The sequence below is a fragment of the Mustelus asterias genome, chromosome 11, assembly GCF_964213995.1.
Source record: "Mustelus asterias chromosome 11, sMusAst1.hap1.1, whole genome shotgun sequence".
NCBI lineage: Eukaryota > Metazoa > Chordata > Chondrichthyes > Carcharhiniformes > Triakidae > Mustelus > Mustelus asterias.
In genome coordinates this window covers 48,779,349-48,923,527 of record NC_135811.1, presented here as the reverse complement: position 1 = coordinate 48,923,527, position 144,179 = coordinate 48,779,349, and the positions used below count along the sequence as shown (strand labels likewise).

At 44.1% G+C, this 144,179-nt stretch overlaps 2 protein-coding genes across 5 annotated transcripts in view; both read right to left on the bottom strand.

Annotated features, from left to right (window-relative positions):
- LOC144500519 (monocarboxylate transporter 12-like) overlaps positions 1–35,292 on the bottom strand; it is a 64,821-nt gene extending 29,529 nt beyond the window's left edge. The window contains exon 1 of one of the 2 annotated variants that reach the window (XM_078223563.1): positions 34,971–35,292. The gene's annotated coding sequence lies outside the window, so the exon portion shown is untranslated. Of the gene's footprint in view, positions 1–1,797; positions 1,812–34,970 lie in introns of those variants that run through there. The other variant, XM_078223564.1, reaches the window with a different exon arrangement.
- Positions 35,293–69,406: 34,114 nt separating this feature from the next.
- LOC144500515 (pantothenate kinase 1) lies at positions 69,407–142,445 on the bottom strand. 3 transcript variants are annotated; one of them, XM_078223559.1, is made up of 7 exons: positions 142,149–142,445; positions 102,196–102,548; positions 100,730–100,983; positions 93,330–93,506; positions 81,084–81,207; positions 76,130–76,255; positions 69,407–72,260 (listed from the first exon to the last, which is right to left on the bottom strand). In XM_078223559.1, exons 1-7 carry the CDS (start codon positions 142,324–142,326, stop codon positions 72,201–72,203), a joined length of 1,272 nt encoding a protein of 423 aa, XP_078079685.1. In that variant the 5' UTR covers positions 142,327–142,445; the 3' UTR covers positions 69,407–72,200. The 3 variants fall into 3 exon arrangements, with proteins under 3 accessions (XP_078079685.1, XP_078079686.1, XP_078079687.1); XM_078223560.1 differs by lacking the exon at positions 142,149–142,445 and adding an exon at positions 138,845–139,028; XM_078223561.1 differs by lacking the exon at positions 142,149–142,445 and adding an exon at positions 123,361–123,453.
- Positions 142,446–144,179: the final 1,734 nt, after the last annotated feature.

Below are 144,179 nucleotides of genomic sequence, written 5' to 3'. Positions count from 1 at the left end.
AGGATACTGAGATGTATATAGATTTATAAATAAACAAGAATGGCTTTTACAGATAACGATGATATCATCCTTAGCGAAACAGGCAAACAATAAAGAAATCACATCTCTTCCCGGAATTCAAGGTGAAGCAGGCAACATCTTAAATCAGCAGGGTCCACGTGGCGATAGAAGCTTTTTATGTATGTAGGTTCGGAAAGAACTCTGCGACCACAAGAATAAAATTCCAAATTTCTTGGACCTTTAAGGAATGCCAGGTCGGCTGGTCAAAAGCTGCTATAACTCGCCTGAACCTGCACAGCGAAGAACTCTACCCATTTGTACCAGCATTTTACCTTTCAAATCTCTCCAATTCCACCCATGTTGAATATTTGAGTAACCCAACACCTTTTTCAAGTGAAATAAGTGCATGACTGAAAGTTGCTGAACTTAATGTGATCTTCAAAATTCTTCCAACCCAGTTTGAATGCAGCAAACAACTGCGTGAAAGTGGGAGGTTAAGTATCACACTTTGTTTTCTGATCCTAGAATCCCTACAGTGCTGGAGGAGGCCATTCAGCCCCATCGAGCTTGCACCGACAACAAACCTACCCAGGACATAATCCCGTAACCCCATGTATTTACGTTGCTAATCCACCTGACTCTAAGGGGGCAATTTAGCACGGTCAATCAACCTAACCTACACATCTTTGGAGTGTGGGAGGAAAGCAGGGCACCCAGAGGAAACCCACGCAGACATGGGGAGAACTTACGAACTCCACACAGACACCCAAGGCTGGAATTGAACCCCAGTCCCTGGCGTTGTGAGGCAGCATTGCTAACCAATGTGCCATCGTGCAGCCCATTGATTTTACAGCTGCCAAACTTCTGGCCACAGTCTCAATTTCTTTCCTTTTATCTGTGTCGGGGGGGGGGGGGGGTGTTCCTTTAAAAAGGTGGCCAATTTCTAAAAACTTTGGGGTCATTCTCCCATTCCGCTGCACTAATTCTTTAGAATCCAATGGAAACCGGCGGGAACACCAGGTAAGTGATCTAAATCTATTTTTAATGTAATTTAAATCTGATTAGCGGGCCCGGGACTGAATTCTCCAGGCCTGCTAGCATCTCCCACCCCGACAGGAGTATTTCAGGAGTATTTGTGGTGGCATGGTGGTTAGCACTGCTGTCTCACAGTGCAAGGGACCCAGGTTCGATTCCCAGCTTGGGTCACTGTCTGTGCAGAGTCTGCACGTTCTCCCCTTGTCTGCGTGGGTTTCTTGCGGGTGCTCCAGTTTCCTCCCACAGTCCGAAAGACGTGCTGGTTAGGTGGATTGGCCAATGCTAAATTCTCCCTCAGCGTACCCAAACAGGCACCGGAGTGTGGCGACTGGGGGATTTTCACAGTAACTTCATTGCAGTGTTAATGTAAGCCTACTTGTGACACTAATAAATAAACTTTAACTTTTAACTTCCCTCAGAAAGGCGAGTGGTGGCCTTGCAGTGGGGACCATCTGAGCCACCCACAGTGGCTTTCAGAGGTGACACCACAGTTCAGAAAGTGACCTAGTTCCAACGGAAACAGCGGATTGGTAAGTGATAGCAATCACTGGATCAGCTACAGGAGGACTTCAATATTTTGGGGAATTTGGCAGATGAAGTTTAATCTGGAGGAACGGGGATAAACAATCCGGAAATGGACTACAACCTAATGGAAAGGAACGTGTCTGAAAACTGAAAGATATTGGAGCTGTCACAGCAATGCTCCGTGACAGCAGGTAAACCAAATCAGATGTTGGCATCTATTAAAAAGTCACTGCTTACAACTTACCTTGGCCTCCCCTGTCCAGCCAGCTCCTCCCACTATGGTTCCATTGTCAGATTGCAGTGAGTGCTGGACTCCCCTTGACGTTTATTCCAATTATGTCGCAGGGCCGATCAGGTCATCAAGCTACAACCTTTGCTGGTAAAGTCATCCCCATTCAATCTAACCACACCCATGCATCATTCTCATTCCTGCCACGCATTGGCAAATGACACCCATGCCTTGATAAATAGCTAACGGTAGACACTGCCCTATGGCATCCATAAAATGCAAATGTGGCATCTCTTTAAAGTTGCTTGACAAGTTTGGTAATTATTATTTTGGCCTGGGGGAGAGGGTGGGGTTCCTAACTGTTGAAACTATTTCAATGGCCTACAGGGAGCAATTCCAGTTCTGTCACCTGCGATTTTCCAATCAGTGTAGCTCGCTGACATTCTGCTTGGCATTTTGGAACGCAATTCCAGCATTTTCCAAAGACAAGTAGCAGCAGTCTTTTCATCGCAATCCTTAGCAACTCCAACCAATGACTCATCTGTGCACAGAACTCGAGCAAAGAACTGAACCTTCTTCGCAACACACGCCTAACCATTCTTGACTTGCACAGGCTGTGCCCCAACACCTGGCTACACAGACTGCTCCCAAAAGTTAAGTTTAACTATGTGTCGGAAGCCAGTTTGAGCTCTGGTGGTGATTTGATCTTAATTCCTGAATGCATCGCTTCATTTGACTTTTAATGAGAATTGAAGAGGGCTCGCTGCTGTCGGTAAAGTTTGCCTATTTGCCGATATAAATCACTATGGGCGGCATTTTACAGCCACGCTCACCCCGAAACCGGAAAATCCCACCCAAGGTCAACAGATCTTTCCATGGTCCGCCCCTCGCCCGCTCCGATTCCCGCGACGAGCGGGCTGGGAAAATTCACCCCATATCTCAAATTAATCTGCCGAACGTGATTCGGAACAACGAGGTTGCATTTATATAGCGCTTATCACAAATGCTGAAGTACTTCATGCTGAATGAATTGTTTTTAAATCCAGCGGTCAATTTGCACAGTGCAAGATCCCACTGCCATTTACACCTTCTGATCTCTTAATGTGCCACGATCTTCTTACCCTTCTTCGCCACGATCACCACCATTTACAGTCCCTTTGTCTTATTGCCCACGGCATCTTAGTCAATCTCTCCTTTGCCACCAACAATCACTGGTCTTCTATAGAGCCCCCATAGCTCCGCCAATAGCTTCCCATTCTTCCAGCACCTCCCCCCTCCTCCAGCACTTCCCTCCTCCAGCACCTCCCAGTCTCCACCAGCACCTCCATGCCTCCTCCAGCACCCCTCCACCATCGCATCCCCCCCTCCTCCAGCACCTTTCCCCCCTCCTCCAGCACCTCCCCTCCTCCAGCACCTCCCCCTCCTCCAGCACCTCCCCCTCCTCCAGCACTTCCCCCCTCCTCCAGCACCTCCCCCGCTCCTCCAGCACCTCCCCCCTCCTCCAGCACCTCCTCCATCACCTCCCCCCCTCCTCCATCACCTCCCCCCCTCCTCCAGCACCTCCCCTCCTCCAGCACCTCCCCCTCCTCCAGCACCTCCCCTCCTCCAGCACCTCCCCCTCCTCCAGCACCTCCCCCCCTCCTCCAGCACCTCCCCTCCTCCAGCACCTCCCCTCCTCCAGCACCTCCCCCCCTCCTCCAGCACCTCCCCTCCTCCAGCACCTCCCCCTCCTCCAGCACCTCCCCCCTCCTCCAGCACCTCCTCCATCACCTCCGCCTCCTCCAGCACCTCCCCCTCCTCCAGCACCGCCCCCCTCCTCCAGCACCTCCCCCAGCACCTCCCCATCCTCCAGCACCTCCCCATCCTCCAGCACCTCCCCATCCTCCAGCACCTCCCCATCCTCCAGCACCTCCCCATCCTCCAGCACCTTCCCCTCCTCCAGCACCTTCCCGCTCCTCCAGCACCACTCCCGGTCTCCAGCACCTCCCCCTTTTTCCAGCACCTCCACCCCTCCTCCAGCACCTCCGCCTCCTCCAGCACCTCCCACTCCTCCAGCACCTCCCCCTCCTCCAGCACCTCCCCCCCTCCTCCAGCACTTCCCCCTCCTCCAGCACCTCCCCCCCTCCTCCAGCACCTCCTCCATCACCTCCCCCCCTCCTCCAGCACCTCCCCTCCTCCAGCACCTCCCCCTCCTACAGCACCTCCCCCCCTCCTCCAGCACCCCCCTCCTCCAGCACCTCCCCCCTCCTCCAGCACCTGCCCCCTCCTCCAGCACCTCCCCCCTCCTCCAGCACCTCCTCCATCACCTCCGCCTCCTCCAGCACCTCCCCCTCCTCCAGCACCTCCCCCCTCCTCCAGCACCTCCCCCAGCACCTCCCCATCCTCCAGCACCTCCCCATCCTCCAGCACCTCCCCATCCTCCAGCACCTCCCCATCCTCCAGCACCTTCCCCTCCTCCAGCACCTTCCCGCTCCTCCAGCACCACTCCCCGTTTCCAGCACCTCCCCCTTTTTCCAGCACCTCCGCCCCTCCTCCAGCACCTCCGCCTCCTCCAGCACCTCCCACTCCTCCAGCACCTCCCCCTCCTCCAGCACCTCCCACTCCTCCAGCACCTCCCACTCCTCCAGCACCTCCCCCCTCCTCCAGCACCTCCCCCCTCCTCCAGCACCTCCCCCTCCTCCAGCACCTCCCCCCTCCTCCAGCACCTCCCCCCTCCTCCAGCACCTCCCACTCCTCCAGCACCTCCCCCCTCCTCCAGCACCTCCCACTCCTCCAGCACCTCCCACTCCTCCAGCACCTCCCCCTCCTCCAGTACCTCCCCCTCCTCCAGCACCTCCCCCTCCTCCAGCACCTCCCCCTCCTCCAGCACCTCCCACTGCTCCAGCACCTCCCCCTCCTCCAGATGCATGGAACTGCTACTCCTGAGGGACCGTGTAAGGGAGCTGGAGCTGCGGCTCGATGACCTCAGTTTAGTCAGGGAAAATGAGAAAATAATAGATAGAAGTTATAAGCAGGTAGTCACACCGGGGCCTCAGAAGGAAGACAAGTGGGTCACAGTTAGGAAGGGTAAAAGTCATAAGGGTAATGTACCAGAAAGTACCCCAGTGGCAGTCTCCCATAATAGTAAGGGCTGGGCAACAGATGGGAGAGGGGAAGGGAGTGAGCAGTCAGTGGAGGAATCCCCTGTGGTTGCCCTCCTAAATAGGTATATTGTTTTGGATTCTGTGGAGGGGGATGACCCTCCAGGGGTAAGCCACGAGGACCAGATCGCCTGCACAGAGACAGGCTCAGAGGCCCAGAAGGGGATTAGAAGAGAAATAGTGGTGGGGGATGCGATGGTTAGAGGCACGGACAGGCGGTTCTGCGGGCGCGACCGAGACTCCAGGATAGTAGTCTGCCTCCCTGGTGCCGGGGTACTGGATGTCTCCGAGAGGGTAGGAAGCATATTGAAAAGGGAAGGTAATCAAACAGATGTAATTGTACACATTGGTGAAAATGACGTAGGTAGAAAGAGCAGGGGGGTCATACGAGAGCAATTCAGGCAGTTGGGTGCTAGGCTAAAAAATAAGGCCTCGAGGGTCGCAATCTCTGGACTGCTCCCAGTGCCTCGTGCAAGTGAGGCTCGGAACAGGGAGATTCTACAATTGAACACATGGCTAAAGGACTGGTGCAAGAGGGAGGGTTTCCAATTCATAGATTATTGGGAAGTCTTCAAGAGAGGATGGCACCTGTACGGAAAGGATGGGTTACACCTTAACTGGAAGGGCGCAAATATCCTGGCTGGGAGTTTTGCTAGAGTGTTTCGGCAGGATTTAAACTAGTGCGGCAGGGGGATGGGGATCAAAACAGTAGGTCAGTAAGTACTGAGGCTGGGGTTGAGCTGGGGGCCAGGGCAAGGCTAGATAAGAAGAGGAGCACTCTGGAGCAGGATGACCTGAGTGGGCCTGGAGGTCTGGAGTGCATCTGCTTCAATGCGAGGAGCGTAACGGGTAAAACAGACGAACTTAGGGCCTTAATGCTTACGCGGAATTTGGATGTGGTTGCGGTGACGGAAACTTGGTTAAAAGAAGGACAGGACTGGCAGCTGAATATTCTGGGGTATAAGTGTTTTAGGCGAGACAGAGGAGGGGCTAAAAAAGGTGGGGGAGTAACGGTATTAATTAGAGAGCATATTACAGCAGTGCAGAGAATGGACAACTTAGAGGGGTCATGTAATGAGTCGCAGAAACAGGAAAGGTGCAATCACTATGCTGGGGGTATACTACAGGCCACCCAACAGCCCACGGGAAGTGGAGGAACGGATATGTCAGGAGATTCTGGATATGTGCAGAAAAAATAGGGTTGTTGTAGTGGGAGACTTCAATTTCCCTGGTATAGACTGGAAAGTGCTTAGGGCTGGGGGTATGGATGGGGAGGAATTTGTAAAATGCATACTGGAAGGTTCTTTGGAACAGTATGTAGATAGCCCAATTAAAGAGGGGGCTATACTGGATCTAGTTCTGGGAAATGAGCCCGGTCAGGTCGTCAAAGTTTCGGTAGGGGAACATGTGGCAAATAGTGACCACAACTCTGTTAACTTTAGGATAGTAATGGACAAGGACGAGTGTTGTCCTAAGGGTAGGGTGCTAAATTGGGGGAAGGCTAACTATAGCCGGATTAGGCAGGAATTGGTGGCCGTTGATTGGGAGAGGCTATTCGGGGGTAAGTCCACGTCTGGCATGTGGGAGTCTTTTAAGGTACAGTTGATAAGGCTGCAGGACAGGCATGTGCCTGTAAAAAGAAAGGATAGGAAAGGTAGGATTCAAGAGCCGTGGATAACCAGGGAAATTGAGGATCTGATCAAAAAGAAAAGAGAGGCGTACGTTAGGTCCAGGCAACTGAAAACAGATGGGGCACTGGAGGAATACAGAGAGAGTAGGAAAGAACTCAAACGGGGAGTTAGAAGGGCAAAAAGAGGTCACGAAATGTTCTTGGCAGATAGGATTAAAGAGAATCCTAAGGCATTTTATTCATATGTTAGGAACAAAAGAGTTGTCAGGGAAAAAGTCGGACCTCTCAGGGACAAAGGAGGGGAATTATGCTTAGAACCCAAGGGAATAGGGGAGATCCTAAATGAATACTTTGCATCAGTATTCACAAAGGAGAGGGACTTGTTGACTGGGAGTATTTCAGAGGGAGGTGTTGACCCGTTAGAGAGAATCTCCATTACAAGGGAGGAAGTGTTAGGTTTTTTAGATAACATTAAAACTGACAAATCCGCAGGGCCTGATGGCATCTATCCTCGACTGCTCAGGAAGACAAGAGATGTAATTGCTGGGCCTCTGATGGAAATCTTTGTCTCTTCATTGGACACAGGTGAGGTCCCTGAGGATTGGAGGATAGCGAATGTGGTACCGTTATTTAAGAAGGGTAGCAGGGATAACCCGGGTAATTATAGGCCAGTGAGCTTGACATCCGTGGTAGGGAAGTTGTTGGAGAGGATTCTTAGAGACAGGATGTATGTGCATTTAGAACGGAACAATCTCATTAGTGACAGACAGCATGGTTTTGTAAGAGGGAAGTCGTGCCTTACAAATTTGGTGGAGTGTTTTGAGGAAGTTACAAAAACGGTTGACGAAGGAAGGGCCGTGGATGTCGTCTATATGGATTTCAGTAAGGCATTTGACAAAGTCCCTCATGGCAGGTTGGTTAAGAAGGTTAAGGCTCATGGGATACAAGGAGAAGTGGCTAGATGGGTAGAAAACTGGCTTGGCCACAGGAGACAGAGGGTAGCAGTCGAAGGGTCTTTTTCCGGCTGGAGGTCTGTGACCAGTGGTGTTCCGCAGGACTCTGTACTGGGACCTCTGCTATTTGTGGTATATATAAATGATTTGGAAGAAGGTGTAACTGGTGTTATCAGCAAGTTTGCGGATGACACGAAAATTTCTGGACTTGCGGATAGCGATGAACGTTGTCGGACAATACAGCAGGATATAGATAGGCTGGAAAATTGGGCGGAGAAATGGCAGATGGAATTTAATCCGGATAAATGCGAAGTGATGCAGTCCAAAGATGTGCGGGTTAGGTTGATTGGCCAGGTTAAAAATTGCCCCTTAGGGTTCTGAGATGCGTAGGTTAGCGGGATTAGCGGGTAAATATGCGGGGTAGGGCCTGGGTGGGATTGTGGTCGGTGCAGACACGATGGGCCGAATGGCCTCCTTCTGCACTGTAGGGTTTCTATGATTTCTATGATTTCTATGATTTTGGAAGAACTAATGTAGGGGGGAGTTATGCAATAAATGGCAGAGCCATCAAGAGTATAGAAACACAGAGGGACCTAGGTGTGCAAGTCCACAAATCCGTGAAGGTGGCAGCACAGGTGGAGAAGGTGGTGAAGAAGGCATATGGTATGCTTGCCTTTATAGGACGGGGCACAGAGTATAAAAGCTGGAGTCTGATGTTGCAGCTGTATAGAACGCTGGTTAAGCCACATTTGGAATACTGCGTACAGTTCTGGTCGCCGCACTACCAGAAGGACGTGGAGGCTTTGGAGAGAGTGCAGAGAAGGTTTACCAGGATGTTGCCTGCTATGGAGGGTCTTATCTATGAGGAGAGATTGGGTAAACTGGGCTTGTTCTCCCTGGAAAGACGGAGAATGAGGGGAGACCTAATAGAGGTGTACAAGATTAAGAAGGGTATGGATAGGGTGAACAGTGGGAAGCTTTTTCCCAGGTCAGAGGTGACGATCACGAGGGGCCACGGGCTCAAGGTGAGAGGGGCGAGGTATAACTCAGATATCAGAGGGACGTTTTTTACACAGAGAGTGGTGGGGGCCTGGAATGCGCTGCCAAGTAGGGTGGTGGAGGCAAACATGCTGGCATCGTTTAAGACTTACCTGGATGGTCACATGGGCAGTCTGGGAATGGAGGGATACAAACGAATGGTCTAGTTGGACCAAGGAGCGGCACAGGCTTGGAAGGCCGAAGGGCCTGTTTCCTGTGCTGTTCTTTGTTCTTTGTCCAGCACTTCCCCATCCTCCAGCACCTCCCCCCTCCTCCATCACCTCCCCATCCTCCATCACCTCCCCCCCCTCCAGCACCTCCCCTCTCCTGCAGTATCCCACCCCTCCTCCAGCACCTCCCCATCCTCCAGCACCTCCCCCTCCTCCAGCACCTCCCCATCCTCCATCACCTCCCCCTCCTCCAGCACCTCCCCTCTCCTGCAGTATCCCCCCCCTCCTCCAGCATCTCCCCATCTTCCAGCACCTCCCCCTCCTCCAGCACCTCCCCCCTCCTCCAGCACCTCCCCCCTCTCCTCCAGCACCACCTCACACCTCCAACACTCCAACAGTATGAATCTCATCCTACATTCAATTATCTTCAGCTCTTCCAGACTCAAAATGTTGGCTCTATTGTCTCTCCATAGGTGTTTCCAGACCTGCTGTGATTTTCCAGCATTTTCTGTTTTGGTTTCAGTTTCTGGCGTTATTTATTTTAGATTAATATCGATATTGCAGAATGGGTTTGGCTGTTTTCCATACATTTAAATGGTGGGCATGTTGGTAAGTGGAAGCCAGTGCAGTCTGCTGGGAATACATCTTGGAAAACAGACTGTACACTCTATGCATGATTTCCAAACGTTAACAGTAAGAAAATCACATACAGCTGGTGAATACATAGAATTTAGAATACATAGAATCCCTACAGTGCAGAAGGAGGCCATTCAGCCCATCGAACCTGCAGCAACAACAACCCCACACAGGCTCTATTCCTGTAACCCCACATATTAACCCTGCTAGTCCCCCTGACACTAAGGAGCAATTTAGCACGGCCAATCAACCTAACCCACACATTTTTAGACTGTGGGAGGAAACCGGAGCACCCGGAGGAAACCCAGGCAGACGCGGGGAGAATGTACAAACTCCACACAGACAGTCACCCAAATCGGGAATTGAACCCGAGTTCCTGGCGCTGTGAGGCAGCAGTGCTAACCACCGTGCCATCGTGCCGCCAACCCAGACGTGCTGGTTAGGTGGATTGGCCATGCTAAATTGCGCTTTAGTGTCCCAAGATTAAGTGGATTAGCCACGGTAAATGTGTGGGGTTATCGGGATAGGGCAGAGGAAAGGGCCTGGGTGGGATGCTCTTTTGGGGAGTTGGTGAGGACGCGATGGGCCGGATGGCCTCTTTCTGCACCGTATGGATTCAGCGTTAGTGAATTGACGGTCTGATAAGGAGATGACTATTTTTGACATTTAGCAAGATGTAATGAAACAGGAGGTAAGAAGGACACGGGCCACTCTTGCTATGAAGCTGCCACGTGCCCTGCTTGTTAATATTTGAAATTACAATGGGGAGCCATCCTCTTCAAAATGCTACTTAGCCTCCCTCAGCCTGTGTGCCGTGGAATAAAATATTTCTCAAGCTACTGCAGAGTCTCTAGCCAACAGCTCATTAGCACAGTATGTTAAGGCCATGGTCAGATTTTTGACCAGGGCCATTTGAAAGCCAGGTGAACAATGCCCTCCTTGTTACCACTGCAGTGAATTTGGCCCAGCTCAATAATAAGTAACGCACTGCAGTCATTCTGAATGACAGAAAAACAGGAAGCCATCCAGACAGAGTAAATGGGACCTTAAAGAGACTATAAATTGGCTAAAGACCAGCTCATTAACAAGCTACTGTTTTTCAATCTGTGCTACCAAGCTTGACAAACCAGTAAAGCAGAACGAACTTGCATTTTAGAGCACATTTGCAATGTTGCAAAGTGCTTTCCTGAAACAATTGTATAGCCAGTGTTGTAATGCAGCTAATTTTCAGGCAGCAAGATCTCACAAACCGCAGTGAGTTAAATGTCCAGGTAACTGAGGTTGACTGAGGGATAACTTTCAGCCAGGATGCCAGGAGAACTCCCATGCGTTTCCTCAAAATAGTGCCGTGGGATCCTTTACATCCGCTGGAGAACAGGGCCCCCAGTTAGCGTCACTTCCGTCAAACAGCACCTCTGACAGTGCAACACTCCAGCAGCACTGCACTGAAGTGTCAATCAGGATTATGGACTAATGTCTCTGGAGTGGAACTTGAATCTATGACCTCTGACTCTGATGAACTGCGTCACAGTTTATAGTACATCAAATAGGGGAGGTGATGGCCTATTGGTATTATCACTAGTCTATTAATCCAGAAATTTAGCGAATGTTCTGGGGACCCAGGTTCGAATCCTGCCACGGCAGATGGTGGAATTTGAATTCAATAAAAAAAAATCTGGAATTAAGAATCTACTGATGACCATGAAACCATTGTCAATTGTCAATCTGGTTCACTAATGTCCCTTAGGGAAGGAAACCTGCTGTCCTTAACTGGTCTGGCCTACATGGGACTCTAGAGCCACAGCAATGTGGTTGACTCTCAACTGCCCTTGGGCAACTAGGGATGGGCAATAAATGTTGGCCAGCCAGTGACACCCATGCCCCACGAATGAATAAAAAAAACACTGTGTGGACAAAATAAGGTGTGCGGGATGAATGAAGGGACTCGCAATGGCACTGTGGTACAGGGAGCTGTTCAAGTGAGGAGAGCACAAAGGAATGTAGTGGGAATAGGGGACAGTATAGTGAGGGGGACTGACACTGTTCTCTGCAGTAAAGAGCGGGAGTCCAGACAGCTATGTTGCCTGCCCAGTGCCGGGGTATGTGATAGCAGCTCAAGGGTTGAGAGGAACTTTGTGAAGATCCAGTAGTTGTAGGATCTGTCAAGGTACGAACGACATAGGCAGGACAAGAAACATTCTGCATGGTCAGTATGAGGAACTAGGCAACAAATTAAGAAGCAGAACCTCAGAGAAAAATCTTTGGATTATTACCTGAGCCACATGTAAATTGTCTCAGGGTAAATAAGATTGGAGAGATGAATGCCTGGCTCAAAGGCAGCAGAACTGGGGGAAGTGGAGGTTGTACCATTGGGATGGTCTACACATGCTGGGATTAGGGTACCAGCGAGCTGTGTAACTAGGGAGGTAGAGAGAGCTTTAAAATGAATAGTGGGGACAAGAGATAAATGTGGGAAGATGTGGTATATCAGAAAGTAGAAACAAAGCAAGATAGAAAGGAACTAATATGGAAAATGATAGACTGTGACAGGAAAGGACAGAGAGCACAAATCTAAGAGTAAACTAACAGATAACGCTAGAGATTATAAAAATAATGGGAGGACAAAACTTAAGACTCTGTGTCTAAAAGTACGTAGATTTCAAAACAAACAGATGAATTGATAGTACAAGTAGGAATAAATAAATATGATCTGACAGCCATTGCAGAGATATGGTGGGGGGGGGGGGGGGGATTCTCCCAAAACAATTCAAAGTGTCGAATTAACGTAAAAACTGGAGTAAATCACGCTTTTTTCAGTGGGAGTTTCAAAATGAATCTCCCACACTCTGTGCCTGCAGAGAGCACCAGCGTGAATTAGTCCAAAAATCAGTGGGTGGGGTCTATTCCCACTGGAGAGGCCAGCAGCATAGCGCTGAACGGGCCACTGTGTGTGCGCCGATCTGTCAACGCCGAGATCAGTGCATGCACAGTAGCCCCGCACTGCCGACCTCCCGTTCGCTGGCCTGCCCCGCAATCACACACTGCTGCCCCACCAATCCCACCACAGCCCGATCGCTGGCCCCCCAAACATGTCCGGGCCAGCCTCGACCTCCCCCCCCTCCCCACCCCCTCCCAGCCACCGGACAGCCTCAATCTTCCCCCCGGCCCCCCCCCCCCATCCCCCCCAGCCGCAGTGCCGACACCCACCCTGCAGCCCCAACTCTTCCCCCCCACCCCCAATGGCCAGTCCCGATCGCTGGCCTCCTTCCCTCTGTAAAAGTGGCAATGCCCAGGGGGCACCCGCCCCAGACCCTCGGGGGGCCTCAACAGCCTCCCCTTCACTCCAGTGGGGTCGGGCCACCAGCTCCCTGCAGTGGGGAGCTATACTAAACCCCGCTGGAGGGAAGTAATCCTGGCAGGGAGGGGGGAGAGGCTAGCAAACCCGGAGGTTTTAGTTCTGGGCCCGCTAATGGGGTTTAAATCATATTCAAATATTGATTTAAATAAATTATGCATCTCCGCACCGATTTCAAACGGAGCTGACGGCGCTGGAAATCCGGCTGCTGGAGACACGCGGAGATCACGGCGCCCAGTGGGGAGTCCGTGAAATGGCCTCCGCTTGAGTCTCCTGCACTACAAAAGCTGCAGTGGGATGGGAGAATCGCCCCATGCTTAGAGGATGACATAGATTGGGACATGAATATTGAAGGGTTAGTGACATTTAGGAAGCCGAGAAAAGGTGGAGGGGTGGCTCTGTTAATTAATGATGGTGTTGGCACAATAGAGAGGGATGACCCAAGTTCAGGAAACCAGGATGTCGAAGCAGTTGTGTGGAGATGGAGAATGAGAAGGGCAATAAGTCATACATGCAAGTGGTGTACAGGCCCCTAACAGTAATCACATGGTAGGGTGGGTACCAAAGAAGAAATAATGGAAGCTTATCAGAATGGTACAGTGTTTATCAGGGGGAATTTAATCTGCACGAAGATTGGAAAAATTAGATGGGTAAAGCAGCGAAGATGAGGGGCGGGGTTGCAGGTCGAGTCCAGTGCACAGTGAACAGGTGGAGGAGTGGACAACCTGCTCACACTGAGCAAATTTGAGATGAGAGGGTTAGAGTGCAAGCATAGAGCAAGGTCCTCAGGCCATGGAGAGAAAGGGGTCTCGGAGGAAGGTAAGAGTCCAGTCGACTCAGATATGAGACAGGTGGAGAGTGCAAACTATGTGATGTTGTCTCAACTAAAATGTGAAATTCTAAACAAGAGTCCCAGTGATCCTCCAAGCATGATGCAGTTGTCCATAGTCTCACCAGTCCGTCTAGTCTATACACTGCCGGTGATAACTGATATCGCTGACATATTATCTTCCCCCCTCAGAGACGCCATCCTCCAGAGGCCGTCATGACCACATGGACCCTCCCTTGACACCTGAGGAGGAGCCACAGATAGATCCACCCGCATCTCATTCTCTCTCGCTAACAGGCACCAGCACAGATACAAGCACATCGGTGGATATTAGTTTGCCACCTCAGATGGTAGTGCACTGTGGGAAGGGTACACACTGGCAATGAGGTCACTGCCAGTGTGTGAGGTGGATGAAGCTTTGAGTCTCTGTGATAGGGGCCTGTCCATCGATGGTGAGCAGTGACGTCCAAACTTACCTCACGCTGGCGGGCAAGCTGCCTGCCATCTCTGTGTGCCCCTCTCACGGTGCCCTGGACAAGGGTGGAAGCTCCTCTGCTCCTCTGCCAGTGAGCGTGGCATCTGACAACCCTAGAATGAATGAGGAGTGCCCAGCCATCTTACTGGAAGCATCCTCCCAGATGGAGCCTGCTCAGGCACTGCCACCCAGAGGACAAGCGCCAAGGTCATCAGGGCCAACATGACAGCAGTGCCAGCAATCTGCTTCCAATGCTGCTGCCAGTGAGCCTGGGGGGGTTGGGGGGCGGGGGGGGGGGGGGGGGGGTGGGGGGGGGCGGCGGTTGGTTGGGGGGGGGGCGCGGTTGGTGGGGGGGCGGGGGGGCGGTGATGGTTGGGGGGGGGGTGGTGCTGTGCCAAGACACAGCACTCGCAAGTTGAGTGCACTGTAAGCAAGGATGTAGTTTTCACAAGTACATTCACCCATTTCGTCAATGGAATGTATTATTTTTGAGTAACTGTCACACCCATTCCTTGCTCTGTTCCTTGCTTACATCTCTGGTAAAAATATAAATCAAGATTTTGTTTTGATGACCAGAGTGTTTTGCATGTTTTCCAAAGATGCAGGCCTCATCAGTGCCTCATGATAGACGGCAGGGCGGCTAACATCTTCACAGAGGTGAAGATGCGGGTCATGGCATCATATTCTCAGGAATGTGAGAGAAGCAATGCCCTCGTAACGAGATGGAAGGTGAGCCTTAGCAACCTAGCCGAAGGAGCATTGAATCAAGGCATCCCTGGTGTCTGTGACTCCCTGAAGGTTCACCACATCTGCCTCCTCGTCCTCACCCTGTGTCTATCTGGGTTCCACATCAGATCCATTTGTACAGTCTTCCTCTGAGGCATGTGGAGCTGCCTCGATATTCTCATCCTCAAGTGCGTCCCCCTCACCAGTGCCAAGTTATCCAGAGCACAGCAGTCCACAGCAATAAGTGACACCCGCTCTGGAAGTATTGCAGGGCACCCCAGAATAGTCGCGGCAGTGAACAGCTGATCTTCAGTCATCTTATTTTCCTCTCAACCACTGCCCTTGTGGAGGCAATACTCTGATTGTACAACTCTCTCCTGCCTCTGTCCTTGCGTGCCAGATTGGCGTCACCAGCAACTTTTCAACAGTTACCCTTTGTCACCCAACAACCAACCATCCAACCAAGCTAGATCCATAGACAGCTTTGGCAGCTGGAAGTGTGGCCGAATGTATGCATCATGGAGGCTGCATGGGTGCCTTGCACAGACTTGAAGAATCCCACTTCTGTGGTCACATATTCATGTTCATGAGGTGGTTCACAAAGGCACACAGCTGACCCACTGGAGCCTTGATAGCCACATTAGCACAGTCAATGGCACCCTGGATGTGGGGGAACCCTCCAATAGCTGCGCAGCCTCTAGCTCGCTTGTGCTGGCTGGTCTGGTCCCTCCAGTAATGGATGATAGTCAAACCCCCCTGAACAGAGCATCAGTTACGAGCTTGAATCAACCATGGACGGCTGATTGGGAAACTCCACACAGATCCCCCACAGATGGTGGAATGATACAAGTGCATAAAAATGGAGAGCTATTTTGTCCTTCCGAGCCACTGGCATTGGGTAAATACCCACATAGCTGGAGGTGATCTCTGGACTAATTATGAGGCATGATGATGTCATGGTGCCCCTAGAGAGGTGGAGCCTCCTAAGGCACTGGACCTTGGAAATATAGAGGTGGCTGGATTACTGCCTGTACAGGCAGCAAGATAGTGGTGTCACCTGTGATGCCGTCTACCTTGCTCTTCGTGCTGGCCCTGTAACCCCCCTGTACCCGCGCTGTTCCTCTTACAGGTCTCCTCCTGCGACGCTGCCTGCTCTCCACTACCTATGGCCCCTCATCGGCCGAAATGCAAATGGCACTGCCCTGTGCCCTGAAAGCTGCAATGGGCAGAAATGCTCCAACAGAATTGACAAAACGAAAAGAGTCCTCAGATCAAGAATAACAAAGCAAATACTTCAGAAGAGGACTGAAGAAAAGGTCTGAAATCTCAAGACTAAAGCACCTGGAAACTCTTACCATTCACAAAGCCAATGCTCCAGCCCCCTTTTCTCACATCCTTGGGTGAGAAATGTAAAAAAAATGAGGTGGCCACTTGTCCTTGTTGGCCAAGATTGGACAGAAAATAAAAACAGCAACGATTAACAAGGAGGGAAAATTAAAGTACAAGAGAAGGGCGGCACGGTAGCACAGTGGTTAGCACTGCTGCTTCACAGCTCCAGGGACCTGGGTTCGATTCCCGGCTTGGGTCACTGTCTGTGTGGAGTTTGCACACTCTCCTCGTGTCTGCGTGAGTTTCCTCCCACAGTCCAAAGATATGCGGGTTAGGTTGATTGGCCATGCTAAAAATTGCCCTTAGTGTCCTGAGATATGTCGGTTAGAGGGATTAGTGGGTAAATATGTAGGGATATGGGGGTAGGGCCTGGGTGGGATTGTTGTCGGTACAGACTTGATGGGCCGAATGGCCTCTTTCTGTACTGTAGGGTTTCTATGATTCTATGAGAAGGCTACCTAGAAACATAAAGAGAGATAGTAAGAGTTTCTATAGATATTTAAGAAAGAAAAGAAATAACAAAGTCAGTGTTAGCCCTGTGAGTCTGGGGAAACAATAATGGAAAATAAGGGGATGGTAGATGAATTGAATGGACCTCAATAAACTTACAAAATTCTAACAGGATTAGACAGGGTAGATTCAGAAAGAATGTTCCCAATGATGGGGGAGTCCAGAACTAGGGGTCATAGGTTTGAGGATAAGGAGTAAACCTTTTAGAACTGAGTTGAGGAGAAATGTCTTCACCCAGAGGGTGGTGAATGTGAGAAATTCACTCCCACAGAAAGTAGCCAAGGCCAAAATATTGTGTGATTTCAAGAAGAAATTAGATATAACTCTTGGGGCTAAAGGAATCAAAGGATATTGGGGGGAAGAAGGGATCAGGATATTGAATTTGATGATCAGCCATGATCAAAATGAATGATGGAGCAGGCTCGAAGGGCTGAATGACCCACTGCTGCTTCTAGTTTCTATATTTTGCATTGGTTTTCACTATACAGGATACAAGTAACACCCCAGAAATAGCTGTAAATCAGGATGTGGTAAGGGAGGGAGGAACTCAATAAACACACAACGGCCTGTGCTCTCTGGCAGCAGGACAGTGGGGCCATCTGTGATGCTGTCCATCTCGCTCTTCCTGCTGGCCCTCCACCCCGCGCGTCTCCTCACACACATCTCTCCCTGCGATGCTATCTGTGGACACCTGACCGCCTCTGTCTTTGGCCCCTCATCTGCTGAAATACGGATGGCACTGCCCTGCGTGCTGAAGGCTGCAATGGGCAGAAATGCTCAAAGAGAACTGACAAAACAGAAAGAGCCCTCAGAATTGTTGGAGCTGTGGTTTGACAAGTCCCTGCTCAACTTCCTGCGAGAGTCTTAAAAGAAATAGCTAGCAAGATAGTTGATTCATTAGTTTTAATTCTCCAAAATTCACAAGATCCAGGGAAGGTTCCATCACATTAGCGAGGTAACTTCAGACCAGATGTGTTGTGTAAAAGAAAGATCTTTTTGCATAATAACAAAGTTTGACAATGACAGTAACAGAACAGTAATAACAATGAAAACAGGTCTTGCCTGCAGAAGGTTATTTTTAGTTTAGTTAGGGCACCATGGGCAGCACAGGCTCTCTCACAGACTGAAAACCCCTCCAAAACCTGCACATGCTCAGAACCCTCAACAGATGCCAGTAAAACACTTAGACGGGAGAACGGTTTATCATACTCTGTACTCAAAATGACACTCTGTAACAATTGGAAAATAGTTAATATAACTCCTTTATTCAAAAAGGGAGAGAGACAGAAAGCAGGAAACTGCAGGCCAGTGAGTTTAACATCAGTCATCGGGAAAATGTTGGAAGCTCTTATTAAAGATGCAATAGCAGGGCATTTGAAAAATTCCAGGCAATCAGGCAGAGTCAACGTGGTTTTATGAAAGGGAAACCATGCTTAACCAATTTATTGGAGTTTTTTGAAAAAGCAACATGTGCTGTGGATAAGGGGGATCTTGGATTTCAAGAACACGTTTGATAAAGGTGCCTCATGAAAAGTTATTGCAATAAATAGAATTTCATGGTACGAGGGTAACATATCGGCATGAATAGAAGATTGGCTGGCGATCAGGAAACAGGGAATAGGCATAAATGGATAATCTTCTTGTTGAAGTTTAAAGTTTATTTATTAGTGTCACAAGTAGGCTTACATTAACGTGGCAATGAAGTTACTGTGAAAATCCCCTAGTTGCCACACTCCGGTGCCTGTTCAGGTACACTGAGGGAGAATTTAGCATGGCCAATGCACCTAACCAGCACGTCTTTCGGACTGTGGGAGGAAACCGGAGCACCCGGAGGAAACCCACGCAGGCACGGGGAGGATGTGCAGACTCCGCACAGACAGTGACCCAAGTCAGGAATCGAACCCTGATTCCTGTGCCACCATGTCGCCCTATGACAGAATATAATGAGTAATGTCACAGGGATCAGTGTTGGGGCCTCAACATTTTACAATTTATATAAATGATGTGGATGAAGGGCTGAAGGTATGGTGGATAAATCTGCTGATGATGATTCAGATCGATAGGAAAGGAAATTGTGAAAAGGGCTTTTGGAGGCTACAAAAGAGTAGGTTAGGTGAGTGAGCAAAGACCTGGCAAATGGAGTATTAAGTGGGAAAATGTGAAATTGTCCATGTTGGTAGGAAGAATAAAAAGTGTACTATCTAAATGGAAGTGATTGCAGAGTATTGAGAGACAGAAGGATCTGGCTGTCCTGGTGCATAAATCTCAAAAGATCAGTATACATAGCACGTTAGTAGTACAGCAAATAATTAGGAAAGTTAATAGAATGTTATTGTTTATGGAGAGGGAATTAAACACAAAAATATAGAGGTTATGTTTTGGTAACATTGGGCAATGGTAAGGTCACATGTAGATTACCTTGTACAGTATAGATCTCCTATTTTAAGGAAGGATTTAAATGAATTGGAAGCAGTTCAAAGAAGGTTTACTAGATTGCTAACTGGATGGGCAGTTGTCATATGAGGAAAGGTTGTGAGGCTAGGCTTGTATCCGCTGGAGTTTAGAAGGGTAAGAGATGACTTGATTGAAACGTAAGTTTATAAGCTCATAAGATATTGGAGCAGAATTAGGCCGTTCAGCCCATCGAGTTCACTCCGCCATTCGATCATGGCTGATATGCTCCTCATCCCCATTTTCCTGCCTTCTCCCCATAACCCTTCAACCCATTACCAATTAAAAATCTGTCTAACTCCTCCTTAAATTTACTCACTGTCCCAGCATCCACCGCACTTTGGGGTAGCGAATTCCACAGATTCCATAACCCTTTGAGAGAAGTAGTTTCTCCTCAACTCTGTTTTAAATTTGCTACCCCTCATCCTATAAACCTATAACATATAAAACCCTGAGGGGTCTTGACAGGGTGGATGTGGAGAGGGTGGTTCTCCTTACAGGAAAATCTAGTACTAGGGGCGTTGTTTAAAAATAAGGGGTCACCCATTTTGGACAGAAATGAGGAGATTCTGAGGGTGGTCAGTCTTTGAAACCATTTTCCTCAAGAGACTGTGCCCACACTATCTCTTCTTTCAAGGTAGCACGTTGTTCACTTACTGTTTTCCCCGTCAACCTTTAACTCAAATGTATTTAGCCCACATCCGTTCTTACCCATTGATTTACTCCAGTTATTATTCTTACTCTGGATTCTTTTTGGTCCTTTTCCATGGCCAACTTAAACCTAAAATGATCACTGTCCCCCTAAGTGTTCTCTGACTGACACTTGGGCCAGAATTTTACCATCCCACCCGCCACAGGAATCGGAACGGGCGAGGGGCGGACCATCCATGATTTTAAAAAGCCATAATTATAAATATAAGTCCCGATCCATTTTTCCTATACTGGGCTAAATGCAGGGTAAAGCTTTCTGCTCTTTCCCAGCAATCTATTGCAACTACAACCATCACAGGACTTCCTGTGATACTTCCACCTCCCCACTGATGTCCCATCTGCTCATCCCATGATGATTTGGGGCAGGCAGGAGGCATTAAAAACTCTTCGAATGTTCTGGTCAACATTCCATCATCTGTTCCCCTATGCCAAGTAAAAATAGACAGATCAAACATTTCTTTCATGGTTTTCCTCAAGGCTTAAAATGTAACAAACTTTACAATTTCCTCCACCAAACCTCTTCCCTGCTGCGTTGCATCCCACCACGATTTGCTCCCCTGCCTCCGTGTGATTTGCAGCATACATTTACCTGGTAGAATAGCCAACGTAAGCTTTTAAAATATAATGTATCTAGGGAGAAATGCAAATTGGAATCATCGAATCATAGAATCTGACAGTGCAGAAGGAGGCCATTAGAAAGAGGCCATTCAGCCCATCGAGTCTGCACCGACCACAATCCCACCCAGGCCCTATACCCTTTACCCCATGCATTTACAGTAGATAATCCCTCTGACACTAAGAGGCAATTTCGCATGGCCAATCCACCCAACCCGCATATCTTTGGACTATTGGAGGAAACCGGAGCACCCAGAGGAAACCCATGCAGATACGGGGAGAATGTGCAAACTCCACACAGCCAGTGACCCAAGCCAGGAATCAAACCAGGGTCCCTAGTGCTGGGTGGCAGCAGTGCTAACCTCTGTGCCATCATACCGCCCTTAAATTAGTTATCATTGATCCCAACTTTCTTTCATCTTAGAAGTAAATGGATAGTTTACAGCACGACTTTTCAATACCCAATACCAACGACACCAAGGCTGTAATGGTATGCTTAGGCACTGCTGCCATTGGCTGCCTCAGCATCTTCTCCAGCATCAAAACACTTCACACCTACACTTGTGTTGGCCTGGCTAACATTATTGTCCTTTAGCAATGTAAGTTTAAGTTTATTTATTAGTGACACATGTAGGTTTACATTACCACTGCAATGAAATTACTGTGAAAATCCCCTAGTCACAACACTCCTGTGCGACACTCGACACACACACACCACCGCTCCCCCCCCCCCACCCTCCCCCCCCCCAAACCCCCACGCCAGCGCAGTGGAAGGATTCTTGTTTAACCTGTTTGTCATAGCCCATTCCAAGTAGTATAGAATCCCCACAGTGCAGAAGGAAGCCATTTGGCCCATCCAGCCTGCACCAACAACTATCCCACCCAGACTCTATCCCCGTAACCCCACACATTCATTTGAGCATATCAGCAGACAATGCAGAGCCACATCAGACTCTGATTGGTCGAGTGCCCTTAGAGTGGGGAAACACTGATCTGAAGTCGTTGAGGTGATGAGGAGGTAAAGAGGCGGCAGCCAAGGTGAAGGTCTCCTCATGTGTTTTTGGGTGAAAAGGAGCTGGTTTCTCGATCTTGATGTGGAGATGCCGGCGTTGGACTGGGGTAAGCACAGTAAGAAGTCTCACAACACCAGGTTAAAGTCCAACAGGTTTACTCAAACCTGTTGGACTTTAACCTGGTGTTGTGAGACTTCTTACTGTTCTCGATCTTGATCCAGGGTCGATGAGGCCGGGCCACAGCCAAGCAACCTAAGCCAGCAACGAGGTGAGCCACTCATCATCAAGGTGCAGTGTGAGCCACCGGTCGTCGAGGGGATTAGCGGGGTGACTTGACTCCCAGGCCAGGGCTGAGGAGGACTGGGCAGTTGAGGCCATAGCCAGGCAGCCTGAGCCAGCAGTGAAGCGAGGCCGTCAAGTGGGGAAAGGTACCCGTTGTCGAAGGGAGCAGCAGGGCAACTCGACCCCAAGACTAGGGCTGAGGGAGGCTGGGCAGGCCATAGCCAAGCAGCCTGAGCCTGCAGTGAAGCCTAGTCATCAAGGTGAGATGCAAGCACCAGTTATTGAGGGGGACACCAGACCTGTCAAACCCTTCTGAGGCCTAAAAATGCCTCTTGAATCCAATTACATGATCTACTTCCACAGCTTCCCATGGTAATTTATTCCACATCAATAATATCCTTTGAGTAAACAATTTAGCAATCCCACAAAGCTGGTGTCTCCACCCAGTTCAATACATTGTATTATGAATTGTAAAGCATCAGCCTGAATGATTTCCAGCTCATTCTGATTAGGTTTTTTCAGCTGTACAAGGGTACGCTGCACAATTAAGAAATGAATTCCAAAATATCCAGCTCACTAGTGGCATTGTTGTGTGTTGCAGCAGTATTGCTGGTCTGAGGTTGAACAGAGTCCAGGATCTCTGTACTGGTTGTTGGGGGAGGGCTGCAACATCATTGGGAGGGGAGCTCAGTAATGAAAGTGAGCATGGGGCCCCGCAAAGTGTAAGTCCGTCTACCCGCCCGTTGGCTGTGGGGCATGCTGGTCCACAGGAATGTCTTGTCTGAATCGGGCTTCACACCATCAGCTGTGAGTAAATGACCACGTAAGGATAAAAGCAAAATACTGTGGATGCAGGAATCTGAAACAAAAACAGAAAATGCTGGAAAATCTCAGCAGGTCTGACAGCATCTGTGGAGAGAGAATAGAGCCAATGTTTCGAGTCTGGATGACCCTTCGTCACGTAAGGAACCTGGTTGACTCTGAATCTGCATTTCTCAGGGTTAAGCTACAATTGTACGGTCCTGATTCTGTCACGCAGTGGATGAAATCGTGCATTATGGTGGTACAGTGGTTAGCACTGCTGCCTCACAGCGCCAGGGACCTGGGTTCAATTCCGGCCTCGGGTCACTGTCTGTGTGGAGTTTGCACATTCTCCCCGTGTCTGCGTGGGTTTCCTCCGGATGCTCCGGTTTCCTCCCACAGTCCAAATATGTGCAAGTCAGGTTGATTGGCCATGCTAAATTGATCCTGGTATCAGTGGGATTAGGAGGGTAAATATATGGGGTTATGGGAATAGGGCATGGGTGGGATGATGGACAGTGCAAAGTCGATGGGCTGAATGGCCTCCTTCTGCACTGTAGGGATTCTATGATCATGTTCTTGCCCAGTACAACTCCAAACAAGGATGCCATCAACAAAGATTTCGCAACCTGCAGAGAGTTGCTCCATGCGCCACTGGATGATCTCGCTGCCCCTGGAGATTCCACAAGGCAAAGAAATCATGAATGTGGTTAGTTTTGAGGATTCTTCATCTAACAAGATCTGCCAAAACCGGCATTTTGCATCAAGAATACTGAACACCTTGGCATTCAGCATGTCTGCTACCACCTATTCCACTGCCTTCACAGAGTGAGGAGGTCTGAGTAGCGCTTTGTTCAAATGCACTAGGTCTACACATATCCTGGCGTGTCATCTTTCTTTATTGCAGCCACCATTGTCGAAACCCACTCTGTGTCCTCATCGATAGGAGATATAACACCCAGTGTCATCATCCGATGCAGCTCATTGGCTATTCTCTGCTTCATGGTGACTGATATTCTTCTCTGAACACAGACTGTCGGTGGTAGCCAATCATCCCGTCTCACTGCCCAGCAGTGAAATAGAGTGATAGAGGTTTAAAGCATGGAAACAGGCCCTTCAGCCCAACTTGTCCATGCCACCCAGTTTTTACCACTAAGCTAGTCCCAATTGCCTGCGTTTGGCCCATATCTTCTATACCCATCTTACCCATGTAATTGTCTAAACTCTTTTTAAAAGACAAAATTGTACCCATCTCTGGCAGCTCGTTCCAGACACTCACCACCCTCTTAGTGAAAAAATTGCCCCTGTGGACCCTTTTGTATCTCTCCCCTCTCACCTTAAACCCATGCCCTCTAGTTTTAGACTCCCCTACCTTCGATAAAATCTGTTGACTATCTACCTTATTTATTCCCCTCATTATTTTATAGAACTCTATAAAATCACCCCTAAGCCTCCTACGCTCCAGGGATAAAAGTCCCAGTCTATCCAGCCTTTCCTTGTAACTCAAATCATCAAGTCCCAGTTTGTATCCTGGTAAATGTGTTATAGAAATGGAAGCCTCTTCCTTCGCTTATATTAAACTCGCCATTTACTCAGCTTGCCTTTCATACGCTGTCTTCCAATCCACATATTGGAAATACAAGATGATGTATCATTATTTTTCATTATAAATGAGACGAGGGAAGTCAAGGACAGCATAAAAGCAAAAGAAAAAGCATACAAAGTGGCGAGGATTAGTGGGAAGCCAGAGGATTGGGAAACCTTTAAAAGCGAGCAGAGGACAACTAAAAAAGCAATAAGGGGGGAGAAGATGAAATATGAGTGTAAGCCAGCTAGTAATATAGAAGAAGTTAGGAAGAGCTTTTGTCAATATATAAAAGGTAAGAGAGAGGCAAAAATAGCCATTGGACCACTGGAAAAAGAGGCTGGAGAAGTAATAATAGGAAACAAAGCAATGGCAGAGGAACAGAATAGTTACTTTGCATCAGTCTCCACGGTGGAAGACACCAGTGGGATGCCAGAGCTCCAGGGGAATCAGGGGGCACAGGTGAGTGTAGTGGCCATCATTAAGGAGAAGGTTCTGAGGAAACTGAAAGTTTTGAAGATGGATAAAGCACCCGGACCAGATGGACTGCACCCCAGGGTTCTAAAAGAGATAGCTGAGGAAATTGTAGAGGCATTGGTGGTGATCTTTCAGGAATCACTGGAGGCAGGGAGGGTATCAGAGGGCTGGAAAGTAGCTAATGTAACACCTCTGTTTAAGAAGGGAGGGAGGCAGCAGACGGGAAATTATAGGCCGGTTCGCTTGACTTCGGTCATTGGCAAGATTGTAGAGTCCATTATTAAAGATGAGATCACAGAGTACTTGGAAGTGCATGATAAAATAGGACTGAGTCAGCACGGCTTTGTCAAGAGGAGGTCATGTCTGACAAATCTGTTAGAGTTCTTTGAGGAGGTAACAAGGAAGTTAAATAAAGGAGAACCAGTGGATGTGATTTATTTAGATTTCCAGAAGGTCTTTGACAAGGTGCCACATAGGAGACTGTTAAATAAGTTAAGTGCCCATGGTGTTAAGGGTAAGATCCTGGCATGGATAGAGGATTGACTGACTGGCAGAAGGCAGAGAGTGGGGATAAAGAGGTCTTTTTCAGGATGGCAGCTGGTGACTAGTGGTGTGCCTCAGGGGTCAGTGCTGGGACCACAACTTTTCATAATATACATTAACGATTTGGAGGAAGGAACTGAAGGCACTATTGCTAAGTTTGCAGATGATACAAAGATATGTAGAGGGACAGGTAGTATTGAGGAAGCAGGGGGACTGCAGAAGGATTTGGGCAGGTTAGGAGAGTGGGCAAAGAAGTGGCAGATGGAATACAATGTGGAAAAGTGTGAGGTTATGCACTTTGGAAGGAGAAATGGAGGCATAGACTATTTTCTAAATGGGAAAATGTTTAGGAAATCAGAAACACAAAGGGACTTGGGAGTCATTGTTGAAGATTCTCTTAAGGTTAACGTGCAGGTTCACTTGGCAGTTAGGAAGGCAAATGCAATGTTAGCATTCATGTTGAGAGGGCTAGAATACAAGAACAGGGATGTACTTCTGAGACTGTATAAGGCTCTGGTCAGGCCCCATTTGGAGTATTGTGAGCAGTTTTGGGCCCCGTATTTAAAGAAGGATGTGCTGGCATTGGAAAGGGTCCTGAGGAGGAATTTCTTCAGCCGGAGAGTTGTGAATCTGTGGAACTCTTTGCCGCAGAAGGCTGTGGAGGCCAGGTCATTGAGTGTCTTTAAGACAGAGATAGATAGGTTCTTGATTAATAAGGGGATCAGGGGTTATGGGGAAAAGGCAGGAGAATGGGGATGAGAAAAATATCAGCCCTGATTGAATGACGGAGCAGACTCGATGGGCCGAGTGGCCTAATTCTGCTCCTATATCTTATGGTCTTATGGAGACCAGATCAATGTCTTTGACAGATACTACATTAATGTTACGAGCATGGAACAATTAGCTTTCAAAGGTATTTGGGTTATCTTAACTCCAATAACATGCTTACACAGCATTGATTAGGGTTTAGTTTATTACAATGTACCAGAGATCAAAAATAACTGCTTCGAGCCTGCAAAAAGCACACACAATCAGCTTTGCACCATTCGCAGATCATTGCACAAATAAGCTGGAACATTTTTTCTGCTATTTACTGTTTTCTTAAAGCACTAGTTAGCCAGGCAATCAATCGACCTATTATGAAATGTTCCTGTGTGCCTCTGGATCGAACGTCATTCAATATTGTATCTTGAACAACTGCAGTTTAGCTGGACAATTGATGCACCACCAACAAGTGGACTTTGTTCATTTGATCTCTTGATGCAGTAATATTAACTAAATATTGCAAACATTTCATCAGCTATATTCCAAAGAATACGGTTTTATTGTAAGGATAAACACATGTGAAATATGACAGATTTGCACATAAATCTATTTTATTCAGAGGAGTTCAATTCAAGGGCAAATGATTCATATTAGCAAGCTTGATTCTGACAATAGGGCCAATTAAGCATGGCCAATCCACCTTACCCGTACCTAACCTAATCTTTGGACTGTGAGAAGAAACTGGAGCACCCGGAGGAAACCCACGCAGACACGGGAAAATGTGCAAATTCCACACAGACAGTGACCTGAGGCCGGAATTGAACTTTTGTCCCTGGTGTTGTGAGGCAGCAGTGCAAACCATTGTGCCATGATGTCGCCCCGAAACAAGGGAAGACGGAGCAAACGCACCACCGACAAGGATGGGATGGGCTTGGCAAAACCAATTCTTAAACCTCCTGTGTGTATATTCCAAGACAGAATTTGATTAATGTGTCTTACAGTTATTATTGCAGAACAAGTAATCGCATTTTTAATCTTTCATCTCGGAAACTTTTGACACTTTGAAGAAAGTAGAAACCAACAGGAGATAAGGGTATTTCTTCCTCCACAAAGGGTGTTGAACATTTATTGAGTATCTTGGCTAGTTAGCAGTTCCCATCGTCTTGGCAGGATTACAATTGATTGAAGAGATTATGCTGAACATTTCGAAGATTCTAGTTAGGCCTCAGCTGGAGTATTGGGAACCACACTATAGAAAGGATGTGAATGTGTTGGAGAGAGTACTGAAGAGGTTTACAAGAATGGTTCCAGGGATCAGAAACTTCAGTTCTGAAGTTAGATTGGAGATGTCATGATTGTTCTCCTTGAAGAGAAGAAAGCCAAGAAGAGATTTGATAGAGATGTTCAAAATCATGAGTTGATAGGGGAAACTGTTCCCAGTCAAAAATCAAGGATCAAGAATGAGAGGGCACAGATTTAAAGTGATTTGCAAAATAAACAAATGTGATGTGAGGAAAAAGATTTTCATAAAATGAGTGGTTTGGAACTGGGAGGCACTGCCTGGAAGTGTGGTGAAGGCAGGTTCAATCAAGGCATTCAAGTGGGCATTAGATTTACTTGAATAGAAACAATGAGCAGGGATACGGGGAAAAGACGGGGATATATCCTAGGATTCTTTGGGAGGCAAGGGATGAGATTGCAGAGCCTTTGGCTTTGATCTTTGGGTCCTCACTGTCCACGGGGATAGTGCCAGAGGACTGGAGAGTGGCGAATGTTGTTCCTCTGTTCAAGAAAGAAAATAGGAATGACCCTGGTAATTATAGGCCGGTTAGTCTTACTTCGGTGGTCGGTAACTTAATGGAAAAGGTCCTGAGGGATAGGATTTATGACCATTTGGAAAGATGCAGCTTAATCCAGAATAGTCAACACGGATTCGTGAAGGGTAAGTCTTGCCTCACAAATTTGATTGAATTCTTTGAGGAGGTAACTAAGTGATGAGTTAACTAAGGTAACTAAGAGGTAACTAAGTAAGCAGTTGATGTCGTATACATGGATTTTAGTAAGGCGTTTGATAAGGTTCCCCATGGTCTGCTCATGAAGAAAGTAAGGAGGTGTGGGATAGAGGGAAATTTGGCCGATTGGATAAGTAACTGGCTATCTCATAGAATGTGGAGATGCCGGCGTTGGACTGGGGTAAACACGGTAAGAAGTTTAACAACACCAGGTTAAAGTCCAACAGGTTTATTTGGTAGCAAAAGCCACACAAGCTTTCGGAGCTCTAAGCCCCTTCTTCAGGTGAGTGGGAATTCTGTTCACAAACAGAGCTTATAAAGACACAGACTCAATTTACATGAATAATGGTTGGAATGCGAATACTTACAACTAATCAAGTCTTTAAGAAACGAAACAATGTGAGTGGAGAGAGCATCAAGACAGGCTAAAAAGATGTGTATTGTCTCCAGACAAGACAGCCAGTGAAACTCTGCAGGTCCACGCAACTGTGGGAGTTACAAATAGTGTGACATGAACCCAATATCCCGGTTGAGGCCGTCCTCGTGTGTGCGGAACTTGGCTATCAGTTTCTGCTCAGCGGCCAAGGCGGCCTTCGCAACACACGACGGCGCAGAGTCGCTGAGCAGAAACTGATAGCCAAGTTCCGCACACACGAGGACGGCCTCAACCGGGATATTGGGTTCATGTCACACTATTTGTAACTCCCACAGTTGCGTGGACCTGCAGAGTTTCACTGGCTGTCTTGTCTGGAGACAATACACATCTTTTTAGCCTGTCTTGATGTTCTCTCCACTCACATTGTTTCGTTTCTTAAAGACTTGATTAGTTGTAAGTATTCGCATTCCAACCATTATTCATGTAAATTGAGTCTGTGTCTTTATAAGCTCTGTTTGTGAACAGAATTCCCACTCACCTGAAGAAGGGGCTTAGAGCTCCGAAAGCTTGTGTGGCTTTTGCTACCAAATAAACCTGTTGGACTTTAACCTGGTGTTGTTAAACTTCTTACTATCTCATAGAAGACAGAGGGTGGTGGTGGATGGAAAATTTTCAGACTGGAGACCAGTTACCAGCGGTGTAACACAGGGATCAGTGCTGGGTCCTCTGCTATTTGTGATTTTTATCAATGACTTAGAGGAGGGGGCTGAAGGGTGGGTCAGTAAATTTGCTGATGATACCAAAATTGGTGGAGTAGTGGATGAGGTGGAGGGCTGTTGTAAGCTGCAAAGAGACATAGATAGGATGCAGAGCTGGGCCTAAAAATGGCAGATGGAGTTTAACATGGATAAGTGCGAGGTGATTCATTTTGGTAGGACAAATTTGAATGCGGATTACAGGGTCAATAGCAGGGTTCTGAGGAATGTGGAGGAACAGAGAGATCTTGGGGTTCATATCCACAGATCTCTGAAGGTTGCCACTCAAGTGGATAGAGCCGTGAAGAAGGCCTATAGTGTGTTACCTTTTATTAACAGGGTGTTTGAGTTTAAGAGCCGTGGGGTTATGCTGCAACTGTACAGGACCTTGGTGAGACCACATTTGGAATATTGTGTGCAGTTCTGGTCGCCTCACTATAAGAAGGATATGGAAGCATTGGAGAGAGTGCAGAGGAGATATACCAGGATGCTGCCTGGTTTGGAGGGTAGATCTTATGAGGAAAGCTTGAGGGAGCTAGGGCTCTTTAGAGCGGAGGAGGATGAGAGGCAACTTAATAGAGGTTTATAAAATGATGAGGGGGATAGATAGAGTGGACGTTCAGAGACTATTTCCTCGGGTGAATGTAGCTGTTACTGGGGGGCATAACTATAAGATTCATGGTGGGAGATATAGGAGGGATGTCCGAGGTAGGTTCTTTACTCAGAGAATGGTTGGGGTGTGGAATGGACTGCCTGCTGCGATAGTGGAGTCGGACACTTTAGGAACTTTCAAGCGGTTATTGGATAGGCACATGGAGCACACCAGAATGATAGGGAGTGGGATAGCTTGATCTTGGTTTCGGACAAAGCTGGGCACAACATCGAGGGCCGAAGGGCCTGTACTGTGCTGTACTGTTCTATGTTCTAATATCACTAAATCATAATGCTAATTTGGAGAGCCAGTGCAGTCACAATGGACTGAATGGCCTCCAATGTGCCATAACAATTCTGTGAAGTCTGTTTGTATTTTTAATGCCTTACTTTCAAGAGTGCCTTTTTGAAGTCTATCTTGGTAATCACAGGTGTGAAATTCTATGCAACAAGTCAGGGCAAGTCTCCAGTGTAATATACATAGGAACCTTCCAGGAAAGTGGTTAGCTTACAACTTCAGGCATCAGGTAACCTGTGGCAGCCATTTTTGGTCAGTATCTTTTCTTGTACTTTTAAAAACATGTCCTCTTTTAACAGTTCAATGCTTTAGGTTATCTGGTGAAATTATAGGTCGGTGGTTCTCAGTCACAATTTCCTATTCTTGTGGCAATATATATGCACAAACATGGGCTTAGAAACACTGGGCTTAGAAACAAGTTGTGGTAGCAGTGTGATTGATGTTCAGAAAAAGAGATTCTAACAGTGACTACACTGTTCAAATGTTCCAGAAACAGTACTGCTGAAAGGACTTGATTTGTGTTCTTGTACCTTATTTTAAATCAAAGTTCAAGTTCTCAACTGCAATGGCCGTCTTACAAAGATTTCACCCTCAGCGCATTCTCCACCCCCTCAACAACTAAAAATCACTTCCTGTGAAGCAGTTGGAGGGCACTTCAGTATTTCTATTCGTAATGTTTTGACAGTTCCAAAACGGCACCAGTTTAACTTTGAATCTTCCGGCTACCCTTTCCTGAATGGTGTCAGATTGCACAATGGAAGGAACTGAATTTTTTCAGTGATCCAGGCAGGTTGGAGAAAAAAACATCTATTGCAGAATGAAGGGTTGCATTAATCTATTCACTCAGACAAATGGCAGCAATTGCATAGATTGACGCAGAGAAACTTGCATACATGTAGCACCTTCTGTGACCGTACAATGTCCAAATGTGCTTTACAGCCAATGAAATACTTCTGAAGTGTATTCACTGTTACAATGTAGGGAACACAGCAGCCAATTTACACACAGCAAACTCCCACGGCTAGCAATACAATAAAGACTATGTTGTTTGTTGTGATTGAGGAATAAATATTGGTCAGGATAACTCACCCGGATTAATACTTTAGGTACTTCATTCTTTCTGTTCAAGTGGAACCATTCATAAATGCTTATTCTTACAGTTCCCAAACTCCCTGTCGAGATAACACAAGTACTTCTAAAAATGTTGGGTAAAGTTGCTGGTGGCTGTACCAGTGAATTAGCCCACAGGGCTGCCAAGACTTGTTTCATTGCCATGGTCAATTAACCCATCTTGGATAACACTGGGGCAAGAGAAGTAAAGAAGAGTTGGTCATGCATGCAAAGTGGTTAATCACTTAATATGATTAAAAAGGGAATGGAGGAAAGATAGCCCTCAGACTGTAGATGGCATGAGTTGAAGCAAGGCAGGAAGGAAACCACAATGTATTCAAAGTCTTTATAAAGCATTCAATCCCTTATGCAGTACATCTCATACAGAGCATATTGAGGAAAAATCACTCTGAATGTTCCTAGGAGGGCCCTGAGCAATAACATAAACAGTGATACTCCCTGATGTCAAAGGTTATGAGGAGAGTGGAGCTGAGAATACGATCAGACCGGTCATGACCTTGTTGGATGGTGGAGCAGGCTTGAAGGCCTACCCCTGCTCCTAAGTTCCCATGTACGACATAACAAAGTTTTCACTTTGTTTTTCTGTGCTCGAGCCAATTGCATTGTTTAAATAATTACAATGTACCACTGAGCCCACCTTCATTCATTCATCCAGTGATCCCAATGTCCCCCAATGCTTCTGGTTCATGAACGACTTACGTTTATGTAGTAGCTTTCACAATCTCACGGCATCCCAAAATGTTTAACCACCAGCACAGTGAAGTGGAATTACTGTTCCAATGTAGGAAACACAGCAGTCAATTTGTACACAGCAACTTCCACAAACAGCAATTGGCCGAGAGATAAATACATGCCCCCATTTTCTTAGAAATCTTAGAAACCCTACAGCACAGAAAAAGGCCATTCGGCCCATCGAGTCCGCACCAACCACAATCCAGGCCCTATCCCTATATCCCTACATATTTACCAACTAATCCCTCTAACGTACGCATCCCAGGACACTAAGGGCAATTTTAGCATAGCCAATCAACCTAACCCGCACACCTTTGGTCTGTGGGAGGAAACCGGAGCACCCGGAGGAAACCCACGCAGACACGGGGAGAATGTGCAAACTCCACACAGACAGTGACCCAAGCCGGGAATTGAACCCAGGTCCCTGGAGCTGTGAAGCAGCAGTGCTAACCACTGTGCTACCGTGCCGCCCATTCTTCAAAGTAGATATAATATAATATAGATATAATATAATATAATGTAGATATATTAATATATATAATAATTTAATAATATTTAATACTTCAACAGATATTACGCATCCACCCGGGAGAATGGGCAGGGTCTCGGTTTAATGTCTTGTCTGAAAGACAGCAGATCTCAGAGTGCAGCATTCCCTCTTGGAATGTCAGCCCAGATTGTAACCCAATTCTCTGGAGTGGAGACTAGAATCCACACCATTCAAAGGTGAAAGTGCTCCCAATGGACCATGACTGATTGCAGGAATTCAGCCCATTGTTGCTCTTTCTCAAAGACTATTCCACATAGTGCTTACTCAGTGAGTGAAAACACATCCCCTGATATCACTGCTAGTCTGTTTATGGACTAGTATCCCCTAAAGAGCCGCACGGTGACACAATGGTTAGCACTGCTGCCTCACAGTGCCAGGGACCCGGGTTCAATTCTGGCCTCGGGTCACTGTCTGTGTGGAGTTTGCACATTCTCCCCGTGTCTGTGTGGGTTTCCTCCGGGTGCTCCGGTTTCCTCCCACGGTCCAAAGATGTGCGGGTTAGGTTGATTGGCCATGCTAAATTGACCCTAGTGTCAGGGGGATTAGCAGGATAAATATGTGGGTTTATGGGAATAGGGCCCAGGTGGGATTGTGGTTGGTGCAGACTTGAACGGCTGAATGGCCACCTTCTACACTGTAGGGATTCTATGATTCTATGAATTGTACCCCTGCTGTTTAATATTGGATTGCACCAGGTTTAGCTCTGTTGCCTGGAAAGCTGATTAGTGATGTCAATGGCGTGGGATCAATGCCCGTACCAGCTGAGGTTATTCATGAAGGTTCTGCCTTCTCAACCTTACCCCTCGCTTGAGGTGTGGTGATCCTCAGGTTAAATCACCACCAGTCAGCTTTCCCCCACAAACAGAAGAGCACTTATAGCCATTTGGGACTATGGCGACTTTACCTTGACATCGGGTCTGGAATTAGAACCATAGAACATTGCAGCACAGAAACAGGCCTTTTGGCCCTTCTTCACCACTTCATCTGGCAGCTCATTCCACACTCCCACCACTCTCTGTGTGAAGAAGACCCCCTAATATTCCCTTTAAACTTTTCCCCCTTCACCCTTAACCCATGTCCTCTAGTTTTTTTCTCCCCTAGCCTCAGTGGAAAAAGCCTGCTTGCATTCATTCTATCTATACCCATCATAATTTTATACACCTCTATCAAATCTCCCCTCATTCTTCTACGCTCCAGGGAATAAAGTCCTAACCTATTTAACCTTTCTCTGTAACTCAGTTTCTCAAGTCCCGGCAACATCCTTGTAAACCTTCTCTGCACTCTTTCAACCTTATTTACATCCTTCCTGTAACTAGGTGACCAAAACTGTACACAATACTCTAAATTTGGCCTCACCAATGTCTTATACAACCTCACCATAACATTCCAACTCTTGTACTCAATACTTTGATTTATAAAGGCCAATGTACCAAAAGCACTCTTTACGACTCTATCTACCTGTGACGCCACTTTTAGGGAATTATGTATCTGTATTCCCAGATCCCTCTGTTCTACTGCACTCTTCAGTGTCTTACCATTTACCTTGTATGTTCTACCTTGGTTTGTCCTTCCAAAGTGCAATACCTCACACTTGTCTGCATTAAACTCCATCTGCCATTTTTCAGCCCATTTGTCTAGCTGGTCCAAATCCCTCTGCAAGCTTTGAAAACCTTCCTCACTGTCCACTACACCTCCAATCTTTGTATCATCAGCAAATTTGCTGATCCAATTTACCACATTATCATCCAGATCATTGATATAGATGACAAACAACAATGGACCCAGCACTGATCCCTGTAGCACACCACTAATCACAGGCCTCCACTCAGAGAAGCAATCTGGCTTCTTCCATTGAGCCAATGTCTATTTCAATTTACTACCTCTCCATGTATACCTAGCGACTGAACCTTCCTAACTAACCTCCCATGCGGGACCTTGTCAAAGGCCTTACTGAAGTCCATGTAGACAACATCCACTGCCTTCCCTTCATCCACTTTCCTGGTAACCTCCTCGAAAAATTCTCCAGCCGTTCATGTCCGTGGGGTTCTCCAGTCCCGCCGGCAGTGCACCCACGCGGGTTTCCCACCGGCATGGGGTGACATCAACGGGAATTCTAATTGACAGCAGCGGGACCGGAGAATCCCACCACTAGCAAACAATGCGCCATCTCCCACTGACGGGAAACTCACGGCTGGGAAGCTGGAGAATCTCCCCTCCAGATATGTGGCCATTTGGCCCAACAGCCCATGCCGGTTTTATGTCCCACTTGAGCCTCCTTTCATCCTTCCTCGTCTAAATCTGCCATCTACTTACTCCCTCCTCCCTCGGAGACTTGTCCAGTTTTCCCTTAAAGGAATCTTGACTATTCGCTTTGGCCATTGCCTGTGCCAGCCACTTCCACATTCTTACCATTCCGAGGGTGCAGAAGTTTCTTCCCAACTCCCCGAGTGGCTTTCTCGGTGACTAACATGCTCACGTTTTATCTAAACCCCTCGACAATCTGCTCTGAGTTTATTAAAGTCAATCTGCCGTGCGATTGAAGCCAGTGCAATATCCAATACTCACTCACAAAGCGAACTCACATTGCTGCGCTTTATCCAGACCATCTCAAACTGCAGAAGTAACACACGGATCCGCTCAAACCGTTTGCACAGATTCCCGTGTTTAAAAAAAGCTCTCCTCCACTCCCACTCCTCTCAAGCTCCAGTGCTGTTCGTCAGCATTTCCAGGCAGAGCTATTTCCATCTCAAGACACAATCTGATCTGAAGGCGCTAACAGCCCCGCGGGTTCGATTCCAGCTCATGCCTGCGAATGGGATCGCTGCAACTTGCCTTGCACACAAACTTGACCGGGAAAACAGGAAGGCAACGCCGGGAATGAGAAGTTTGAAAGCACCCTCGCCTGAGAAAAGTCATTGCAGCGCCCAGCAGTTCAAATAGTGCAGGAGAGAGAGCCCACACAATTATCAGATTAGTTACTCCCAGACCTCCGGCAGTGCTGCTGGAGAGGAGACTATCCTTTCATTTCCTCCAAGGATCCCTGCAGCCACACGCTCACTCCTTGTACCGAGCAGCGGAACACTGCCTTTGAATTTTACCAACAAAAACTTCCCATTCACTGCGATCCACAGCACGCATTCTGTCTGCACTTATAGCTTTAAGGTGAGAGGGGAGAGTTACAAAAGTGTCGAGAGGGACAATTTTTTCACTCAGAGGGTGGTGAGTGTCTGGAATGAGCTGCCAAAGGTAGTAGTAGAGGCGGATACAATTTTGTCTTTTCCAAAGCATTTAGACAGTTACATGGGTCCAGAGATGTGCTGGTTAGGTTGATTGGCCATGCTAAATTGATCCGAGTGTCAGGGGGATTAGCAGGGCAACTATGTAGGGTTATGGGAATAGGGCTTGAGTGGGATTGTGGTTGGTACAGCCTCGATGGGCCGAATGGCCTTTTTCTGCACTGGAGGGATTCTATGATTCTATGGGTAAAATGGGTATAGAGGGATTTGGGCCAAATGCAGGCAATTGGGACTAGCTTAATGTTAAAAACTGGACGGTGCGGACAAGTTGGGCTCGAAGGGCCTGTTTCCATGCTGTAAACCTCTATGACTCTATGCACAAATCCACTTTCCCAGGGGAGAGGGGCTGCAAACTAACTGCCCCCCCCCCTCCCCCACTGCCTGTAGCCAAACACACCCCAACTCCCTGCTTATATCAGATATACAGGCTCGACTGGAAAACATGAACTGTCTTGCTCCCACTGCTCACATGCTGCTGAGTAAGTTTTTCCTGTACCTTCTGTTTTGTTTTATCATTTCGGAACGCCCAGTTTCAGATATCTCGGATATTCACTCCTACGCATTCAGCAACAAAGCTCTTCCACCCCAACGCCACACTGACCAAATCACTCCTTCAAAAAGCTCCCAATAAATAATTAATCGTTTAATAGTAGCTGGCTGGGTTGCAGGAGTCTTTATTTTATATCTGATAGCCCTCCCCAGTTCATCTCCCCTGCGAATATTTCCAGCAGACTCTGGAAAATAATGATTCTGATAAACACCAAACTCTGTTATCACTGGATAACCCTTTCCCAAAAGAGCGAAACTGCTGGTCTGCTGCTGACTTGTGCTCTGAGCCTCTGTCACCAACCCACGCAGAAAGAAATAACTTTGTTTAATATGAACCGTCCATGTTCTCGGGACGTCGTTAAGTGGGATCATTGTTGCAGTGTTAGGAAACAGCTACCGATTTGACTTCAGACATAGAATCACTACCATGCAGAAGGAAGTCATTCGGCCCATCGAGACTGCACTGACAGCAATCCCATCCAGGCCCCATTCCCACATATTTTTAGCTTGCTGGTCCCTTGGCCAATCCACCTAACCCGCACATTTTTGGTCTGTGGGAGGAAACCTGAGCACCCGGAGGAAACCCACACAGACACGGGAAGAACGTGCAGACTCCGCACAGACAGTGACCCAAGCCAGGAATCGAACCCGGGTCCCTGGTGCTGTGAGGCAGCAATGCTAACCACTGTGCCACCATGCCACCCAAATGTTAGTTCCCACAAACAGCAATTCATGACCAGATAACTTGCTGATAAGTGATGTTGGTTATTATTGGTCAGGAGAACAGGAGAGAATTCTCTTCAAAATAGTACCAAGGGTTCCTTTACCCTGAACACAGTCAGGGCCTTGGGGATGGGGTGAAGTGTGTGTGTGGGGGGGTGTGGGGGGGTGTGGGGGGGAGTGTGTGTGGGGGGGGGGCGGGGGGGGAAGTGGGGGTGAGAAATGGAGGGGTGGGGGTGAGGTTTTACCCCAAAGATGCACTGGGCAGTTCCCAGGTAAGGGGTTTGCACAATAATTGCCCAGAAAGGTCAAACTTCCTCTGGGCAATTGCCCAGCACTGGGAACAATTTGAAGATGCAAAATCAAAACACTGGATGGTTCTAACACGGTTACATCAATGGTTACCAGAAAAAACATTAGGAGAATTAACATCACTGCTAACTTCTGGATAGCAACTGAACAAAAACCCAATCCAACCTCTGCACAACTAGTGTGAAATTCATTTTGCATTGGGAGAGGAAAAGCAGGCAGGGTGTATAACACGAGGATGATCCATAATAATCCACTATGATTCTCACCAACTTTTACAGGTGCATCATAGAAAGCATTCTTTCTGGTTGTATCACAGCTTGGTATGGCTCCTGCTCTGCCCAAGACTGCAAGGAACTACAAAGGGTTGTGAACAAAGCCCAGTCCACCATGCAAACGAGCCTCACATCCATTGACTCTGTCTACACTTTACACTGCCTCAGAAAAGCATCAGGCATAATCAAGGACCCTACACACCCTGGACATACTCTCTTCCACCTGAAAAGATATATCATGTACCAACCGACTTAAGGACACCTTCTTCCCTGCTGCCATCAGACTTTTGAACGGTCCTATCACATATTAAGCTGATCTTTCTCTTCACCCTACCTGTAACTGCAACACTATTCTGCCCCTATCCTTTCCTTCTCCCCTATGTACTCTATGAACGGTATGTTTTGTCTGTACAGCATGAAGGAAATAATACTTTTCACTGTATCCCAATACCTGTGACAATAATAAATCAAAACAAATCAACTAATAACCGTCTATTTTCAACGCTGTGAAGATAAATTAATCACCGACGTGACTCAGTTTAAAAGTGGCTGCAATTCCTTGCCTATCCCATCGTAAAATAGCAGACAGAAGATGGACTATCTATACTGTTACCAATAGGAATTGTGTGATTGCTTCCAGTCCCTAGGTGTAACAGTGGGAAAGGACAATAGCCCATTGATGAAGAATTATATAAGACAAGACTTTTCTTTGTTGCAGTTTAACGGTGTGTCCTAAACATTAATGTGTAGCATCATGATATATAATGGAATCCAGCACCAGCAGCAATTTCCAGGCTGGAATGTTTCAAACTGGCGACTGTAGCTTCCCAAAATTTGAGGGTAGAAATTTGTCTGCACCACTCAGGTACCAGTGACATCCCCTCTGCCTGATCAGGTAGGCCCAAAGCCTTTTGGAAATTGGGCATTGGACCTCATCTGAAAAATTAGGGTGAGCGGTAAGGTGATCAGAGTTGGTAAGTAAGGGTCAATTGTCACGGAAATTGCTTTTACACCAAAGAATTGAAACACACAAATCTTTCAGTATTCAGATATATAAAATGGTGCAAGTGTGCTCTCTCATTCATACTATCACTGGCTGAAGGATCCACATTAGATTACATTGTCTTACAGTCCTAGACAAACACAACTGCTTTGACCTGAGTGATTGAACACTGACTCATTGCTCAGGTACCACATGTACATTGGCCAAATATCCAAGCTTGAGCTTTGATTGTGAGCTGTTCACCTACAGCAAGCCCATAACAGACCCTGATCTAAACCCCACCAAAAATGCACAAATAAATTGCCAGCAGTTTAAGATTGACTGACAGGATAGTGGTCAGGTTTCCATTCTTTACAGACGCCAATAGCATTTAAAAATGTATTCATTCACAGTACGTGAGCATTACTGGTTAGGCCAACCAGTTCATTAGATAAATTGGCTTCAGAAACTAGATCCAGACAGTGTAAAATCAGAGCATCTTACAGTGCCGACTTGGTTTGCGATGGAGTGCTATGTTGGGCTGCAAAAGAGTGCTGAAGTTGGAGTTTGGTGACTGAGGGAATTCGGTGAGGAGGGAGTGAGTTGCTCCTTTCCTTCTCCACCGGGGCGGCACGGTGGCACAGTGGTTAGCACCGCTGCCTCACAGCGCCTGAGACCCGGGTTTGATTCCTGGCTTGAGTCACTGTCTGTGTGGAGTCTGCATGTTCTCCCCGTGGCTGCGTGGGTTTCTTGCGGGTGCTCCGGTTTCCTCCCACACGCCAAATACATGCTGGTTCGGTGCAGTGGCCATGCTAAATTCTCCCGGAGTGTACCCGAACAGGCATCGGAGTGCGGCGACTAGGGGATTTTCACAGTAACTTCATTGCAGTGTTAATGTAAGCCTACTTGTGACGCTAATAAATAAACTTTAACTTTTAACTTTCCTCAGAAAGGCGAGTGGTGGCCTTGCAGTGGGGACCATCTGAGCCACCCACAGTGGCTTTCAGAGGTGACACCACAGTTCAGAAAGTGACCTAGTCCCAACGGAAACAGCGGATTGGTAAATGATAGCAATCACTGGATCAGCTACAGGAGGACTTCAATATTTTGGGGAATTTGGCCGATGAAGTTTAATCTGGAGGAACGGGGATAAATAATCCGGAAATGGACTATAACCTAATGGAAAGGAACGTGTCTGAAAACTGAAAGATATTGGAGCTGTCACAGCAATGCTCCGTGACAGCAGGTAAACCAAATCAGATGTTGGCATCTATTAAAAAGTCAATGTTGTGGTGACATGGTAATCCTCCCACTTTGTAAAGCGGATTATTAGATAAATTGGCTTCAGAAACTAGATCCAGACAGTGTAAAATCAGAGCATTTTACAGTGCCGACTTGGTTTGCGATGGAGTGCTATGTTGGGCTGCAAAAGAGTGCTGAAGTTGGAGTTTGGTGTCTGAGGGAATTCGGTGAGGAGGGAGTGAGTTGCTCCTTTCCTTCTCCACCGGGGCGGCACGGTGGCACAGTGGTTAGCACCGCTGCCTCACAGTACCCGAGACCCGGGTTTGATTCCTGGCTTGAATCACTGTCTGTGTGGAGTCTGCATGTTCTCCCCGTGTCTGCGTGGGTTTCTTGCGGGTGCTCCGATTTCCTCCCACACTTACTTATGTATGACTGCACTTAGAATGCTGCATACAGATCTGGTCACCGTATTTTGAAAAGGATATTGCAGCTATTGAGGGGATACAGAAGAGAATAACCGGAATAGCTGAGCCAATAAAGGGAAGCAATTATGTAAACTGGGTATGTTCTCACTGGAAAAGAAGAATAGGATTAATGGAAATTCTAAAGGGACGACATAAAAGTACACCATGACTGACTTCACCTTGCTCAGCACAATAGATGGTAGCCATGATGTAGAGATGCCGGCATTGGACTGGGGTGGGCACAGTAAGAAGTCTTACAACACCAGATGAAAGTCCAACAGGTTTATTTGGAATCACGAGCTTTCGGAGCGCTGCTCCTTCGCTCACCTGATGAAGGAGCAGCGCTCCGAAAGCTCATGATTCCAAATAAACCTGTTGGACTTTAACCTGGTGTTGTGAGACTTCTTACAGAACAATAGAAGCAGAGGACACCGTCTGTGCTTGAAGAGGGGCAAAGCAAACCCATGAAAATATAATTGAGCAATTAGTAAACCCATGGAAAAGGCTTCCTATGGAGATTCTGGAATTAGATAGTGTGGATTCATTTAAATAGGAATGAGCGCGATATCATTTTGAAAGTACTATTTCGGGACATCAATAATTTGAGACATGACGTGATAAGTGTATCGTGTTTGAGAGGAACAGGTGACATATGAATTAGGAGCAGGAGTAGGCCATTCAGCCCCATGAGCCTGCTGTACCATTCAATAAGCTGATGGCTGATCTCGTTGCAACCTCAACTCTACATTCCCATTCACCCCTGATACCTTTCACTCCCTTGCTTATCAAGATATAAGACGTTGAACATAAGGGTTCCCAAAATACTCCACATTGCATTTTATAGAATCCCTACAGTACAGAAGGAGGCCATTCAACCCATTGAGCCTGCACCGTCCCTCCCAGGCTCTATCCCTGTAACCTCACGTGTTTACCCTACTAAACCCCTGGTGAGGAGCAATTTAGCAAAGCCAATCAACCTAACCTGTACATCTTTGGACTGTGGGAGGAACCCGAAGCACGCGGAGGAAACCCACGCAAACACAGGGTCACATAGACAGTGACCCAATGCTGGAATTGAACCCGGGTCTTTGACGCTGTGAGGCAGCAGTGCTACCCACTGTGCCACCCCTTACCTTATGTGTAGATCTGTTGTTGGATGATAGAGATTGAGTTCCATGATAGTTAACAATTCTGTTGTTGTATCATATGACTACCAGAATGGTAAAAGATGAACTAGATGGGTATTTGTCTTTTAAAACCTAACAATTCCTATCTTCCTATTGCTTCATCTTCTCTCTTGTTCTTTTTAGCCTCGGTGGCTTCCTACAATATTGGCCATGAGTCCTCACCTAGATTTCTGAATTGTAGGAATGTTAGGAGTTCCTACCATTGGTGATTTAATCCTCATGTTAGTAATTTCTTCCAGACTCTCAACCCTGCAAATGATCTGTGCTCCTCTAAATTTGGTCTCTTGAGGATCTCCTATTACAGTCACTGCACAATTGGTGACTATATGCTTTTGACTGCTCAGACTTTAATCTCTGGAACTCCTTCCCGATATTTCTCCACTTCCCTACCTCACTTTCCTCCTTTAAAACAATCCTTAAAATCTACCTTTTTGACCAAGCTTTTGGTCATCTACTCTAATGTCTCCTTTAGTAGCTCGGTGTTGTATTTTGCTTTCCTGTAGAGCACCTTTCAATGTTATCTTACATCAAAGGCACCATATAAATACAAGTTGTTGTTGTTTGGAAGCTTCACATTGGACCTTGGGATAGCAACTCCAATAAGAGAACTGTGTATACTTTTCTTTTGAAAAATATGCACATACTTTATGATGATTTTTAAAAAAAGTTTATTTATTAGTCACAAGTAGGCTTACATTAACACTGCAATGAAGTTATCCCCTAGTTGCCACACTCCAGCGCATGTTCAGGTACACTGAGGGAGAATTTAGCATAGCCAATGCACCTAACCAGCACGTCCTTCGGACTGTGGGAGGAAACCGGAGCACTCGGAGGAAACCCACGCAGACACGGGGAGAACGTGCAGACTCCGCACAGTCACCCAATCCGGGAACCGAACCTGGGTCCCTGGCACTGTGAGGCTGCAGTGCTAACCACTGTGCCACCGTGTCGCCCTTGCCATGTGTGCCGCCCATAGTTGTGTGTTACATGGTGTGTTTCTGAGCCAAATCCCAGGTAGATCCAGGTTCACTGTGTGGATTGCAGTGAGAAGAGGAAGATTGATAGAACAGGTAAAGAATCAGCCAGGATTCTGCTCAGGTTTATCCAGAGATCGGCCGAACTTCGATCACACCCCCTCAGATCTCCTTCTCATGCACTGCTAATAGGTCACTATTTCTGACATTAGTGCTGTCCTTTAACGTGAAAACAATTAAAGCTTTTAAACTTTAATTTTAAGGTTTTAAAAGTTGGCTTGATACTAGTTATGGTTGGGTTGTTTAATGCAGCTGTGATGAGCCAAGGTGAAATGTGGACAGAGCAGGTAAATGACTGTATTCATAGCATCACAGGTAAGTCACTTCAAAGACGGAAGTGGAAACGTTTGAGTTGGAGGAGCGAAAGCTAGATGTGGCTGTAAGTTAAATACATGAATGATACATGGTGAGCCAGAAAAGACCAGGTTTCAAACAGATTCATGAGGCCTGGAGCTTGCATACTTTCCTACTAGATTCCTACCCTCAACAGCGTGCGGTCCATCTCCCGTGCCAAGACCCTCACCCCCCCCTCCCTTCTGTTCTTGTCGTGCCCTTAGATTCCTACCCCATCTTCCTTCTGCCCCATCCAGATGCCAACAACCAAATCATCTCTTCAGAGAGGGGGACAAAAACACAGGGCATTCAAGGGAAATGGAAATATTTGGAAAATTCCTCTATGCGCTTTATAGTCATCAACACCAATTCAGGAGATTTACACTGGCAATAATTTGTAGTCTCAAAAGATGGTGGTTTGCCCCTTGGTGGTCAGCTCTGTGGTAAGCATTGTCTGGTGTGGATCAGGAACCTGACTTTAGCACGGTGGTCTCTGCCCTTTTCACCTCAGAGGCTGAGAAGGTGCGCGATTCACTGGCCTCCATTTCCTCTGGGCCCTCTCGGACCAGCTGGGCATTCCGCTTTTGACATTAATCATTAAACCACTTCCCATCTGGCTATGAGCTTCTCCCCAGCTAAGAAGCAGTTTTTGAATGAAACAATCACCTCAGATTAGGTAAGAGGGCTTCACGACCAAGCATACTCTCTCAAACAGTCCTTCAAATCGGGGTGCTTGCCATGGAGCCCATGGCAAGAGCTTGCACATGGAGCCCTGAAACATGGTGAGGCTGTCACATTGGTACCACCACGTGGCATTGGAGGCAGTCCAGAGTTTGTTAAATTGGAGTTTAAGTTGAAGTTGTCAAAGTTTGTTAAATTGATCCCAGGAATGGAGGGATTTTCTTACGAGGGGATGTTAGTAGGTTGGGACTGTACTCATTGGAGTTTAGAAGAATGAGAGGTGACCTTATTGAGACATATAGGATTAGGGGCTTAAAAGAGTAGATGCTGAGAGGTTGTTTCTTCTTATGGGAGAATCTAGGGGCAGAGAGCATAATCTCAGAATAAAGGATTACCCATTTGAGACAGAGATGAGGAGAAATGTATTCTCTCGGAGGGTAGTGAATCTGTGGAATCCTTCACTGCAGAGGGCTATAGAGGCTTGGTCATTAAGTATGTTCAAAGTAAAGTTTATTTATTGATTTATTAATCAGAAGTAGGCTTACATTAACATTGCAATGAAGTTACTGTGAAAATCCCCTGGTCGGCGCCTGTTCAGATACACTGAGGGGGAATTTAGCACGGCCAATGCACCTGACCAGCACGTCTTTCAGAGGAAATTCGGAGGAAACCTACGCAGACACAGGGAGAACGTGCAGACTCTGCACAGACAGTGAGTGATCCAAGCCAGGAATCAAACCCGGGTACCTGGAGCTGTGAGGCAGCAGTGCTAACCATTGTGCCATCCTGGCATAAGGCTGAGACAGGCAGATTTTTAATCAGTAAGGGAGTCAAGGATGTGGGGATAAGACGGGAAAGTGGAACTGAGGATTATTGTGTCAGATCAGTCATATCTTATTGAATAGCAGAGCAGACTTGATGGGCTGAATGGCCTCATTCTGCTCCTAAATCTTATGGTCACACGGTTGTGGCCAAATAGGAAACTCTCCTGCCGCACATTGGTGTATTGGAAGGATTTTTAAATAATAATTTTCAACCTGTTTAGCCATGATTATGAATGCACCTTCCTTGGCCATCAAGTCCTGTGGTGGGACTCAAACCCAGCCCTTCTGGTGCTGAGGTAGGGGCACTACCCACTGCGTCACAAGATCCCCCACTAACCTGATGGCCTGCTAAAGCTTAAGGCTGGTCTGTTCGCTTGCAATCAAACAATCAACTAATTTCACATGGTCAACACATTCAGAATGGATTAGGTACAAGATGCTTGGGTGCTTTGACTGCAGATATACCGCACATGTTACCTCCAAAAAGTCAGAAAGCACATCATAAAAAACTACAGTATTAATAAAGAGGAAAATCAGAATAGGATGTATACGTGACTAGAGACAAGAAATGTTAGGGCTGGACAGGAGCAATCAGAAATAGAGGGAGACCTTTAATTGTACCTGACATTAATGTTAAATAGTAGTTTAAGCTCTTGTAGACCTTTAGATCGCTTTGTTGCTTCAATTAATTTGCCATTGAGGGTTTAAAGCAAAATTAAATGAGTTCCAAGGTTCACTGTCTTTCTCATCACTGATGATATATTATTGCCCTCTGAACAAGGGCGGCTAGAAATGGATAATAAATGCTGGCCAGCCAGCGACGCCAATGTCCTGGGAATGAATTTTAAAAATTACAGGAGCAGGAAATCTTAAACTTGAAAACAGCTAAACAACAGCTTGATTTATCTGGTCCATTGAAATTATCTCTTTGCAACAAACATGGGGAGGTATGAAACCTAACTTGTCTATCCTGTCCGCTAATTGGGGAGTCAGTGAGGAGTCATGTTTCCAGCATGAATACTAATGCATAAATACAAGTGAAGGCACTGTAGGCCAAATGTTTCTGTGCTGTGAAGCATTATGTCATCCGAGAATTGATTTGATTTATTGTTGTCATATGTATTAGTATACAGTGAAAAGTATTGTTCTTGCGCTATATAGACAAAGCATACCATTCATAGAGAAGAGAAGGAGAGGGTCAGAATGTTATAGTTATAGCTAGGGTGTAGAGAAAGGTCAATGCACTCTAAGGTAGGTCCATTCAGAAGTCTGATGGCAGCAGGGAAGAAGCTGTTCTTGACTCGGTTGGTACGTGACCTCAGACTTTTGTATCTTTTTCCCGAGGGAAGAAGGTGGAAGAGAGAATGCCCAGGGTGCATGGGGTCCTTGATTATGCTGGCTGCTTTTCCGAGACAGCGGGAAGTGTAGGCGGAATCAATGGATGGGAGGCTGGTTTGTGTGATGGACTGGGCTATGTTCACAACCCTTTGCAGTTTATTGCGGTCTTGGTCAGAGCAGGAGCCATACCAAGCTGCGTACAACCAGAAAGGATGCTTTCTATGGTGCATCTGTAAAAGTTGGTGACAGTTGTAGTGAATTTCCTTAGCCTCCTGAGAAAGTAGAGGCATTGATGGGCTTTCTTAACTATAGCATCAGCATGGAGAGTGAGGGTCTCCAAGATCAAATGCCAAGTATTGAGATTTGTCATGACCATGTAAAAGGCATTTCCTTAAAGCAACCTCTGAGCTAAGAATCTGTATATATAGCGGTAGCTCAACATGGCAAGGAACAAAGTAAAAGGTTACTTGGTACGAGTGCACTTCTTGACCTTTTGACTAAGTCAACATCAGATCAAACCCAAGATCAGCTTGGATCTTGTATGTCCCTCTTGGGGGAAATATGAATTGGGTTCAATTTGAATTGGTTTTTGGAGCAAGTAAGGAGATGGATTAAGGGTTCGTCTGGTCTGTGAACTGGCTTTGTAACTTTAAAAATGGAGTAAAACTTTTTTAAAAACTATAAGATTTACTGGCTGAGAAGAACTATATACAGCAAAGGGTTTAACAGCACAACTATACAGGTCTACTCCCAACTCCAACTGAAGCATTCCAGCCCTGGGCATGCATGCCCTCACTCCCGATTGGACCAGGATTGAATGCTCACACTCCATTGAGTCTAGCCCAGTCAGGTGGCCCATGAGGTGTCACCCGTTAAAGGGGCCACACTACCACAGTAGCCTCCCCCCCCCGCCCCCTTTGAATTTGTGAGTGGTTCAATTTAAAAACAACCCAGTCGACAGGCTTTAGTCTTAAACAAGATCTGATCACCTCATTACAGGAGGGATATGGAAATTATTGAAAGGGTGCAGAGAAGATTTACAAGGATGTTGCCTGGATTGGTTGGCATGCCTTATGAGGATAGGCTGAGGGAGCTCGGTCTTTTCTCCTTGGAGAGACGAAGGATGAGAGGTGACCTGATAGAGGTGTACAAGATGTTGAGAGGTATAGATCGGGTGGATTCTCGGTGGCTTTTTCCCAGGGCTGAAATGGCTGCTACGAGAGGACACAGGTTTGAGGTGCTGGGGAGTAGGTACAGGGGAAATGTCAGGGGTAAGTTTTTCACTCAGAGGGTGGTGGGTGAGTGGAATCGGCTGCCGTCAGTGGTGGTGGAGGCAAACTCGATAGGGCCTTTTAAGAGACTTCTGGATGAGTACATGGGACTTAATAGGATTGAGGGTTATAGGTAAGCCTATATATAAGCCTAGGTAGGGAGGGACACGACCGGCACAACTTGTGGGCTGAAGGGCCTGTTTGTGCTGTATTTTTTCTATGTTCTATGTTCTAAGATGAGTTTTAACGTTTATTTATTAGTCACAAGTGGGCTTACATTAACACTGCAATGAAGTTACTGTGAAAATCCACTAGTTGCCACACTCCAACACCTGTTCGGGTACACAGAGGGAGAATTTAGCACGGCCAATGCACCGAACCAGCACATCTTTCAGGATGTGGGAGGAAACTGGAGCACCTGGAGGAAAGCCACGCAGACACGGGGAGAATGTGCAGACTCCGCACAGACAGTGACCCAAGCCAGAAATTGAACCCGGGTCCCTGACGCTATGAGGCAGCAGTGCTAACCACTGTGCCACCGTGCCGCCCGAGGTTAATTTATTATAAAATCTGCTGCTGAAAGTTACTCATGTAAACATGATAAAGTTATTAATTAAAATACAAAGATTAAAAGCAAATATATGTTACAAAAAGATGAAAGGTGAGATTTGAAATCAGTCTGTGTGAGAAATAGGCCAGAATGTTATTGCCCCACCCGCCATGGCAGTTGGAGCGGGCGAGGGGCGGACCATGGAAAAGTCCACTGACCTCGGGCAGGATTTTACTGTTTTGGGACGAGCGAGGCCAGCAAATCCCACCCATTGTTACGGGCCTGTTGCTTGAGTTCCTTTTCCCCAAAGTGAAAGGGTTGAAACCTGAGGTTCAGTTCAGCAGCTGTGATGGCTTCTGTAGTTGATGAGTTGGTGTTTGCCATTGCAGGTGGACTCCACAAGCAGAGCAGGTCGTGAGAGTGGGAACTTTAACGGTACTGCAGCTGGTGGCCCTTGCTAGCCTGATTTAGTACAACAGCCTATGGCTGCTTCTGGAAACCTTCCTCTGTCTCTCCTTGTTGAGAAACAGTTTCGATCTTTCAGCCATAGCCTGAGGAGCTGGAAAATCTGTAAGCCTGACAAGGAATGTATATTGTGAACATCAAGAGTATTGAAATTTCATTGAGGCATCTCAGAGAGGAGAAAAGTTGAATTTTATTGCATTTCGTATAGTTTTTCAATTTGACATGTTTTTCCTGCAGGCAGTTTGCCTGCCATTGAATATATATTCTCAATGTGATGATGGCCACGGATGATCATCAATAGATTCCTGGTGAGCTTTATGGAGTGTGAGCTGCCTTATTGATTGAGCGGAGGCTCATCCTATGGGAAGGAGGTCAGCGGGGGTTTTAAACGTCTACCCAGCCTGGTCTTGTAGGTCCCGAGGTGAATAGTGTCTGACTGTAAGCTGCAGGCCCAGGCCATTTCCTTGGGTGCACAATAAATAATTGATAGTATCCATGGAGACCAACTGGCACGATTTTTATTTGATTATAGGACCACGCCACACACACCGGATGGTGCTTCAGCAGAGCTGTTAATGGGACAATGGCTTTGTACCAGATTAAGCCTGCAATTCCCAAACTTGGCGAGGAAGGTGGAGTCTCAACCAGAAAACATAAAACAGAAATTACCATTCTGTGAGGACAGAAATATTCTTTGCAACGGGCATTCTGGTTCACGTGAGAAACTCCTGGGATGGTCCCAGGTGGCTCCCTAGGATTGTTATGGAGAAAACGAAACCAATATCTTACAAGGTTAAAGTCCAGAATAAAACCCTAAAGAAACTCTTTGACTATCTCAGAGCCAGGGAGTGCCTGCCCAAACAGGCCTCATTAGCGACCATGAAGATGTCCGCTGCCAGGGTCAGCCCTCAGCTCAAAGCTGACTCCATGTTAGCTCCTCTGGATAGTGTGTGTTTAGACTCGGAGATGGAGGCGGAAGAAGTGGGCCCTCCAGATTGAAGTGGAACCTGAGGAAGAACCCACATTGGTAAACCCGTGACAATTCCTCCGGAAATGAAGGTCACTTCTTCAGTTTATGCTGCCTGACCCAGCCCCCGCCTCCGACAGACCTCCAACCGATCGCCGAGCGACAGAAAGGACCTCCTCACATTTGGGAGAGATTGGTGCACTGCTGGGAGAGACGCGAACCTAAGGAGGAGATTTGTTATGATGGCCATGAAGGCTACGGGGGACGTCACTCGATCTTTGTAGAGCACGAGCTTCCTTAGTGAGCGAGTGAAGGCTCACCCAATGGGAAGGGGGTCATAGGGGGCTTTAAACCTGTTACTCTACCTGGACCGTTGTTGTAGGTCCCGAGATGAAGACTGCCTGACTGTAAGCTGCAGGCACGGCCCTTTCCTCTGGTTCACAATAAAGTGTGTTAGTGGCGGGAAACTGAATTTTACTACTCTCAATATTGAGGGTACTGTAATTGCATAGTGGCACCTAAGAGTGGAACATACCGCATGGAGCCAAGTCAAATTTCATTGCACTTCCTGTAATTTTCAAGTTGAAATGTTTTGTAGTGCTCTTTTACAAATTTTATGATGTATATTTTTGGGGGAGAAAAGTGTTTCTGTTTCAAGATATCACTCTCATGATGTCCAAAATGGTCCTCTCTTTAGGCAGTTTCCAGCCTTTTCTTATGGGATGAAAACCAAAGATGGCTGCTCCAAAACATATGAATCATACTTCCAGGTTAAGTATTGGCCATTCTAAAAACCCAATTCTCCCACCTACTGCCCTTTTGTTAGCTTTTCATTAAGGTCCTTATCAATTAGTTATCTTTGTTCAGCAAATGGAAGGATCTCATTTACAGTAGTGGAATAGTGATTGAATAATGTCCTTTGTGATCCTTATTGTGGTAAGATTTTGGAACCAATACAGACAGAGCCATGTCATCTGTCCATGCATCCCTTTTCTGAACAAAGGTTTTAAGAACTTTTTTTAAGCAAACATGTACTTCTCAAACAGTTGTTCTTAAAAATCTATAACACAACGACACATATACAAAAAGTGGCCATCACTTGGGTTAAGGCCTAGAGGATTAGACATCCCGAGGAAACATTCCTGCGTGCCTTCAGACAAATCCTTCGCATTTCCCAACTCAGCATGGTAACAGCATGGGGCCAATGTGCCACTCAGTGTAAAGCCACAGTGATGAAAATAGCCACGTCAGCAACTGTTCCCAGCTGCAACAGAAGCAGTGAAAAAAATTCCAGAGTGTTCAATGGCTCAGGAACTAAAGTCTGAAACTCATTAAAGTTAGAGAACAGTAAAAATATGTTAACACATTTTGTGAGAACAGGCACAATTATTCATCCTTTTTGAGATCTATTAACTTGGTTTAACTAGGAGGTGCCACTTGTGAGGTGACACTTAACAGTCCGTTAGTGCCCGTTCAAAGGTCATAGTCCAGAAGGAGATGTGAAAATGCTAATGATCAGCAAGGTTGCTGATTCTGGATTACAAATATCAGCTTTAAATACAGCAAATAAGGGTGGCATGGTGGCACAGTGGTTAGCACTGCTGCCTCGCAGTGCCAGGGACCCGGATTCAATTCCGACCTCGGGTGACTGTGTGGAGTTTGCACATTCTCTCCGTTTCTGCGTGGGTTTCCTCCGGGTGCTCCGGTTTCCTCCCACAGTCCAAAGATATGTGGGTTAGGTTGATTGGCCATGCTAAATTGCCCATTAGTGTCAGGGGGGCTAGCAGGGTAGATATGCGGGGTTACAGGGGAGGGAGGGGGAAAGGGTCTGGATGGGATTGTGGTCAGTGCAGGCTCAATGGGCCAAATGGCCTCCTTCTGCACTGTAGGGATTCTAAATATCCTTCAGTCAATATTAACCATTTCAGTAATGCAACTTTTAACTAAAGACAAACAGGCATTTGACTAAAAGGTAAGCTGGAACAATTATAATGCCACAACTGGAGAACTGAAACTCTACTTTAATGAGTGTCACTATCGCATCTGATTCCTGAAACATGAGAGCAGGCAGATAGGAAGATCAGTGCTCTGGCCCGACAGTGAGGAACCCATGGAAAATCCTCAGGCTGCAGACACCAGAATGTTTGACATGAAATACATTTCCTACACACAAACCTGTCAATTGTTCAGCGCAATGAGGTGAGGCACCTGAATGCCATGTGTTGTATCTTTTTAAAAAAACTGAACTATCTGCACTTTATCTATTGTCAAATTTGAACTGTTTTGAGAAAAAAAAGGCTGGCTGAAGGATGGCAAGCCCCAGCAGGCAGCCAGAGTGGTCCTTGTCTTTTCATTAACTGCAGTCGTGCAGAACTTGAGTGTAGCCACAATAAGAGACAAGTCTTATTTACGTATCTTTATTTATTTTCCGTTTGTTTGACAGATTGATAGCCAAATAATCATAAGTAGTTCAATGATTCATGTCAAAATAACGTTTTAAACCTGAATCAGATCAATGATTGAAAGGGTGGCACAGTGGTTAGCACTGCTGCCTCACAGTGCCCGGGACCCGGGTTCAATTCCGGCCTCGGGTCACTGTCTGTGCGGAGTCTGCATGTTCTCCCCGTATCTGCTTGGGCTTCCTCCAGGAGGTGCTCCGGTTTCATCCCACAGTCTGAAAGAGGTGCTGGTTAGGTGCATTGGCCATGCTGAATTCTCCCTCAGTGTACCCGAACAGGTGCCAGAGCGTGGCGACTAGGGGATTTTCACAGTAACTTCATTGCAATGTTAATGTAAGCCTACTTGTGACACTAATAAGTAAACTTTAAACCGTGTTAAAATAAATCTCTTAGTTACAAAGACGCATGACACTCATTTGAACAACTGACCTCGCTGTAGTAATCAAACAAAATTGGCAATCTATATGGTATAAGGACACATAAATGTTTAGTGTCTCCCTATCCTTTGCAGTTAGGTATAATTTCTATTCCACTGTAAAAAGTTGGCTAATAAGCAATGCAAAATTGCAGAGTGCGTTGATGCTAAATGTGGCAATCCAGGTTACAGCATCAAGAAATATCTGGCTGATATGTAAGGAGCCAGTACTTGACATGTACTAAGTGACTCCTCCGTTTTCATTGCCAGTTGTTCTAATTTAAACTGCACATTACTAGAAGGCTGTAACCACGGGAAGCTGTGAGGAGCACAGCTGCAGCGCACGAATAATCATGCTCACCAACTTTAATGTTAAAGAGATTAGTGTACTGGTTCTTTCTGAGTAATATTAGAGATTAGCTGTGCGGAGGCTTGCTGAGATCAGAAAATAAGTGAAATACCTCAGAGGTTAAACATTAAAGACCAAATTAGTGGGTTTCTGGATGACATCTTCAGCAATCTCCAGCTTCAGTAATCATTCAAGTTGATAGGTTTTTACACGTTTTAGCATTCAAGGTTTTTAGGTTCAAGTTTTTGGGTGTCCAGATCACCAACAACCTGCCCTGGTCCCCTCAAGCGGACACTATAGTTAAGAAAGCCCACCAATGCTTCGACTTTCTCAGAAGACTAAGGAAATTTGGCATGCCAAATGCATCATAGAAAGCATTCTTTCTGGTTGTATCACAGCTTGGTATGGCTTCCACTCTGCCCAAGACCGTAAGAAACTACAAGTGGTTGTGGATAAAGCCTAGTCCATCACTCAAACCAGCCTCCCATCCATTGACTCCATCTACACTTCCCGCTGCCTCGGAAAAGCAGCCAGCATAATTAAGGACCCCACGCACACCGGACATTCTCTCTTCCGCTTTCTTCCGTGGGGAAAAAGATACAAAGGTCTGAGATTATGTACCAACAAACTCAAAAACAGTTTCTTCCCTGCCGCTGTCAGACTTTTGAATGGACCTACCTCGCATTAAGTTGATCTTTCTCTACACCCTGGCTATGACAGCAACATTACATTCTGCACTCCTTTCCTTCTCTATGAACGGTATGCTTTGTCTGAACAGTGCGCAAGAAACAATACTTTTCACTGTACATGTGACAATAATAAATCAAAACAAATCAAAAATGAAATGGGGATGTCTATCCAAAAAAGCCAGTCACCGGAAAAGACCATTTCAGTTGAACCAGAATTCAAATCCAAAACACACCGAATGCTGCCCAGCATCCCTCAGTTGATCTAATTCACTAAATGGTGGCATAGTGGCACAGTGGTTAGCACTGATGTCTCACAGTGCCAGGGACCTGGGTTCGATTCCCAGTTTGGGTCACTGTCTGTGTGGAGTTTGCACATTCTCCCCGTGTCTGCGTGGGTTTCCTCCGTGTGCTCCAGTTTCCTCCCACAGTCCGAAAGACATGCTGGTTAGGATGTGCTGTAAACAAATGTCTCCCGTAAACAAACCTCTGCAGTTATGCACAGATTAGCAGAGTTAAAGTTACTAAAACCACGAATATCTGAATCAGATTTCACCTCTGTCTTCTCTTTTTATTCTTTCCTGAGATGCGGGTATCGCTGGTCATTGTCCATCCCTAATAGGCCTTGCGAAGTGGTGGTGAGCCACCTTCTTGAACCCCCGCTGTCCATGTGGAGTGGGTATGGCCACAGTGTTGTTAGGGAGGGAGTTCGAGGATTTTGACCCAGCGACAGTGAAGGAACGGAGATATATTTCCAAGTCAGGATGCTGAGTGACTTGGTGGGAAATTTGCAGGTGGCAGTGTTCCCATGTGACTGCTGCCCTTGTCCTTCTAGTTGGTGAGGATTGTGGGTTTGAAAGGTGCTGTCAGAGGCACCTTGGTGAGTTGCTGCCGTGTGTCTTATAGGTGGTACACACCGCTGCCACAGTGCATCAATGGTGATGGATGGATTGCCAATCAGGCAGCTGCTTTGTTTTGGATGGTGTTGAACTTTTTGAGTGTTGTTAGGGCAGCACTCATCCAGGAAAGTGGAAAGTATTCCATTATCTTCCTGATTTGTACCTTGTAAATGGAGGAGATGCTTTGGGGAGTCAGGAGGTGAGCTACTTAATGCAGAATTTGCAGTGTCTGTTGTAGCTACAGTATTTAGATGGCTGATCCAGTTCAGTTTCTAGTTGGGATGTTGGTATTGGAGGATTCAGTCATGGTAATGCCATTGAATATCAAGGATAATGGTGAGATATTATTTCTTGTATTAAAGGATCATTGCTTGGCATTATGTGGGTCGTGTATTCAATTGATCAGTGCTTGATGATGCGTATTTGTTGACTCTGTTCTGTCAGTAAACCTGGATGTGGTTACAGAAAGAAGTTTAAAGTTTATTTATTAGTGTCACAAGTAGGCTTACATTAACGCTGCAATGAAGTTACTGTGAAAATCCCCCAGTCGCCACACTCCAGCGACTGTTCAGGTACACTGAGGGAAAATTTAGCATGGCCAATGCACCAAACCAGCATGTCTTTTGGACTGAGGGAGAAAACCGGAGCACCCGGAGGAAACCCACGCAGACACAGGGAGAACGTGCAGACTCTGCACAGACAATGACCCAAGCCAGGATTTGAACCAGGGTCCCTGGCGCTGTGAGGCAGTAGTGCTGACCACTGCAAAAGAGACACTAAACTGAAACAAGAAGCTGTGAGCCTGCTGGGTGCAGCCATTTTGAAAAGCATTGTGAATAAAACTTCTGTTCAGACCTAGAAACTAATGTGCCATCTCTGCATATCTCCGAGACAGAAAGCACAATAGGTTGTTTTTGCTGCATCATCTGGAATGTCACACGTAGCCTGGCGATCTGAACTGCATACAGTTCTCTAGGTGGGGTAGGCTTCACACCGCAGTTCTGATTCTTACACCATGTTAACATCAAGATGGACTTGATGTTATCAGCGTGCGGTTAACATTTTCCTCATCTAATCGAACTTAATTCCAAAGTCATATTCAGCTACATTAGTTAACCCAGGAAAACAGTTTGACTTCAGCGCAACGACAAAGACCTTGCCTGAAACTTCATTGCAAATCATTTTCACTCTGGAAAACATATCTTTGCACAACTCCCTTTCAAGTTTTGACAGGAGGAGGGCTCTAATTATTGATAATGTCTCCAAGTTGCTATGGTGAAGAGACCCTTCTAAAATACAAATAATGGAAGTATTATGAAATGAAGCTGAGAGATATCAGAGCCTGCAACAAGCTCTTTAGTGTCGCTGCCACCTTGAAAAAGTTGAAGTAAAGTTAATTTATGAGTCACAAGTAAGGCTTACATTAACACTGCAATGAAGTTACTGTGAAATTCCTCTAGTCGCCACACTCTGGTGCCTGTTTGGGTCAATGCACCTAAGCAGCACAACTTTCAGAATATAGGAAGAAACCGGAGCACCCGGAGGAAACCCACGCAACATGGGGAGAATAGAAACATAGAAACATAGAAAAACTACAGCACAAAACAGGCCCTTCGGCCCCACAAGTTGTGCCGAACATGTCCCTACCTTTTAGGCCTACCTATAACCCTCCATCCTATTAAGTCCCATGTACTCATCCAGGAGTCTCTTAAAAGACCCGATTGAGTTTGCCTCCACCACCACTGACGGCAGCCGATTCCACTCGCCCACCACCCTCTGTGTGAAAAACTTCCCCCTAACATTTCCCCTGTACCTACCCCCCAGCACCTTAAACCTGTGTCCTCTCGTAGCAGCCATTTCCACCCTGGGAAAAAGCCTCTGAGAGTCCACCCGATCTATGCCTCTCAACATCTTATATACCTCTATTAGGTCTCCTCTCATCCTACGTCTCTCCAAGGAGAAAAGACCGAGCTCCCTCAGCCTATCCTCATAAGACATGCCACACAATCCAGGCAACATCCTTGTAAATCTCCTCTGCACCCTTCCAATCTTTTCCACATCCTTCCTGTAATGAGGCGACCAGAACTGAGCACAGTACTCCAAGTGGGGTCTGACGAGGGTCTTATATAGCTGCATCATTATCCCCGGACTCCTAAACTCAATCCCTCGATTGATAAAGGCCAGCACACCATATGCCTTCTTAACCACCTCCTCCACCTGCGGGGCCGATTTTAGAGTCCTATGGACCCGGACCCCAAGGTCCTTCTAATCCTCTACAGTACTAAGAGTCTTTCCCTTTATATTGTACTCCTTCATCCCATTTGACCTGCCAAAATGGACCACGACGCATTTATCTGGGTTGAAGTCCATCTGCCACTTCTCCGCCCAGTCTTGCATCCTATCTATGTCCCTCTGTAACTTCTGACATCCCTCTAGACTATCCACAACCCCACCAACCTTCATGTCGCGGCAAACTTACCAACCCCATCCCTCCACTTCCTCATCCAGGTTATTTATGAAAATGACAAACAGCAAGGGTCCCAGAACAGATCCCTGGGGCACACACTGGTGACCGACCTCCATTTAGAAAAAGACCCATCTATACACACTCTCTGCCTCCTTTGGGCAAGCCAGTTCTGGATCCACAGGGCAGCAGCCCCTTGGATCCCATGCCCTCTCACTTTTTCTAGAAGCCTTGCATGGGGGACCTTATCGAACGCCTTGCTAAAATCCATATAAACCACATCTACCGCTTTCCCTTCGTCAATGTGTTTAGTCACATTTTCGAAGAACTCCACCAGGCTCGTAAAGCATGATCTGCCTTTGACAAAACCATGCTGAGTATTCTTGAGCATACTAAACCTCTCTAAATGCTCATAAATCTTGTCCCTCAGGATCTTCTCCATCAACTTACCAACCACTGAGGTTAGACTCACCAGTCGGTAATTTCCTGGGCTATCCCTATTCCCCTTCTTGAAAATAGGAACCACATCCGCAATCCTCCAATCCTCCGGCACCTCTCCCGTATCCATCGACGACGCAAAGATCATCGCCAGAGGCTCTGCAATCTCTTCCCTCGCCTCCCACAGTAACCTGGGGTACATCCCATCTGGACCCAGCGACTTATCTATCTTGATGCCATTCAAAGATTCCAGCACAACCTCTTTGTTAAAGTCCACATACACAATCTTTTCAGTCCACCGCAAGCCCGCAGTACATCCACCCAGGTCCTTCTCCTCTGTGAAAACCGAGGCAAAATACTCATTAAGCACCTCTGCCATTTCTACTGTGACAGTGACCCAAGCCGGGAATTGAACCCGTGTCCTTGGTGCTGTGAAGCAGTGGTGCTAACCACTGTGCTACTGTGCCGCCCCTCCGCTAACAATTCTCTGGGCTAGGAAATGTTTGCTAAAGCTGGAAGCCAAATTGCTGAAGATGTTATTCGGGGACCCTTAATCCTTTTAACTTCAAACTTGAGTGGTATTCCATTTATTTTCTGATCTCAGCAAGCGCTGCTAATCTGTGATATTGCTTTGAAAGAATCAATGCGCTAAGCTGCTAAATGTGTACAAAGCTCAGACAGCATGAATAATCAGTTGTGTTTCTCAGAGACCCCATTGTGGCAGTATAAACCAGGGTGAATTAGCACTCAGCTTGTGGCAATTAATAGGTTAAAACAAATGAATGGATGGAACATCTTAACTGGCTGCATTGAATAATCCAACTCCCACTGAGGCAGAAAATATGAGCTATTTCCACATCTACAAGTTTCATCTGGTTCATCAAAAGCTGCTCCACAGATGGTCGAGAACATTGTTGCATAACTAAGGAGGCACTAACATGCACACAGATTTCTAATTCATGAGACGGCCAATTAAACTCTATTGCCTGAAAATGTAATCTGTGCCTTGGATCTCATTACATGTGAAATTATGCCAGACAATGATTGCACTTTTAATTAACCATTTGCAATATTTTAAGAACAATTAGGCATTTATGAATATTTAATTAATTATTGAATCGTGTCACTGAATATTCAGATATGAAAATAAGCTTGAAGTTTGAACATTGATCAGGGAACAAAGAGAAGTCTGCCCACCAAACTGAAAGGCTATAGAGCAGCGAGAGGCTCATGAGTGGGCATCAGTTGCCCTCCTACATCTCAGTGGGCCACAAGATTGAAATTGGACTTGTTCACTAACTGTGGCTCTTGAATAAGATTAAACAGATTTAATACATGCCGAATATTTCGTAACAAGTTCTAGAAAATGCTTAATCATTCATATATTAATAAAACTGTCATCAACTTCAAATGGTAGAAACAAAATAAATATTTACACTTCTCACAGTCAATGTTGCGAGCAATCAGTATGCACCTCGCTTCATGTGCCCTTACTGTCTGTGCGTATCACTTCAGTTATACCGGTAGGAAAAACACTAAGGGGGGCACTGGTCAGCACTGCTGCCTCACAGCGCCAGGAACCCAGGTTCGATCCCAGCTTTGAATGACTGTCTGTGTGGAGTTTGCACATTCTCCTTGTGTCTGCATGGGTTTCCTCCGGGTGCTCCAGTTTCCTCCCACAGTCCAAAGTTGTGCAGGTTAGCTGGAATGACCATGGTAAATGCATAGGGTTATGGGGATAGGGTGGGGAGAGGTGTGGGTGGGCCTGAATGAGATGCTTTCTCGGAGAGTCGGTGCAGACTCAATAGGCTGAATGGCCTCCTTCTAAGTATTCTACAGCTCTATGAATGTAAACCAGTGAAATGTGTCAACTCTCCATGTGGGCAACAGTCAGCAAAACGTCTCATAGGCCGCACCCAGAACCCTGATGGGCCACATGTGGCCCCTGGGTCCAGCACTGTATGGAGCAATAGCCCTGCCCATTCTACTCTAAACATGTGACACTTGAACTGTGTATCGGAATCATGCCAAGAAGCTCACTTTCACTTGAGCTGCCTTCAGAAGCTTCAGAAGATCAAATGGCAGGAAAAAAATATAAGACACTGAGGTGTTCACCTGAGCTGGTAATGCCAAACATTGACACTATACTGTGGGAGGAGATGATGTAGTGGTAATATCCCTCTGTTAGTAATCCAAGGTCCAGGTTATAACTCTGGGGATGTGGATTCAAATCCTACCATGGCAGCTGGTGGAATTTACACTCAATTAGTAAATCTGGAATATAAAGCCACTTGGTAACCAAGAAACTATCAATTGTTGTAAAGACCCACCCATCTGCTTCACTAATGTCCCTTTAGGGAAGGAAATCTGCCAGGTCGCGCCTACATGTGACTCTAGGTCCATAGCAATGTGGTTGACTCTAACTCTGGACTTGCGGATAGCGAAGAGCATTGTCGGGCAATACAGCAGGATATAGATAGGCTGGAAAATTGGGCGGAGAGGTGGCAGATGGAGTTTAATCTGGATAAATGCGAAGTGATGCATTTTGGAAGAAATAATGTAGGGAGGAGTTATACAATAAATGGCAGAGTCATCAGGAGTATAGAAACACAGAGGGACCTAGGTGTGCAAGTCCACAAATCCTTGAAGGTGGCAACACAGGTGGAGAAGGTGGTGAAGAAGGCATATGGTATGCTTGCCTTTATAGGACGGGGTATAGAGTATAAAAGCTGGAGTCTGATGATGCAGCTGTATAGAACGCTGGTTAGACCACATTTGGAGTACTGCATCCAGTTCTGGTCGCCGCACTACCAGAAGGACGTGGAGGCGTGAGAGAGAGTGCAGAGAAGGTTTACCAGGATGTTGCCTGGCATGGAGGGTCTTAGCTATGAGGAGAGATTGGGTAAACTGGGGTTGTTCTCCCTGGAAAGACGGAGAATGAGGGGAGATCTAATAGAGGTGTACAAGATTATGAAGGGGATAGATAGGGTGAACGGTGAGAAGCTTTTTCCCAGATCAGAAGTGACGTTCACGAGGGGTCACGGGCTCAAGGTGAGAGGGGCGAAGTATAACTCAGATATTAGAGGGATGTTTTTTACATAGAGGGTGGTGGGGGCCTGGAATGCGCTGCCAAGTAGGGTGGCGGAGGCAGGCACGCTGACATCGTTTAAGACTTACCTGGATAGTCACATGAGCAGCCTGGGAATGGAGGGATACAAACGATTGGTCTAGTTGGACCAAGGAACGGCACAGGCTTGGAGGGCCGAAGGGCCTGTTTCCTGTGCTGTACTGTTCTTTGTTCTTTGTTCTTTGAAAGGCCTAGCAAACCACTCAACTCAAGGACAAATTGGGATGGGCAACAAATGCTGGCCATGGCAGTGATGCCCACATCCCAAGAATGAATAAAGAAAAATAAATTGAGATAGTCACAACATACCAGCTAGAATCCTATCGAATAGCCCAAATTATAAGCATGTAGGGCGGGATTTTACAGTCTTGCTCATTCCAAAACCATAAAATCCTGCCCAAAGTCAATGCACCTTTCCATGGTTTGCTCCCTGCCTGATGCGATTCCTGTGGCAGGCGGCATGGTAAAATTCCAGCCCTAATCTTTACCTCAAAGGACTTGGGAAAGAAGAGGTGAAAAATAAAGATGTTGGGCGTGATTTTCTCCCAAATCGGCCAAGGTCGTGCCGGGTGGGAAAAACAGCATTGAGGCTGCCGATGGAAATAGTGTCTTTTTCTGTCATATGATCCGGGACTTCGAAAAAAAATTGCAGTCGCAAGTTCCACGATGTATTACTGGCACGCAGCCCATGTCCCACAAATGAATAAAAGAAACCTTGATGAGTTGGAGGAGAGGTAGGCATTTTTAAAGGTCACCCCAGTGCACAGCTAGCAAACCAGGAAGCAATCTTCACCCAGCTTCAGGCTGCCACCTCGGCCCCTTAGCAACGAGCTGACATTATCCTGGTACCCTCAGGCTCTACCCACTCCCACAAGCGCTGCACCCACCTCCAAACTCCCCTTGGAATTCATCAGTTGCATGCCCCTCTGAGATCAGTCATGCTTCATAATGTTCTGACAGCACGCCACTGTGGATGGATTTTTTGACATATTTTGATGCACTCCAGCATATGGGCCTAATTTATTACAATGAGGTTCCTGACATTGAAAGTCACTGATAGGTGGATGGGACAATTGCTTCCTCCTTTTACATCATCATGAAAAGCGACTTGGACCTTCTTGTGTTAAATTTTTACTCCCATTGCCGAACCCTCCTGACATGAACAGGGCAGAAAATCCTGGCGCATTGATTTGATTTGATGTATTATTGTCACATGTATCGGTATGCAGTGAAAAGTATTGTTTCTTGTGCGCTATACAGACAAAGCATACCATTCAAAGAGTACATGGGGAGAAGGAAAGGGGAGGGTGCAGAATATAATGTTTCTTTACAGATAGGGTGAAGAGAAAAATTGACTTAATATATGATAGGATCATTCAAAAGTCAGCAGGGAAGAAGTTGTTCTTGAGTCGGTTGGTACATGACCTCAGACTTTTGTATCTTTTTCCCGATGGAAGAAGGTGGAAAAACAGTAAGTCCGGGGTGCATGGAGTCCTTGATTATGCTGGCTGCTTTTCCAAGGCAGCGGGAAGTATAGACAGAGTCAATGGATGGGAGGCTGGTTTGCGTGATGGACTGGCATTGTATATAACCCTTACTCAGACATTAATAATCAGCAAGTTATAGGTTTGCCTCCCCACTGAAGTTGTATGGTTATTCCATTAATTAATGATAGCAAGTAATCAAGCAATTCAGTACGGGCTGTGTCTTTCACTGGTGATTGAGACGGCCCCTCTTGTTGCTACTGACACTGACAAACAGGCAGACTGTTTGACGCCTGTTTGGTGACTGAGTGCTGAAGGTGGAGGACGGAGGTAGATGTGACTGTACTGAAGGAAAACGTAATCAGAAAGTGCACCTTTTGACTGTGACATGGGCAACAAAGGTGAGCGAGCAACCTTCTTCTCAGTTGCCTCACAACCACTGAGACTCTCTGACTCCGTCTCCGACAGGAGGTGACCCAATGAGTTATTGTGGTGCTTCTGCTAAAATTAGTGAAAGAAATCCAGATTAATTTCAGTGCTGCTGAGAATGTCAGCAAACTGCATGAATGAATGAATGAAACGTACTTAAAAATAGAGAGCGACTATCTTTAGTCACTCCATAGAATCAGAAGTGGTCTGTTGCCATGACCAGGGCTATCAAATATAACTTAAAAGTGGGGGGGGATCATGAAAGCAGAACTGTCATTTCAAAAGCATCCTTGATCAAGAGAAGGGCTATTCAGTCGTGAATGAACAAAAGCAAAACCTGTGAACCTTTGCTGGAGGAAGGAGTTGAAAACAATTTGCACCTATGATATGGGAGCAGATAATAACGTGAAGATATGGGAATAAAATTTATTGTTTATGCTGAGGAACGAGAACTATATAAACGATAAAAGACTTGCATTTAGATAACATCTTATGCATCGTCAGGGTGTCCCAAAAATATTCTACAGCCAGTTAAGTCTCTTTGAAGTATAGTCACTGTCATAACATCATAAATGTGATAGCTGATTTGCACACACAGCATAGTCCAAAAAAATAGCAATGTGATCATAACCTAATAAACCTCACTGTGATGTTAGAATCACAGAATCCCTACAGTGAAAAACGAGGCCATTCAGCCCATCGAGTCTGCACTGATCACAATCCCACCCAGGCCCTATTCCTGTAACCCCGCACATTTACCCTGTTAATCCCCTGATACTAGATTCAATTTTAGCATGGCCAATCAACCTAACCCACACATCTTTGGAACGTGGGAGGAAACTGGAGCACTTGGAGGAAACCCATACAGACACGGGGGGAACATGCAAACTCCACACCTGAGGCCGGAATTGAACCCGGATCCCTGGCGCTGTGAGGCAGCAGTGCTAACCACTGTGCCGCCCCTGTTGATTGAGGGATAGATTAAAATCAGCCAGAACATTGAGAATAAGCCCTACCTGAAGGATCTTTTACATCAATCTGAGAAAGCAAATCAAGCCTCAGTTTAATGCTTTAATTGGGAAGATAGCACCTCTGGCAGTGCAGCACTTTCTCTGTGTGGCATTGGAGTGTCAGCCTTGATTTCTGCCTCTGGGGTGAATGCTACCCAATGAACTGTACCTGACCCAAGTAAAACTTCACTCTGAGAACTTGAATCTTATGAATGCATTGTTAGCGTAGGCTCGATGGGCCGAATGGCCTCCTTATGTGCTGTAGGGATTCTGTGATATTGCTAAATACATGCAAAGTGTGATGGGTGCCAATAGCATGTTTTATTCTGTTCTTCATCATGCACTTGGGATGACATAATATGAAGCCCCCAGGATGGGAGTAAGTGGTGGTTCTTTAACACCAGAAAGTCACCTCCCGTTGGGAAAAATGGATTGGCAAATACAGTTATTAGTTTTGGCCCCTTAAAAGTAATGACAGGGTGAGCAACAATGTGCAAGCACGTGTTACAGTAGCACCTGAAAAATGTTAGCCTTCATCTGTACACACTCTTCCCCTCAACATCACTTAAATGTCTTCCATTTATGGGTGGCACAGTGGCACAGCGGTTAGCACTGCTGCCTCACCAGGGACCCAGGTTTGCTTCTGGCCTCGGGCCACTGTCTGCGTGGAGTTTGCATGTTCTCCCCGTGCCTGCGCGAGTTTCCTCCGGGTGCGTCCCACAGTCCAAGGATGTGCGGGTCAGGTTGATTGGCTATGCTAAATTGCCCCTTAGTCCTCAGGGGGACTGGGAGGGTAAATATGTGGGGTTACGGGGATAGGACCTGGGTGGGATTGTTGTAGGTGCAGGCACGATGGGCCAAATGGTCTCATTCTGCACTGTAGGGATTCTATGATTTAAGTGATTCCCATTTGAAGATGAGAGTTGCACAGGAAGGCAGAAGGCAACCTCACAGTGAGCACTCCCATGGTCAGTTACACTGAGCATAGTCCACAATCTTAGAAGCACAAGAAACCAGCTAATGAACAAGGTTGAAGTTGCATCCCGTCTCTTACAGTAGTCCATGCTATTTGCTGCTGATCCTGTTCTGTTGCATAGCAATATGTCTATGTAGATCCTTGTAATGGAGCGTACTTGAATAAATTGGAGATACCAAAAGGTCACCAGACTCCATGATGTACAGTTTGAGTGCGTTTAAAGTTTATTAGTGTCACAAGGAGGTTTACATTGTCACTGCAACGAAGTTACTGTGAAAATCCACTGGTCGCCACACTCCGGCACCTGTTCGGGTACACCGAGGGAGAATTTAGCATGGCCAATGCACCTATCCAGCACGTCTTTTGGACTGTGTGAGAAAACCAGAGCACCCGGAGGAAACCCACTAGGGGATATTCAGGAATGCCTGACCCAGGGACCAAACAGGGCCACAGTGGTTAGCACTGCAGCCTCACAGCGACAGGGATCCGGGTTCGATTCCTGGCTTGGGTGACTGTGTGGAGTTTGCACATTTTCCCAGTGTCTGTGTGGGTTTCCTCCGGGTGCTCTGGTTACCTTCCACAGTCCAAGAATGTGCGGATTAGGTTGATTGGCTATGCTAAATTGCTCTTTAGTGTTAGGGGGATGTCAGGGGGATTAAGAGTGTGACTATGTGGGGTTACAGGGACAGGGCCAGGGTGGGACTGTTGTCGGTGCAGGCTTGATGGGCTGAATGGCCTCCTTCTGCACTGTAGAGGTTCTATGATTCTATAATGGAAACCAGGGAGCGAGCAGTCTCCAAAATACGTGTTAGCATGGTGCAAATTGCATTTCAATCTCCGAAGCCCCAACTCTGGCATCTGCCTGCATAGCACCTGACAGTGTGTGTAGGATGTAGAAAGTAGTCCAGGGCAGCTTTAACAGTATAGGAAAGGAGTGAAGTGTTTCATGCAGGAAATACGAGTTCCTCTAGCTGTGCAAGTCCAGAATTGGCTGGATTTGGAGCTACTTGTTCAGCTGATGTTATTTCTACAATTACATCCACCAAGTACTCATGCAAATACACACACCATAAAACAGCAGCAAGGATGGTTAGCTTCACTGGGTTACACTCCCAGTCAGTAATGTTTGTCATAATTAACACCAGGTGCAAAAGGGACCCATTGAATCACAAAACACAGCAGCAAACAGAAATCACCACAACAACTGAGTTGTCTAACAGAGATGCAAGATTTGCATACTGTTACTGCAGGAATTTGAAGAAAAGTGGTACAGGTTTACATCGTAATCTGGGTACGCAGGCTTTCCCCAGTGGTCAACTCCTGAGACCGCAATACGATTCGGATCCACCCAAAAAATATTCAATTCGACAGATGGACGGACAATTAATCACGGTCAGCATTGGATCACTCAAGCACACACATCAAAGGGGAAAGAAATTGGCCAGAGATATTGGGAGAACTGTCCGGTAAACAGTGAAAAGGAAGAGGGAAGCTTATGTAGGGATGAGGAAACAAGGTTCAGATGGCTCGATTGAGGGTTACAAGTTAGCAAGGAATGAGCTGAAAAAGGGGCTGAGGAGAGCTAGGAGGGGACATGAGAAGTCCTTGGCGGGTCGGATCAAGGAAAACCCCAAGGCTTTTTACTCTTATGTGAGGAATAAAAGAATGACCAGGGTGAGGTTAGGGCCGGTCAAGGACAGTGGTGGGAACTTGTGTATGGAATCAGTAGAGATAGGCGAGGTGATGAATGAATATTTTTCTTCAGTGTTCACCAAGGAGAGGGGCCATGTTTTTCAGGAAGAGAAGGTGTTACAGGCTAATAGGCTGGAGGAAATAGATGTTCGGAGGGAGGATGTATTGGCAGTTTTGAATAAACTGAAGGTCGATAAGTCCCCTGGGCCTGATGAAATGTATCCTAGGATTCTTTGGGAGGCGAGGGATGAGATTGCAGAGCCTTTGGCTTTGATCTTTGGGTCCTCACTGTCCACGGGGATGGTGCCGGAGGACTGGAGAGTGGCAAATGTTGTTCCTCTGTTTAAGAAAGGGAATAGAAATGACCCTGGTAATTATAGACCGGTTAGTCTTACTTCGGTGGTTGGTAAATTGATGGAAAAGGTCCTTAGGGATGGGATTTACGACCATTTAGAAAGATGCGGATTAATCCGGGATAGTCAGCACGGATTTGTGAAGGGCAAATCGTGCCTCACAAATTTGATAGAATTTTTTGAGGAGGTAACTAGGTGTGTTGATGAAGGTAGGGCGGTTGATGTCATATACATGGATTTTAGTAAGGCGTTTGATAAGGTCCCCCATGGTCGGCTTATGATGAAAGTAAGGAGGTGTGGGATAGAGGGAAAGTTGGCCGATTGGATAGGTAACTGGCTATCTGATCGAAGACAGAGGGTGGTGGTGGATGGAAAATTTTCAGACTGGAGGCAGGTTGCTAGCGGAGTGCCGCAGGGATCGGTGCTTGGTCCTCTGCTCTTTGTGATTTTTATTAATGACTTAGAGGAGGGTGCTGAAGGGTGGATCAGTAAATTTGCTGATGACACCAAGATTGGTGGAGTAGTGGATGAGGTGGAGGGCTGTTGTAGGCTGCAAAGAGACATAGATAGGATGCAAAGCTGGGCTGAAAAATGGCAAATGGAGTTTAACCCTGATAAATGTGAGGTGATTCATTTTGGTCGGACAAATTTAAATGTGGATTACAGGGTCAAAGGTAGGGTTCTGAAGACTGTGGAGGAACAGAGAGATCTTGGGGTCCATATCCACAGATCTCTAAAGGTTGCCACTCAAGTGGATAGAGCTGTGAAGAAGGCATATAGTGTGTTAGCTTTTATTAACAGGGGGTTGGAGTTTAAGAGCCGTGGGGTTATGCTGCAACTGTACAGGACCTTGGTGAGACCGCATTTGGAATATTGCGTGCAGTTCTGGTCACCTCACTATAAGAAGGATGTGGAAGCGCTGGAGAGAGTGCAGAGGAGATTTACCAGGATGCTGCCTGGTTTGGAGTGTCGGTCTTATGAGGAAAGGTTGAGGGAGCTGGGGCTGTTCTCTCTGGAGCGGAGGAGATTGAGGGGAGACTTAATAGAGGTTTATAAAATGATGAAGGGGATAGATCGAGTGAACGTTCAAAGACTATTTCCTCGGGTGGATGGAGCTATTACAAGGGGGCATAACTATAGGGTTCATGGTGGGAGATATAGGAAGGATATCAGAGGTAGGTTCTTCACGCAGAGAGTGGTTGGGGTGTGGAATGGACTGCCTGCAGTGATAGTGGAGTCAGACACTTTAGGAACATTTAAGCGGTTATTGGATAGGCACATGGAGCACACCAGGATGGTAGGGAGTGAGATAGCTTGATCTTGGTTTCAGATGAAGGTCGGCACAACATCGTGGGCCGAAGGGCCTGTTCTGTGCTGCACTGTTCTATGTTCTATGTTCTAAACACGCAGTTGTTTTGTGTGTGTAATTAGAGTTGTAAATAATGTCAATGTTTAATTATCTGTAACAATATTTGCTGTAATTAGTACAATAGCAAACCTGCATTATACCAGTTACGTGCTGCTGTTTACTCTGGCATCATTGGTCCCTGAATTTCCCATTATCTACATTGCATTGCCTCCTGAGCGATCAATGTTAAATTAATGTCAAGGTAGTAATTTCATCTGAGGAGCATGTTAATGTCTAGGAACTTGGCAAATGTTGCTACTGTAGCTCATGATGTTACCAATATTCAATGCCACTCAACAGTTGCTGAAACACTCATCCTCTATAACATCGAGATTTGATCATTCCAACACATCCCTGGGAGCTTCGCATGCTCTGCTTTGCAAACTTGAAGTCATCCAAAACACTGCTGCCCATATCCTAACATCATTTCCTGTAACAGCCCCAGATTGAGCAGTGGTACACTTCAAATTTAAAATTCCTCCATATGGCCTCACCCCTCCCCATTTCGGAATCTCCTCCAACCTTCCAAACCGTCTGCATTCCTCTAATTCTGGCCATTTGCTTCTCGGCCTTTGAGCCAAGATCAAGCCTAAGATGGGGTGCAATGCCTCATCTTGTCAGCTTGGATCTTGTTTGTCCCCCTTGTGGGGATCTTTTAATTGGATTCAATTGAATGGTGAATTTGATTTTTGGAGCAAGGAATGGATTTGGGTTTGCCCGGTCCATCTGAGCATTGGCTTTGTAACTTTAAGAATGGAAATTTTTTTTAAAATTAATTGTTCCACCACTGGTGGCCACTCTCCTAGCTGCCCAGGTCCTAAGCTCTGGAACTCACTTCTCAAACCTCACCATCTCTCTTTCTTCTTGTAAAACACTCTTTAAAAGCTCTTTGATTAGGTTTTGGGCATCTGCCATATCTCTATGTGCTTGTGTTAAATTTTATGATGCGCCTGTGAAGAACTTTTATAAGTTTTATTACACTGAAGGCACTATCTGAATAGAAGTTGTTATAGTTATATGAGCTTTCTTATCCACAAACCTTAGTTGTCTAATCTACTGGAAATATCACAATGTTGGATTACTGTAATAATGTGATTTCACAATGAGCATTTTTGTAATAATAAAAACAGAAAATGCTGGATAAGCTCAGCAGGTCTGGCAGCATCTGAGGAGAAACACAATTAACGTCGAGTCGATTTGCAGAACAGTTCTCCAAAGTACCCTGATGCATTCAAATTTAAAATCCCCATTTTCACATCCACAGTTTACTTTCCAAGCCCTGTAATTGCACAACCTACAGTTACATTAACCATGAATTTTCATATAAATGATGGATCGAAGTACTTTCTAAATGGTGAAAAGCTAGAAGCAGTGGAGGTCCAAAGAGACTTGAGGTCCATGTACAGAAATCAAAAATGGAGCGTTGGCCTTTATATTCAGAGGACTAGAATACTAGAGGTTAGGAGTCATCCAACAGATATGCAAAGCCCTTGGTTAGACCATACCTGCAGTATTGAGACCTGTTCTGGGTGCCACACCTTAGAAAGGTCTCTTTGGCTTTAGAGGGAGGGCAGCATAGATTTATCAGAAACCTGCAATCTAAGGGATAAAATAATAAGAGATTACACAAACTAGTATTGTACTCCCAGCAATTCAGAAGACTAGGGGTGATCAAATCAAAGTTTTGAATATTAAGTGAAATAAATAGAGTATATAGATAAATGATCTCCACCGGTTGGGTCAACATGGACATGACTAGAGTCAGACCACTCAGGAGGGAAGTTGAGAAGCATTCTACACACAAAGGGTGGGTGGTAGAAATTTGAAACTGGCTTCTGCAGTTGACAACTTGCTCAATCAATTGTTAATTTTAAATCTGAGATACATAGATTTTTGCTAAATCAAAGGGATTAAGAGATATGGAGCCAAGGCAGGTACGTAAAGTTTGACCACTGAATAACCATGAACCGACTGAATGACAGACAGAACAGGCCATGACCTACTCTATTCCTATAAAGATCTGGGGCTTGGTGGTTGTTCTGATAATTCAGCCATGTCACTTCCCGATGAAATAGTTAGCTATGAAGGGCTGCTTCGTTAAAGCTTGTGATATTTCCTGCAGTAAATCCTTTTCCTGCAACATGCTGCGATAACCTACACACTGGTCGTTCCTTTCATTCACCCTTTATTTGCTGGTGCATTTCAACTTGGTTGGACTGCTGCAAACTATCTTTAGACCTTACCACACTTACAGTCAATCCATTCCTCAATGCCTGAATGATGTGGGTGACCCACAATAAAGTTGTATTTCTCAAGTAAAATAAAAACGCTACGATTTGAAATCAGACATACCTTGAGTCTTTATTTCAAAATGTAAATTTTATCAGCTTTCCCAATTGGGTTAGAATACACACTGTACAGTTCCATTTTTATACACAATGTGGACTTCTACAAACATAAAACAGACTAAGAACCACTAATACACACCGTTAAACACATTTCAATTAGTGTTATAATTTCAGCTTACGTTCGCTGATGATTGCAGTGTTCATTTCTATTTGCAATTCCTCAGATAATGAAGCAGTCTGTGCCTGCATGCAGCACGAATTCAGGTTTGGGCTGATAAGTGGCAAATAATGTTCACACTGTAAGTGCCAGGCAATGACCATCTCCAAAAAATAACCCTCTTTCCCACCCCTTGTTATGCAGTGTCAATTTGGCAATTCCATCACTGAATGTCCCATCATCAGCATCTTGGGAGGGTTACCATTGACCAGTCACATAAATACTGTAAACTTTAAGAGGTTAGAGGCTGGAAATTCTAAAACAATATCTCATCTCCTAACTCCCCAAAGCCTTTCCACCATCTAGCTATAAGGCACAAGTCAGGAGCGTGATGGAATACTCTCCACTTATCTGGATAAGTGCAGCCAACAATACCGAAGAAGCTCGACACTATCCAAGGCAGCCCATGATTGGCACACCATTCACCACATTAAACATTCACTCCCTCCACCACTGCTGCACAGTGGCAGAAATATGTACCATGTACAAGCTGCACTGCAGCAACTTGGCAAGGCTGCAAACAGCCTCTACTACTTAGAAAGACACATGGGAACACCGCCTCCTCCAAGTCCCACACCACCTTAACCCAAAAATATAATGCAGTTCTTTCATAGCTGGCTCAAAATTCCTACCCAACAGCAGTGTGGGTGCACTTGTTTCACTCCGTCTGCAGTGCTTCAAGGAGATGTCTCATCACCACTTTCACAATGGCAATTATTAGGGATGGGCAACATGTGCCAGTATGGATCCAATGGACCAAATGGCATCCTTCAGTGCTATTCCGAATATACCATTTCATGAATTGAAGAAAAACTATACAAATCGGCAACAAATCTATCCCAGCTCATCTCAGGGTGCTCACTCTTTTCGATTTAACAGGATTAACGCTATGCTGGTGATGTACTTAGTTCATTGAACACATATGAAGTCAGTTTCCATAAATGGTGAAATCAGAACTGAGATGTGCACTCCCTATGGACCAGAGCTGAGCCTCCCATGTGCCAGATTTGGAGGAAATTGATTACCAAAAGTATATAGCTAAGCTAAATTTGCAGAATGGACCCATGATATAATTGAGGCAAAAGTAGACGGAAACTTTTCAGAGAAGGCGCTGAACACTATCTTGGTTCCAAGCTATAGATAGATAAATAGATATACACTGTTGGTGAATTTAAAAAGGTTACTTGAAAATGCTGATAGATGGTGCTTAATTAATAATCATGTCTTTTTTTTTAAAAAAAGAACTCAATGTAAAACAGGATAAAATATAGATAGAGTGACTAGTTACAATAGCATTTAAAAGCTCAAGATTGAAATTAAACTAAATAGATCAACATATATAAGTTGGGAAATGAAGAGTTTTACCAGAACGGACAGACCATTCTAACTAAAATCCAGCACAATGTTACACAGCCAAAGCCAAACAACTCCTGCCATCATGGAAACCAGAAAGAACATTTCTTGTGTTAATCATTTTTAAAAGGCCCTCAATAAAACTGAAGTCATTGTGTCAAAAACATTGCAGTATCAATGGAATGTGAAATATCTTCCACAAAAAAGCCAATTCTTAACCCACATGTACCGACAACGCCAGCAGGTTTTTCCCAGTTTCGTAGTCAAGTTCAACGGTCAGATATACTGCACGCTACAGGTTGTCAGCAGTAATTTCTGACGGTACCTGCCTCAAAATGCATAGTACAACGATGGGAATTCTTGCTCAAATACAATTCTGAAATATCAGACAATGAGCTGTCACAGTACAACGTTTCGCAGTTTGACAATTTTCCCATCATACAGTAGTTTTTATGAAGTGGTTTTTCTTAAAAATAAAGAGAACAAATATTATCCAAGATTCCCACAATTGTGGAAAGGTACCTTCACTTACGTACGTCATCGAGACAAGTGTTCACACAAAGAAAGCTTCTTGTTGTGACCAGACAAGCACCTTCATCCAAACAAATCAACACATCAAGAAAGCATAGGCTTTCAAGCTGGACATTAGATCAGCCACGGTCACTACTTGTGCGTGTTCAAAGGAAGGTCATCCTTTATAAATACTTACACAGGACAGTTTTACAAAGGCAACAAAATCAATGAGCTACACTATTAACAGGTTCATTTCCAGCTTTGTAGTTTCAAATGAAACTAAGGACAGGTCGCGAAATGACATAAAAATACAAATCTTCCAGGTGGTTTTATAAATAATACTCAAATCATTACAGTTTGATCATTCACAAGGCAGTACATCCCAGAAGAGATTCAGAACAGTCCACATTTATACAGAAATTATTTCCAAATATTAATACATAAAACCAGTGGGTTTTGGCTATCTTGCACACTGTTTAAAATATGTACACTACATACAACAGGAGGTTGTTTTACTTCCCTTAGAAACGAGTCTCATTGCAGCACCACAGTAGCTGCTGCAAAGTAAGTAATTTATTCTTAACCTGATGTGAAAACTAAATAGTTAACCGTTTAGTTAGACGGGTTCCTTTCCGGCACTAATTTCTGGACAGTAGCTTTTAAAAATACGAACAATCGGTCGATTCTTGTGGCCTTCTCTGCTCCTCAGTGGGTATCTGTCATCTTCAGTAATTCCAGCAGTGCCCCAACTGCTCCAAAATAACCCTACAAGATGAAGAGGGAACAGATAGGATGGTGGCTTTTCCCAAGGATGATATTTTAAAAACATACAATTATTCAACAATACACAGCAAATTACAGTAATCCCTGACATCATAGATACACAAAATATCCGAGCCACACCCGTGTCAGCGAGATCCAAAGTCAAGCGTTTGAAATTATCTTTCTCTTGATTTATTTATCTTGTTTTTCCTCCTTCCCCACTCTTATTTGAAAATGACTTTTATCCACTCATAACGGAGACACCATTCACCATTCCACAGTGAATTCCTAAGCAAACTTCTCAGAGAATCATAGAATCACTACAGTGCAGAAGGAGGCCATTCCCCTTGATAGTAAGGGGTGATTTAGAATGGCCAATCCACCTAACCTGCACATCTTTGGACTGTGGGAGGAAACCAGAGCACCCGGAGTAAACCCACGCAGACATAGGGAGAACGCGCAAGCTCCACACAGACAGTGACCTGAAGCCAGAATTGAACCTGAGTCTCTGGTGCTTTGAGGCAGCAGTGCTAACCACTGTATCACCCTGCCACCTCTACCACTTTATGTAAAAGTATACAGATTGGTACATCCTTCCAATTGTATTGCTGGGAAAAAAAGAATGCCAACAATCCCACATTTCGCCACATGATGGTGCAATTTATACTTAAAAAAGGGTTTATTCAGATTATTAGCAAACAATTTCAGCAGTATGACATTCATACTCAACACCGACAAAAATAGATCAACATACATACAAAAGAAATCTTTATTTATCTTAACATAGACTGGGATGATAATAGTGTAAATGGCAGGGAGGCACAAGGGTTCCTGGACTATGTTCACAGAGATTTTCTACAACAGTATTCTTCCAGGCTAATAAGAAGGGAAGCGGTACTGGATCTGGTTCTTGGGAATGAGGTGATCCAAGTGGATCAAATATCAGGAGGAGAATGCTTAGGGGGCTTTGATCATTGTATCAGAAGGTTCAGGTTGGCTATGAAAAGGATAAAGAAGAACCCAGGGTAAGAATAATTAACTCGGGGAAGCCAACTTCAGTGAGGTAAGAATGCATCTGAGCCAAATAATTTGGAATCAAAGGTCAGCAGGAAAAACAGTAGTTCAATAACAGGCAACTTTCAAAGAAGTGATGGTTCGGGCACAGTCAAGCTATATTCCCTTAAAAATGACAAAGGGTAAACAATTCTAGAGCCGCCTGGATGCCAAAAATGAATGAGATTAAGATGAAGAAAAAGGTTGTGTGCTTTTGACAAAAGCTGGGTGGATAATACAATGGGGAACCAGGCTGGCTGCAAAAGGTTCAGAGCGGGAAGTAAAAATGCAAAAAGAGAAGCTAAGAGGAAGTATGAAAAGAGACTAGCATAAAAGGGAATCCCAAAGTTTCCTATAGGCATATAAATAGTAAAAGGATGGTAGAAGGTGCAGAGCTGATTAGGAACTAAAAAGGGGATTTACACATGGAGTGAGAATAGCTGAGACATTAAATGAACACTTTTGGGACCCTAGCTCTCCTTGATGTACATTAATGACCTAGATCTCAATGTACAAGACACGGTTTCAAAGTGTGCCGATGATATGAAACTTGGAAACATTATGAGGATAGCGTAGAAATTCAGAAGAAGTTCTAAATAAGGTGGAGTGGGCAGAGAAATGGCCGATTCAGAGAAATGTAAAGTGATTCAGTTGGTAGCAAGAACATGGAGACACAATATCAGACAAAGGGTATAACTCTGAAGAGATGCGGGAGCAGAGGGACCTGTGTGCACATATCATTGAAGGTGACAAGACAGGTTGAGAGAGCCGTTAATAAAGCATACAGTATCCCAGGCTTTATTAATTGGGGCGTGGGGTACAAGAGCAAGGAGATTATGTTGAACTTGTATAAGACAGTAGTTTGGCCTCAGTTGAAGTACCGCATCCAGTTCTGGGCACCGCGCTTTTGGAAAGAGGTGAAAGCATTCGAGAGGGTACAGAAAAGATTAATGAGAATGGCTCCAGCGATGAGGAACTTCAGTTATGAAGATAGATTGGAGAAGTCAGAATAGGTTTCCTTAGAGAAGGCAGAGAGGAAAGTTGATAGAGGTATTCAAAATCATCAGGGGTCTGGAGAGTGTAGATAGGGAGGAACTGTCTCTACTTGTGGAAGGATCAAAAACCAGAGGGAACAGATTTATACCAATTGTTAAAAGAAGCAAAGGCGACACAAGGAATAACTTCTTCACTCAGCGAATGGTAGAGGTCTGGAAAACACTGCCTGACAGTATGGTGGAGGCAAGTTCAATTGAGGCATTCAAAAGGTAATTACACTCATCTGAAAGGGAAAAATGTGCAGAGTTAGAGGGAAAAGGTAGGGAAGTGACACTAAAGGAATTGTATATTTGGAGAGCCGGTGCAGACATGACAGGCGAATAGCCTCCTTCTGCACTGGAATAATTCCATGATTCCATAAAAACTATAGTATATGCACAGATTAAATAAACTACCGGAACTGTTTTTTGTTTCATTAAAGGACACTAGAGCAAATATTGTTGAGTAGGAAAAGAAAAGGAAGCTCCTAACACCCTATGAATGGGCTTTGACCATTTTGAATGCAGTGTGCCCTTGCCATGCGTCAATATGATGTGCGAGGGAAGGGTTGCTGGTGCTGGGGCTACAGTCTGGCCTTGCAGGGATTTTTACTGTTGACAGCAAGGTAGATAGGAAGAGGTATCTTGGAAATTCAGATATGCTCAATGCACATTTTACTGCACAATGGCCAGGCCTTAGGCACAATAGTACGGTGACTAGTTCACCCAGGCATCCCTCTCCACGGGCACTCACTTATCTGTTCAATTGGCGAGGGTAGATTACAATCTATCCGAGGGTATCTTCAATATCTAACAGATGGGGGTGGGCGGGTGATGATGAGTTTTAGTGATTTCTATGGCTGTATGTGCAGTAGTCTATATTTAGTCCAAAGATATGTTTGTGGGGTTTCGGTCCTTGCAGCAAGCTGATATTTGGCAAGTTTTTTTCAAGTTAGAGGTCTATGAAGCAGCGCAGAATTGGTTATGCAAATAATATGGTGCTAATTATCCGTTTCAATTCCTGTCATGTAATTCGTGCAACAGCTTGCCTACAGGACACTTTTGCAATGTCAACTCATACTCCCGACAATTCAATCTTCAATGTCTAAATGCATCCTTTTGCTTCCAGACACGCGTTGTTCGCTTTCTCCGAGTGTAACTTTTAAAAAATCTTGTGATGCACCACTGTCAGAAGATACACTCGAGTTACTATAACCGACGGGCCTTTACTTCCGTGTGTTTGCTTTTTGCAGCATCTCAGCTGTGTAAACACACTGCTGACCTCCTGAGGTGGAAAACGGTTGCTTGCTTTCTGACAGAAGCGGACTGTTGTGTTGTGTGGAGTCAGGTAGAAGCAGTCTCATTGTTGTGGCTTCCCACAGATCTAATCTATCATATAACATTATGCTGACAGCTCCATCTACTGGTGTGATACTTGATATCAGTGAAATCTGCAGCACTTGCCAAGCTACCTTGGGGCCTGATACGACGACTGTAAAAATTATGACCTTGTTGCATCCGTCCTTATACAGTGATAATACCTGGACTTAAGGTTCCAAGTTCATTCATGTATTTGGCAAATTAAACTCCAGTCTAATTAATTTAATAACCTTATTCCAACATCATAGATTTACACCAGGCATCCTCCTTGACATGAGTTTCTATGTTAAGTGACTCTGCTTGGTTTAATTAATTAAATCAGGTGGCAAAACCTTGCTCTGGTTTCGATATATTCAGTTAAACACAACCCAACTAATGCTATAATACAGTATTGCAGATACTCACCTCATGCTCCAAGAACAAGGCTTTCAGTTGCCCACTGGACCAATAATCCATAGCATAAGCTAGTAACTTCATGGAGACCATATTGATTCGCAGGAAGTTTCCAACAAACACCACCCTGTTGATGTTCTGCAATAAGGCCATGATAGAGAAAATTAGGATTTAAGACAAAAAAACAATGTAACTAATTTTCAGAAATCTCTACTGGATAATCAAGCTGTGAGATGTTGAGTTAATCAGACTAGGTTTACTTTGTCTCTGAGTGACATAGAGTAGGCTTTCAACTAAGGGACTGGCAAGGGCACAACTGGGCTCAGTGTCACCAGGTGCAGATGGAGTGGGGGAGAAAATAACAGCCAGGGCTTCTGTTCCGGACCCGATAGAAAACTGCACCCAAGGGTTGGAAAGGTATAGCTCGGTCTAACAACATACTGATATTTATGTCTGGGGTTGCATAATTAGAATGGCTGCCCCTCCCAGAATCATCTACAGGCCCTGGAACGATAACTTAAGGATGAGTCCGCTTAGGGGAGGGAAAGAGGAGCCCTAATCTCCAGTTTGTTGTATTTTCAAAAGCGGAGTAAAAAGGGGGCTCACTCCCTTATCTCTCGCACATATTCTTTTTTCTGCCCATCCACAAAAAATGATAAAATGTTCTGGTTCACCAAATATTCCACTCAACTGCTTGGAAGACAGTGCACCTTGCAAACCTTTCCAATATCCCCACCCCCGGAACATAAACTATGAAAGTTAATATAGAAGCATAGTTTCTCGGTCTGCTATTTTATCACAGCTAGTTTTAAAAGGGCCTGACACGTCCATTAAAATATCGGGCTACGGAAGGTTCAGACCATCATTTTGAGGCCAATTTTTGAATTGGAATCATACTAATCACAATGTAAGCAAGACCAAATCCCAGAAGCTTTTGAAAGAACAAACTTCCATCTTTCACATTTTAAAGACTATATCCAACAACATTCATTTTCAATTGGCTCAATATTGTCATTGAATCTTAATAGTACAATAGAAATAGGCCATAAACAGAAATATATCAGTTTAATTCATTTTAATGTACACAGGCACTTAATTAAAATGATGAATCACAAATTATAATACAAAAGTCCATATCGAATGTTTCCTCACAAAAAGCAATGGTTGGTGCAACACAGACAGGAAACTTGCAGCACTGAGTCCAAGATGCCTGTCCCTGCACTTTGATAGCCCTGTACAATGCTGCTTGATCTCCATGCTACAAGGCAACACTGTAAAGAAGCTCAAAGCACAGAGAACCTGTCACGATTGATCAGTTATAATTTCGTAAGATCTTCAGCTTGGATTTTTTTTTAGATAAACCATGCAAACCGTTGATATTCCAGACGATTTTATCCTTTGGTGTCTTTCGCGGCAGAGTAAAAAATCTCAAATGTTTTCGATTTTTTGGTGTGAGGCACTAATGCAAATACTGCTGCACTTGCACAAAACCTTTGTCCAAACTTTAGGAAAAGTAACCCTTGTTTTAATGGGCAGGGTGTATGGGAGGTCAGGAATGGTGGGTGCAAAGCAGGCAGCCAGGCCTTATTTCAATAAATCTCTCAGAGTCCCACTTGGACTTGCTAACAGGCAATGGTAGGAATTTGAGGGTGCAGCTAGGGAACTGTGGGATTGGGTGTACGATCGGGCGTACGATCGGGCGTGAGAGCAAATCCTGAGACACTCGCACTCATTCAAGCCTATTGAAGACCTTAATAAGGAAGTGCGTGTCTGGGAAACACTGGTTCATGATCGCCCTCCGACAGATGTGACATGATGGAGAGGCTGTCACTGTTCCCTCAGGCAGGTTTCCAACTTAAGTTGTACATCAGGACCCAGGCTACATATTTAAAGAAGGACCTGCTTCCTTCCTGCAGGGTACCCTCGTTGCTTGCTCAATATCTGGACGAGTGAAGAAAGGCAGCAGGATCACTGACTAAGCCCCTTCCCTTAATTTAGCTGTCTCCTCCCTTCCAGTTTTTGCCAAGTGAGAATTTTTAAGTTTAGTTAAAATTGGGGCCACAACGTCAGCTACCTAGGGGAAAACAGTGTGATCACTGTGGGAAGCTTTATAGCAACAGCTAAAAAAACAACTTGCAAATCAACAAGTAATGGTGTTAGACAGTAGGATTCCTGAGACTCTCCTCCTGCATGCTACATCAGCCAGTGGGAGGATGCAGAAGTGGTCCATTACACAACCACTGATGAATGGTAAATGTTAGGTTCTGGAAGAGAACCCCAGAGCATATGGACAAGAATGAACTAATGGAAGACAGCCAGGATGGATGTCAAAAGATATATCACATTTGACCAATTTAGTTGAAATATCGGAGGAGGTCACTTGCATGGTGAACACGATACATGTTGGCTGGATGGACTTCAGGAAGGTACTTGATCAGGTTTGGGACAAAAGATTTAGCAAATATGATGACATAGATTATTAATCAATTGAGAGGGGGAACGTAGAAAAGGAGAGAAATTAATTTACCCTAATTAGCTGCATGTGGCAAGTGATATTCCCACAGGGATTCGTCTCTGCGCCTCAACTTTTCACCACATACATTAACTGATTAAAAGAAGAAGCAGAGTATTGCATATCCAAATTTGAAGATGACATTAAGTTGTGCGGCTAGATTCAGGAAGTTAAAGAGGGGCATAGATCGATTAAGTGAATGAGCCAAATTATGGCAGATGGAGTTCAACATGGAAAAGTACGAGTTCATCCACCCTAGACCCAAGAAAGATAAATTAGAATATTTCTAACGGAGAGAGATTAGGAGCGCAGATGACATTGCTGGTGAGTTCGGCCACACTGGAACAAGATCAGAAAGCACTGAAAATCTGAAGGTATCTTCCCAGATACACTGTGGATTCTGGGACAAAGGATAGGCGTTTTTCAAGTAAAGGGAGTAGGGGATGTGGAGCAAAGACAGGTAAATGGAGCTGAGATACAGATCAGCCATGGTGAATGGTGGAACTGTCTCAAGGAGCTGAGTGGCCTATTGCTGTAAGAAGAACAAAGGAGGTGGGAAACAAAGGCAAGAGTTTGAGGATGACTTGTACGTCTTGAGATCATAGGTGGGTCTTTGATGTGAAACCGATTTCTTTTGGTTGAGTGGGGGAATGGAAAAATCACAAACACTTTAAAGGTGCTTCTTAGGTTCTGCAGAAATATCACTCGCAACAAGGCTTTGCTCCCCTGCCAAAGTTAAACCATTATTGGTGTTTTCTTTCCACAAATTTTTATTCCATCCAAAAAAAAACAAATTCAAATCGAATCCAATCCATGGTTCCCACAAGAGAGACAAACAAGATCCAAGCTGACAAGGTGAGGCATTGCACCCAATCTTGGGCTTGATCTGATGTTTCAGTTTTGCCAAAAGGCTGAGATGGCTTTCAAAAATTGCATCAGGTAACATCCCGGTTAAACCTCATCGGCTACCCTGATCATTGACTCAACCCTAGCCTGAAAGATCAACTTGCCTAATCGTGTAGTTAACTGGCAGGAGAGAGTCAAAGTCCTGCTTGATCATGGCTCCATCCCTGTCAGGTAAGTATTGGTATTTATTATTTCATATTCTTGGATCAGCATGATGATCATAACCCAGCTGGCGAGAAAAAGATCTGGTCCACCTCCCATTCTTCCCTAAGGCTTACTGTGATTGTTACTTTCCCCAATGGAGGGGAACTGCAGGAAGCAACACATGATATACTCAGAAAATTAGCTTAAAACCGAAGCCTGCATCATGGGAATGTATTCTATTTGACGGAGGCTGACACATGGTTTAGATTAAATCATTAGGATTCCACAGAAGAATGCTAAGTTAGCACGTGGTGTCCAGTTACTGCAATTTAAGCAGCAAAGCATTAGCGTAAGAATTATAGCTAGTTAGGAGCCAAATGTCTGCACTGCATTGATTCTGCAAAGATATGATGTTTATAGTTATCCAGCATTGTCATATCCTTTCCATAAATTGCACTTCATTTCCACTGGAGAACAAGTGTATGTGCTGTGACAAAAACGGAAAATGCTGGAGAAAGTCTGGGTGACCCTTCGTCAGAGCTGAGCTCCGTCCGGAGGTCTGACGAAGGGTCATCAGATTCGAATCATTGGCTCTATTGTCTTTGCTGTCAGACCTACTGAGTTTCTCCAGCATTTTCTGTTCTTGTTTCGGATTCCAGCATCCGCGGTATTTTGCCTTTATCTTATGTGCACGCTGTGACATTGTCATCCACTGGGGTAGTAGCATATGATACAAAGATCACATGATAACAGTTTCAGAATCGATGGTTTTAAAACAAGTTAGCTGACATTATCCCTCCAGGTCTAGAAAGAGGCTCCCTTTCAACAACGCTTTGGCATTCCACGTCAAGGATATTCCTGGATTATTTGGCAGCCCCCAGAGACCAATAAATAACCAACTCTAGCGTTACTGACAAAAAAAAGTAACAAATTGATTAGTCACTGGCATCTGACCCTCCACGATTTGGATTCATGACCTGGCATGGGCTTTCTTCACTGTAAACGGGAATGATTTGATTTGAACAAACACAAGAACAATGTCATGTAACAAAAAAATGAACCTTCCCAGTTATGTTTCTGAATATCAACAGTGTGCAAAAAGTAACATCGCAGTCTAATTTTAAATCAGTTTCTTCTGGTGCTAATTCATTTGAAATATGCAACAATTTGAATTTCGCAATGTCAACAACACAGTAAAGTGTGAATTTTAGTGCCACCAAGAAAAAATTGAACCAGCAGACAATTTGAACAAAATAAATCCAAATTACAAATAGGCTGCATTTTAGCTCGGCATCATTGAGACTTTATTCCCTCTGATGTACCCGTAGTCGAGACTCAATTTACTGCAATTGACAAATAATGTAACCAAACAAAATAAAGTAATCTATATTAACAAGTGCTTACCTCATTCAGTGCACACATGCGAGCTATGGATCCAATGTTGTTTGTGATAGTGACCAGTGTCGCTCTGGCCAAATCTTCCTTGCTGATGGAATCACGCTTCTCCTTACTCATCATGTGACCAAAGCTGTAGGAGTTTTTAAAAAAAGCAATGATTGAAGACATGAGGAGAAACCTTCAAACTATTTCTGATTGCTCAAACTTTGATTTACAAAGATGCCTATACAGGTTATTTCACATTTTAAAAATCTACTTGGCCTACCCATGTCTCAAGGCTTCAAATCAGAGTGAGGTTATCCACTGATATCCCAGTGGCTTGACCATATAAACGAAAGTAGACAGAACATGCAAATACAAATGCACTGGACAAATCCAATCTAGACTGTTACACAACACAGTTCCAAACACTTGCACTCAATCTGGTCAAAATCAATTCCACAGTACATCTGAGGTTTGATTTTCCCCAAAATAAAACTAGCTTCACAATTGACTTGCTATCAACTCTCAAAATCACAACAGAGTGTTACAGTAAACCAGGTCTGTGACAATACTTTCCTCCACACTAACACATAGATATATTAACAGGGGTAGACCACTTGGTCCCATGAGTCCCACCGTGACTAGACTTTTTCAAATTCCTCCTTTAATTCTTTGTAGTATTATCTTTAACTTGCCCACTTTATTTCACGAACCAGAAGGAAAGGGTCACTTATACTTCATTCTAATCTTTGTAATCTTGAAGACCTTTTGGTCTTTAACTTCAGTTCTGACAGAAAAAAGTCTCAACTTCTCAAAGTCGCTCTTCATCTCTGGTAATACTGCAGTGAATCTTTTCCATTGAGTGCATATAATTTCAACAATTATGTGCTTAAAACTGCATACAGCACCACTAACTAGTCTTGGACAAATTCCTGTATCTCCATGCTTTTTATATTCTACATCTCTAGTATAATGCACAGGGTGAGAGAACACTACTGATCCCTATTCCCTTCTCTGCTGAATGTAATCGGTTAGCTTTGAGAAGATGTGTGTGTTTCTTAACTTCTAAGTGCTTGGACAATTTGGATAATCAGCAGCAAGCTTTTTGTAAGAATGTTTATTCACACGCATACCAAAATCTAATGCAATGGCACTCACTCACGCAGCCGAACACACAAACACACACGAGAGAAGTGCAGCTGAAGAGAATAATGCGCTTTTACAAATTAGAAACAAAAGGAATAGTTCACAATTTGCGTCATTGTCCTGTTCTGGAAAACGTGTGTTGCCGGCTTGACGGAAAGTATGTCTTCACTCCTGAAGCGCAGTTTAGTTAACTTGAGCAGCCAGAGTCATGTGCCAAAGCGTTTTCCAGGGTTCTCTCAAAGAGCTGGACTTCTGCAGGTCGCAAAGTTGTCCCTTGTCGTCTTGATGCTAAAAGGTTAGCTGATAGTATTTTTGGGCCCAAGAAGGCATAGGCTTGGAGATGTTACAGTCTTCGGTTCTCAAGGTATAGATGTTACTGTCCTTTCTTTTGCTGCTATGTCTTTATGTAGTCAGCACTTTCAAGATTAAAACTGAGACCAACATGGCTGCACTACCACGTGGCTTCTCACAGCTCCCTTTACAAAATGTGGTTTGGCCTTGGGTTGATTAACCATAACCTCGTTTAATGTTTGAAGAGATTCATTCTGAGGAGAGTTGAGACAATTGCCACCTTGGTTTCAGAAAGACCCATTCAGCTCAACCCATTTGGAAGCTCTCAGGATAACACCTTTTAGTCTGGAGTGCAACATTTTGTCCTTGTGAGACAGTGTGGGAGTTTTGAATTCACAGATCAGGTCAGCCATCTTTTGCAGCATATACCACCCATTTTAATGGAAAAATCAGTTCCAAAAGATTGCACACCAAGTAAAAGTTCATATTTTACAAGTTATGGATATGACTGCCTTTATGGGCATGACATCATCGCTGCATGGGAAGAAAAAAATGGAATCTTGATTCCATTTTGTAAATAACATCGTTTTCAAGGTAAAGCAAGAGAAATAATTAACACATTCTGGACATCCATACATTAATCTTATAGCTAATACAGCTGACATTGTCTGCAGCAGCCATTTTTCTGCTTCAAGCTCACGTTTTTCATCATCTTTTTTAGATGAGGTACAATTATAAGTGAATTTCTTCTGGTGTTGGGTCCTGTTCAGAAAACCCAGAGCCCTTTCTACTTTCCCACTTTTTAAATGCTGGTTAGGTATTGTCAAGCAGAATTGGATATTCACCAACATCTATTTGGATGTGTTCGGACATTTTATGATCAGCAGACATGTAATGTTTGGAGAGTTTTAGGCTAAGTGGAAACTCAAATTTGTCCTTGAAGGGGTCAAATTTAACAGGTTGTTGTAGAGACATCTTTTCTGTTCCAAGGTTTGTCTGGTGTAAATTTCTGCTACTGTTCTTTGTGGGTTCTAAAGTTAAATTGCTAAGTTCAGTCTGCTCGGAATTTCGAACTGGACGATTTGATTCTCCAGTGGAGAATTGCAATAATGTGACTTATTTTCCTTGTGGTTTTCACAAGTGCTGTTCATCTTGGGGTGCATTTATTACTTTCTCTTTTGCCTTTATGTAGGGATGGGTTTTCTCTCAATCAGCCCCATGTCTTGTGGGACACTATTGTTCACAAGTGGCTGTCCTGCTTCTGCTGCACTCCCTTGTGAATTTAAACTAGGTGAAGCATCTCCTTCTTGCTTCCCTTTTTGGGAACCAAGGATAGATTTTGCCAACCATTCACCTGGCACTTCTTAATCCCAGCATCTTAACTTTCCTCTGGCTCCACCTTGGCCTCTTGAAATTCTACTAGTTTTCCTTCAGCCTTCATAATCCTTACTGGCCCTATTGTTCATGTGGGATTTTTGGGACGTCCTTCTGCAACAGTGTAGAATTTCACTTATTCTTCTCAGTTACCCCAGATCCGTGGGACTGTTGTGGACCTCAATCATCACTCCCCCCACTCCACCTCCCCCGCACAAAGTACCTGACGCCTGCCAAATAGTTTCACAGCAATAGGTTGACCTCCCGCATTGGTAAGCTTGGAATGACACTGACCATCAATACATGGTGACCAACTTACCACGTAGATGAATTTCAACTAAAGAAACATTCATTTCGTAAACCCATGGTACTTGAAGACAATTGGTATCCCCAAGAATAGTTCTCTCTTTTCTCGGTGCCTGGAATACAAAAGGAGTAATTTTCCTTTTGCAGAAAAGGTTCTGGTAGGTATTCTGACCTTCAGGTACATTGGAGCACATGTCCACCACCTTCATGGCTACAGACAGTGTCTTGGCTGCAGTGCCCTGTGTTGATCTTTTTTTGGAGAGTGCTTAGATTTTTTCACACTGAAAAAACACTGGGTGTCCCCATGCTGGTTTACCAGCCAGGTTCCTTCCTCTGCAGACCATTTCTGCTTGTCTACAACCATCCCAAGCCTGTATGGGTTCCTAGATCTCAGTTTATTTTGTGTTAAAGACTTGTGTTAAACTAAAGTCAACACCTATGATGGCTGCTCCTCTGGCATTTGAAACTCCTTGTCCCTCTACATTTTTTTAAGGCCAGTGAGGAGGCAATTTTTGAACTCCTCCAGCCGGAATGCCTCTCTCAATCTTTTGTAAGTGGGGTCAGTTTTGAACACACACACCCACCAGTTGAATGAAAGTTGTTTCATTTTCAAGTGGGCTTTAAACGAGTGTTCCTTTATCGCTGGTGGTGTGCTTCCATTACTAATTCATAAACACTTCTTGTTTACTCTGTTTCAAGAGCTTTCTTCAAAAAACAGGGAATAAACAGGTGCTGGGGGGTAGGTACAGGGGAAATGTTTGGGGAAAGATTTCACACAGAGGGTGGTGGGCGAGTGGAATCGGCTGCCGTCAGTGGTGGTGGAGGCAAACTCAATGGGACTTTTAAGAGACTCCTGGATGAGTACATGGGACTCAATAGGATGGAGGGTTATAGGTAGGCCTAGAAGGTATGGATATGTTCGGCACAACTTGTGGGGCCGAAGGGCCTGTTTGTGCTGTAGTTTTTCTATGTTTCTAAACCTCACAGGCTTTTCTTGTTATTTGGCCCTGCATCAGGAAGAGTCCAAATTTCTTCAGGCCATTTTAACCTGCTTTTAAGTTTCTCAAAGGCTATTAAAAATATGTCAATGTCATCTTCCTCAAATTTCGGTACTGAGAAAATTTCAAGAAATCAAAGTTTGGCTCTGAACTCAGGCCACATGAATTTCTGGTGGCTCCTGTTCTATATGAAGATAGCATTCGCCAGGGAGGAATTATCTGTCTCATTTACGTTTCCAACTTCTTGAACTTTTTCCATCCGGAAAGCTCTGTCTCCTGGTATTCTCGGTCTCATTCTTGAAACCCCAATTCCAGTCTCTGCTCTTCCAAGTTAAAGCTTGCCGAGGTAACCTGGCCTATTTCAGGCTCCATATCGTCTGTCTGTTTCCAGTTATGGGGTGAGGGAAAATGACTCAGCCTGCAATTTTAGCACCTCAGGTGCTTCATACAGACTTGCACCTGCTTAGCTATTGCTCTCAACTGTTCAATCATTAAGGTTGTTCACCTATGCCAAGTTAAATCCTCCTGTTCTAGGAATGATTTCATGTTAAAGTTAGACATTCGACTTTCTAGTGTTAATATATGAAAAGCCTGCTGTAGTCATTTTTTTTGTTAAAGAAATAATTTCAGCTCGTAAACTTTTCCCTTTTGCTTCCAATTTATTCTTTAAAATTCAACCAATTTATTTCAATTGTCCTGAACCCAGGTACAGTCCCCAATTCTATTAGAACACTACTGATCCCATTTCCCTACCCTACTGTCCATTGATCAGTTAGCTTGAGAAGGTGGGTGTGTTTCTTAACCCAAACATGTGAACAATTGATTAACCAACAGTAAGTTTTTCGGTGGTGTAAATATAGAAAATTGTTTATTCGCACGGTCAATTCAAAATTTAATGCTAGAGCACTCACTCACACAGTCAAACACACAAGGAAAGTACAGTTGAAGAGAATAGTGCACTTTTACAAGTTATAAACAAAAATAGCTCATAATCCATGAGGTTGCCCTGTTGGAAAACACACTTTGCAGGCTTGATGGAAAGAACGTCTTCACTCCTGATGTGTCATTTAGGTCATTGGAATTGCCAGAGTTATGCCCCAATGTGTTTTTCAGGATTCCCTCGAACAGATGGACTTTCCGCAGTTCACACAGTTAGTTACCTGTAGTCCTGTTGCCAGAAGGTCAGTTGGCAATATTGGTGGACCCAAAAAGGAACAGGCTTGGAGACCTTACGATGTTACAGTTTTTCTGCTTCTGCAGTGTCTTTCTGTAGTCAGCACCTTAAGATTAAAAGGGAGATCAACGTGGCTACCATGTGTCGCTTCTTTCACCAAATATGGTTTAGTCCTAGGTTGATTAGCCACAACCTGATTTAATGTTTGAAGATATTCATTCTAAGGAGGGTTGAGACAATCACCATCTTTGTTTCAGAGAGACCCACTCAACTCAAGAATGTCATTTGGATGGTCTCAGGATATGGGCAGTTGACACATCTTAGTCTGGAATGTACCGTTTTGTCCTTGTGAGATTTTTAATTCACAGATCAGATTAGATGACCCTTAGCAGTCATCTTTTGCAGCACATACTGTCCATATTGACGGAAAAGTCAGTTCCAAACGATTCCACACTAAGTAAATTTCCTATTTTGAAATTATGAACATGACATGCATTTACTGGGCATTATACTAAATGGGCTAAATAACTTGTCCGGTTGTCTTGAACGCTCTATGTAACATCACACAAGGACTCTTTGCTCTTTTATTCTATCCAACTTCTTCCTAGTTTAAGGTGTTGTTACTTATCCTATTCTTGCTTACACGGAGTTTTACTTCCCATTTTCTATAATGACTTTTACTTGCTGCTTATTTGGCCATCCTGCTAGTCGATTGACTGTTCTCCTGAAGTATTTCACATCCCTTACAACAATTTTTCACTCCCCCTTCCCCTAAATGTATCAACAAATCTCAATATAGTTCCATCAATTACAAAGTCTAGTCTAGTCTAGTTAGGGGTGTCACAGTGCTTAGCACTGCTACCTCACAGCACCAGGAACCTGGATTCAATTCCGGCTTCGGGTGATTGTCTGTGGTTTCCTCCGGGTGATCCAGTTTCTTCCCACAATCCAAAGATCTTCAGTTTAGGTCGACTGGCCATGCTAAACTGCCCGTCAGGGAGATTAGTAGCGCAAATACATGGGGTTAGGGGAATAGGGCCTCGGTGGGATTGTTGTCAGTGTCGGTTCAATGGGCCAAATGGCCTCCTCCTGCACTGCAGGATTCTATGATCATTCATATTTTTGATCAATAAGAGTAGCTTGGACGCAAAATTCTGTGGAATACAACTCACCACATCTTTCCAATCTAACTTCCTTTTATCCGTACCCATTGCTTTCTGCTCGCCAACTATCTCCCTATCCATGCGGCCGCTTCCCCTTAGAGTAAAAATAATGGAATTAAGTCTCTCATGTGTTACCTTGTCAATTGTTTCTTGAAATTCTGTTAGAACCAAATCCACTGCATTTCCGTTATCTCGCTGCTGTATTATTTCTTCAAAGAATTCTATCAGGTTGTTCAAACAATGATTGGCTCCAAATAACTTATTATAGAATCTGACAGCTTATTGTGTCTAATTTTCTGGAAAGGGTCATTACATATGTTTTGGCATAGATGTCTTTTCTACAAAATATTTGAAAATTGCAGTCAAATCCTTGGATAGATCTTTACTAGCTTCTCTCAGGTTCCTCAGATATAAGCCACAAGTATCTAATGATTTGTCCAACTTGTGCTACAGTAACTTGTTTCCGATCATCTATCCTTGAATAACTTCCACAAACATTTAACACTCAAATTTTCATGATGCTACAACCTTACAGAGAATAATCTCCGGATTACCTGAACGACGTACAAATTGGCATAGGGTACATAGAATTAGAGCGATGAATGCGTGGCTCAAAGACTGGTGTGGGAGAAGTGGGCTCTCGCTCGTGGTGCAATGCACCAAGTTCTGGGGAAAGTAGGGGCAATACTGTTGGGTTGGTCTACACCTGACCCACGTTGGGTTCAATGTACTAGCAAGCTACATAACTAGGAAAGTAGAGGGGGCTTTAAACTAAACAGTGGGCAGAAGGGATCAAATTTGGAAAGCTGTGTTAAATTAAGCAGAGACAAGACATGAGAGAAAGATATTAATGTGGAAAATGATAAACAGGCAGCAACAGGCATGGACACAGAGGACAAATTCGTAGGTAGTGGGATTACTAGAGGTTACAAAAATAATAAAAGAACAAAACTAAAAGCTTTATATCTCAACGTCCATAAGCATTTGAAACAAAGACGATGAACCTATAGTGCTAATAGAAATAAAATAGTATGATCTGATCGCCATTACAGAGACATTGCTACAGGATGACAGGTTAGGATCTGAACATTGAAGGGTACGTCAAATTTAGGAAGGGCAGGAAGCTAGGAAAAGGTGTGGCGGGGGGGCTCTCTAGACTAAGGATAGTATTCGGACAAGAGAGAGAGATGACCCAGGCTCAGGACATCAGGATGTAGGTGTGGTTTGAGTAGAGATGACAATTGTAAAGGCAAGAAGTCACTTTTGGGAGTGGCGTACAGGCATGAGGAAATCATGGAATGTTTTTGAGATAGTTTCTTAAAACAGCATGTTCTGGCACCAACCAGAAAGCAGGCTATACTAGAGCCAGAATTGTGCAATGAGATAGGATTAATTAATGACCTTATAATGAAAGCACCCGTAGGTAGCAGCATTCATGACGAGACTGAGTTTTACATTCAGTTCAAGAGAGGAGTGTGCGTCTAAGAATAGTATTTCAAACTTAAATGAGGGCATGAAAGCAGAGCTAGCTAAGTGAACTGGCAAATTAGGTTGCAGGATAGGTCCATAGAGATACAGTGGCAGACATTTAAAGGGACGTTTCAGAATACACAGAATAGGTACATTCCAACGAGAAAAAAATTCCAAGGGGAGGATCCATCATCTGTAGTTAAATAAAAAAGTTAAAAGATATCAAATTGAAAGATGAAGCATATAATTATGCAAAAGGGGTGGCAGGTAGGAAGATTAAACAGAAGACCAAAAATGAATAATGGAAAAGATGATGGCAGGTGGATTGATTTTTTTTTAAAATCAGTCTTCTCCAGAGGATACAAGAAACATCCCAGAAATAGCTGTAAATCAAGAATTGGAAGAAACTCAAGAAAATTGCAATCACCAAAGAAGTGATTCAGAACAAGATTCTGAGCGGTATTGACAGGTTGGATGTGAAGAGAATGTTTCCTCGTGGGAGAATCTAGAACTGGGGTCAGTATTTAAAAATAAAGGATCATCCATTTAATACGGAGATGAACAGAAATATTCAACTCTGAGGATTGTGAATTTTTGGAAGTCTCTTCCTCAAAAGGCATTGGAAGCAGAGTCTTTGGGTATTTTTAAGGCACAGGTGGGTCAATTTTTGAAAAGCAGTGATGGAAAAGATTACAGAGGGTAGGTGGGAAAATGGAGTTGAGATTACCTCAGACCAGCCTCGATCTTATGAAAAGGCAGAGCAGGCTCGAGGGGCCAAATGGGCGACTCCTGTTCCTAATTCGTATATTTGTGATAGTCATCTCTCTTATGAAAGCTGACTCCTTATTTTGCTATACGTTAATTCTCCACTACAAACTTGCTCCATTTCTTAGTGGCTCAACTTTAACCTTGGCTCTTGCCATTAATGGTCCTGCAGACAGCATTTCAGTCCTTTTTTTTTAAACCAACTTTCTCCCTCACTGTACGAGGGTACAACAGTGTAACGATCATGTTTCAGGACTGATAATCCAGGGTAAGCTAGTGCAAGAGTTGTTGTTGTTGCACTGTTCTTCCAAGGTGTATCAATATGGTGGTTACATCACTGGATTAATAATCCTGGGCACAGTGAGGTAGTGGTTATATTACTGGCCTAGTAATCCAGGATACTTAGCACGTAATGCTTAGGTCACTAGCCTAATAATCCAAGCGACAGTAGCAGGGCTGGTGATAAGGTGGTTAATGGACATACAGGATACTTCCCTTCATTAGCCAAGGCTTAGAGAATAGGAGCAAGGAGATTATATCAAACACTAGGTTAGACCACAGCTAGAGATCTGTATACAGTTCCAGTCATCGCATTACAGGAAGGATATGATCACACTAGAAAGGGTAGGGGTGAAACCACGAGGACATGGAAATTTCCAATTATTAGGAAAGATTGGACAGGCAGAGCTTGTTTTCCTTGGAACAGAAGTCGCTGAGGAGAGATTTAATTGAGGTATGCAAAATGAAGGTGCCCGGTAGGAAATAGGTAGAATCCATTTCTATTTATAGAGAATTCAATAACCAGGAGACATTAATTTGAGGTAAATGGCAGAAAGATCAGAGTGGATTTGAGGAGAAGCTTTTCCACTCGGAGAGGAGTGCAAATCCGGCACTCCCTGCCCGAATGGGAGCTAAAGGTAGAAACTTTCATCACATTTAAGAAAACACTTGGATATGCACTTCAAGTGCCCTAACTGACGGTTACAAAGTCAGAAGGCGTGATTAGGCTGGACATCCTCTTTTCAGCCGGTGGAGAACTGTGCCAACTGAATAGCTTCCTTATGTACTATAAACGTTTCTATGTTTACCTCACCAAGTTATTCTTTTACAGTCAAGAATCCATGTCCTCAACTTTTCATTTTCTTTTTCTAGTCCTAGTAGTTATATTGTGGTCACTCTTTCCCCAAATGTATCCCTACTTTCAGGTTGTCTGCTTGCTCCAGTTCATCATATAAGACCAGGTTCCTTCCCATGTTGGAGTTTTCACTCAGAAAATCATTCTGAACACTCTGCAAAAAGAAAACCTCCTTCCCTCAATCAATCATATTCCATATTCTTATTTACCAGCTAATTAAAATCTACTCTTGTAACTTGGTGATGCATGTTGACTACAACATGCATCTTTAATGGTCTACGAATGTCACCCTCAATTTCCTTCCCACTGTTCAGCAGTCTATGATATGCCTCCAATAACATGATTGAACATTGCTATTTAAATCCTTTTGCTGCTTAATATACTAGCACTCCCTAACTTCCTTCTGTTTCTAATCTGTGCCACTTCAGCTGTCCAGCAATACAGCTTGGGATCAGGATGGCAGGTGAATCACTAAATATAGAGGCAAGTTGGCTTGGCTTCCCATTTTAAACATGCGAAAGATACCACTACAAAAATACCCAGAGGCTTGTTGGAAGTAATTAACACAATTTGAGAAGCTTCAACGATAATAGACTCTCAATGACTACAACAAAATTCTAACCAACATGGCTTACTTTGCAGTACAATAATATTATGGGGATGTTACTCGACTTGTAATCCAGATCAAGGATCGATAAACCAGTTCCAATCTCACTGTGGCAGGTTACTACATCAGCAGAAGTGACCACGAAGCTGTCAGACAGGTGGTAAAAAGACTTAACTGGTTTTTAAGGATGGAAATTGCCCACTCCTGGCCTGTCATTTAAGTGATGTCAGCCAGACACCAAAGTGATTGATTTCTAACTTTCCTGCAAAGCAGCGGAGCAAACCACTCCATTTATTGAACTATTAAATGCAGCAGTTTAAGGAAGTGCCTTGTCACCAACTTCCCAGAGCAACTTAGTCAATAATGGCCAAAAGCATCTACTCATACCCATACCCAATATGGGCAGGTCACAAAAAAAACCCAGCAATATCAGAGCTATGGAACTGTTCAGTGGGACGCTATTCAAACAAATGCACCTCTAAAACCTGATGTTTATTTATTTCAACATTGTTGGTCAAGAGTTTAGATGCTGAGGCAGATGAGAGTTACATTTGCAGGAACCCTGTCTCCTCCCACTAACTATAATCCAGTGAAACACAGTAACCGGCATGGAGGCACACTGCTGCCTCAACGCCAGGGACCTGGGTTCAATTCCCGGCTTGAGTCACTGTCTGTGCAGAGTTTGCATGTTCTCCCCATGTCTTCGTGAGTTTCCTCCGGGTGCTCCGGTTTCCTCCCGCAGTCCGAAAGACGTGCTGGTTAGGTGCATTGGCCGTGCTAAATTCTCCCTCAGTGTTCCCGAACAGGCACCGAGATGTGGCAACCAGGGGATTCTCACAGTAACTTCATTGCAGTATTAATGCAAGCCTTGTGACACTAATAAATAAACTTTAAAAAAAAACTTAACCTGCCTCCCTCTCTCTAACTATAACCCAGTGAAACATGCAGTAACCTCCCTTCCTCTCACTATAATCCAGTGAGATTCCACTGTTAAATGTGAATCAGCATAAAATGATAGACTATTTACACTGCTCTATTGTTAGCCCTGTGAAAACAGCAGCTTGCTCTCAGTTTCCCCATAAGGTGCATGAAGTTTTTGTATTTGCACATTAACTGCTGATTTACCATATTGTAGGACTGGTACTTAACACTGTCTGTACCCTTTCAATTCCCAGATTTATGTTTTTACATCCCAAAATTGAACAAATTAAACGCGACAGTGCAGTCACATTTCTGTAGGCAGAAAATCGTTGAGAGACTGCAAATTTAAAGATAGTTTTCTTCCTTTTACCCTTCTCCCTCGATTCAAACAATCTATTTCTTTTTCTGTACCAAATGTATCTTATTCTCAGTTGCCCGTTTCTTATCAGCTTGCATTTCCAGTAACTTACAGCAAAATCTTTGAGCTAAATAACAATGGAAAAAGACTAACTGGGCACACTATTGCGATGCCAACTGCAGCAAATTTAAAGCCCTGAATCCGCCAGCATCCAGTGTGTTGGTCAAGGCCCAGCAAAGCCTCAAACTGAACCAAATAATTCAAGGGGACCAGCAAAACTGCTTGCATTTTCAGGAGCAGAAAGACAAGTCAGACAGGGTTTATCTGCTGCCATGCTTTCTCCTGATGGTGAGATGCACGTTGTGAATAGGAGGAGGTAGATCTCAAAAATGCTCAAGGACTTATTAAAATCTACTGAAGTAGCACGCACACTCGATGGGAATTTGAGGATATAAAAACAGTGCAGTTGGCTATGCATCTTCCCAGCCCCAAGCAGTTTCGATGACATGCAAATCCCTACCCAGTCACATGAATGCCAACAGGTTACTCAGTTGGGACTTACCTGGAAGCTACTGCACATCCCAGTAGGCCAAACCGCTCATAGTCCCCTCCATAGATATCCTTAACTAATTTATCTACATTAGTGCTGTCTCCTTTTGCTGCCATCTCCAAAGCTTCTTCAAAGGTTTCACACCCAGTAAGCAGACAACACAGGCCGAGGAAAGTTCCTCCACCAAGACTGAGGAAAGGGGGAAAAAAACATTAATTGTGAAGCAAATGCAGTTAAAAACCATTCAGCATAACTGCCTTTATTAACAATAACTTACATTTGCATAGCTTCTTAAACATAATAAAACATCCCAAAGCACTCCACAGGAGCACTATGTTGCACCAAGCAACATAAGGAGGCATTATATATACAGGCTTGGTTAAGGACAGGTGTGAACGAAAGGTAGAGAGATGGAAAGGTGTGGGGAGATAATTCTAAGGATTTGAAGACAAGAATGAGGGTTTAAAACCAAGATATTGCTTGACCAGGAACCAATGTAGGTCACAGGGCTGATAAATGAGTGGGACTGGGAGGTAACTGGCCTTAAATGTGCATAGGGTAGAGATTGGGAGATCAGCCAGGTGCTTGTTGTCAAGTCGAGGGGTAACAAAGGCATAAATGAAGGTTTCAGCAGCATTGAACTGAGACAGGGGGCTAAGTTAGAGGTTGAACTAGATACTCTTAGCGATTGCACGAATGAGATTTATCTCGGGGTCATAAATGACACCAAGATTTTAAGCAGACTGGTTTAATCTGACCATTGTCAGGTATAATGTCAGTAGCTAGGAAATGGAGTTTGCAGTAGGAACTGAAAACAATGGCTAGTATCTTCCCGGTATTTAACTGGAGGTAATCTCTGTATATACAGTACTGTAGTTTTCTTAAGCAGTCTGATAATTTAGCAACAGTAGAGAAATCGAGAGGGGTAATAGTGAGGTCGAACTGCATGTTGTCAGTGTACATGTGAAAACGGATGCTGTCTTTTCAGACGATGTTGCTAAAGGGCAGCTTTCAGATGAGAAATGGAGGGGGCCAAGGATCAATTCGTGGGGGCCCAGTGTGAAGTGAAGCTATTGCAGCTGATATTCTGGCTACCTGTATAACTAAAAATGGAACCAGGAGAGAACAGTCCCAGCTAACCAGACGTCTGTAGAGAGAAGGTGTGAGCAACTGTGTTAGCTGCAAACAGGATGAGTTGCTTTAATGAGATTAATTGCTTCCCTTGAGCGGAGTTAGTTTCTAGTAAAAACATTGTTTGTATATCGAGGCCAAGGATTCGGCTTATTTCGTACATGATATAGCTGGCCATCTGCAATCAACCAAGGAACCAATGTTCAAATGGGTTTGGCAACACACTGAATAGTGCCAATGTGACACAATTTCCTTGTGTATTTTGGCAGATTCGAACTAAACACTTGATTATTCGTGCCTAAAACAGATTATGTCAGCATTCTGCAACTGAAGCTTTGCATTTGTTGAAAATTCTGATTTCTGTGTTGTATTGTCAGAGATAATCTTCTGGAACACGAGGTAGAAATGGTTTCAAATTGCAATTTGAAAACTACAAGATGTAAAAATGGATTGATTAAACAAAAATATGTATTCTGAGAGATAAGGGCCCCAATTGCGAAAGAGGATTCTTATTGCAGCATGCACCTGACAGTTACTTGCATACAAATGAATGCGAGGAGGGTTTTAAAAGGCAAGCAGATCAGGTGGCGCCCATTCTATTCACTAGATGGCAAAACTATGATCTCACTAACAATGCTAACTCCTAGGACAGGAAAACTTCAGCAAAATGCTCCAAGGAGATCCTCCATGAATTCATGAAGTGACTAAGCTTCAGGAGACTGTCCTTACCATTGGGTAATTAACAAATAACAACATTTGACAGGAGAAATGTCTCTTCACAATCCAGCAAAAATAAGTATCTGCGCCATGACTGAGGTCAATGCTCTAGGTCAAAACTCACAAGGAGTCACAGGTCATAGTTCCCATTGCTCTGTGGCTCAGATGGTAAGTGAACCGACAGGTATTATATACCATGTGCCACTGATCCATATGAATGTAAAAGAACATAGTTTTGATCACCTGTCTTTGTTAGGTTATCTTAGCCATTTGAAATGATAAAAAAAGGTAATTATATACTGAAAGCCCAATAATTTTGAAGGGATTGGGATTTACTGGGGAAGTTCACAGAACATCAATACCTAAGGTTGCAAAGTAAACTAAAGGACTTCTGGCTTTCAGATGGTAAAGAGTGTAAAAGCCAAGAGGTAATAATAAACCAACATGAAACATTGATAAGACTCTCAGATTGCTATGTGCGATGTTGAGGTCCACAGGAGACTAAGGGATGACCTAATTGAGGTATACAAAATTGGAGGGACCTAGACAGGCTAGACAAGACTTGTTTCCCATAGCTGAGAGGTTAATTATCAGGGGGCACAGATTTAAGATAGTTAGTTGGTAGAAGGATTAGAGGGGACATGAGGGAAAGCTTTTTCCACTCAGAGGATGGTGGATGCCCAGAATTTACTGCCCAAATGGTGGTAGAGGCTGATAAGCACAACTTAATTAAAAAGGTACCTGGATCTGTATCTGAAGTGCTGGAACCTGGAAGACAATGAACCTAGTGCTGGAAAATAGGATTAAAATGAGGAGCTAGTCTTTTTCTCCTCTGCTGGTGCAGACACGATGGGCTGAATGGCCTCTTTTTGCACTATAACTTTGCTATGGTTCTATGATGCTGCCTCATATAAGATACAAAAAAAAACCAAGAAAAAAACTTTTCTTTGTTGGATTAAGGGGTGCTTTCATAGGAAATTTTGAAAATGAGTGAAAAAGGATGGCACACGTTAGAGGGGAGCACTGTTTCCAATAGTTAGGTAGTCTGGAATGAAGAGCCATAAATACAAATTAAATGCAAGTTAGATCAAAGGGAAGGGACATTTTCTAAACAAAGAATTGTGAGGCTGTAAAGAATCACTTCTAGGGTTTGTAGTTGAGGTAGAAATGACAGCAAAATTTAATTGATTGGATAAATGGATGAAAAAAGAAAGGATTGAAAGGATATGGGAGTAGGGTAGGCAAAGGTGATTAGGAATATTTGCTTGCAGACCGGGTGGGAGGTGTTCAGAGTTTGAGAGAGTCAAGAATCAGTAACTAAAAGTTTTACAATGGTTACAAAACTTAATGGCCCAGTTACACACCACCCTCACTCAGCTGAAATAGTATGTTTTGTTGACAGTTAACCACATATACCAGTTTGTATAAGCTATTGAGTGCCTCTACCTGGCTAGCTGCCCTGAGGAAATACATTGAAATACAGGGATCTTCAAAAGCACACGTTGGCATAAGACCACATTGTTCACTGTCAACTGCTTGGAAAATTAGTTTTTTGCTCACTTACAATGAACTCCCTTTGTTTAGATATTGGGTTGACTGTTGCAGGCGAATATGGTGTGGTAAACTATAGTTCCACAGATGGAGGCCCAATCAGTCCAAAGTTTTGTACATTTTAAAAAATCGTTTCTTCAGCATGAAAAAACTTTAGGCTCCCGAAGCGCAACATGAATGGGTCAAGAACCTTGGGTGGGGAGGTAGAATCTGAGGTCTTGGTGGAGGAATGTCCCAAGCGGGATGGGGTCACCCAAATGTAGGGGTTGCCCAGACAGCCATGCTGGATCCAGGTAGGTATAAAGCCACTCACCTCCTAGATCTGGCAGCCTTTGCCTGGATATAGCTGCCATGGAAACCGATCACAGATAAAGTTGAAAACCAAACAATGAGGCCACATTCCCAACTCAGTGGAAGTGGACGGATTGGAAGTGAATTTACACCACTCCCCAATAGGTCTAAAATCATCTATCCCACCCAAGCATGCTACACTATCGTATCGGATCTCAAATTATTCAGAACCGAGCTGCATTTAAGTAAATCATTTCATTTCTGCGATTAAATATGCTGAATTAAATCAATGTACATTTCACTAACATGAGGTTATATCATCTAGTGATGTAATAGCAGTAACTGTAGTGCAGCACAATGTGGCCATGTCAATGAGGAAATTACATTCTTGTTCAGCAACCCAGCAGCAGGATGGGGCCAGGGAAGGAGCATGCAGGCCAACTGCGCCATTCCAGGCCCTGGCAAGGGCTGTAAATTTTGCCCACTGCGTCTGATAACAAGTGTACTAACCATTTGGACACAACTATACCCACTTTCTCTTGAACAAAATTAGGACATCAAGTTATGTTGCCCATGTCCAGTGCAAAATTTGGTGACATTGTGGAGTCAAACACGACAAATCTTGTGCACTAATAATGAATTATTCAAAGTCACAGATTTCAGAAAATGAATTATTCCATATTTAGAAATAAATACTTAATTATTTTATAATTTACAACCAATTCATGAGATAACTCCAATTAGCTAACTGCAGGCTGCAACACAAAAACCCTGATTATTGTGAGGGGTTTTCAAACTTGGCAAGTATAAAAAATTGTGTCTATCATTTGACTTGAAAATCCTGAGTTTCCATTTGTGCAGGTGACACAAACTGGAATTTGCTTGCCGTTTTCCAGATTATTTTCTTTGCCTCACATTTCCAGTTTTCTGTCCCAACCACTGCTCTCTCAACTCTGCAGAATCAAGTCCAGGGAAGGAGACAGCAACAATAGCTACAGTCAAAACACTGCAAAGGTCCAGATCATCTTCTCTAATGAATCTCCAACCAGGTGGGTTGCCTGTACAGTCACGGTGAAAGGATTGAGGACTTTTTTAATGCAATTTAGGACACAGCACAAGAGCTTGTCTCAAGCTAACCAGGAGGAGAGAGAACAGTGGTTATCAAACTGGGGTCTGCGACATCGTTGTGGTCAAGAGTAAGCAGCAGCTGGAAATGTATCCTACTGTCCTCTGTGCTGCCCAATGCTCATGCTTCCTACACATTCTACTCTCCTCATGCTCCTACTTTCATACTGTTCCTTCTTGCCTTGTGCACCTTGTGTCTCTCCTGGTTCCTGCTCTCTCTGGGCTGTTTCTCCCCGGTGCTTCTGATCTCCCCCTGCTCCCTTAGTGCTTTACTCTCACTGGGCTTCTTCCCTCTCCAGGCTCCTACCAAGGGTAGACAGACTCTGCAGCGAGAAGCAGGTATCTGTAGGTTAATATCCATTTCATTAGTAAAACACTCGCTAGCTGCAAAACTTCCGTATTATGAGTATTACATTGTATTATAATTTAGATGGGGGGTGGTTTATGATTACTAATCGATTTGAAAATGAGATCTTTCAACCAAAAAGGTTTGGCAACCACTATAGTAAAGTATCAGAGGCAAGTTGTTAGCGAAAAGAATGCGAATGGGGATGGTGGGGAGTGAGGTTGCGTCAGGTTGCAGATTTAAAGGAACATCTCTTGCTTTTCACATAACTGAAAGTGCACCTTGACTTAATGGGCTTTGGATGAGAGGAGACAACAGTTTGATACAGATAGAAAGACACAAACTAATTTTTCTAACTTCAATACACAAACTCAATACCTGCAGACTTACACTCAAGTGTGGGAAATCACATTATTTTAAGTCAACACATAAACACAAGGCACTCTGAAACACTGAATGCTGAAAAGTAAATAAGTCTTTACTTCCCTTTCCTAACAGAGAACTGCTTTGAGGAAATCTGCCTTCTGCTAAGGTATGACAATATTAGACACGGTAGCACAGTGGTTAGCACTGCTGCTTCACAGCTCCAGGGACCTGGGTTCGATTCCCGGCTCGGGTCACTGTCTATGTGGAGTTTGCACATTCTCCTCGTGTCTGCGTGGGTTTCCTCCCACAGTCCAAAGATGTGCAGGTTAGGTTGATTGGCCATGCTAAAATTGCCCCTTAGTGTCCTGGGATGCGTAGATTAGAGGGATTAGCGGGTAAAATATGTAGGGATCGGGGGGTAGGGCCTGGGTGGGATTGTGGTCAGTGCCGACTCGATGGGCCGAATGGCCTCTTTCTGTATTGTAGGGTTTCTATGACTTCTATGAAAAGGAGAATGTTTTAGTTCCTTTCTGTGTGTCTTTCAGGGCTGCATTCACGCGAGACGTTGTGTACCAGTTTGTTATGAACAGAGTGCCCCAGAGAAGCTGCTGCTTGCTGGACTTTTCACTCAAGGCCAGGCTCAAGCCTCAAGCTTGAGTGGGCACAACAGCAGGTCTGTCTGGTCAGGAACATCATAGAGGCACTTTTAACATTAAATGGCGGACTCTAACGGCTAAACTGAAAGTTTTCTTCAAAACCGCATAATAAGTTTATCACCTTTTAAACTTTATTAATATGGTTATATATTTCACAGTGTTAGAAACAAACTCATTGGCTGGAAACACAAAAAATAAATGCAGTCATTATAGAAAAATAACAGCACTTCAAGTGTTATTTGTTTTTCTATGGGACCTATAAAGTGTTGTGAAACGTTAGATCATTTAAAAAATATTAGTTGCTAATGTGTGAAACCATTCTTGCAAAAAATGAGATGCTTCTAACCCTTTCTTCAAATTATTTCATGTTAAAAGTCTATTTTTAAAATTCAAAGTTGTTTTTTGCTTGAAAAAAAATACCTAGTAGCTTGAATGAAGCAATTTAAATATAACAGTAAGGTGACGTATGACTTCAATTTGAACTAACAGGTAAGAAGTTAATTCATTTATATTAAAATAAGTTGACTGTACATTCCCTCTGCTGGCCTTTTCATTTGGGCACTTGATGCAAGTACACTCTTGCTAAATTGCCAAAGCCTCATTGTATTGACTGACAGTATTAAGCAGAGTTCAATCGCATTAAAAAGAGCTGAAACAAAGCTCCTTTACAGTTCTGTAGAAAACGTACAAATAACTTGTATAAAACAAATTGCCCCAGTGTTCAGTTTTGCTCGATGGTGATTTTCCTGTTAACAGGAACTGGCTTTAGTACATTGGTCTAGAATCAGCCATGAGCAAGATTGCTACATAGCGATCCTTGCAGACAATGGGAGGCCATAGAATCAGGTTTGGCTGTGATGCCCCTCCATCTATCTCTTTCCAACTTCCTTAATCTTTCAATGCCCACTGCCTACATGCAGAAAATTGAGGGGAAAAAAAGCCAGATTAAAATACTTAAACTCACAGAGTTAGGCCTGTCATTGCGTATCATGTGTCTGTTGCTGTGATATGACCTTTCCATCTTTTCCTATGCCGCCACCACCACATTGTTTCCAATTCAGTAAGTCAATTTACAGCGAGCACAATAGTACAAGTCAAACATAAGCCATGCTAGGGTTTAAAATGGCATGCAAAATACACAGTCATGCATAAAATTGTAAATCTCTCAGTCTGCTATTATACATATGCAAACATCAATGTGACACGGTCATGGATCTCTACGTGCTTACCTGGTTCCAGTCACCCTTTTGTAATTATCTTTGGAATAAACAGCCAGGATGCTGACCCCTGAACCTATGTTGACCAGCAACATTGGGTAAGGGTTATCTAAGCAATATGGTTTTTTCTGGCACTGGTCAGGGTCAGTGGGTTTTTCAAAATAGTAGCACTCAGACTGACCATTGTACCCAACGGAATCAATATAAAGAAGACCTTGGATTAAACAGTCCAACTCATCCAGTTTGTGAAGCTGCAAGTCAGCCATCTGGAAAACAGCAATAACCAAGAAAGAAAGACAGCAAATTAACAAACAGCTGAACCATTTGTCCAAGGAACAGTAGAAAGCTCAAAACTGTAATGTATAATCTGAACTTTTCCAACTAAGCCAGGTATACTTTGCTTTTTATTTTGCAACGGGAACTATTCTACATAAAGTTTATATGATATACCACAGTAGTAAATGTACCTTACCCCTATTGATTTGAAAATTAATTCACAAAGGATATCCAGGTCTTTCGTTACAAATACAATCAAAAAGAAATAGATGCGCCAATCCAAATGTGAATGTTTATCTGTTAAAACTATTTCCATGTAGTTAAAACATGCATTGGAAGCACTGTGTAAATTGTAACAAAACATCCCAAGGCACTTCACAGGAGTATTATAAAATAAAACAGGACACAAAGCTACAGAAGGAAAGTGAGGTAGAGGGACAGAGATATATAAGAGAGGGCATTTCAGAGCTTGGGGCTAGGCAACTGAAGACATGGCCACCAATGGCGGAGCGGTTAAAATTCAGGATGCACAAGAGATCAGAACTAGAAGAATTCAGATATCTCGGAGACTTACAAGGCTGGAGGAGATTACAGAGATAGGGAATGGCAAGGCCATGTAAGGATTTGAAAACAAGGAAAATCTTTAAAATCAAGATGTTGCTTGACTGGGAGACAACGTAGGTCAGCAAGAACAGGGGCGATAGGTGAATGGGACTTGCTGCGAATTAAGATAAACAGCAGAGTTTTGGATGAGCTCAAGTTAGAGGGCAGAATGTCGAAGACCAGCCAGGAGTGCATTGAAATAGTCAAGTCTAGAGGTAATAAAGATATGAATGAGTATTTCAGCAGCAGATGAGCGGAGACAGGAGCAAAACTCGTAATGGAGAGAAATAGGGGCATATAAGGGTGCTAACAAATAAAACCAAAATAAAGTTGAATTTGTACAATACGTTGATTGGAGTGAGATTAAAATATTGCGTACAGTTTCAATTACCCAGTTACAAAAGGAATATTAGCAACATGGATGGGTACACTAGAACGACAGACTTTTATGAAGAGTGGCTTGAAAACAGTCAACATTTTTTCTACTGGAACAGAAAAAGTCACAGAAAAGAGGGAGATGTGATGGTGTCTCTCAGTCTGCCAAGCAAGTTACATTCTACATTTCCTCACAGGAATTAGGTTGCATGACTACAACATACCATTCTGAAATCATCCTCAAATTTGTAGGCACCACCTCCTGTAGCACACATTGTAGTGTGTAAACTAGAGAAATTTTTATCTCTACCCATTTGGATGAATTTAGGCATGGAATGCGTTGGAAAGCGGATGAAATGCAAGTTCCCTTTTCGCCCACACATGATCAAGTTCTTCAGCTCCAGGTGCACATCGCGAATCCCTGTTTTCCCATAAGCTATGTTCGAGGTCAGGTATTTTCTAATGCTCTTCAAATTCTCCACTTCCTCCTGCTCTTCTTCAGCTGTGATGTCTTTTGGCTCAAAATACACAAGTTTGACAAGGGTTCCACCAATGTCCATTCCAAACCAGGGGAAAGCTGCAAAGAAAACAAGTCAGAATTATGTACAGTTACACACAGATTATGGTGTGACCAGCATAGGACATTCAGAATTTGGATTTTCACATTGATATCAGAAGCAATATCAATAAATATCTCTTTTCAACTGGTCAATGCAAGCAAGTGCTCCCATTTTTTCGTGAAACAGAAGCAAGTGTTTAAAGTATGAAGATCATTGTTGGAGAAGGATTCTTCCTTTCCAGTCCCCAAACCCTGCCTGCAGGAACTTGACCCTCTTTCTGCTGGTTATCAGTACTGATATGGACCGTGACCTCCAGCGCTTCAACATTTCCTTCTCAGACTGATCAGCAGACATTGAGTAGCAACCTTGATCGTGGTACCAGGGAGGAAATGTACCATCCTGGAGAAACAACTGCAAATACAGAAATGTCCCTACATATCACTATCTTTGGAATCACTCATCATTACTGCTTCCCCAGTCATCCTCCAGCTGGCCCCTCTGTAGATCTGAGCCAGCCGAGGTGCTGTGGACTTGGCTCTGGCAGTCCCCTGAGGAACCATTGCTCTTACCATTGAATACCGGTTGGAGAGCTAGATGCATTCAGGGGGTGTCTACACTACCTGCTTGGTCTGAACAAAGAACAATACAGCACAGGAACAGGCCCTTCGGCCCTCCAAGCCTGCGCCGCTCATGTGCCCAACTAGACCATTCTTTTGTATCCCTCTATTCCCAGTCTGTTCATGTGGTTATCTAGATAAGTCTTAAACTATCCCAGCGTGTCCGCCTCAATCACCTTGCTTGGCAGTGCATTCCAGGCCCCCACCACCCTCTGTGTAAAATACGCCCCCCTGACATCTGTGTTGAACCTTGCCCCCCTCACTTTGAACCCGTGACCCCTTGTGTTCGTCACCTCCGACCTGGGAAAAAGCTTCCCACTGTTCACCCTATCTATGCCCTTCATAATTTTATACACCTCTATTAGGTCGCCCCTCATCCTCCGTCTTTCCAGGGAGAACAACCCCAGTTTACCCAATCTCTCCTCATAGCTAAGACCCTCCATACCAGGCAACATCCTGGTAAACCTTCTCTGTACTCTCTCCAAAGCCTCCACGTCCTTCTAGTAGTGTGGCGACCAGAACTGGACGCAGTATTCCAAATGTGGCCTAACCATCGTTCTATACAGCTGCAACATCATATGCCAACTTTTATATTCTATGACCCGTCCAATAAAGACAAGCATGCCATATGCCTTTTTCACCACCCTCTCCACCTGTGCTGCCACCTTTAAGGATCTGTGGACTTGTACACCCAAGTCCCTCTGTATGTCTATACTCCTGATGGTTCTGCCATTTATTGTATAGCTCCCCCTTACATTAGATCTACCGAAATGCATCACTTCGCATTTATCTGGATTAAATTCAATCTGCCATTTCTCCGCCCAATGTTCCAGCCTATCTGTATCCTGCCGTATTCTCTGACAATGTTCATCACTATCCGCAACTCCAGCAATCTTCATGTCATCCGCAAACTTACTGATCACACCAGTTACATCTTCCTCCAAATCATTTATATATATCACAAACAGCAGAGGTCCCAGTACAGAGCCCTGAGGAACACCACTAGTCACAGACCTCCAACCGGAAAAAGACCCCTCCACTGCTACCCTCTGTCTTCTATGGCGAAGCCAGTTCTCCACCCATCCAGTTAGCTCACCTTTTATCCCGTGAGATTTAACCTTTTGCGTCAGCCTGCCATGAGGGACCTTGTCAAACACTTTACTAAAATCCATATAGACGACATCCACAGGCCTTCCCTCGTCAATCGTTTTTGTCACCTCCTGAAAAAACTCAACCAAATTTGAAAGGCATGACCTCCCTCGTACAAAACCATGCTGTCTATCGCTAATGAGATTATTCAGTTCTAAATGCGCATATATCCTATCTCTAAGAATCTTCTCCAACAACTTCCCTACCACGGACGTCAAGCTCACCTGCCTATAATTACCCGGGTTATCCTTGCCTCCTTCTTAAATAACGAGACCACATTTGCTATCCCCCAATCCTCTGGGACCTCACCTGTGTCCCGTGAAGAGACAAAGATTTCTGTTAGAGGCCCAGCGATTGCATTTCTCGCCTCCCTGAGGAGTCTAGGGTAGATGCCATCCGGCCCTGGGGATTTGTCTGTCTTAATGTTTCCTAAAAAGCCTAACACTTCCTCCCTTGTAATTGAGATTTTTTCTAACGGGTCAACACATCTCTCTGAGACAATACCAGTCAACATGTCCCTCTCCTTTGTGAATACTGATGCAAAGTATTCGTTCAGGATCTCACCTACTTCCTTTGGTTCTAAGCATAATTCCCCTCCTTTGTCCCCGAGAGGTCCGATTCTTTCCATAACAACCCTCTTGTTCCTAACGTATGTATAAAATGCCTTAGGATTCTCCTTAATCCTGTCGGCCAAGGACATTTCGTGACCCCTTTTTGCCCATAACATTTGTCCCTGCTTGAGTTCTTTTCTACTGACAGTCTGCCTGCATACTGTTAAGTTGCATTGTAGCCGCCTCTAGAGATGTGCTATTCACGTAGCAAGTCTCGCAGATCCACTGCAGTGACATCAGCTGCTGCTCGAGCTCTGAAAGCCAGAGTTTGAGCCCCTCCAACTGATGACACTTCCTGGGCACGTGGTTGTCCAGGACAAGAGAAGTACAGGTTTCCCACATGGAACATAATGGTTGTGGTTAAGACAATGTACTTTTCACTTGCACCACTGCTAAGAAACGGTAATCTAAATCCACAGTCTGAGTAAGCTTTGGAGCAAAAAGGAGGAAGATGACCTTAAAGCACAGCTTCTTAACATGAGTAAAACAAAACTGCTTTAGACCAATGTCACAATTTTAGTGTAAATGCAGCCTAAGAACCACCACATTCATTTCAGCTTTATTTTGCTTGAATAATTTGTCAATAACGTTTACTTGCACAACCACCACTTTCCACTAGTTACTGTCTTTGTTTTTATTATGAATCACAACACAGTTGGTTAGTGGACATGGAGCCCATGAACTCTCTTCCATCTAGGGTCAATGTGTTCTTATCTGGAACATCAAGAACAAAGGTTTAAAGGACAACACTACTGCCAAGGCATCAAAATACAAATTGTTTCATTTGAAGATACACGTAACCATATTAATTATTAAAGAGAAAGACCACACAATGTGGACGTCCTTGGAAAGACAAACTTCCAGCCAAGAGACTTTTGTGCAGATTTTAGAAGCAGATCTTCGATTGTATTTGTGTACCACAGATTTTCTATTTTCTTTCTTTACCCCCATTTAGAAGGCTGAAGAACATAGGAACAGAAGTAGGCCATTTGGCATGCCAGGCCTTCTCCACCATTCAATTTGTTCAGTGCTGATCATCTACCTCAACGCCAATCTCTCACACTATCCCCATATCTGTTGATGTCATGGGATTCAAGAAATCTATCGATTTATGTCTTCCAACGTGCTTCATGATTGAGCTTCCACAGCCAACTGGGATAGAGTTTAAAGATTCACCACTCTGAGTGAAGAAATTCCTCCTCAGCTCAGTCTTAATTGGCCTTCCCCTTATTCTGAGACCATGTCCCCTGGTTCCAACCTGGGGTAACATCTTATCTAAATTCACCCTGTCATTTGTTAAATTTCAATGAGGTCACCCCTCATTTTTGAAAACTCTAGGGAATACAGACCCAATTTCCTTAATCTCTTTTCAAGACAATCTTGCCACCCCAGGGATTAATCTGGTGAACCTCTGTGCACTCCCTCTATGGGAAGTATATCCTTCCTTCAACTAAGGATCCTTACTCCTGTATCCCAATCCCCTTGCGATGAAGGTCAACATACCATGTACCTTCCTAATTGCTTGCTGTACCTTCAATTTAGTTTTTACTGACTCAGGAACAAGGACACCCAGGTCCCTTTGGACAACTGCACTTCCCAAACTCTCACCATTTAAGAAATACTCAGCCTTCTTATTTTTCTACCAAAGTAAATAACTTCACACTTATTTGCAGTATATACCATCTGCCGTGTTCTAGCCCATTCATTCAAGTTCATTTGAAGCCTCCTTGTATCTTCCTCACAAATTGGGCTCCGATCCAGTTTGGGGTCATCAACAAATTTTGAAATATTACAATTGATCCCCATATCCAAGTCATTTATATATATTACAAACAGCTGCGGACGTAGCAAAGTTCCTTGCAGTACCCGACTAGTAACAGTCTGCCATCCTGAGAATAATTTTAAATAAGTTTAAATAAGTTTAAATAAGTTTAAATAAGTTTAAATAAGTTTAAATAAGTTTAAATAAGTTTAAATAAGTTTATTCCCACACTCTGCTTTGTCTGTTAACCAGTACTCAATCCATAATAGTATATTTCACCATAACCTGTGTGCTCTATTTTTATTTACAAACCTCCTGTGTGGGACTTTTATCAAATGTTTTCTGATAATCCAAATGCACCATTCCAGCCCACATCGACTCTACCCAATTTTACCATTCTTTCCTAAATGTCAGTTATCACATCCCTCATCACAGATTATAACATGTCAGACTAACTCCGGGTCTGTAGTTCTCCATTCTCCCTCCTTTCTTAAATAGTGGGATTACATTTTCTGCTGTCCAACCCTTCCAGAATCTATAGAATTTTGAAAGATAACCACCAATGCATCCAATATCTCTCTAGCCACCTATTTCAATATTCTGGTATGAAGTTCATCTGGTCCAGGGGATTTATCAACCTTAAACTTTTCCAGTACTAATTGCAGGCCAATACCATCCAGGACAAAGCAACATGTGCTTGATCATCATCTAATTCACTACATTATGCATTCATCCCCTTCACCGTCAATGCACGGTGGCTGCAGTAGCATCTTCAAGACTGACCGTCACAATATCGCCCATGACCTCCACAACTCAAGGGCAAGGGGATCACAGGAAAGAGATGCAATAGGCCTTTCAGTCCATCAGGTTCGTTCCGGCATTTGATAAGATTGTGGCTGATCCAACTGTGGCTTTCTGAACCCCCGATTCCCTTGTAGATCAAAATTCTGTCTAACTTAGCGTTGAATATAATCAGAGGCCCAATGTCTACTGTTCTCGATGGAAGAGAATTCCAAAGATTAATGATCCTGAGAGAACAAATTCCTCTTCATCACCACTTTTAACAGGAGATCCCTTATCTTTAAGCCATGCCCCCAGTTCTAGATTCGACTATTCCCTCCTCCCAACCCTGCCTCTGACAGGAAAAACCTCTCAGCATCTACCCTGCCGAGCCCTGTCAGAATTTTATTTATTGATAAGATAATGACCTCACATTCTTTTAAACTCTGATGAATGTAGGCCCAACTTGCTCAACTTTTCTTCATAAGATAACATCTTCATCCCAGGAATCAGCCTAGTGAACCTTCTCTGAACTGCCCCGAGTGCAAGCCTATGCTCCTTAGAAAGGAGACTAAAACTGTACACAATACTCTAGGTGCTATATCATCAATGCCCTTTAGTTTTTTAGAAATATTTCCCTACTTTTAATGTTCCATTTGCCTTTCTGATTACTTGCTGTACCTGCATGATAACTTAGTGATTCGTGTACAAAGACACCCAAATCCCTTTGTATTCCACAGAATTCTGCAATCTGTCGCCATTTAAATAATATTCTGCTTTTCTATTCTTCCTGCTAAAGTTTTCCCACATTATACTCCATATGTCAATTTTTTGCCCACTGACTTAACCTCTCTATATCCCTTTGCAGTCTCTCTGCATCCTCCTCACAATCTGCTTTCCTATAGTTCTTTGTATCATTAGTAAATATGGCGATACTACAGTTGGTCCCTTTATCAAAATAATTGATATTAGTTCACAAACAGTTGAAGTCCCAGTACCAGCGCTAATCCCTCTGACATTTCATTCATTAGTTTGCCAATCTTTAAAATGACCCTTTTAGCCCAATTCTGCTTCCTGAGTTAGCCAACCCTCTATTCATTCTAATAGACTATTCCCAATACCATGACCTCTTATTCAATAACCTTTTATTCAGCACTTTATTACATACCTTTTGGCTACTGCTACCCCTCTATCCATCCTGTTGGTTACATCTTCAAAAGAACCCTAATCATCTTGTCAAACACTTTCACAAAACCATGTTGATTCTGCCTGATTGTATAATGATTTTCTAAATATCTTCCTTAATAATGCATTCCAGCATTTTGGACTAACCGGCCTATAGCTTCCTGCTTTCTGTCTCCCTCCTTTCTCGACTAGCGGTGCAACATTTACGGTTTTCCAATCAGCTGGAACCTTTCCAGAATCTAAGGAATTTTGGAAGATTACAACCAATACAAACACCATGTCTACAGTCACTTCCTTTAAGACTCAAAGTTCTAAGTCATCAGGTCCAGGAAACTTGTCAGCGTTTAGTCTCATTGGTTTTTATCAATATTTTTTCCTCTCGTGATCATGTTTGTTTTAACTTCCTCCCTCCCTTTTACCTCTTGATTGTCTACTATTCTTGGGATGGTTTTTGTGTCCTCCACTTGAAGACAGATAGAAAATACTTGATCAAAAATCTCTGGCAATTCTTATTTCCCATTATTAATTCCCCAATCTCATCCTCCAGAGACCAATGGTCACATACACGTTTTACATACTTGTAGAAACCTTTACTGTGTTTTTATATTTCTTGCCAGTTTTTTTCCTCATACACCAATTTTTTGTTCTTGCATTGTTCTTTTAGTCATCCTTTTCTAGTTTCTAAACTTTTCCCAATCCTCTGGTCTGCCATTGTACATCTTTTCTTTCAATTTGGTATCATTAACTTCCTTAGTTAGCCACAGATTTCGTGGAGTCTTTCCTCCCTTGGGAACATCAAGTTCTCTCCCAAGTCTCAAAAATACCCAGACTTGGACATGTATTTATCACTCCATCATCTGCGAGTCAAAATCCTGCATCACACACGGACTCAAGCCCCAGGCGGTTCAAGAATGCAACACAGAATTCAATTCTCTGGGCAACTAGGGGGTGAACAGAAAATTGCCGGCTTTGCTCTGGAGAACAGTTGTATGCAATTATGAAACTGAAACTCACTTTCTCTCTCCACAGGTGCAGCCAGACATGTTAGGTATTTCCAGCACTTTGAGGAGAAATTTCTTCACTCGAGTGTTCAGCCTATGGAATTTGCTACCACAGATAGTTGTTGAGGCTAAAACATTGAATGTTTTCAAGAAACAGTTAGATATAGCACTTGAGGCGAAGGGGGTCAAAGGTATGGGTTGGCTGGGGCCAAGGGGGGAGAGATCAGGCAATTGAATTGAATGATCAGCCATGATTATAATGAATGGGGGGGACAGACTCAAAGGGCTGAACGCTCTCTTCCTGCTGCTTTTTTTCTATGTTTGAAGTGAAGTACATCTCCTCACTATTCTGCTATTCCCCAAAATTGTTTTAATTCCCAAAAAGTGGTAATTAACAGCACACTAAGCCAACCCCTTTCCGTTGATTCCACGGATACAGTACTCTGACAGTGAAGTGAATTTCCAGATTTTCTTTGCAACATCATTTCTGTCAAAGCAAATCATTTGCCTTACCAATTATTCTTAGAATAACTCCAGTGCTAAGAACACTAACAGGGCACTTGGGAGCCTGAACAGCAACGGCCAGAGAAAATGCTCAGCTGAAGGGCAAAGTTACTGACTGTGGGCAACAGAAAGTTCACTTTGGGAAACATCAGAAAACATTTCAAAGAGGACTCTACAACCTACATTCCCCGTGGAGAGCGATGCTTGACAGGAACACGAGTCTGTCGTAACTCTATCTCCAGCCTATATCCCTTCAAAGTGTGAGCGCAAAATCATCCTTGTAAGTTGTTACCTCCCTGCATTGTAGATTCAATATATCAAGACAACTACAGTCTAATAACAGAATATATAGAATGTAGAAGAACTAGTCCAGGATAGCACACAGCCTACAGCCGACAGTTTAACATAGCACAGTAGAGGGCAAAGGAGTGTTGAAAAAATATTTTTCAAGCAGTCAGAGCCACTCCGAACCAATTACAAAACAAGCATTTTAAATAAGTCAATAACAGCAAGCAAAAGATGCACTGGACTAGAAGTCAAATCCCTTGCAAGGAAAATATTGAGAAATGACGGAGACATTGAACAAAATCAGATCCCTCTTCCACTGGAAGTCACTGACAGGCTCTGAGCAGCTACTTCATTATCGTGCCACAATCATACTTTAAAATGCTGAAACAAACATGTAATTCATCTTGCATATTTCCTGTATTCTATATGTCATGATTTAAACAATGTCCTTTTTTTCCATTCATTCTTCTATTCTCTAATCTCTTATAGATAAGATTACTTGGCGTTTTCCATTCTGCACTTCATTGTGAAATTTTCCTAGATTGAAGTTTATACATGAGGAAAGACTGCATTTTGCTGTATCACATCTCTCAGAAGCTTCCCAAAGTGCTTCCCTGTAATGAATTATTCTGCCGTGTGGCAACTTTAATGGCGGAAAATACGACCATTTCACAGATAAGACCCCATAAACAACAACGAAACAAAGAACTGATTAATCTACTTTTAGTGGTGTTGGTTGCCTGAGAAGTATTGGTGGGGAGTGGGCAGGGAGGGAAGCAACTCTGGAACAAATGGCATGTCCATCATGAGCTGAAGGTGTTCCTGCGCATCAAAGAATTACTGGTTAGATTCTGATTGACTCAAATGATTTTTTTTTCTTAGCAACATATAAAGAAGAATCTGCTAAAGCATTGCGTTGTGATAAGCGTAACCATCATTAGACACATTGCCTTCTATACTATTCTCTATTCTCTCTCCAGAGATGCTGTCTGACCTGCTGAGTTTCTCCAGCATTTTCTGTTTTTGTTTCTATGTTATTTTCATTTCATTATAAAATATAGAATCATAGAACCCCTACAGTGCAGAAGGAGGGCATTCGGCCCATCAAGTCTGCACCGAAAACAATCCCACCCAGGCCCTATTCCCGTAACCCCCATGCATTTACCCTAGCTAGTCCCCCCGACACTAAGGGGCAATTTAGCACGGCCAATGCACCTAACCCACACATCTTTGGACTGTGGGAGGAAATCAGAGCACCCAGGAGGAAACCTATGCAGACCTGGGGAGAATGTGCAAACTCCGCACAGAGAGAGTGACCCAAGCTGGAAATCAAACCCAGGTCCCTGGCACTGTGAGGCAGCAGTGCTAACCACTGTGCCACCATACCGCCCCGCTGAAGAATTCATCATGAGATTGGGTATTTGTAGGACATTGAGGGGTGGTGGGGGGCACAAACCCCTGAAGGTGGCTGAAAATGTACAGTCAGCCACTGACAGGAATGGCTGGAGGGAGAATGGAACTGTTTGCTGACAAGGTACTTCCAAAAGCATCAAAAGACTAATAATCATCTCCAGTAAAGACAAAGGGACGCAAAAGTTATCTTATCTCAAAGATTCTGGGTGTGATTGTCTAGATGGATTGTATATTCCTAGTGGAAACCGGAATGCACTAAAGGAGGGATTAAAAGCCAGCTGAAAGAGCTATCCCAGCACCTGCCTGTCTGCACTGTGAGGATAAGCAGCTGAAAGTTTTTCACACTGAAAGTGAGTGATACAGTGACAGATGCAGTGCCCCTGCAAAAATAGCTATCTTTGGCAGGAATATCTCCGGTCTTCTCCGAGTGTGGCAGTCAACCCAGCCAGCAAAAGAATTGCAGATGGAAAGAGGACTGAAGTTTCTCTGCCAAACCACAGAACACTAAAATCGAAAAATCAACCATTCACCTGTGGAAGTCAACTCTACTGGACCCTTGAAACTGACTCTCTGCCTACAGAAGTCTCCTGGAATCAAATCGCAATGGCTACACATTATCTACCTTCGCAAGTAAAAGACTGTTCTGTGTAAATCTTTTATTTATATTTACTTACTATTGGACTCAATTCATGCGTCTAACCTGTATGAATGTTTATGCATGTGTTTTACCATTTTTCTGCTTATCTTTTTAATAGTTAATAAATCCACTATCTTTAAAAACTCAAGACAGGCTAGTTGAAATGACTCCCTCTCAAACATAATTATTGTGTCTAGAAAAGATGCCCACAGGAAGAGGAACCTTGTTAGATTAAACCCTGTTACGACCAACAGAGTGTGGGTTGAATAGAGACCTGGAGCCAGTCATTCATCCTCACCTGGGTTTCTAACAAGTTGGGGGGGTTTCTCAGTCAGTTGATGAAAAATCGAGGGATCTCGCTCAGATCAACAACCTCTGGGGAACCTCACCTCAGGGTGGTTAGAACAATGGGAACCACTGTGTTTGATTTATCAAAAAGGCCTCCTGGAAGGTTTCATGCCAACAATATCATCAGCTCTCACCTGCAATCAGATTTGACCCAAGAGCTAATTTGATTTGATTATCATGGAGAACTCATAAGTATTTAACTTCAGCAAGCAAATAACACAATGTGTAACAAAGGTGGTCAAGTTGCTACAAGTACCCAAACAAGCTAGTAAAATTGCTTTTCTGAAATTAAGATTCAGATGATGAATTATATAGATTGCACTGAAGCAATAATGTGCCAAAATTAAGAACTGCTAACCTCAAGATCAATTTTACTATGAAGAATTCTATTATCCATTGGGAGTTTTGGCTCAAATCACTGTTTCAACTTAAACGTTCCACGAAACAGAAGATTCAAGATGCGCTGGCAATTACTCATGATTCTCATGTATGTGTTATGATCCCAGTTGATGTTATAAATGGATGGGAAGACTCCTGACTCAAAAGACTGTAACTTTTACTTTCTATATAAAATGTGGAGGAACAGAATCAAAGGACCGCTAATTAGTTTTAACAATAAGAATCAAACATGAAAAGATTGACTATTATACAATACTCCTTTACTTCACCCCTTACCTTAACAATTACACAAGGATTTTAAGATTAACATGGACTACAAAGTGCATCTTAAACTACAATGGTTTCATTAATACACAAAGTCCCTTTTAAGCACACAAGATGACTGTGGTCAAAATACGCACCGCACTCTAAGCCCAAGTTAATGTCTGTGGACTTCTTCTCAAAATCCCCCCCAGATTGTCACATACGAGTTTCCAAGCTTTCCAATGCTTCAAAATCTGGTTCACAACAATGCTTTCCATTAGCAATTTGCATTCCGAAATCCAGTCCAGGCTTTACAATTAGCTCTTAATCAAAGCTTCTGTTCCACTTTTAACAGCAATTTAGTGCAGTTTCTTTGTCTTGACTGCTGTACAAACCGTTCACAATTGCTTTAACTCTCAATTCCCAGACTCTAGTAAAATGGCATGGAACTTCGGATTTCTCTCTGAAGTTTGTTGTCCCACTATAATTCTGGTTACTGCAATTGTCTCTTCAACTCAGAACCCTTTGTTTACTCTTCCTTGATTTCTTCTGAACAATACCTTGGTCTCTGTTCTCTTAACTCCAGTCATCTTGAGAAATTCTCTTTCCCGATTCCCTGGTTATCTGGACTGTAACTTGTTCCTTAGGAAACCTACATCTTTGCAACTCGCTTGTCCTGTCCAGCTTCTCCTGCCAGAGTTGAGAGATGTTCACGCCCCGGTGTCCTATCTCCACCTGCAATATACACAGCTAAAACTAAATCTTAAAAGCATTTTTACTCTTAAAAAGGGCCACCAACTGAGCCATAGCTAACATGATTATGATTAAACCACAAGTGATCCAAAATAGGTGTATGCTACTCGATCTTTTCTTTTGATGATAAAAACATTCCAGGACAAAAGCTGTGGTTCAGAAAGGGCAAAGATAAGAACCAAAGACAGCTTTGATTGCCAAAAATCATAAAATACCCAAAGTCAAGCTCAATAAGAATAGTACATTTTTTCCCCCAAGAAACATGGAATAAATAGTAATAGGGCCCATTAGCTCAAGTGGTTGGCGTGTGGTGCTGACAGCACAGATTCAGTCCCTGTGCCAGCTGGATAGTTGGGTTTTGCCTCTTCTCATATCCTGATATCACGATAGGGCAATCAGAGAAAAACTGATAGATACATGGAAAGCCATTAGCAACCTTGAAGTCTTAAAGCACATCAAGGTAGATAAATCCCCGGGACCTGATGAAGTGTATCCCAGGACATTGTGGGAGGCTAGGGAGGAAATTGCAGGTCCCCTAGCCGAGATATCTGAATCATCGATAGTCACGGGTGAGGTGCCTGAAGATTGGAGAGTGGCAAATGTTGTGCCTTTGTTTAAAAAGGGCTGCAGGGAAAAGCCTGGAAACTACAGGCCAGTGAGCCTCACGTCTGTGGTGGGTAAATTGTTGGAAGGTATTTTGAGAGACAGGATCTACAGTCATTTAGAGATGCAAAGACTGATTAGGGACAGTCAGCATGGCTTTGAGTGTGGAAAATCATGTCTCACAAATTTAATTGAGTTTTTTGAAGGAGTAACCAAGAAGGTAGATGAGGGCAGTGCAGTTGACGTTGTCTACATGGCCTTTAGCAAGGCCTTTGACAAGATACCACATGGTAGGTTGTTGCATAAAGTTAAATCTCACAGGATCCAGAGTGAGGTATCTAAATGGATACAAAATTGGCTTCTTGACAGAAGCCAGAGAGTGGTTGTAGAGAGTTGTTTTTCAAACTGGAGGCCTGTAACCAGCGGTGTGCCTCAGGGATCAGTGCTGGGCCCACTGTTATTTGTCATTTATATTAATGATTTGGATGAGAATATAGGGGGCATGGTTTGTAAGTTTGCACATGACATCAAGATTGGTGGCATAGTGGACAGTGAAGAAAGTTATCTCCAATTACAACGGGAACTTGATCAATTGGGCCAGTGGGCTGACGAATGGCAGATGGAGTTTAATTTAGACAAATGTGAGGTGATGCATTTTGGTACATTGAACCAGGGCAGGACTTACTCAGTTAATAGTAGGGCATTGAGGAGAGTTACAGAACAAAGAGATCTAGGGGTACATGTTCATAACTCCTTGAAAGTGGAGTCTCAGGTGGACAGAGTGGTGAAGAAGGCATTCGGCATGCTTGGTTTCATCGGTCAGAACACTGAATACAGGAGTTGGGACGTCTTGTTGAAGTTGTACAAGACATTGGTAAGGCCATACTTGGAATACTGTGTACAATTCTAGTCACCCTATTATAGAAAGGATATTATTAAACTAGAAAGAGTGCAGAAAAGATTTACTAGGATGCTACCAGGACTTGATGGATTGAGTTATAAGGAGAGGCTGGATAGACTGGGACTTTTTTCTCTGGAGCGTAGGAGGCTGAGGGGTGACCTTATAGAGGTCTATAAAATAATGAGGGGCATAGACAAGATAGATAATCAATATCTTTTCCCAAAGGTAGGGGAGTCTAAAACTAGAGGGCATAGGTTTAAGGTGAGAGGGGAGAGATACAAAAGTGTCCAGAGGGGCAATTTTTTCACACAGAGGGTGGTGAGTGTCTGGAACAAGCTGCCAGAGGTAGTAGTAGAGGCGTGTACAATTTTATCTTTTAAAAAACATTTAGATAGTTACATGGGTACAATGGGTATAGAGGGATATGGGCCAAATGCGGGCAATTGGGATTAGCTTAGGGGTTTAAAAAAAAAGGGCGGCATGGACAAGTTGAGCCGAAGGGCCTGTTTCCATGCTGTAAACCTCTATGACTCTAACCTTCAGACAACCAAGGACGCTACATAAAGAGAGAGGTAAAGAGGGATACAAATTTCACTTCAGTTAGGAACCTGGGTCTACTTCAAGGTGAGGTAACGTGACAGTTTTGGACAGGCATTTTTCACAATTTCAGAGAAACATTTGGCACTCAGGTTTCCAGGTGCAGGACTAGGATGCATATTCTGAAATAATAAATGTCTCTAAGTGTCAGATGCATTGTTCTCTCAAATTTTACTGAGCAGTTATTAAAAAGGGTAAGAATTATCTCAACATAATAAAGAAGAAATTCATGACACCAGCTGCGTTCCTGTGGTCGATCAGATAGCATGCAATAAGATAGCCTCCTCATTGCGAGCTGACCATGAACTTTAGAGTACGAGGTAGAAAAACAATCTGCTGAGTTTTTGAAAAGTTTAATCCTTTCTTCCAACCAAACAGGACTGTCTAAACCTGTGTCAATAGGTTATCAGAAAGATCAATTTCAAAAGTACTAGACTATAAATGTTCATTTGGTGAAACTCACCAACAAATATTTGTCTTTCTTTTCAGATTAGAGTTGCAAATCTTACTTTGAATACCGGCCTCTGGTGACTGAAAACCCACTGAGAATTCAACTACAAAGTTTCAAAGATGGATATCAGTTAATTCTAAAGCATCGCTCGAACTGAAAGAGAAAGCCTTGAGGCAGCGAGAACAACTGATGCAGAGGGCGTTTTTGGCAGCATGACTAAGTTTTTTTAAGTTAATTTATTAGTGTCACAAGTAGACTTACATTGGCACCGCAATGACGTTACTGTGAAAATCCCTTAGTCGCCACACTCCGGCACCTGTTCGGGTACACTGAGGGAGAATTTAACATGGCCAATACACCTAACCAGCACGTCTTTCGAACTGTGGGAGGAAAACCAGAGCACCCGGAGAAAACCCACGCAGACACAAGGAGAATGCGCAGACTCCGCACAGACATTGACCCAAGCCGGGAATTGAACCCAAGTCACTGGTGAGGCAGCAATGCTATCCACTGTGCCACCCTGCCACTTTAAGTATACAAGTTGGTACATCCTTCCAAGTGCATCGGTTGGGAAAGAAGAATGCCAACAAGGAAGGGGACTGCATAAAATTCCTGAAGGAAGTACTTGTTCAGTTATTTTTATAACCAGGTGTATGTTTATTCTGCACTTTGTTTCAAGGCAGGTCAACAATAAGGCTGCTTACATCCTAGAATTTCCTCCTTCCATGGAATGAAAGCACCTTCCACACACCAAGATCATATTCCCTCCCTTTGACTCCGAGCTAGATCTAACTATTGTTCTACTTTTATAGCCAATTTCCTTAATTTGAACAGCCTGAGATAATAAATATAAATGGATGGGGGTCAAGGAGGTGGTGGGGTGTAGAGCGACATGACTGTAATCCAGGTGACATCAACCCCAAAAACACCATAAAAAGGATATCAATTTTAATTTCCCCTCTTAATGACATTGAGTTTAACTCCAGTCACAGTTTGAAACTTTTTCAGTGAAAGAGCACATCAAAGCACACAATTTTACTTTCAGAATGGTATGTCAACTTGATAGCTTAACAACATAATATTTACAGCACCTGAACAGGCCATTCAGCCCAACAAGCCTATGCTGTTGTTTATGTGTTACACAATTCTCCTGCCTCTATTCTGATAAGATACAGGAACGGCACAGAGATATTAATATTTGGAATGTAAATGGATGGAATACCATCGCCACTAAACGGCAGAACCATAATATTCAGATGAACATGTGAATTGATTGCATACTAGCATCCGGGCAACACAGTGGTTAGCACTGCTGCCTCACAGTGCCAGGGACCTAGGTTCAATTCCAGCATTGGGACACTGTCTGCGTGGAGTTTGCACGTTCTCCCCATGTCTGCATGCTGGTTAGGTGCATTGACCCGAACAGGCACCGGACTGTGGCGACTAGGGGAATTTCACAGTAACTTCATTGCACTGTTAATGTAAGCCTTACTTGTGACTAATAAATAAATAAACTTTACTTTTTCGTCCGGGTGCTCCAGTTTCCTCCCACAGTCCAAAGATATGCAGGTTCGGTTGATTGCCCTGGCTAAATTGACTCGAGTGTCAGGGGGATTAAAGGGTAAATATGTGGGGTTACAGGAATAGGGACTGGGTGGAATTGTGGTCAGTGCAGACTCGATGGGCCGAATGGCCTCCTTCTGCACTGTAGGGATTATATGATTCCTGCTTAATTTTGTGATCATAAAACTTGGGGGACTACAAGCAACGACACAAAAGGAAATGATAATTCACTTGGGATTGGTGCAACAACTAGCAAGTTATGGCAGCCTCGAGCTTGAATAGCTTTGGGTGGCACAGTTGTTAGCACTGCTGCCTCACAGCGCTAGGGACCTGGGTTCAATTCCAGCCTCGGGTCACAGTGTGGAGTTTGCACGTTCTCCCCATGTCTGCATGGGTTTCCTCTGGGTGCTCTGGTTTCCTCCCACAGTCTGAAAGACGTGCTGGCGCATTGGCCATGCTAAATTCTCCCTCAGTGTACCGAAACAGCGACTAGGGGATTTTCATAGGAACTTCATAACAGTGTTAATGTAAGCCTACTTGTGACTAATAAATAAAATAAATAATGTGGCTGTCAGCAAGGATCATCTCTGGAGGAACCTTCTATTAATTCCCAAGATGACAAGAGGGTCAGCATCTGTATAACTGTACTCCAGAAAAGTAATATCTCACAATTCAAGAAGCAGGAGCCATTTGAATCATGTCCCAACAAAATGATCAAAACTCCCTCCCTGTTTTTTGATGCTGCTTTCTGTTTAACGAAAGTCTGAACTAGTTTCAGAGTAACTTTCTACCTGGCCGGCATCAATACATCCTGTAGGTGTGCACTACATCCTAGTACAGTCGCATCTGTGTCGGTGTATCAACTGTGGTAGGGCACGGATGTTCAAACTACAACCTGCAGGCTACATGGGAGTGGTTCGCAAAGTTCTCCGTTAATTGCGCTAATGTCTGTTTGAATTTGCAATCCTAGGTGTTTGCAAAGGTGGAAAGATCCTAAACCAAACAGTAAGATGTTGGTATCAGTAACCTGAAACAGTATAATTAATAGGAGCATGAATTTAGACTTCATACTTGGCTCCTGAGCTCCAAGATATGCACCTCAGCAACCCAAAACATCAAAAGACTTGAGTATCCTCGTTAATTGTATATTTTGTGCGTAACTGAATGCAAGTAGTAGGTATTAACGGGGATTTAGTTGTGCTCTTATATATAGGAGCAGTTTAATTGGAGTCAAGGTTCGGTTTGTTTCATTACAGTGGGTCACTTGTGCCCCTTTCAAATGGGGCATTTAGTTGTATTTGGTTCTTCAAAAGTGGTATAAATAGGAACAGGCTGAAACTGAGCTTGGGTTAAGAGTTGTATGTTTCGTAATGTACATCTCTGGAAATAAAGGCTTGCAAAGATTGGTTCCACTTCTATCCTTCATCACTGGACTTTCTAGAAAAGCATACCGCTCCAGAACATTGCCCCTTGGGATCCAATGGATCTCATGTGGTTGTCACAAAACAGTTGCAGTTGATCCTTACCAAAATGGAGTTATGTTGGACAATCAAAGGCTGAACAATTTCAACTGAAATAAATTTACAAAACAATATGAAGAACACCAAAAATAGTTGATGCTATGAAAGCAAGAACCTGTGCATAACTGGAATTAATGACGACAGTGAGGACAACTGCAATGCAACTTCTGAAATGTTTCAGAAGAATCTAATGGTAGGGCGGTGGACTCCAAGTAGTATTCAAACTTTAGTTTATAATGTCCTCTCAATTCAAAGAACAAAGAAAATTACAGCACAGGAACAGGCCCTTCGGCCCTCCAAGCCTGCACCGAACATGCTACCCGACTGAACTAAAGCCCCGTATTCTTCCGGGGACCATATCCCTCTATTCCCAACCTATTCATGTATTTGTCAAGACACCCCATTCCATACCAACATTGGCTATAGAGTTCTCAACTATCAAGGCCTGGAACTGAGATTACACTTCCCAAAACGTCTCCCACTTGCTCAATCCATCCATACCTTCAAATGTTTTCTCAAAACCTGTCTCAACGTGCATTCTCATGTTCAATCAATTAGTTCCTCTCCTAACATCTATCCAGCATTCATTTCCACTCTGCCACTGTGTGTTAAAAAGCCCAATTTAAGTGCAGGATATTCTCAGTTGGGTCTGAATATTACATACAATAGAAATTAGACATAATAATCACAGCTCGCAGTAGCCAATTTTATAAATGTTCAAAATAACAAAACTACAACCCAGCTGAAACTATGCTATTGCATCATTCGTAGAGATTACTTTGGTGCCAGTTCTCCATCACTAAAGGATAAATGCCTGATTTGTATCACTGTGAATTTGCAGGAGCTAGCATTTGAATGAATCATGAGAGACTCAATGACTACACTGTTGGCACATGAATGGGTAACAAGTTACCCGAGGATGATTCAATGACTATACTGTTGAGCTGTGCTGCCCAGCTGAGCACACTGGGAACGAAAGCTACTTAATGTTGAATCCAAAACGTCTTTCTAAAACATTTCAAGTTTTGTGGTTCATCCATTACTGAAACTCTGCTCACTGATGCACTGCTAAAACATGTTACACTTTTATTCCTTCCACCCATTCATTCGAGTCCAAAATCAGTGCTCTGCACTCACTAGCAGTTAAATCGCTAAACAGTACAGCATGTTGCACTAAAGCAGCCACTTGTAGGACTCCATGACAGTCAGACTTGATTCCACTGCAGTTATAAACAATTTAACTGGCTACACACACATATATATGTATATGTATATAAAATATATATATACATTTCTCATACTGTTTTCAGTGCTACATTATAATTAACAGGTAGTTAGCCACATAGATGACAAACACAATGACTAGAGTGTTTCCACCCTTGGTAAATATTGTTATTGAATTGAAAACAAACAACTCCTCAGCTGAGGTGTGAACTTCAAATTAATTTTCTTAACTCCATTCTTAAAGTTACAAAGCCAATGCTCAGAATGGTCCGGGCAAACCCAAATCCATTCCTTACTTGCTCCAAAAACCAAATTCAAAAGCCAACTGAATCCAGTTCAAGGCCCCAGCTACGTCAAGCTTGAGATACTCAGAGGAAGTTAAGTGCTTAAATTACCACACCACCTGTGAAAGAATGTTACCAAAATCCCAGTTCCCCAGAAATTCTGCTAAGGAATCTATAATCACAGTAGAACAAAACCTACAACCTTTCCTGAACATAATGGGTGAATTTTCCCATTCGCCTACCATGGGAATCGTAGCGGGCGAGGGACAGGCCAGGGAAAGGTTCGTTGACCTAGAGCGGGATTTTCCGGTTTCGGGGTGGGCATAGTCGGCAATTTCCTGGAGACTTGAACTATTACAATTCTGCATCTGCAGCACTGGATTCAGGTAATTGTAACTTAAGTGAGGTAAACTGTTATTCACGTCATGACATTTCCTGGGATTTTTGTGCCACTCCGAGAAGTTGACCACAAGTCTGCACCATCGGCCCCCTGCCCTCCCTTCACATCCCCACCCTCGCCCTGCCAATTTATCTGGATTTATGCCAGTTTATTCACTGCAGCAAATTGAGTGAAAAATAATAGTGCAGGTGAACACATCTAAAATTGAGTTCAAATCACAATCAAAAACAAAATGCCTGCTCTTTCTTGATATATTTAATTCTTAGCCAAAACCTCCCAAAACAGTTCTTTATTCTGTGTGTACAATGTGGAGCGCTGCTGAAAGTTGAGTGAGGGAGGGAGAAATTCCTTGAGGCTTGCTGATAGGTCCGCAATATTCAGAGGATGCACAGCATGCACCAGAAACCCGGAATCCAAGGTCCATCTCAAACTGAGGCTTGAATCTGCTCTAAAGAATTCCAGCTAGGTGAGAGTTGACCACAGGAGTAACACAATTCATATTATCTTAAGGAGCACTGAAATGACAAAAGAGCTGCATTTCGAATAAAATCACATTAAATATTGTGGCTTGTGTTCCATATGAACAATTTACAACAACCCAAGCATTATGCTGCATCACGAGAATGACACAAACGAGCCACTGGGCGCAATTTAGCCACACCAATGGTAGCTTACTATTAGGCACACATTTATATAATGCAGTCTAGATGTGCACCAGTTCCCTTAGTTATTGTAATACTTCTGCACGCAATCAGAATAGGCTATATTTGTTGCGATTTAGTCCTGTACAGAAATCGGAAACAACATACGCTGCAGGGCAGTGAAAATACTCAAGAGGAACATACAGAGGGATCTGGGTGTGCAGGTTCCCTTAAAGTGGCAACTCAGGTGACCAAGGTAAGAAGGCATATGGCATGCTTGCCTTCATCAGCCGGGGCACTGAGTACAAGAATTAGGAAATCATGTTGCAACTATATAAAACCTTGGTTAGGCCGCATTTGGAGTATTGCGTGCAGTTCAGGCCACCACACTACCAGGACGTGGAAGCTTTGGAGAAAGTACAAAGAAGGTTCACAGGATGTTGCCTGGTCTCAAGGGTGTTGACTACGAGGAGAGGCTGAACAAACTAGGATTGTTTTCACTGGAAAGACGGAGGCTAAGGGGATATCTGATAGAGGTCTACAAAATTATGAGAGGCGTAAACAAGATGGATAGTCAGAGGCTTTTTCCAAGGGTGGAAGTGTCAATTACAAGGGGGCACAGGTTCAAGGCGAGAGGGGGAAAGTTTAAGGGAAATGTGCGGGGGAAGTTTTTCATGCAGAGAGTGGTGGGTGCCTGGAACACGCTGCCAGAGGTGATGATGGAAGCAGGCACATTAGCAACATTTAAGAGGCATCTGGATAGGTACACGAATAGGGAGGGAAGAGTGGGATACGGACCAAGTAAGGGCAGAATGTTTCTCTTTAGTTTAGTTAGGTCATTATGATCAGCACAGACTTGGAGGGCCAAAGGGCTTGTTCCTGTGCTGTACTTTTCTTTGCTCTCTCTTTGACCGATATTCCATTAATTAATTGTTTATCACAAGGATGACAATACTGTCAGAAGATTTTCAGCCGCTCCTCAACACCTGCGTGGACATTTGTCGATTTCCGGCCTACATCGTGTGATTTGAAAACTGAGTTGACATGAGATGACCTGATGGGAATATTATTGTGAGCAGGTAAACAGCCAATAATTTGGAAAGAGGTCAATTTATTTTGCAACACATTTAAACCAAACAAAGCAGTATGTATTTTGCACTGACTGCTGCACAGTGCACAAGTGAAGCTTAAACTGGTGATCTTGTACAAACAGCAGTTTATGCAAGGTCACTTCAAAAAGTAAATGTTCAAGATATGATGCAGAGAATGCAGGTCATTATTTCAAAAGATGCTGGACTTTGAATTATATTAAATGGCAACCAAGAATCTGCAAACATCAGGAATTAAGCTTTTAAATGAGGTTTAAAAGTCTCAAAAAGTATTGCCAGATGATCATAAACAATGCACATTGACCAGGAGTGTGACACATGTGCACTTGCACATTGATCGGATTCTTTAAGGTACAGACAAAGTTTAAGATACAAAAGCAGCAAGTTATATTAGTTACCAGCTGTTTATGAGCAAAGTTACTTTCCAAATCCATGGTGGTCAATCTACTTTAGATTAAAACCAAACATCACATCAAGGAAAAGATGTAGGGATAGAGATGGATCACATTTCAAATGGTCAAACAACAACCTGAATTTATTTAACACCTTTAACAGAGTAAAATATCTCAAATGAGAACAATATCAAACAAAAATTGACACCTAGCCACATAGTGAGATGAGGCCTCGCATCTTAAAGGAGAGGAGTTGGAGAAGTTTAATGAAGAAATTCCAACACCTAGGCAGGTGAAGGCACAGTCATCAATGGTGGCATGATGAGCATTGGTGATATGCAAGAGGCCAGAATTGGAGGAGTGCAAATGTCTAGGGAGTATTTTCATGACGGTTTCTTAGAGCAGCAAGTTCTACAGTCAGCCAAACAAGGAGGAGAGCTGCTCTAGACCTGGTAATGTGCAATGACAGTAAGAAGTCTCACAACACCAGGTTAAAGTCCAACAGGTTTATTTGGTAGCAAATACCATAAGCTTTCGGAGCACTGCTCCTTCGTCAGATGGAGTGGATATCTGCTCTCAAACAGTGCACAGACACAGAAATCAAGTTACAGAATACTAATTAGAATGCGAATCTCTACAACCAGCCAGGTCTTAAAGGTACAGACATCAGGTACCTTTGTACCTTTAAGACCTGGCTGGTTGTAGAGATTCGCATTCTAATTAGTATTCTGTAACTTGATTTCTGTGTCTGTGCACTGTTTGAGAGCAGATATCCACTCCATCTGACGAAGGAGCAGTGCTCCGAAAGCTTATGGTATTTGCTACCAAATAAACCTGTTGGACTTTAACCTGGTGTTGTGAGACTGCTTACTGTGCTTACCCCAGTCCAACGCCGGCATCTCCACATAATGTGCAATGAGACAGGATTAACTACCTCAGAGCTAAGCTGATCCTAGGTAGTAGTGATCATAACTCAAGTGAATTTTGCATTCAGTTTGAGGGAGAGAAAAGTAGGTCTAAGACTACTGTTTTAAACTTAAATAGGGGCAATTATGAGAGCATGAAGACAGAGCTAGTTAAGGTGGCCTGGGAATTAGGTTAAGGGATAGGCCATTAGAGATGCAGTGGCAGACATTTAAGGAGAAATTTCATAACACTCAACAAATTCTCACTCTATTCCAATGAGAAAGAAAGGCTCCAGGGATCATCCGTGGCTAAGGAAGGAAGTTAAAGATTAAATCAAATTAGAAGAAAAAGTGTACAATTCCATGAAGATTAGTGATAGGTCAGGAGATTGGACAGAATGTCAAAATGTAGCAAAGAATGATGAAAAAAATGAGGGGGAAAATAGAGCACGAGAGTCAGTTAGGTAGAAATATAAAAATACATAGTAAAGAGTTTCTACAGGCATTAAGGAATAAAGTAACTAAGATGAGTGTTCATCCTCTAAAGTGTCTAGAGAACTAAAAAATAAGGAAATGGTGGATGAATTGAACAATATTTTGCATCTGTCTTTACTGTAGAAGATACAAATAACATCCCAGAAACCAGCCTCCCATCCAATGACTGTCTACACTTCCCACTGCCTCGGCAAAGCAGCCAGCATAATTAAGGACCCCACGCACACCAGACATTCTCTCTTCCACCTTCTTCCTTCAGAAAAAAGATACAAAAGTCTGAGGTCACTTACCAACCGACTCAAGAACAGCTTTTTCCCTGCTGCTGTCAGACTTTTGAATGGACTTACCTTGTATTAAGTTGACCGTTCTCTACACCCTAGCTATGACTGTAACATTACATTCTGCACTCTCTCGTTTCCTTCTCTATGAACGGTATGTTTTGTCTGTATAGCGCGCAAGAAACAATACTTTTCACTGCATGTTAATACATGTGACAATAATAAATCAAATCAGAAATAATTATGAATCATGAGCTGAAAGGGAGGGAGAAACTTAAAACAATTACAGTCATAAAGTGAGTTATTCAAAATAAAAGCTGGGATGTCCCCAGCTCCTGATGGACTTCATCCTGGAGTCAAGCAGTGGCTTCTGAGATAGTAGATTGATTTTGATTTTCCAAAATTTCCTGGATTCTGGAAAACTCTCATCAGACTGGAAGATAGTGAATGCAACTCCTCTAACCAAGAAAGGAGGGAGGCAGAAAGCAGAAAACTACAGGCCAGTTAATGAAACATGTGTCATCCGGAACATACTAGAATCGACTGCTGAGGGTATAGTGGGGGATTTAGAACATCTCAATGGAATCAGGCAGAGTCAACATGGTTCTGTGAAAGGGGAATAGGAATTGACTAATGTATTAGGAGGTTCTTGAGGAAGTAACAAGCAACATGTTTAACGGGGAATCTGTGCAATGTGGTATACTTAGATTCTCAGAAGGCTTTTGACAAGGTGTCACATATACATTTCTACACAAACTAAGAGCTCATGGTGCAAGGGGTAACTTATTAACATGGATAGAGAGGATTGGTTAGCCAACGGGAAACAAAAGTAGGCATAAATGGGCCATTTTTGGATTGGCAGAATGTTACAACTGGAGTGCCACAGGGATCAGTGTTGGGTCTCAACTATTTACAATCTTAATCAATGAGTTGGATGAAGAGACCAAATGTATAGTTGTTAAATGCACTGGTGACATTAAGGTAGGTAGCAAAATAAATTGTGGGGAGGGTATAAAAGGCCTGCAAAGGAACATAGATAGGTTAAGTGAGTGGACAAAATTCTGGCAGAGTATAATGTGGGCCCACTTTGGCAGGAAGAATAGAAAAGCTGCATATTATCCAAATGGAGAGAGAACTCTGCGGTAGAGGGATTTGGATGCCCTGGTACATGACTCATACAGTTAGCATGCAGGTAGAGCAAGCGACTAGGAATGCAAATGGTATGTTGACAATTATTGCAGGGCGAATGGAATATAAATGTAGGGATGTTTTTGTACAGTTGTACAGGGTGTTGCTGACCACACCTAGAGTATTGTGTATAGCCGTGGTCTCCAAACACTCAATCACAATCGACAGGTCGATCCTGGAGTCTCAAAAAGTCAATTGTCATTAGCTGCCAAAAATATGTGGGACTCAGACTTCTTGTGATGCTGAGTGAATCAGCTCATTAGCTGTTGAATTGCAGTTGCCAAAAGGTGGACTAAGCTGGGTGAAGACAAAATGATGAGTGAGAAGCCAGGGATATCCAAGAGAGCAAAAACATTACATTTCCACCAGGAATAGAAAAGTGAATTTATTTTTATGAATGTCATAGGCAAGACCATTAGTCTCATTTGTCAACAGAGTGTATGCAGCCTTGAATAAAAGGAGTAATTTGAAACCTAATGACAAGACAATGCATGCAAAATTTCAAAAAAAAATTCCCGTTAAACAGCGCCATTCGGACAAAGAAAGTTGGGAATTAATGGGAATATTGTAAGCTCAACAGGCACTCTTCTCAAAACAGCTAAAGGCAAGGATAGCAAAGAGACTCTTTCCACATTAGCCATCTGCTGGCAAAACATAAGAAACTGTTCACCGATGGACAAGTTATCAAGGAGGCTATGATGGCTGAACCTTGTTCAAAGACTTTAAAAACAAAGATGAAATTATGACAGCCATCAAGAGCATGCCACTTGGTGCTTTAACAGTAGCCAGAAGGGTGGAATTGGTGTTAGAGGATGTGCCTCAGCAAATCCACCAAGACTTGGGCTAGGAATATTTCTCACCGCAGTTTGATGAGTCAGTAGACATTAGAGACATTAGGCCCAGCTGACTATTTTCGTTGACATGGCATTCAAATATGCAACAACAAAGGAGAACCTCCTCACTCTCCTGCCAATCAAAGAGAGGACATTAGACGAGGATGTCTACAATGAATTTAAAAGGTACGTGACTGAGAAAAACACAGTATTACAACTGATGGTGCACCGTGAATGCAGACTTTGTTGCACTTCACAAAAACATCGCCAAATTTCCCTCCTTTTCCAATTGCCATTGTGCTATCCACTAACAAGCGGTGGCGAGCAAGGTTATTAACTTTTCTCATGTAATGACAGTTGTTGTCAAAATCAGCAACTCAATCCTTGCCAGAGGTCTGCAACTTCATTTGTTCAAATCATTACTCAAGGAGCCTGATGTCAGCTACGACGATGAAAAGTCTTCCAGAAGTTTTTTGATCTTCTCCCTGAAACTGGCACCTTGCTTAAATCAAGAAATGAGGCGTACAGCGAGCTGTCAGATAATGTGTGGTTGCTAGACTTGACGTTTCTTACGGACACAAGTGCAAAATTGAATGAACTGAACTGTGAGCTGTAGAGGAGGGACAGAGACTTGTCAGACATGATCAGTGCAGTGAATATGTTCAAGTTGAAACTGGGCCTGTGGTCCTCCCAGCTAAAGAACAAAATTACGTTTGTCTCAAATTATTTTCTTTGAGTTGACATTGGAGACCTGACAGCAAAATTTCAGCAGGTCTTGGAACAAAGCAGTGAACTTGACATGGAAATAATCACTATGCAAAATGACAGAGCTGAAAGCTAGGTCAAGGGACAAAGACTTTTAGGGACTTATAAACAGAGAGAACTACCCTCTTCCGACATCCTGCACTCAAGGTGAAGGCCTACTTTGGTTCCACATATCTCTGAGATGATGATTTTCACCTGGGAAAAAGCCAAGTCCAAGTATCACACTCTTCTCACAGATGTCCATCAGATGGACTGTATGAGACTGGCCATCTTTAATTACAACCCAGACTTCACAGCACTTCATAGTTTGAAAGCACAGGTGTCACACTAAGAATAGATGACTGTTATATAGGAGTACATTTTGGGAAGTTTTAGTAAAGCCTAATTTTAAAAAATAGATCTTATCCTGAATTTTGATGCTAAAAGTGATCTTGCGTTTAAAAAGTTAGGAAACCACTGGGGTACAGTTTCAGTTTCTATCTCCTTATTTAAGAAAGCATAATTTGTTAGCAGTTCAGAGAAGGTCCACTTGACAGATATCTGGGATTGGGGAGGCAGGGGTGTATCTCATGAGGAAAGGTTGGACAGACTGGGCCTGTATCCACTGAAGTTTAGAAGAATGAGAGGATATCTTATTGAATCATATAAGATTCTGAGGAGATTTGACAGACAGATGCTGAGAGGATGTTTCCCCTTACAGAGGAGACTAGAACTCGGGGACACAGTTTAAAATAGGAGGCCTCCAATTTAAGATGTTGATGAGGAAAGGGATAGGAGTCTGGGAAGTCCCTTCCCCAGAGGCAGGGTTATTCAATACTTTTAAGGCATAGATAGAAAGATTCTTGACTAAAAAGGGTGTCAAAGGTGTAAGGGGTAGACAGGAAAGATATACTGAGGCCACTATAAGATCAGTCACAATCTGACTGGACAGAGCAGGCTCAAGGGGCTGAAGAGCCCATCTTTGTCCCAAATTATTCTGTGTACACATTAGATGGGATTTGAGAGATAGTGAGCAGCTTAAAATCTGATTAAATGTGTGGAAAGATGCTCAACTCGAGATCAATACTCCAAACATCCACACCAATGTACCTAGGCAATAGTGGAAATAAATAGAGGAACAATAGTGTTCCTCTTACAATCGGAAATCTGGAAGCTTTACTTGGTTTCCACAATATTTATGGGATCAATAATTGCTCCAAGTGGAGTAAATTGTTTACTGCAATTAGCATAGAATTTTACTATGTCCTTTTTATTATGTCAGGATATGTAGGTTATTGGCAAGGCTGGATTTATTACCCACCCACAGTTGCCCACAGATGGTGAAGTTGAGCCTTCACAAGTTGCTTCAGTTTTCAGAGTGGAAGTGGACTAGAGACTCTACACAGATTACAATTTCAACAGTCCAGGTAATTAAAATTTAATTGCAAAGTTATGTAGTTGTACAACAAATGAGGTTAACTATACTGCATAAAACATTGATGCTTTTTCCCCCCAATGTAGTGGGATCCAGCAGACAGGCTGAGATCTCACACAAAACAATGCAATGACATTTTTAACTTGGGCAGGGGGTTTAACATGTGACTGATCCACTGTTTAGCGTTTTACCTCACTGAATTTTCAACCTTGGCAGTGATAAATTCTGACTTAGTTAAGCAGGCAAAGGGTATTATGGCTTTTATTGCAAAGGGGTTGGAGTTTAAAAATAGGGGGGTTTTGTTGCCATTGTGTAGGGTGTTGGCGAGACCTCACCTGGAATACGGCATACAGTTTTGGTCCCCTTACCTTAAAAAAGATATAGTAACATTGGAGGCAGTCCAAAGGAGAGGAGAAGGTTGTCCTATCATGAGAGACAAAATAGTCTGGGTCTGTAATCCTTGGGGTTTAGAAGAGTGAGGGGTGATCTTATTCAAAGATAGAAGATCCTGAAGCGGCTTGACAGAGTGGAAGGTGAGATGTTTTCACTAGTGGGAGAGTTTTGAACAAGATAAAGGACCAGTCATTTAAAACTGAGGCGCCGAGAAATTTCTTCTCGCACAGGGTGGTGAATCTCTGGAATTCTCTGCCCCAAAGAGTAGTGGCTGCTATGTTATTATAAGTATTTAAAGTGGAGGTGGATAAATATTTGACAGATCGAGGAATATGAGGGCAATGGGGAAATGACACAGAGGTCCGCATAGATCAGCCATGATTGTATTGAATGGAGGGGCAGGCTTGAGGGGCCTAACAGCCTACTCCTGCATCTATTTCTTGTGTGACTTTGCCAGCAGTGCCCATATTCCAACAGCGCCAGTTCTGGCTCAGTGGGCACGCTCTCATCTCCAAGTCAGATACGTTCGAGTTCAAGTCCCACTCCAAAGACCTGAGCACAAAAAAATTAATTCCAGTGCAATGCTGAGGGAGTGCTGCACTTTTGGTGATGTCATCTTTCAAATAAGACACTAAACCAAAGGCTCTGTCTGCTTCCCCAATTTCAGTTAATAACATACCATCTTAAATAGCAGCAGGGAAGCTCTCTCTGTCAATATAACTGACATTTCAGTAATGAGGCCCAAAGTGCCCTCTCAGGCTCTTATGGCTACTCACAAATAGGAAGAAGACACCCAGAGTACTGCATGCCGTTTAGGTCACCTTACTTAAGGAGGGACACACTGTACTGACATTGGAAACATTGCAGAGAAGGTTCACTAGGGGGGGTGAGAAAGAGAGACAGATGACTATGCTGGAATGATGCAGAGACTGAACAAGTAGTGAATTAGGTTCATGTGGAAAGTTCCACTTTGACTTTACAGTAAGAATCAAAATCTGACATAAATTGGACTAGCTTGTTAAGCAGAGAACCGCCTGGAATGACAGTTATCTGTCAATCACCTGAAAACAGTTGGGTCAAGTGGTGCTAATTTGTGTAGCAGGAAGTAAACTAGAAATGACACGGAGGGTCTATAAAAGAGACAGGCTTTTCAAACTGCACAGTCAGTAAGAGGCACATGAGGATGAAATGTCTCCTTTGTCATCGTAACAATTCTGTGATTCCAAGATACTCAGTAGAAGCAAGATGGATGAATGAATGAGAGATGATCTTATTGGAACTACAAGACTCTAATGGGGCTTGACAGGATAGATGCTGAGAGGCCGTTTTTCCCTTGTGGAGGAAATCCAGAACAGAGAAGCACTGTTTCAAAATAAGAGGTCTCCCATTTAAAACAGAGATGAGGAGGAATTTATTTCCTTAAGAGGATCACTAGTGTTTATAATTCTCTCCTGCGGTGAGCAGTGGAAGCTGGGTCATTGAATATATCCAAGGCTGGGTTAGTTAGATTTTTGACCAAGGGAGTCAAGGGTTATGAGGAACAAGCAGAAAAGTGGAGTTATGGTCACATCAGATCAGCCATGATTTTACTGACAAGTAGAGCAGGCTCGATGGGCCAAATACTACTCCTGCTCCTACTTCTCCTGTAAGTCAGCGAAACAGGACTGTTTCTCTCACTATCCCAGCCATCTGTAGCGAAGGGCCAAATAAAAGAGCAAGGGTGAAAGTGTCCAAACTGCCATCCCCAAGTGCTAATGGACTTAGGTTAAACAAATCAGGAAAGTAAATACATGGTTGAATGACATGAAAGACGGTAGGTAAAGGGACCCTATTTTGTAGGACACTGACATCAACATCGAGACAAGAAATTGGATTGCTAGGATGGGGAAGATCCCACCTAAGCTGGATTCATAATCTGAGCCATTAAAAAGAATCAGAGCTGTGGAACGGACTTTAACGCAATCAGGAATAATAGCAACCTTGAGAGCAAAGATCAAAATGCAAAGGGTGATAAAACACCCATAACAACTTGGCTGTTAAAAACTAAGCAGCAGTGATAAAAAGCATATCTTAAATTACCTATATGGCAGTGTACAGATTATCAGCATCAGAAATGATAAGTCTAATTGTGAAAAATATACTCATAGGACACATGGGCAAGGTGGGGCCAGTTAAACAGATAAGAGTTCTGTACACCACTGCGCAGATCTTAAGATGAAAGTGAGAAATTTAGATTAAGAATCTTACATAGTAGCCACTAAAGAGACATATCAATAAGCCAATGATTCTGAGCTAAATGTTCTAGGCAATAAGGTCTTTCGAAAGGACATGTAAAACTAGGAGTGGAGGAGAAATATTTATGAAAGACTTTTACAGCAGAGTAAAGGATTTCAGTGAGGGTGATCAGACATTGGAAGCATTATGGTTAGAATTAAGCAGCAGCTAGAACAACTTGGCTATGGATATGGCTCATTCTGGAACACAAGCCTACATCCAGGATGCCCATCAGGATTCACAGCCTTGGCTGTGTCTTGTACTTTCACTGATCTAATATCTCACAGGACAAATCAATATGGCTGAAGACTGAAACCCGTGATGCTGGGATCTCAGGAGATGCGTCACCCCCTCGACACCTCTGGTTGAAGATGACTGCAAATGCTTCAACTTCGTCTTTTGCATCAGATGCTAGGCTCCACCATCACTGAGGATATTTGTACCTCCTCCTCTGGTTAGTCATTTGATATTCACCACTGGACGTGGCAGGACTGCACAGTTTTGATCTGATGGTTATGGGATTGGCTGGAGTCGAGGAACAAATCAGCCACAATCGATTACAACAGCCAAAAAGACTTGAGCAGCTGACTGCCTTAAACCTGTTCCTCGGTTTCTATAATAGCACCACTAATTTTTCAGCATACTTCACTCCCCTTTTATATTGGTAACATTTTAAAGGTTTATTTGTAATTTACTCGAAGGGGGATATTGGACAACTCGTATAAGGATGATTCTATTCAGTTCACAAGAAGTTAAATCAATAATTCATTGCTTCTGGGAATGAAGATGATATTGCGACTAAGCATCTGACCAGAATAGTTCGGAGCACATTCCACACCAGCTTGAGAAAATGAAGATTCATTAAGACATTCCACTTGTGCATAAATGTAGAGATAGCTTCATTCACATGACCTGACTGGGAACCTCACCGTGAATGGACAGCTACCTAACAGTGCATCATGCACAAAGGACCAAGAAAAGCAAGTAATCAAACTTTTGCTTTCTTACCAAGATAAGTCAGGAGAGGTGGGTAACGGCGATGAGAATCCTCTCACGTTTAGTGCTATCAGATCAGATTCAATGGGATAATTTTTTTTTATTCCTGCGGCACAGTAGTTAAGCACTGCTGCCTCACAGTGCTAGTCTGCCCAAGCCTAGATATTGCCCAGATCTTGCTGCATTTGCACATGAACTCTTCAACATCTGAGGAGTTTGAAATGGTGCTGAACATTGCAATCATCAATGAACATACCCACTTCTAACGTGATGATGGAAGGAAGGTCATTGGCGAAGCAACTAAAGATGGGCTTAGGACACTACCCTAAGAAACTCCTGCAGAGACGTCCTGGAGCTGAGATGATTGACCTCCAACAAACACAACCATCTTCCTTTTATGCCAGGTACAATTGCAACCAGCAGAGAGTTTCCCATTGACTACAGTTTTGCTAGAACTGCTTGATGCCACACTCAGTCAAATGCAACCTTGATGTCAAGTGCAGTCACTCTCACTTCACCCCTGGAGTTCAGCTGTTTTGTCCATGTTTGAATTAAGGCTGGAAATGAGATTTCTCCCCTAGCCTTTCCACTGAGGCTAGGGGAGAAAAAAACTAGAGGACATGGGTGAAGGGGGAAAAGTTTAAAGGGAATATTAGGGGGGGGGGCTTCTTCACAGAGTGGTGGGAGTGTGGAACGAGCTGCCAGATGAAGTGGTGAATGCGGGCTCACTTTTAACATTTAAGAAAAACTTGGACAGGTACATGGATGAGAGGGGTGTGGAGGGATATGGTCCAGGTGCAGGTCAGTGGGACTAGGCAGAAAAACGGTTCGGCACAACCAAGAAGGGCCAAAAGGCCTGTTTCTGTTCTATGGTTCTAAATGAGGTCAAGAGCTGAGTAGATCTGGAGGAACCCAAACTGAGTGTCCACGAGCAGATTATTGCTAAAGCAAGTGCCGTTTGATAGCACTGTTGATGACTCCTTCCATCACTGATGATTGAGAGTTGACTGGATGGTAACTGGCTGCGTTGGATTTGTCCTGTGTGTGTACAGCACATATCTGGGCAAATTTCCACATTGGTGGGTAGATGCCAGTGTTGCAGCTATACTGGAACAGCTTGGTGAAGGGCATGCAAGTTCTAGAGCACAGGCCTTCAGTAATACTGTCAGGCCCATAGTTTTTGCAGTAACCGGTGCCTTCACCCATTTTTTGATATCACATGGAGTGAATTGAATTGTCTGAGGTCTGGCATCTGTGATGCTGGAACCCTCCAGAGGAGGCCAAGGTAGATCATCCACTCAGCACTTCTGGCTGAAGATTGCTGCGAACGCTTCAGCCTTGTCTTTTGCACTGATGTGTTGATCTCCCCTATCATTGAGGGTGGGGATATTTGTGGAGCCTCCTCCCCCAGTGGAGTTGTTTACTTGTCCACCACCATTCACAGCAGAACGTGGCAAGACTGCAGAACTTAGATCTGATCCCCTCCTACGGAATTATTTAGCTCTATCACTTGCTGCTCGTGCTGCTTGGCATGCAAATAATATGGTTGCTCCTGACACTCCTTCCTGCATTGAACCAAGACAGATTTCCTGGCTTGGTGGTAATGGTAAATGAGTAATATGATGGGGCTTGGGGTTATACATTCTGGTTGAGTACAATTCTGATGCTAGCCCACAACATTTCATGATTATCCAGTCTTGAATTGCTGGATCTGTTCGAAATCTATCCAATTTAGCATAGCGGTGTTGCCACACAACACAATAGAGGGTATTGAAATCATAGAAACCCTACAGTGCAGAAGGAGGCCATTCGGCCCATCGAGTCTGCACCGACCACAATCCCACCCAGGCTCTACCCCCACATATTTACCCGCGAATCCCTCTAACCTACGCATCCCAGGAATCTAAGGGGCAATTTTTAACCTGGCCAATCAACCTAACCCGCCCATCTTTGGACTGTGGGAGGAAACCGGAGCACCCGGAGGAAACCCACGCAGACACGAGGAGAATGTGCAAACTCTACACAGACAGTGACCCGAGCCGGGAATCGAACCCGGGACCCTGGAGCTGTGAAGCAGCAGTGCTAACCACTGTGCTACCGTGCCGCCCTTCAATGTATCTTCAATGTGAAGACAGAACTTTGCCTCCATAAGGACAGTGCATTAGTCACCTCTGCCAATACTGTCAGACAGATGCATCAGTGGCAGACCAGTTGGTGCGGATGAAGTCAAGTACGTTTTTCTCTTCACCACCTTCCGCAGACCCACTCTTTAGGACCCTTTGGGACTTGACCAGCTCTTGGCGATGAACATGGGGCGGCACGGTAGCACAGTGGTTAGCACTGCTGCTTCACAACTCCAGGGACCTGGGTTCGATTCCCGGCTTAGGTCACTGTCTGTGTGGAGTTTGCACATTCTCCTAGTGTCTGCATGGGTTTCCTCCGGGTGCTCCGGTTTCCTCCCACATTCCAAAAATGTGCGGGTTAGGTTGATTGGCCATGCTTAAATTGCCCCTTAGTGTCCTGAGATGTGTAGGTTAGAGGGATTAGTGGGTAAAATATGTAGGGATATGGGGGTACGGCCTGGGTGGGATTGTGGTCGGTGTAGACTCGATGGGCCGAATGGCCTCTTTCTGTGCTGTAGGGTTTCTATGATTAAAGATCGTACCCAGAGTACATTCTGCTTGCACACCACCCTCAATGCTTCCCCCAAGTGGTGTTCAACATAGAATCCCCACAGTGCAGGTGGTCATCATTTGGCCCATCGAGGCCGCACTGAAAGAATCCCACCCAGGCCTATCCCTGTAACCCCATGTATTTACCCTGCTAGTCTCCCTGCCACTAAGGGTCAATTTAGCATGGCCAATCAACCTAACCCACACATCTTAGGAGGAGGACTGATTCATCAGCTGACATGGGGAGGTGGCAGTATGTGAGATAATCAACAGGCTTCCTTGCCATGTTTGATCTGATGCCATGGGACTTCGTAGAGTCCAGGATTGATGTTGAGGACTCAGGGCTACTCCCTCCCAACTGTATAATCACAGAATTGTAACAGTGCAGAAGGAGGCCATCGCTGTAACACCATCTCTGCTGGATCTGTCCTGTCAGTGGTCCCCTGGGTCTCTAGATTACTAATCCAGCAATAACATCACTATCCCACCATCCTCAAGCAACATCATTATGACAAATTATCTAGTCATTACCAAGTTATCCCCACATTTCAATAATGACTAGACTTAAAGTATTTAATTGGCTGAAAAGTGTTTTGGGACGTCCTGTAGTCATGACAGGTGCTATAAAAATCCAAACTTTTCTTTGTTATTTTCATAAGTCAATTGATCATTGACTGGTTTCTATTTATACAACTTAGAAGTGGGCATTTGCTTTTACCCATCTATTAATTGCAGATAAGCACTCCCTTAGAAAGAAGGAAAAAAATCAGTGCAATGAAAATGATAAAGCATTAAAGAGCGAGAGTCCTTTAATTTAGAAGTGTTTTAACAAAGTTCAATACGTCCGGAATTAGCAAGTGTATATCTGAATGGCATTTTGCAAAGTTCTCATGAGAACGCAAATCTCTTCAATATTCTATTAGCTTTGTTAATTGCGATTCTGTAAAATAGAAGAAAGATGGTCAGCTGCTGGAGATGGGGCTAGGAAGAGCCACTAGACTGAATCCAATTAGGGGCCTGTGTCGATTGGACACTGCAAGTTTACTAAGACTCAGGAGGTCACTTTCAACTTCATCTTTAGTTATTTCAACATGATACTTGGAGTATGTCAGCAATTATGCTTTCTGTAGGCAGCACTTTATACTTGTCTGCATGAAGCCTGATCTGCCGATCATTCATCCACATTTAAGTATTGTATTTAACTCCTATTGTAATGTCTGAACTACCTCCCGTCATTTCACTGCTCTTCTAGCCTCACCTACAAACATGACAAATTTACAATAAATTAGAAACAGTAAACAGGCCCTCAGCACCAATCCCTGGGACCCCATGCATTGTACTTCACCCCATTCCCAATCCAGCATGATTCCTTAAATACCTAATTGCTTTCTACTATTCAGCCAAATTAGTATGTGAGATTACACCCTGAATTCCCACAGCTTTCAATGTAAATAATAAACTTCTCTGTGGAACTTTGAAAATGCCTTTCAAAAGATTAATACAACATCTTGCGGCTTAACTCTTGGCATGTCACTGCCTCAAAGAAATCAAATGGTGGGTAAGGAATGGTCTTCCATTTAGGTAGGATTACAAGCACAGATCAATCAGCCCAACTGATCTACGCTGGTGTTAAACATTCTTCCAGCATAACCTTCCCTTGTTTCCTTCCTGATTCGTTTATCAAGCTTTCCTCTTCAATGCATCTATGCTCCTCACTTCAACCACCCCTTGTGCAGCACGTTGCACAATGTTAGTCCCCCCACAAGTTAAAAGATCTTCACTTGATCTACTGTATCAAACCTTTCCACACTCTTAACCTGTAGCAGGACATCCCTTAGCCTTCTTCTTTTCTACAGAAAAAGATGTCCCAATCTATCCTGATACTTAGAACCTCTCAATTATAGAATCAACTTTTGTAAACCTTTTCTGTGCCTTATTCATTGTCTTCATATCCTATTTGTAATAAGTAACCCAGAACCGTGCTTCATACTCTAAGGTCCAAGAGAAATTAACATGATTTCTTTCCTTTTCAATTGATTTTTTTTTTTTTTACACACACAGTGCTGTTTAATTTGAAACCTTTGAGTCTGTTATTGTACAGAGAACCCTCAGGTTTATTGCTGATAATCCATTCCACTAATTTACACAGTCATATCTGGGGCAAGTGACAAAGCATGTTTCATGGCAAATTTTGCTAGCACTGACATTTATTTACTGCCTGCTATTTCTGCACGAGTATCCCAATTTTGTACATTTGCTTCCTGGACGCAAGGAAGGAAACAAAAAAACTCTGGTGTCTGTGCAACAACTTAACTGGCAAGGTTAGAATCATATGCTCTTACAATGGTGCATCACAGGAGGAGGACATTCAGCCCATCATGCCTGTCCCAACTCTTTGGAATAACTCTCCAATTTGTTCCATTCCCCTTCTCTTTCTTCATTGCTCCTCCAATTCCCTTTGAAAGTTAAGATGTAGTGTTAAAGTAAGAAGTCTCACAATGTCAGGTTAAAGTCCAACAGGTGTATTTGGAATCACGGGCTTTCGGAGCACTGCTCTTTCATCAGGTGAGACAAGAAGCAACAGCGCTTCAAAAGCACGTGATTCCAAATAAACCTGTTGGACTTTAACCTGGTGTTGTGAGACTTCTTACTGTCCCCCCCCCCCCCCACCCCCACCCCAGTCCAACACCGACATCTCCACACTGTGTTAAAGTAAGATACTTACATGGCTTTTTAGCTTCTTTCCATTTCATATCATCTTTCAGCTTCATTACAATTAGAACTGTCAGAAGACCCAGGGCACTCCAGCAAGTACTTTTTTTTTAAAGTCGCAAAACAATAAATGTGCCACAAGGAGAATTCGAATCAAATGTGGAAACCGAATATATTATATTCGACATTTAACAAATTTTCCACATGCAAAGTGGACCAGAACACTTGTTTCTGCACTTTGGCAGAAATGAAGTTACCTTTCCCCTGGTGTCAGTGGGTGTAGCTTACATGCAGTGGTTTTATTGGCCATGACTGCCGGCTTACGGTGTCACCAGTGATTACTAACAACGAACCAGAACCTCCTGAGGAGACGCGACCCAATCAGACAGATCAGCGCTGCAGGAAGACAGCAATAACAAAGCGACCTCATTCACCGGGGATTGGTCTACAGCACCAAATATAACCACTGACAACAGACACGAGCAACTACAGATATCCAGCATTAAAGACTCCGCAGGATTTTTCCAATTGTGTTTTATGCAAACAGCGACATAGTTGCTGCTGTGATCTTAGTGGCCGTAAAGTGAATAAGTCAAGCACTCAGCTCACGAATGCCAGATCTGTACTTCCACATCAACACCATCATCTCATCTTGCAGACTGGCATTGCACACCATCAAACCCTCCCACTGCCTTACCCCTCACCCCCATCCTCCCTCCTCACCCTACCACCCCCTCTCCCTCCCTGCTCACTTCACCCCCTTACCCCTCCACATGACTGCCCCTTACAACCACTCCCCCTCCATCCTAACACCTCTCCCCTTCTGCCTTATGCCCCTCTCACTCCTCCTTACACCCCTACCCTTCACAAACCATCCCTATCCCCTCCCCTTCCTTACACCCCCTAAACACCCCTCCCTCTTTTACACCCCTTAACACCTTCCCCCCCTTTTTACACAGATCTCCCCTCCTTTTTACACAGATCTCCCCCCCTTTTTACACAGATCTCCCCCCCTTTTTACACAGATCTCCCCCCCTTTTTACACAGATCTCCCCCCCTTTTTACACAGATCTCCCCCCCTTTTTACACAGATCTCCCCCCCTTTTTACACAGATCTCCCCCCCTTTTTACACAGATCTCCCCCCCTTTTTACACAGATCTCCCCCCCTTTTTACACAGATCTCCCTCCCTTTTTACACAGATCTCCCCCCTTTTTACACAGATCTCCCCCCCTTTTTACACAGATCTCCCCCCCTTTTTACACAGATCTCCCCCCCTTTTACACAGATCTCCCCCCCTTTTTACACAGATCTCCCCCCCTTTTTACACACAGATCTTCCCCCCTTTTTACACACTCTCCCCCTCCTTTTTACACTCTCCCCGCCCCCTTTTACACACACATCCCCCCCCCCTACACACACACATCCCCCCCCCCTATTTACACACACATCTCCCCCCCCTATTTACACACACATTCCCCCCCCCCTATTTACACACACATCTCCACCCCCCTATTTACACACACATCTCCCCCCCCTTTTACACACACATCTCTCCCCCCCCTTTACACACCATCTCCCCCCCTTTTACACACACATCTCCTCCCCCCCCTATTTACACACATCTCCCCCCCCTATTTACACACACATCTCCCCCCCCTATTACACACACATCTGCACCCCCCTATTACACACACATCTCCCCCTTTTACACACACATCTCTTCCCCCCCTTTTACACACACATTCCCCCCCTTTTACACACACATCTCCTCCCCCCCCCATTACACACACATTCCACCCCCCTATTTACACACACATCTCCCCCCCCTTTACACACACATCTCCCCCCCCTTTACACACACATCTCCCCCCCCCTTTACACAACATCTCTCCCCCCCCTTACACACCATCTCCCCCCTTTTACACACACATCTCCTCCCCCCTTTTACACACACATCTCCTCCCCCCTTTTACACACACTATCTCCCCCCCCTTTTACACACACATCTCCCCCCCCTATTTACACACACATCTCCCCCCCTATTTACACACACATCTCCCCCCCCCTATTACACACACATCTCCCCCCCCTATTTACACACACATCTCCCCCCCCCTATTTACACACACATCCCCCCCCTTTTACACACACATCTCCCCTTTACACACACACCCCCCCCCCCAATTTACACACACATCTCCCCCCCAAACACACACATCTCCCACCACAATTACACACACATCTCCCCCCCCTTTACACACACATCTCCCCCCCTATGTATACACACATCTCCACCCCTATTTACACACACATCTCCACCCTATTTACACACACTCCCCCCCCTATTTACACACACATCTCCCCCCCTTTTTACACACACATCTCCCCCCCCTTTTACACACACATCTCCCCCCCTATTTACACACACATCTCCCCCCCCTTTTACACACACATCTCCCCCCCTTTACACACACATCTCCCCCCCCCCTATTTACACACACATCTCCCCCCCTATTTACACACACATCTCCCCCCTATTTACACACACATCTCCCCCCCTATTTTACACACACATCTCCCCCCCCTTTACACACACATCTCCCCCCCCCTATTTACACACACATCTCCCCCCCCCTTTACACACACATCTCCCCCCTTTTACACACACATCTCCCCCCCCTATTTACACACACATCTCCCCCCCCTATTTACACACACATCTCCCCCCCCTATTTACACACACATCTCCCCCCCCTATTTACATCACACATCTCCCCCCCCCTTTTACACACACATCTCCCCCCCCTATTTACACACACATCTCCCCCCCCCTATTTACACACACATCTCCCCCCTCTTTTTACACACACATCTCCCCCCCCTATTTACACACACATCTCCCCCCCCCTTTTACACACACATCTCCCCCCCCCCTATTTACACACACATCTCCCCCCCCCTATTTACACACACATCTCCCCCCTCTTTTTACACACACATCTCCCCCCCCTATTTACACACACATCTCCCCCCCCCCTATTTACACACACATCTCCCCCCCCTATTTACACACACATCTCCCCCCCCCCTATTTACACACACATCTCCCCCCCCCTATTTACACACACATCTCCCCCCCCCCTATTTACACACACATCTCCCCCCCCTATTTACACACACATCTCCCCCCCCTATTTACACACACATCTCCCCCCCTATTTACACACACATCTCTCCCACCCCCCCCCCCCCGATGCGGGTGTACCGAGCGCTGTCGCGGCCCCCCCACCGTGCCGCTTCCCCGGGGTCACTCACGGGGTCTGCTCCTCCGGCCCGAGTCCATCCTCCTGCGGATGCGGCATTTCTTGGCGGGGGATCCGCGCTCCGGCTCCGAGCTGCGGCTGCTGGGCCCTGGGTGGAAGCCGTTCTGCAGCCCATTGGCACAGGGCGGAGCGGGAGCCCCGTGGGGCGGATTCCGGGGCTCCGTGTCCATGCTGTGGTCAGCGGTCAGTGTCCGGAGTCCGGACTCGACTCCGGCTCCTGGCGGCCGCTCGCGCTGCCGGGGTCACTGGCGGTCATCCCGGCTCCGCCTGACGTCACCCAGCCAGCCGCGCCTGCGCACAGCGCTCCCACTGCTTCAGCTTCAGAACACCCAGCCTCCTAATAATCACCCCCTAAAATACCCTCCTTCACCCACCCTCCTAATAATTACCCCCTAAAATACCCCTCCTTCACCCAACCCCCTAATAATTACCCCCTAAAATACCCTCCTTCACCCAACCCCCTAATAATTACCCCCTAAAATACCCTCCTTCACCCAGCCCCCTAATAATTACCCCTTAAAATACCCTCCTTCACCTAGCCCCCTAATAATTACCCCTTAAAATACCCTCCTTCACCCAGCCCCCTAATAATTACCCCTTAAAATACCCTCCTTCACCCAACTCCCAATAATCACCCCTAAAATACCCTCCTTCACCCAGCCCCTAATAATTACCCCCTGAAGTACCCCTTTTCACCAAGCCCCCTAATAATTACCCCTTAAAATACTCCTCTTCACCTAGCCCCCTATTAATTACCCCCTAAAATACACTCCTTCACCCAGCCTCCAAATAATTACCCCCTAAAATACCCTCCTTCACCCAGCCTCCTAATAATTACTCCCAAAATATCCCTTTTCACCCAGCCCCCAATAATTACCGCCTAAAATACCTCTCTTCACCCAGGCCCCTAAAGATTACCCCTAAAGGCAGAATCAGATGTGAAGGTTCTACAGTTAAATAAAGGTAATTACAGGCGCATGAGGGAGGAACTGACAAAAATCGACTGGAAGCAGAGCCTAATGGGAAAGACAGTAGAACAGCAATGGCAGGAGTTTCTGGGAGTAATTGAGGACACAGTGCAGAGGTTCATCCCAAACAAAAGAAAGGTTATCAGAGGGGGGATTAGGCAGCCATGGCTGACAAAGGAAGTCAGGGAATGCATCAAGGCAAAAGAGAGAGCCTATAATGTGGCAAAGAGTAGTGGGAAGTCAGAAGATTGGGAAGGCTATAAAAACAAACAGAGGATAACAAAGAGAGAAATAAGGAAGGAGAGGATCAAATATGAAGGTAGGCTAGCCAGTAACATTAGGAATGATAGTAAAAGTTTCTTTAAATACATTAAAAACAAACGGGAGGCAAAAGTAGACATTGGGCCGCTCCAAAATGACGCTGGTAATCTAGTGATGGGAGACAAGGAAATAGCTGAGGAACTTAATAAGTACTTTGCGTCAGTCTTCACAGTAGAAGACATGAGTAATATCCCAACAATTCAGGAAAGTCAGGGGGCAGAGTTGAATATGGTTGCCATCACAAAGGAGAAAGTGCTAGAGAAACTAAAAGGTCTGAAAATTGATAAATCTCCGGGCCCAGATGGGCTACATCCTAGAGTTCTAAAGGAGATAGCTGAAGAAATAGTGGAGGCGTTAGTTATGATCTTTCAAAAGTCACTGGAGTCAGGGAAAGTCCCAGAGGATTGGAAAATCGCTGTTGTAACCCCACTGTTCAAGAAGGGAACAAGAAAAAAGATGGAAAATTATAGGCCAATTAGCCTAACCTCAGTTGTTGGCAAAATTCTAGAATCCATCGTTAAGGATGAGATTTCTAAATTCTTGGAAGTGCAGGGTCGGATTAAGACAAGTCAGCATGGATTTAGTAAGGGGAGGTCGTGCCTGACAAACCTGTTAGAGTTCTTTGAAGAGATAACAAATAGGTTAGACCAAGGAGAGCCAATGGATGTTATCTATCTTGACTTCCAAAAGGCCTTTGACAAGGTGCCTCACGGGAGACTGCTGAGTAAAATAAG

Excerpts from the sequence above, each read along its gene's own strand:
- LOC144500515 (XM_078223559.1), bottom strand. The coding sequence starts at position 142,326 with ATGGACACGGAGCCCCGGAATCCGCCCCACGGGGCTCCCGCTCCGCCC. Across the intron at positions 100,984-102,195 it reads TTGAGGATGATTTCAGAATG|ATGGCTGACTTGCAGCTTCA; the intron begins GTATGTTGTAGT and ends GCTGTTTTCCAG. Across the intron at positions 93,507-100,729 it reads AAAAGGGTGACTGGAACCAG|TCTTGGTGGAGGAACTTTCC; the intron begins GTAAGCACGTAG and ends CCCTTTCCTCAG.